The 133,817-nt window shown below is 60.5% G+C and overlaps 36 protein-coding genes across 36 annotated transcripts in view; all 36 read right to left on the reverse strand.

Moving 5' to 3' along the window:
- Positions 1-3,339: 3,339 nt before the first annotated feature.
- LINJ_27_1840 (hypothetical protein, unknown function) lies at positions 3,340-4,404 on the reverse strand (the record flags this gene model as incomplete). The annotated part of the gene is made up of 1 exon (XM_001466396.1): positions 3,340-4,404. The coding sequence occupies one exon, from the start codon at positions 4,402-4,404 to the stop codon at positions 3,340-3,342; it is 1,065 nt and encodes a 354-aa protein (XP_001466433.1).
- A 936-nt stretch (positions 4,405-5,340) lies between these two features.
- On the reverse strand, positions 5,341-6,120 carry LINJ_27_1850 (conserved hypothetical protein; the record flags this gene model as incomplete). The annotated part of the gene is made up of 1 exon (XM_001466397.1): positions 5,341-6,120. One exon carries the CDS (start codon positions 6,118-6,120, stop codon positions 5,341-5,343), a length of 780 nt encoding a protein of 259 aa, XP_001466434.1.
- Positions 6,121-7,791: 1,671 nt separating this feature from the next.
- On the reverse strand, positions 7,792-10,659 carry LINJ_27_1860 (protein kinase-like protein; the record flags this gene model as incomplete). Its single annotated transcript, XM_001466398.1, has 1 exon — positions 7,792-10,659. One exon carries the CDS (start codon positions 10,657-10,659, stop codon positions 7,792-7,794), a length of 2,868 nt encoding a protein of 955 aa, XP_001466435.1.
- Positions 10,660-11,798: 1,139 nt separating this feature from the next.
- Positions 11,799-16,757, reverse strand: LINJ_27_1870 (conserved hypothetical protein; the record flags this gene model as incomplete). Its single annotated transcript, XM_003392614.1, has 1 exon — positions 11,799-16,757. The coding sequence occupies one exon, from the start codon at positions 16,755-16,757 to the stop codon at positions 11,799-11,801; it is 4,959 nt and encodes a 1,652-aa protein (XP_003392662.1).
- A 932-nt stretch (positions 16,758-17,689) lies between these two features.
- Positions 17,690-18,982, reverse strand: LINJ_27_1880 (conserved hypothetical protein; the record flags this gene model as incomplete). The annotated part of the gene is made up of 1 exon (XM_001466399.1): positions 17,690-18,982. One exon carries the CDS (start codon positions 18,980-18,982, stop codon positions 17,690-17,692), a length of 1,293 nt encoding a protein of 430 aa, XP_001466436.1.
- A 1,210-nt stretch (positions 18,983-20,192) lies between these two features.
- Positions 20,193-20,528, reverse strand: LINJ_27_1890 (putative small nuclear ribonucleoprotein protein; the record flags this gene model as incomplete). The annotated part of the gene is made up of 1 exon (XM_001466400.1): positions 20,193-20,528. One exon carries the CDS (start codon positions 20,526-20,528, stop codon positions 20,193-20,195), a length of 336 nt encoding a protein of 111 aa, XP_001466437.1.
- A 1,165-nt stretch (positions 20,529-21,693) lies between these two features.
- Positions 21,694-24,471, reverse strand: LINJ_27_1900 (putative FtsJ cell division protein; the record flags this gene model as incomplete). The annotated part of the gene is made up of 1 exon (XM_001466401.1): positions 21,694-24,471. One exon carries the CDS (start codon positions 24,469-24,471, stop codon positions 21,694-21,696), a length of 2,778 nt encoding a protein of 925 aa, XP_001466438.1.
- A 1,096-nt stretch (positions 24,472-25,567) lies between these two features.
- LINJ_27_1910 (conserved hypothetical protein) lies at positions 25,568-28,642 on the reverse strand (the record flags this gene model as incomplete). Its single annotated transcript, XM_001466402.1, has 1 exon — positions 25,568-28,642. The coding sequence occupies one exon, from the start codon at positions 28,640-28,642 to the stop codon at positions 25,568-25,570; it is 3,075 nt and encodes a 1,024-aa protein (XP_001466439.1).
- A 3,240-nt stretch (positions 28,643-31,882) lies between these two features.
- Positions 31,883-32,476, reverse strand: LINJ_27_1920 (conserved hypothetical protein; the record flags this gene model as incomplete). The annotated part of the gene is made up of 1 exon (XM_001466403.1): positions 31,883-32,476. The coding sequence occupies one exon, from the start codon at positions 32,474-32,476 to the stop codon at positions 31,883-31,885; it is 594 nt and encodes a 197-aa protein (XP_001466440.1).
- An 892-nt stretch (positions 32,477-33,368) lies between these two features.
- On the reverse strand, positions 33,369-34,124 carry LINJ_27_1930 (conserved hypothetical protein; the record flags this gene model as incomplete). The annotated part of the gene is made up of 1 exon (XM_001466404.1): positions 33,369-34,124. One exon carries the CDS (start codon positions 34,122-34,124, stop codon positions 33,369-33,371), a length of 756 nt encoding a protein of 251 aa, XP_001466441.1.
- A 4,286-nt stretch (positions 34,125-38,410) lies between these two features.
- Positions 38,411-39,892, reverse strand: LINJ_27_1940 (D-lactate dehydrogenase-like protein; the record flags this gene model as incomplete). Its single annotated transcript, XM_001466405.1, has 1 exon — positions 38,411-39,892. The coding sequence occupies one exon, from the start codon at positions 39,890-39,892 to the stop codon at positions 38,411-38,413; it is 1,482 nt and encodes a 493-aa protein (XP_001466442.1).
- Positions 39,893-42,417: 2,525 nt separating this feature from the next.
- On the reverse strand, positions 42,418-43,623 carry LINJ_27_1950 (putative branched-chain amino acid aminotransferase; the record flags this gene model as incomplete). The annotated part of the gene is made up of 1 exon (XM_001466364.1): positions 42,418-43,623. The coding sequence occupies one exon, from the start codon at positions 43,621-43,623 to the stop codon at positions 42,418-42,420; it is 1,206 nt and encodes a 401-aa protein (XP_001466401.1).
- A 1,194-nt stretch (positions 43,624-44,817) lies between these two features.
- LINJ_27_1960 (conserved hypothetical protein) lies at positions 44,818-45,504 on the reverse strand (the record flags this gene model as incomplete). The annotated part of the gene is made up of 1 exon (XM_001466365.1): positions 44,818-45,504. The coding sequence occupies one exon, from the start codon at positions 45,502-45,504 to the stop codon at positions 44,818-44,820; it is 687 nt and encodes a 228-aa protein (XP_001466402.1).
- Positions 45,505-48,950: 3,446 nt separating this feature from the next.
- LINJ_27_1970 (putative ribonucleoside-diphosphate reductase small chain) lies at positions 48,951-50,117 on the reverse strand (the record flags this gene model as incomplete). Its single annotated transcript, XM_001466371.2, has 1 exon — positions 48,951-50,117. One exon carries the CDS (start codon positions 50,115-50,117, stop codon positions 48,951-48,953), a length of 1,167 nt encoding a protein of 388 aa, XP_001466408.1.
- Positions 50,118-51,084: 967 nt separating this feature from the next.
- LINJ_27_1980 (conserved hypothetical protein) lies at positions 51,085-52,233 on the reverse strand (the record flags this gene model as incomplete). The annotated part of the gene is made up of 1 exon (XM_001466372.1): positions 51,085-52,233. One exon carries the CDS (start codon positions 52,231-52,233, stop codon positions 51,085-51,087), a length of 1,149 nt encoding a protein of 382 aa, XP_001466409.1.
- A 1,070-nt stretch (positions 52,234-53,303) lies between these two features.
- On the reverse strand, positions 53,304-55,862 carry LINJ_27_1990 (conserved hypothetical protein; the record flags this gene model as incomplete). Its single annotated transcript, XM_001466373.1, has 1 exon — positions 53,304-55,862. One exon carries the CDS (start codon positions 55,860-55,862, stop codon positions 53,304-53,306), a length of 2,559 nt encoding a protein of 852 aa, XP_001466410.1.
- A 2,221-nt stretch (positions 55,863-58,083) lies between these two features.
- LINJ_27_2000 (hypothetical protein, unknown function) lies at positions 58,084-58,332 on the reverse strand (the record flags this gene model as incomplete). Its single annotated transcript, XM_001466374.1, has 1 exon — positions 58,084-58,332. One exon carries the CDS (start codon positions 58,330-58,332, stop codon positions 58,084-58,086), a length of 249 nt encoding a protein of 82 aa, XP_001466411.1.
- Positions 58,333-60,125: 1,793 nt separating this feature from the next.
- LINJ_27_2010 (conserved hypothetical protein) lies at positions 60,126-60,572 on the reverse strand (the record flags this gene model as incomplete). Its single annotated transcript, XM_001466375.1, has 1 exon — positions 60,126-60,572. One exon carries the CDS (start codon positions 60,570-60,572, stop codon positions 60,126-60,128), a length of 447 nt encoding a protein of 148 aa, XP_001466412.1.
- A 1,469-nt stretch (positions 60,573-62,041) lies between these two features.
- On the reverse strand, positions 62,042-63,391 carry LINJ_27_2020 (putative RNA-binding protein; the record flags this gene model as incomplete). Its single annotated transcript, XM_001466376.1, has 1 exon — positions 62,042-63,391. The coding sequence occupies one exon, from the start codon at positions 63,389-63,391 to the stop codon at positions 62,042-62,044; it is 1,350 nt and encodes a 449-aa protein (XP_001466413.1).
- A 2,641-nt stretch (positions 63,392-66,032) lies between these two features.
- Positions 66,033-69,332, reverse strand: LINJ_27_2030 (hypothetical protein, unknown function; the record flags this gene model as incomplete). The annotated part of the gene is made up of 1 exon (XM_001466377.1): positions 66,033-69,332. The coding sequence occupies one exon, from the start codon at positions 69,330-69,332 to the stop codon at positions 66,033-66,035; it is 3,300 nt and encodes a 1,099-aa protein (XP_001466414.1).
- A 3,159-nt stretch (positions 69,333-72,491) lies between these two features.
- On the reverse strand, positions 72,492-73,505 carry LINJ_27_2040 (conserved hypothetical protein; the record flags this gene model as incomplete). Its single annotated transcript, XM_001466378.1, has 1 exon — positions 72,492-73,505. One exon carries the CDS (start codon positions 73,503-73,505, stop codon positions 72,492-72,494), a length of 1,014 nt encoding a protein of 337 aa, XP_001466415.1.
- A 1,913-nt stretch (positions 73,506-75,418) lies between these two features.
- Positions 75,419-80,980, reverse strand: LINJ_27_2050 (conserved hypothetical protein; the record flags this gene model as incomplete). Its single annotated transcript, XM_001466379.2, has 1 exon — positions 75,419-80,980. One exon carries the CDS (start codon positions 80,978-80,980, stop codon positions 75,419-75,421), a length of 5,562 nt encoding a protein of 1,853 aa, XP_001466416.2.
- Positions 80,981-85,915: 4,935 nt separating this feature from the next.
- On the reverse strand, positions 85,916-89,275 carry LINJ_27_2060 (hypothetical protein, unknown function; the record flags this gene model as incomplete). Its single annotated transcript, XM_001466406.2, has 1 exon — positions 85,916-89,275. The coding sequence occupies one exon, from the start codon at positions 89,273-89,275 to the stop codon at positions 85,916-85,918; it is 3,360 nt and encodes a 1,119-aa protein (XP_001466443.2).
- A 3,109-nt stretch (positions 89,276-92,384) lies between these two features.
- On the reverse strand, positions 92,385-92,546 carry LINJ_27_2070 (hypothetical protein, unknown function; the record flags this gene model as incomplete). Its single annotated transcript, XM_001466407.1, has 1 exon — positions 92,385-92,546. The coding sequence occupies one exon, from the start codon at positions 92,544-92,546 to the stop codon at positions 92,385-92,387; it is 162 nt and encodes a 53-aa protein (XP_001466444.1).
- Positions 92,547-93,382: 836 nt separating this feature from the next.
- LINJ_27_2080 (conserved hypothetical protein) lies at positions 93,383-94,513 on the reverse strand (the record flags this gene model as incomplete). Its single annotated transcript, XM_001466408.1, has 1 exon — positions 93,383-94,513. One exon carries the CDS (start codon positions 94,511-94,513, stop codon positions 93,383-93,385), a length of 1,131 nt encoding a protein of 376 aa, XP_001466445.1.
- A 1,575-nt stretch (positions 94,514-96,088) lies between these two features.
- LINJ_27_2090 (conserved hypothetical protein) lies at positions 96,089-100,864 on the reverse strand (the record flags this gene model as incomplete). The annotated part of the gene is made up of 1 exon (XM_001466409.1): positions 96,089-100,864. One exon carries the CDS (start codon positions 100,862-100,864, stop codon positions 96,089-96,091), a length of 4,776 nt encoding a protein of 1,591 aa, XP_001466446.1.
- Positions 100,865-101,982: 1,118 nt separating this feature from the next.
- LINJ_27_2100 (conserved hypothetical protein) lies at positions 101,983-102,846 on the reverse strand (the record flags this gene model as incomplete). The annotated part of the gene is made up of 1 exon (XM_001466410.1): positions 101,983-102,846. One exon carries the CDS (start codon positions 102,844-102,846, stop codon positions 101,983-101,985), a length of 864 nt encoding a protein of 287 aa, XP_001466447.1.
- A 1,527-nt stretch (positions 102,847-104,373) lies between these two features.
- LINJ_27_2110 (conserved hypothetical protein) lies at positions 104,374-104,862 on the reverse strand (the record flags this gene model as incomplete). Its single annotated transcript, XM_001466411.1, has 1 exon — positions 104,374-104,862. The coding sequence occupies one exon, from the start codon at positions 104,860-104,862 to the stop codon at positions 104,374-104,376; it is 489 nt and encodes a 162-aa protein (XP_001466448.1).
- Positions 104,863-105,859: 997 nt separating this feature from the next.
- On the reverse strand, positions 105,860-106,579 carry LINJ_27_2120 (conserved hypothetical protein; the record flags this gene model as incomplete). Its single annotated transcript, XM_001466412.1, has 1 exon — positions 105,860-106,579. The coding sequence occupies one exon, from the start codon at positions 106,577-106,579 to the stop codon at positions 105,860-105,862; it is 720 nt and encodes a 239-aa protein (XP_001466449.1).
- Positions 106,580-109,396: 2,817 nt separating this feature from the next.
- On the reverse strand, positions 109,397-110,455 carry LINJ_27_2130 (putative dual specificity protein phosphatase; the record flags this gene model as incomplete). The annotated part of the gene is made up of 1 exon (XM_001466413.1): positions 109,397-110,455. The coding sequence occupies one exon, from the start codon at positions 110,453-110,455 to the stop codon at positions 109,397-109,399; it is 1,059 nt and encodes a 352-aa protein (XP_001466450.1).
- A 1,209-nt stretch (positions 110,456-111,664) lies between these two features.
- LINJ_27_2140 (putative ribosomal protein L11) lies at positions 111,665-112,702 on the reverse strand (the record flags this gene model as incomplete). Its single annotated transcript, XM_001466414.1, has 1 exon — positions 111,665-112,702. One exon carries the CDS (start codon positions 112,700-112,702, stop codon positions 111,665-111,667), a length of 1,038 nt encoding a protein of 345 aa, XP_001466451.1.
- A 1,126-nt stretch (positions 112,703-113,828) lies between these two features.
- Positions 113,829-120,206, reverse strand: LINJ_27_2150 (conserved hypothetical protein; the record flags this gene model as incomplete). Its single annotated transcript, XM_001466415.1, has 1 exon — positions 113,829-120,206. One exon carries the CDS (start codon positions 120,204-120,206, stop codon positions 113,829-113,831), a length of 6,378 nt encoding a protein of 2,125 aa, XP_001466452.1.
- Positions 120,207-123,115: 2,909 nt separating this feature from the next.
- LINJ_27_2160 (conserved hypothetical protein) lies at positions 123,116-124,792 on the reverse strand (the record flags this gene model as incomplete). Its single annotated transcript, XM_001466416.2, has 1 exon — positions 123,116-124,792. One exon carries the CDS (start codon positions 124,790-124,792, stop codon positions 123,116-123,118), a length of 1,677 nt encoding a protein of 558 aa, XP_001466453.2.
- A 1,607-nt stretch (positions 124,793-126,399) lies between these two features.
- LINJ_27_2170 (conserved hypothetical protein) lies at positions 126,400-127,140 on the reverse strand (the record flags this gene model as incomplete). The annotated part of the gene is made up of 1 exon (XM_001466417.1): positions 126,400-127,140. The coding sequence occupies one exon, from the start codon at positions 127,138-127,140 to the stop codon at positions 126,400-126,402; it is 741 nt and encodes a 246-aa protein (XP_001466454.1).
- A 1,081-nt stretch (positions 127,141-128,221) lies between these two features.
- On the reverse strand, positions 128,222-131,650 carry LINJ_27_2180 (conserved hypothetical protein; the record flags this gene model as incomplete). Its single annotated transcript, XM_001466418.1, has 1 exon — positions 128,222-131,650. One exon carries the CDS (start codon positions 131,648-131,650, stop codon positions 128,222-128,224), a length of 3,429 nt encoding a protein of 1,142 aa, XP_001466455.1.
- A 1,917-nt stretch (positions 131,651-133,567) lies between these two features.
- Positions 133,568-133,817, reverse strand: part of LINJ_27_2190 (conserved hypothetical protein) — a gene marked incomplete at both ends in the record, with an annotated part of 1,980 nt that continues 1,730 nt past the window's right edge. The window contains one exon of the mRNA XM_001466419.1: positions 133,568-133,817. This exon is cut by the window's right edge and continues 1,730 nt beyond it. Coding sequence (XP_001466456.1) covers positions 133,568-133,817 — 250 coding nt within the window.

The raw sequence follows: 133,817 nt of genomic DNA on the forward strand, positions 1-133,817 counted from the left end.
AGGGCCCATGGAGGCGTCCGGGGAACGATTTGTGCTCAACGCCGTCCGCTCACGCGCACCCATGCATACACCCACGCGCGATGCGGGCCAGACACCACAGCTTCTCCATCTCCTCCCAAATCATCCTCGTCATCACCAGGACGCCCTCTCAAGAGAAACTCGAAGCCATGGCTGCAGCTACACATTCATCAGGCGTCCGACTGCCCACATGCATGCCATAGCGTCGTACCCCATCTTCAGCACCGTCTCTGCACGACCCGCAACGATGAGGTGAAAGCTTGGCGTGAGAGAAGCCCCGACAATGTCAGAGGAGGCAGAGTTGTAGTTGGGACGCCACAAAACCGGTGACCGTGCTCTGAAGTACCACACGCGATAGCGCAACGCCACGTCCGTACACAAGCGCTCCCCTCCCTTCCCCGCCTTTGCGCTATTTTCGTCGCAAGCGGCATCCCCAGTCGCCGGGAGGAGGTCGCCGCTGACGTTCAAGTGCGGAACGCGCACACCAGTAATCACCAGGGCTGGCAACCGCCTCCTCGGCCAAAAAGCCCAACAGCGCGCACCATACGTGCTGATGGCATGCCGTCCTGGTCAGCGAGGACGCCGGGTGCGCCGTCGGTTGGCCCGTGTCATCGCTGCCAGCTGAACGACGATGAGCACGCCTCTGGTGAGGCCAGCTCCAGCCACAGGTGCTCCAGGCACCGTCCGCTGTTATCTTACCACTGCGGTGGAGACGAACATGATTTTTGAGGCCATATGTGCCGTCCTCGTGCAAGAGAGCAAGCCTTCCTGGGCAGTCGAATAAAATGGCCGGTAGGTGAAAGACACAGCAACGAAAAAAAAAGCGGTGGAGCAGGAGATCTCGGCAGAGGAGCGGAGTCGTGCGGTGTTCACGTTGATGGAAAGAGGGGGGATGGTGACAATGAGCAGCTAGGCGGACAGGTGGGGGGTTCGTACTAGAAAGAACGGTCCGAAAGCGGTGACGATGCACGGAAAGAGAAACACGTGCCGCCTTTGAGGCGCGCGCTGAATATGGAGGGTCGACACACGCACACGTGCGCGAGCACCGCAGCGACGAGCAGCAGGTCAACCGGTAAGAGAGAGTCGCAGAGGGAAGAGAGGTAAGATGACGATGCAGCAAGTAGGAGGTTGAGGGTGCGAAGAAAACCGCCGCAGAGAAACCACTGCGATACCACGCCAAGAGAAAAGGTGACATGGTACACAAGTTCGATGTCGCGACTGCTCAGAAGCAGCGGCGACAAAACGCTGCACTTCTTCCTTCGGCGCGAATGCCGGCACGCGCGCATCCGCAAGCACAGGAGATGCGCACCACAGCGTGAGAGAGGAGAGGAGGGAGGGAGGGAGGGGGGGACTACCTGATTGACAGCCTGAGAGAAAGAGAGAAAGATAGGCCCAGCGTCACCTCCGTCGCCCGTGACACATGATAAGAATAAAGTAAACGATGCACCCGCGTGCACGCAGGACGTGGCGCTGCCATGCATCGGGAAAGACACGCCCAAACCCGTTATCGTCATTCTCCACGACACACACACACACAAAAGAGAGACAAGAGCAAGCCTGAAAGAGCAGTCGATGAAGGAAAGACGCACAGATGAGCGTCATGCGTGACGTCCAGGATACGAGCGAACTATGCAGCCAAATCAAAGGAGAAGACGTTGGCCGCTGAAGAGGGCAGCGTGAGGCAAGACGCGGACACAGACAGACAGCGAAGCGAGCCCTCAAGGCAGCGAGCCGCACACACGCACACACACGCTAACAAAAAAAAAACGAAGAAAAGAACGCCAACGCACGCGTACACCTACACAGACATGTAGAGTGAAAGCAAGAGAGAGCGAGGAGCAGCGACAATGGAAATTACCACGAAACCCATGGAAGAAAACAAGGAAAGGAAGAAAGACCAAGATATACGTGCACAAAGGCGAAGCGCACCAGCACGGCTCCGCCACAACTCACCCCATCCCCTGCACTCGCCCTTCCGAGGGAGCAGCAGCAGCAGAGGAAGTGAAAACACAAACGCATGCAATCGGGAAGAGATAATCAAGAGTGTAACACTAATACCCAAAGCATCCACCCAGTGCCCTAGTGTGGCGAAATAACCAGAGAAACAGATATACACGCACACACATACACGAGAAGGCAGCAGAGGCGTAATCCATGGGGAAAGCGAAGAGCAGGCGGTGTTGAGGAGAGGTGAGGGGTGAGAAGGCATCAGAAAGTGAAGAAACGACAGCAAAAAGCGCGACAAGCAGAAAGGGCAGCCGCTGCTGCTCTAGCAGTAACGAGAAACAAGAAGGCACACAGACCACCACGTACCAACGCACATACACAGACACACCCTCGAAGATGCGCTCACACGGAGATGCGCCTGCATTTCTCTTTTCCTTTTCAGCGTACCCCTATTTCACCCACGAGCAAGTCCGCAAGCACACGCACGCACAGCCACAGCCCACCAGCCTCTGCCGCACTGCGAGCTACATCCTCGGCGTCTAGGAAGAGCCATCCGGCCGTCGAATCGGGCCCATGCGTCCAGCGGACTCTTCCTGTCTTTCCCCCTCCCTTCTTCGCATACCTGCAGCGCAATCGGCCCCACACGGGCCTGGCTGCGCTGCACGCCTTAGCCCACCTGGGCCGCGTGCAGCGTCCTGCTCGAGGGCGGAGGCGGGGGCGTACGTCGTGCTGCTAGTAGGGGCTGGTCTACGTGCATGCCGGATGGGCTCAAGGAGGAGGTTGGCCAGCCTCAGGCCACGGCTCTCTGCGACCGTGTGCGCCGCTGCCTGCATACCGGGCTGCTACTTTTTTTTCTATTTCGTATGTTTGTTGAAAAAGTCGACAAAACGCGCGGTGAGCCGGCACAAACGTGATCACCATGGTCACACGTCTCTTCGGCGCGGCGCCAGCAACGACCTGCCCGCCGACACCACGGGTCCGCCAGTCCGTACCCCCGAGGGTAGGCTGTGCAGGCTGCTTGACTTCCCCAGAAAGAGTCGGTACTGGGCCCTGTGATGCCACAGACCGAGGTGGCCGGCAGCATCAAGAGCCCGTGGAGGGCGGCAAAATAACGAGAGCAAGAGAAACGGGCGAGCGAGCCGAGAGAGCACCACGCAAACGACCTCTCCGATTCCTTTCGCTACGATCACGCTGTACGCGACACACCGCGTGCATGCGTGTGTCGATGGTGTGATAGACAACAACCGCCGCCCCCGCTCTGCCCTTCCGCCCCAAAGTAGAGAAGCGGCGGGAACGCGCCTACCCTTATCCTGTTCGTCCTCTGCCGCTGCGCCATCGCTTGCACCGAAGACGACGCGGAAAGCAGAGCACCCCTCACGGACACGAATGCAACGTGGTGCGCGAGTTTGGAATGAGCTCCATCTCGCGATCGCCTTCCCTGTCAGCAGCGCTGTGCCGCGGCTTGGATGGATAGCCGCTCTCCGAGTCGATCTTTGCAAGCTGGTCACCAGAGCTGGCGGCTTCGCCATGGGTCGAAAGAACACCGGCTGCGCGGGTACTGGACGTATGGATGAGCTGGCAGCGCGGCATGCTTCGATGGGAGCCGATGTACAGCATATGGAATGCCATGTAGCAGTAAAAGAGAAGCTGAAATAATCTCAACACCAACGCGAAGACGGTGACGGAGAAGCCCTTCTCATATGTGGCGGTCTCACCGCTCGCCACGGCAGTTCTGTGCATCCACTTCATGTTGTACACAGCGGCGCCCTCCAGGATCAGGCTGGCGGTTACCACGATGCACTGCAAGCACGAGATTCCGGTGTTTCTTGACCGTCGTGACCGCTCATTCGCCTCGAACCCACAGCACGGGCCCCACATGCCCTCGTCTTTCAAAGCGCTCGGCTCACCACCAGCGCTGTACACGCGCCCATCATCGTGCACCTGCGCGCCGTACAGCTCCAGCAGTTCCCGGTTGAACAACTCTTCGCTCACGCGCGCGCGCTGGTCACATCGCACGCAGCACGCCACGACAACAGAGAAGATGAACGAAAAGACGAAGAGTACAATGATCAACACCGAACACGCAATCAGTGACAGGTTTCGCCCGGGCGGGTCCGTCATGGACCCGCCGTGGCCGCCCAGCAAGGCGAAGTATTTCCGTTTGTGCACAGTGATGCATGGCGTGCACAAGCCTAGAAGCGTGAAAAGGAAAACGGCCACCTCCAGCAGCACCAGCAGCACTGCACCAAGCATGCGGCGGCTGTACAAGTGCGGCGCCAGCGAGTACGTTGGATGCACTACTAAGTACTTCTCGCCGCCCATGCCGATAGCCAGGTGGTTCTGTTCGTGTGCCTCCATGGAAAGGGTGGCGTGGCGGATGCCAGGCGGTAGTACGGCTACCGGAATGGCCGCCACCGCTTCCGTGTCGTATGCTGACATCACCGCAGGAACGAGGCGTGGTGTGAATATACTTGTAAGTCGCTTCGAGGCGTGAGAGAAGCCGGAATGGGCAGAGGACAGACGCGGGCAAGGTATCACGCAAGAAGAGAAGGTCTCGTGAGTGTGGGTGCTATCACGACTGAGACGAGGTGCAGAAGACGATTCCGCGTTGCCAAGCACGGTGTGCAATCACCATGGCAAGCACGCATGCACAATCAGCGTTGCAGCACGACGAAGTGACACCGTAGAGGAAGCAAAGGAACGAGAGAGAGGAGGGAATGGAAGGGAGAAGATGCAACAAAAATAATAGCGTGGTGGGTGAGAGTGTTGCGGATGGAGCATGCGCGGCGCGCATGCAGCCGTCGTATCTCCACAACGGGCGGGGGGAGTGTCGCACGGTGGCGTCATCGACAGAAGAACTGAGCTGATGGGGCAAAAAGAAAACGAGCCATGCATGCCTCTTTGTGTCTCTCGCGGTCTCCGTATCCGCCGCAACACGAGACATCGACACATCCACACACAAACAAGCACAAGCATAAAGGGTATGGCGAGAGGCGGCCCTTGGGGGGGGGGGGGTGGAAGGGAGCTCGCGGGCACAGGAGCAAGAGAGGCCGGAAAACTTTGCCGGACACAAAAGCGAAGCGTGCGACCACACAAGGCAAACAAGAGACACATGACTCGGCTATACATCGAAGAGTGCCGGTCCCTCCCTCTACAGAACGGCCCACAGTGGTGAGAAACGACGGCGGCCCGGGCAGAGAGAGGGAGAAGGCGCTATGCACGGTGTGCAGAAAAAGACCTCAGAAGTTGCGAAATACAGTCGGAGAGAGCAAGCAAGCTACGTAGGCAGCATCATGGCAAGCCCTCCCCATCCGCCTCAATCCACCATCAGCTCAAGAGCGTCGGCAAGCACCTCACCGACTCATCCTCCATGTGCTATCGAAGCTGCCAGGTAAGGATATTATACTCCGTTGAGTTCATCTGCCGGTCGAGGAACCGCTGGCGTGCGGCATAGCGGGTGCGCACGTGAGAGTTGCGATCCATCAGCAACTGCTCCGCCTCCGCTGTGTAGCATTGATGGGTGATAGGATCACGGTCGTCTTGCTCTCGATTGCTGCGCGCTGTGCCAGCTACGTTGGCGAGTCGCCTACACTCTGCTTCAAAGGCCGCGTTGCGGGAGGCTTGTAGCGTCGCCTCGCGCGATGCCGCCCGCTCGCGGCGAGCCTGCTGGTATGCACGAAGCTTTCGGCGCTCGCACACGCGCTCCTGACGAAGAGCAGCATCGGCCGTTATGTCCGGATCAAGTCGCTCTGCATCCGCTAAAAAGGCATCGCCGCCCCGTCCGCTGTCACGGCGCATGCGCGGGTTGTGCTGCTGCTGCTGCTGTAGATTCGGTGGTGCCACTCTGTAGAGTGCAGAAGCAGCAGCGGGATCCACTGCCCGGCGGTTTGATGATGTGCATGATAAGGTCCCAGGAGTGCTGCCTGAATTCAACGAGGAGGCCGGTGAGAGAGAGGCAGACGAGCGCGACAAGTGCGCTGCGGTGCCGCTCCCGCTGGGTCGTACTGCTGTGACTTCCAACGCTGAGCAAGGCGGAAGAGGAATGATCGGGTGTTTATAGCCGGGCGGATGCTGCAGCACCTCTGCCTGGTGCTTGCGGACACCGCGGTACGGAATCGGCTTTAGATGGAAAGGGGCCTCGTTGCCGAACAGCATGATGTATGTCAGGCACTCAATGTGCTCTGTCTGTGTGTGTGTATGTGTGGAGGGGGTAGGGTCGGGGGAAAGTCAAGGGGGTTGGGAGACTAGAGAGCACTGGAGCTGATAAGAGGATGTTCAGAAGAACAGAAGACGGAACTACAACGCACATCGGTGGAAGGAAGAAAAGGGCGGGAAGCTTCAGTGTGGAGACAGCGGGTTCAGATCACCAAAGGGGTGAGAGAAGAGGGGAAGAGGGAGGAGCAGCCGTTCCCTCTTCAGAAGTCATCCGTCACTGCCGTCGTTGATTCATCCTTTTTTTTTACCCCTCTCTCTGTCCTCTCGTGCCGCCGACCCCCCCCCCTCAGCTGTTGCATCGCGTGCCGTGTTGTCATCGCCAATGGAATGCGCTGTGTATATGAGCGCGTGTGGTTCAGGGGTGTGGCAAGAGAGGCGGCAGCCGTGGTTCCCTTTTGATAGGTGAGCACGTCGCATGATGCGTCGCGCCTCCTCCTCCTCCTTCGTCTTTTAGTGAACATTCGTTGTTGGCTCGCATGTCTGCGCATGTCGCTTGCGTAGCTCCTGCTGACCCCCTCCCCCACCTTCTCAGGTGTCTCGAACATCGTTTTGTATAGATAAAGCCTTGCGTGCAGCACGACATGGAGCTGCACGGGCCACCACTGAAAAACGTGAAGCGTGGGAAGCACGACGGCGAGTCTCAATGTCGCACACACACGCGCACGCACACACACAAAGTCTTCGCATCGAATAGGTACAAGAAGAGGAGAGGAAAAGACGGGGCCGAAGCGGTGGCCGGAAAGAGCATCAACGACACCATCGTTAAACTGAAAATAAGGCCAACACACAGCACGCAAGCACCGCGCCAACGGTGGTGTGCGCACCACAGAAGGAAGAAGCGAATCAACGAAGGAAGAAAAAAGGCAACGTACCCGTACACACACACAAGCGTATTTGCATACTTACACCTCCACACGCGACACATACACACAGACTTGCAAAAGTAAGAGAGAAAGGACAACGGTTGCGGCGATGCAGAAGGAAAGCGGGGGAGAACGGCGGCAGTGGCACAGGTAGGTGGCGGTACCACGGATGGGAGTCGAGAATCGGAGAGAGGGTGAGAGGGTGAGAGTGAGAAGCGGGGGGGTGAGGAAGGGCGGATGATAGGGGAAGGGTTGCGGCAGACACAGTGCGCATGCACACGCTCACATACGCACGGCCGCGTCAGCGGTGTCGGGTATCTCTGAGGAAGTAGAGCGGTGCGATGGCAACTAATGATTTGGGAGGGTGAAACCCCTGCGCGAGCCTCAACATGTGCCTCATGGCTCTGCCTCTCTGCCTCTCTCTCTCGTTCGTGCGTGCGTCGGTCGCGAAGCGCCTAACCGAGTGGCGCAAGAGCAGGGAAGAGGAGGAAGAGAAAAAGCAATTGCAGCTCACCGCCAACACGACTACCACAACGCCGCCACCTACCGCGGTGGCAGGGGAGGCAGGCAGCGGAGTCGGCAGCAACAGGAGGAGCGCGCGCACAGACACAGACACACGTTCAATCACACATGCGCGCACCCGCACACGCGCTCACATGGGAGATAGAGAGAGAGGGTTGGAGTTGCAAGACAACCACAGAAATCGAGCACCCACTACCGAGAGGGAGTGGGAAGTGGGGTCTCCATCTCACTCATCTCGGTCTTGGTTCGCGAGGAACCGTGCTTGTCGCCCCACTCGCTCCGTCTCCGCATCACTGTCGTCGTCGTCTTCGACCTGGTCGCGCGTGCTGCGGCGCGTGTGCAGCTGCAGCCGTTGCTCCTCTTCGTCCTCCTCTGCGAGGTCTCCATCGCTGCCGCTGTAGTCACGGGTACTGATGGCTTGCTGGTATCCGCCACCAACAGTGTCGCTCACGAAAACGCTACGGCTGCCTCCAGGGAACGTATCCGGTGAGGCGCTCGCAAGCGGCGACGCAGCAGTTGCGCCTTCAGACGCTGATGAAACGGCTGCGACAGTCGCCTCCACTCCGCTGGGAATGTCTGCCACATGCTGCATAGCTGGTGGTACGCTCGCAGAAGACGGCCGTCCAGTTGTACTTGGTGCCATATGTGTTGCCGTGGAAGGGCAACCCTGAGACCCCCGGCTCCCAGGCTGATCACGCCGATCCTCGGGAACAAGTGCTGCGGAAGGCGCGGCATTACCAGCAGCAATGGCAGCGTCCATCCACGGCATAGGCCTCATCAGCTCTGCTGGCGCGCATGGCAGCGGTTCCTCCTTGAAGAATGGGTGCTGCAGCGCCTCGGCAGCAGATGGGCGGCGGCGCGGGTTCCACTGCAGCACCGACGCGAGCAGATCCACCCCGCTTTCAGGCAATAGCGCGCCCTCCGCTGCCACCGGAACATCGCCGTGTGCTACGGTGGGGAGGACAGCGCCACGTTGGAAGAGGCTCGCCAGCCGCGACGTGCGGTTCCAGCGCGGCAGCGACTGCATCATTGTCTTCGTCTGGGGAAGGTGATACAAGCCCGGGAACGACTCCTCCGTCGGAATGCCTAGCACCTCACACACAGCCAGGAGGTGGTGACTGTCGGTCGAGGCGTGGAAAAGAGGACGTCGCAGGAAGAGCTCGGCGAAGATGCACCCGACCGACCAGACGTCCATTTTGTGAGAATAGTCGACGACACCAAAATGCAGCTCCGGCGCGCGATACATGAGCGTCACAACGGTGGGGGTGAGCGCCTGGCCTTCACGGTAGAGGCGACCAAGGCCGAAGTCGCACACCTTCACGTAGCCATCCTCGCCAAGCAGTACGTTCGACGTCTTCAGGTCGCGGTGGAGAATGCGGCTGTCGTGCAGAAACGCCACGGCACGCAAGATCTGGTACACGATGGACTTGGCGCGTGCCACGTAGCTCGCCGCCGCCTGCGGATGCGCGTTGCGTGGCGTGATGTGGAAGTACGGCACCTGTGCACTCGCGTGAGTAGACTTGCAGTCGTCGCCGTCGCCGTAGAGCTCTGCTGCAGTCGCGTACCGCCGCATGTAACTCCCCAGGTCGTAGGGGCAGTAGTCCATTACAAGGAAGACGTCCTTCGCCTTGCTTGCAGCGCCAACGGCGGCCAGCGGACGTGTGGCAGCAGCGTCCTGAGCAGCGCCTTTCTCACCTTTAGTTTGAGCTTGCGTGGCGGGCCGGGCCTCTTCCCGCTGCGGCAGTGGCTCTTCGGCGTTGTCGATCTTCGCCTTCTTCGCTAAGTTTTGCCCCGCTGTGTCCTCCGCCGTGGAGCGAAGCCGGCGAAGGGCGCGATCGCACTCCGCAGCCTCCTCTGCGTGCTGCTCGGTTGATGGCGACTCCGACGACAACGACGACGACGACGATGGCGACTCCGACGATGAGGAGGAGGGCGAGCACGATTTGGGTGGTGATGCCAGGCGGCGCGGGACCGGCGTCGGGTCTAGCAAGACGAGCTCCAGTGCGCCCATGATGTTGGGATGCTGCAACCGCAGCAGTAGATCGATCTCTCGCATCAAGTATGGCGGAAGCCCAACCTGCGAGTCCTCTAGCCACATCTTTTTTATGTGTTTCAGAGCATATGTGCGCACGTGCCCTGGCGGTGCAGCGGCTGACGAAGCGGCTGAGCCCGGTCGAGTCACGCGGTGGCGAGATTGTTGCCGATGCTGCCGCTCGTAGTCCGCCGTGGTGACGGCGCGGAAGACGACGCCGTACACACCCTGCGAGATGCGGCCGACTCGAGTGTAGTAGTTCACATCCCTGCAGATGGGTCGAACGGCGCCGGAGACATCGACGCGGGCCACGGCGCAGGCAGTATTGTATGCTGCATCGGCAAACAAGGAAGCGCTAGATGGGCGAAGAGAAGAGACCGGCGCGCCAGCAGCAGTAGCAGTGCCGGTGGCGGTGATGGATGGCACGCTCTCCACTGCCGCTTTCTGGGGCATCTGCGGAGGCCCTTGCGCTGCCAGCACCTCTCGCATACGCACGACAGCCTTCGCCACCACAATAGACTGGCTCTCCTTCCCGCTGCTGTCACGGCCGGCGCCCGGGATCTCTGCCGAAGCACTGCTCAATGCACTCACGTCACGGGTATCGCCCCCAGTGGCGTCAATGCTGTTTACCGCCTCCGTCATCATGGGCACCACGGCACCATTAAGGCCTCCGGAAGCGGCAGCGGCAACAGTTGACGTTGAGCTGTGCTGTTGATTGCTGAGGAGCGCGTTCAGAACTGGTACGATCATGTCGCATGTGAAGGGCACACAGAGCGGATCCTTTGCGTTGTCACGGTACTCAAGCCGCGCCGAGGATGGAGAGGCGAACACGGGCGGCGGGGCCGGCACCGTCACACCTGTCAGCAACGACGACGACACGACGCCGCCGCCACCCGCGGTATCCGCGTCAGCGGCGCTCGACACGGGTGCGTCTCTGATCGCTGCGTTTGCAGCAGGGACAGTGGCGGTCGCGTTGGTCACTGCTGGTGGAGCGGCGGCAGCGGCGGCAGCCTTTTCCTGCCGCACCTTCCGCATACGCTCCAAGAGCGAGTTGACCTGCATGGCGTTGTTCGCGGTGCGCTCTACGTATGAGTGCGACTACACGTGGTGCTTTCCGCCGCAAGTTGTTTTTAGCTCTTATTCTTGTCTTCTCGTCTTCCGTCAGCGCATGCGGAGCCGCGGCTACGAAACCTATAATACAAGGAAAAAAGAGGTCACAGAGATGTGGCACACCGATGGAGGGTGCGCGCTGCCACTCCATGAAGGGTGCAGTACACAGCACCACGGGGGGCCGTGGTTCGCATGTGTGGGCGAGGGGAGCAGAGGACAAAGAAGAATGAGGGCAGTATGGTGAGGAGGGCGGTGCAGACGATGGGCGCTTGTAAGAGAGACAGGCGAAGACGCCCACACACGCGCACGCGAGCAAGCATGTAAGCATTACATTAGCAGCACTGCCCGCTGGCTAGAAGGGTTTCATGCCCTCTCGTCCTGGCTGCAGAGGGGCTTCGTTCAACACCTCCTCTTCCCTCACTGTCAGCCACTCGTCCCATGTCTTCAGAGCTGCACCGTGCATAGTCACCTGCTGGCGCACGCGGCCGTGCGTTCATTTTCTTGTTGTTTTTCACGTTACCCCAGCCTACTTTTGTGGTTGGGGGGAGGGAGGGGCGATGCAGTGTAACGCAAGAGATGCGTGCACACACCCGCACACGCAAGAGCGAACAAGTACATCTATCAGCACAAGGACTGGGGTACACAAGGAAAAGGGTGCGCAAGTGATGGGTTAGGGCACTGATGGCGGCAAGGTATACATCAAGACGAAAGGCATGTGCGCGTATATATACATCGATGTGTCTGTTCTCCCGCCTGCAGGTGGTCAGAGAAGCGCCCCGTTACTGCGATACGGGAGGAAGACACGTGAGATAGAGAGAGACACCCGCACTCACTTTCCCGGCAGCCACGACCACACGCAGAGAGGGAGAGAGAGTTCGCCACACTCGCACGAATAGACTGGGGCTCTCTTGTGCACGTATGCAGAGAACAACAATGATGAACGGCAAAGAAACAAAAAGGGGAGGTAAACCTCAGCGCAGCGCCACACCAAAAATGCGCACGACAGCAGAGCTGTGGGCACACACATACACGCACACAGACACGCGAGCATACACAAGCACCCACAGCAGCAGTGTAGACTCGCCTTCCTACTAAAGCGTCACGCGGCGGCGACGCTCGAAGAGGGCGTCAGCGAGCGTGGAGACTGGGTCGTTTGGTCGCATGCGCACCACGTCCGTCATGACAGGAGTCAGATTCGGCAGCACGTACTTCATCAAGTACGTCTCCACCGGTAGTTCCAGCATCTCCACCGTGTCAGGGCTGCTCTCGACGATCTGCAGACGACGCAGGGAGGCCAACTCGTGCAGGATCTGGGACGCCTCGGCCTCAGAGCAAGCGGTAAGTCTCGTCTGCCGCTCCTCCTCCCCCGCAGCAACAGTAACAGCTGCGTCTGAGATGCTGCCAGCGGCTTCTTTCAAAGCAGCATCGGCTGGTGTTTCAGATGCTGTCGCGACATCCACTTGACCTGCTGGTGCCGCGGCGTCCGCCAGGAGCGGCGGGGCCGTCTTGGCGCTCGTGTCCGATACCCCGTCCGTTTCGGTGGATGCTGCTGGAGCCGCCGTAGCCGTAGTCGTAGCCGCAGCTGTGGGCTCTCGGCGCACGGGTGCAATACGTGCGCATAGATCCTGCGCAAGAGCCGCGAGAGATGCAGCCGGCGGTGGTGTGCGCCGCGACGTGGCGCGGCTGTGACGAGGACACCGGGTGTGCGCTGAGGGAGAAGGAGCCTGGCTGAGAAGTAACGGGGACTGCGGGGCCGCGGCGCCGGTCCAGCAGAGCGGTGCGAGCCGCATCAGCGCCACCGGCAGCTTGGCATCCACCAACGCGGATCCGCACTCATCACCGCATGTGCGGTTTGCAACCATGCGTGCGTCCATGCCGACCCCCGCCGCCCTCGCTCCATCTTGCGCCTTCCGCTCGCTCGCCGCGCACCAGCATGCTTTCACCTCCTCCGTGCTCAGCACCGACATCGGCATGAAGTGCATCTGCGCCGTGCGGGTTGTCGGGGGAGCCTCCATAGTAGTTACAGCGACGCCGTCCGCGTCCTCAACGTCAGCGGCATCATCACTAGTGCTAAGGGGAACGATAACCCGCGCGTGCTGCACACCCAGCGCGGGTGTCGTCGTGATGGCGCTGAGCCACGACAGCAGCGACTGGGTCGGAGGAGAAGTGGCGGTGTGATGATCCATGTACCATTCCAGCTGCGCAACGTATGGGGTGGTGTGCAGCGAGGCGCGAAGCGCCGCAAGCGCCGCCTCTGCCGACCCTATGGCAGCCGCACCCTGCGCGGAGGGTCCCGCACCGCTCTGAGACGTCGATGATGCCTGCTGCTCGGCAGCCACAACCAGGTTTGTCTGTAGCGCATCCATCGTGGCGCGCAAAACAGCCGGGTCGGCCTGGAGCGCCACGACATGATCTACGAAGAGAGACTCATCCACAGGCTCTATTACGGTCTCCGTGTCGCCGCTGGCGGCCACCCCCTCCGTCAAATCGTCCATCGACTCCACCTCACCGACGGCGCTGTTGCAACCTGCCGGACCGCGGCCACGGCGATGAGCGCGCTCCAGCGCCAGCAGCTCCTCCTCCTCCATGTTGGCAATATCAGGCAGAGGAAAATCCGCATCGATGGGGGCTAGAACCCCGCCGTCCTCGCCGTCCGCGTCACTTGAGTCTTCCGCAGCGTGGTCATCAGAGCGTGCCAGCAGCGGGGCGAGAGCGCGTTGGCGGCGCAGCTCGGCATCCTCGAGTTCCGCCCCATTTGCGCGGAAGCATAAGACGGCCTGCGCTAGCGTCTGCGGAAAGTCACTGAGGATGTAGCCTTGGCAGCGGCAATCCGACTGACGCAGGCGCCACCGGCACATGAAGGCGAGCGCGCAGTCGAGGTATGCGGAGCTATCGTCAGCGGGGTCGATTGCGAGGAGCGGGTTTGTGTCGTCTCCGGGGTCGGCCGATTCGTAATCGTCGTCTTCTTCCTCGTCCTCCTCGGCGGCGTCGTTTCTGCCCTCCGGCGACGCCTGAAGCGTGCCATCACTTGCCACCTCCTCATCCCCCTCCTCGTCGCTGTCCTGGCTGCTGCCCTCGTCGCTGCCCTCGTCGCTACCACCGCTGGTGCCGCCGCGGCCATCCTCGTCGTTGTATCCGCCATTGTCCTCCGACGCCGCTGGAGTGGGCGGCGGACGTGGCAGTCGTCCCTCTGCCGACACCTTTAGCGCCAGCACCTTCAGACCGAGAAGGTACTCCTGACGGAGCGCCGCGATGCACCGCAGCTCCTGCCGGTCCACATCGCGCGCAAAGGCACGGCCACGGCTACGGGCAGCAAAGGGCGGTAGAGCTAGTAAAGGCAGCGCTGCGTCGCCCGCGGCGGCGGAGAGGGGCACAGGAGGCAGCAGTTCACGGTCCTCTTGCATTTCTGCTTGCGCCGCCTCATCCTGTGCGTCGAGCTGTGCAAGCCAGTTGCCGCCCTCCTCCTCATCCTCATCCTCCTCTTGCTCCTCATCGATCCCGGCGCCGCCCTCCTCGTCGCCGTCGGCGTCGGCGTCGGCGGCACCGCGGATGTATGCCTCGTTCACAACCAGCGCAATAGGCCGCAGAGGCTGCTGCTGCTGTTGTGGCTGCGTCGCGACCTCCTCCTCATCGTCGCTGCCGCTATCAGCGCTTTTGGTGGTCGTTGGAAGAAAGATAGATATCAGAGATGCGCCGGAGGCCACCCCAGACGCCGCGCCGCCGACCTCACTCTCCCCCTCAGTCGCCGCCCCCTCTTCGTCCGGCTCTTCCTCGCCGCCGCTGTCATCGTCTGTGTCGCCGCGCTGCTGCCGCTCCTCTCGCCTCTGGCGCCGCTGCTCCTCCTTTGCCAGGCGCCCAGCGGCCTTCTCCTCCGCTGCCTGACGCACCAGCCGAGCTTGCACCCTGGCACGACGGCGCTGTAGGCGTCGCATAAGCAGGCCCCGCAGCGCGGCGCGTACATCTGCCACGTGCGCTTTATAGTCCGCAACGATGTTTTCGCGCGACACGCACGGCGCACGGCACCGTTGCGCCAGTAGAGCGGCAACGGTTTCCGCCCCGCTCAGCGGTGGCCCGGTGATGAGGGCGCGGATCGGCTTGAATGCATCTGCGTGCGCAGCGCGGAACTGCGCGCATGTCACATCAAGGGTCGCAAGGAAGCCATCGAGGGCTACCCAATCATCCTCCGCGTGCATCGTCAGCACAGTGGAGGGCTCCGCTTGGATGTCGGAGAGCACTAGGGCGGTCAAGAGAGCCCCGCCGTCGCCCCAGCACGGCTTGTTGCCAAACGCGGCGAAAAGCTCTTGAGGGCTGGTCGGCGGCGGCAGCTCCAGCCGATCGAGGCGCACCAAATCCACTGCGGTAGCGTTGGCCACTGACGGGGACACCGCGACAGCTGGTTGCACGGACCCACCAAAGCGCGCCTGCACCGCTTGCAGCAACTGCCGCTGCGTGATGTGGCCCTGGTCAACGGCGAACATGTACCGCTCCCCAAGCACGTCGTAGGCGCTGCCGACCTTGTAAAGGATCGAGGCCAAGTCCTGCACGTGGATCATGGGGATCTCATTCACGCCGGCACCGTACTGCGGCAGAACCTGGTGGTGCCAGGCGCTGCGCAGGAGCCCGAACAGCATGTCCGACCCTTCGCCAGCGCCGTACGGGAGGCCAGCGAAGACGACGTAGGTGTGCAGCGTCTCGGTGTTGGAGCGCTTCACGAGGTGCTCCAGCGAGTGCCAGTGCTGAAAGCGCGGGTGCGGCACACGCTGAGCGTAGGCGTCGTCGGTGAAGACTCGGTCCGGGACAAGCTCGCGGAGCTCGGCCTCGTCCTCGCCGGCGGCAGGCTCGCGCAGAGAGAGAGGGAGGCGCTGCTCTAGCTCTCTGCGACGTGCGGCACGACGCGCCTCTCTCTCCGCCACGGCAGCAGCGCCCTCGCCGAGGGCATCTCCGTCGTCGTTCTCCTCATCCTCAGCGTCGAGGAGCTCCTCCAAGAAGGCATTTCGCTCCTCCTCGCGCTCCCACTGCCGCATCGCACGGGCACGCGCGCGCTCTGATGTCAGTGTGTACGCCCACGTCACGGCCGATGACACCAGCACAAATGTCTTCTCTACATCGTAGTGCGTCCCAGCGAGAATGCGAATGGCACACATGGCTTCGTACGTGTCGTCCTGAAGGACCGCAATGACGACGTCGTTGGCGAGCAGACGCTTCCGAAACTCCTCCGTGTTGTCGTTGTGCTTGGGAACGATGCTGCTCACGCAAAACTGGATGTCCGCCGGTAACGTATTTCGCTCCTCCGCAGACAAGCCCGCGCGTGGCAGTGATGTAGGCAGCTGCGCCGCACCAGCAGCGGGCGCAGCATGCCGCGTACTTTTGTGGTGCGATCCCCCTGTGACCATGACAGAAGAGTCGTCCGCGGCGTCGGCCGCGGCGGCGACCAGCGACTTCTCGAGCGAGTCCCACAGGCCCTTCATCTGGCCCCACAGCCAGTCACTCGAGGTCGCCCTCATCACCGCATTCACCGCTGTCGCCGCTCGTTCGCCAGTGCGAGTGCGCGTGATCTCGACCTCATACTCGTACGACTGATGGAAGGCCCTCACGACATGGCGGCCAACGTACGAGTCGCCGTTCAGTACCAGGACCTTCTTCATTCCAAGCGTGTGAAGATGCTGATGCAGCACCGACAAGAAATAGGGGAAGAGATACAGAGGAGGATGGAACGTGCAGGACGTGTGTGCGGGTGTACAACGGGGACAGGAGGGAGGCGAGGTCGTTTGTAGGCGGCCCCGAGGAAGAGGGGCGGGCGGGAAAATGGAGAGAGGAGAGACGGAGAAGGTGGAGTCAAGCGTGAAGTGCACTGGCCATGGATTCACTTGCGGATGTGAGAGTTCGTAGGCACGGCTGAGTGTACGCAAGCTCGGCGACAGAATCGACGCAAGCCTTGAGCAGATACAGAGGAGAAGGGAAGGACAGAGGCGAGAGCGCTGTCGGTAGCACGGACATACACACACATAAAGCACGGGACACGTCGAGGGGTGCTGCTGTGCTACCGCCATCGGCACTAACTTCTTTTTCCCCGCGCTGCATGTGTGTGTGTGTGTATGTCCGTGCTACCGACAGCGCCCTCGCCTCTGTCCTTGCCTTTCCCGCCCTGCCGCTACAGCGTCGACAGTGACCAGCTCGCACGCTGCGAAGCCGACGCACATGACCTCAGAAGCGTTTCTGTGTTGTACGGATCGACTTCGGTCTCTTCATGTTCATTGCCCGTCGATGCACCCGCTCGCTAGGAGGAACGCGTTCGGTACAACTGGTCAGCGGCCTGCCCCACTGGAAACTGAAATGCTACATTGAAGATAGTGCCCATTCCGGTAACACCCACATACATAGGCACACGCACCCCTTCTCACGGACTCACCCGCCGCCGCCGCCTCCCCCCTCCCCACCACTGCGCAACCACTGACGTGCACAAGCGCGTGCTTGAGAGACAGACAGGCAGGCAGGCAGGGAAGATGAGTGCCCCCGTCTACGAATGGGGAGAGACCGAGAGTCAGCTACATGGGGGCAGTGCACACGTCGTGCATATCGGTGTGTGCGTGTCTGCACGCGTGCGCGCGTGGACGCGTAGGCCGTGCTCTCGGGGAATACATGGATCACAGAAAATGATGCAAGGAAACTCAAACAAAACTCACACGCATACGCAACGAGCTAACCGCGAGGGTGTTAAGAAACGACGAAAACCACGAAGAAGATGGACGCCATCAGCAAGAAAAGAACATCATTGGGGCTGCGCAAGATCTACCGTGGAAACCCATGTGATTCAACGAGCAAACGCTGGGGGGGAGCAGCGACTGTGGATCACGCAGGTGGCTATCAAGACAGGTTGAGCGATGAAGAGAGAGACGAACACCGAGGAGGAGACGTGTGCGTGTTTGGAAGGTACGTATTCGTGGGTCGTCTGAGAGCGCATGTGCGCTCTCACTGTAGAGCTCTACTTCGAGAAGAGCTTCGACACTTGCGCCTTCAAAGAAGTGCTCTTAGTACTCTTGGTGTCGTCTGTGCTATCGCACTTCGCCGTTGACGACGAGACATTCGCGTTGTTGCCACCGCCCCCACCGGCTTCTCCTGACCTGGAGCCGGCGGCGGATCGCTTGCGGGTCGACGAGGAGTTGGCGGTCGATGTGGAGCCGGCGTTGTCCGTGTTGCGCGCCTTTTTGCCGCTAGGCGCCGCGGCAGCCGGATCAGTGGTGGTCTGCTTACGCAGTGCCTTCGACGCGGCGGCCTGAAAGGCTGGGGTCGGTGAAGCAGCCGCAGGCTTTTCGGAGCCCTTCTCTGGCTCGCGTTCTGTTCCTTCTGCAGCGCCGGCCGCTGGTGCGGCACCCGCAGCCGTTATCGTCGATCGCTTCTCTTTGCGCTTTCGCGCCACCTCGCCGCCGGTCATCTGGCCGATGTCGCTGGCGTCCACCGGCACGTACGCCTCCCCGCCATCCTTCTGCAACTCGGCCGCGTCCAGCATGTCGGAGGTGAGCTGCACCAGCAGCATCTCCGGGTTCCACGCGACATCCTCGTCCAGCTCCCGTGCCAGGCAGCTCGTGAGACACGACATGTCGAACTCGCTGCGCATCATCCGCAGCAACTTGTCCCAGCTGTTCGTGACGTCGAGTTCGTTGAGACGTGGCAGCGTCGCCTGGAAGCCCGTCGGTGACTCGGAGATGTGCTGCGCGAGCTTCTCCTTCTGCCGCTGTGCCCGCTCCGCCTGCTCGCGATGGGCCTGCTCCGCGTCGGGGATGTCGTCTTGGACGATCTGCACATTCTCGTTCAGCTCCTTGTCGGCGGGGCGATGTGCGTTTGCAGGCTTCTCCACGTCGAACCAGCTCGAGCCCTCTTGCCGCCGACCGCGGCGGTCGTGATCAGGGCGGTTATCGGACGGAGCGTTGGTGCTGCCGGCGACATTGGAGGCGTTCACGCTATTTGCGTTCGACTTGCTTTGGTGATCTGTGTTCACCGATGCGCGCGGCCCAGGCTCAGACGAGCCGGCGGCCGTTTTGCCGTCGACCTCGGGGGAGGGTTTCACCGCTGTGCCACCCTTCTTGCTCGGCCCGGTGGGCGCGTTCTTAGAAGAGACAGAGGAGCTCGCGGTGCGCATCGAGTTGAGGCGCGAAGGGGACGTGGTTGAGGCAGTCATGGGCGGCGCCGACGTGAGAGGCGCAGCCATCCCCGCCTTCTGCGGAGACAAAGAGGAGGCAGCGGCCTTGCTGCCGCCACCATTGCCGGTGGATGCCATGATGAGTGACAGAAGATGAAGCAAGCGCACGTCTGTCGCGAAGAAAGGGGAAAGAGGGGTAGTGTAGCAACGGTGTGTGTGTGTGTGTGTGCAGCAGCAGCAGCAGCAGCAGCAGTAGCAGCAGGTGGCACACTGCCGACAAGTACGAGGGAGAGCCCTTCCGAGGTGATTGACCCAAACAAACCCCCGCGTGGCTACCCCGGCGCGAAACGTCGTGTTTGCTTGACCCTCAGGATGATATGCCGACGTCCGTATACCGGTGTGTTTGTGTGTGTGTGTGTTTGTGTGAGAGAGAGCAGCCCTTCGAACAACAAAACACGTTGCGACGGAAGTGGAGGATGCACCGAGGTGAGCCCACAGACGAAAAGGCGCGCGCTTGGCTGGGCAACAGATGTCCGCTCAGTAATCTGGCACGCGTGATACGAGGGAGATGGAGGACGAGAGACAACCGGAAAGGATCAAAGGAAGCAGCGGGAGGTGAGAGATCGTAGACAAGACAGGATGAGCAGTCATCATCACCCTCATGTGCACACGTGCGTGCACGGGAATGAGAATGGAAATGGAGGAAGGGAGGTGGATGCAAAGCCGTAAGGGGCGGGTGGTGAGAGAAGCAGCAGCTGTCAACGGCGCCGCTACACCATGCTTCTCTACTCTTCATCTTCTTTTCGTGTCATCATACAATCACACACTCGCACATATGCTCCATGAGCACGCACGCGCCTCTCTGACAAGGAAGAGTTAGGCAGGTCGGCCCTCGCCTCGAGGCGATGGGCAGACGCACAGCGAAAGGGGTCATCCGGCGGTTATTCGTTGGCGCTCGCCTTTTTCGCTTCTTGTCGTTTTGCACTAAATCGTCCTGTTTCTGATTTCCTACAGCGCATCGACCCCCTCATCGCCTCTGTGCCCCTCGCCCCCTGTGTGCGCGTGCGAGGGGTGAGGTGCACACACGCACGCGCATACACACACACACACAAGGCGGGACAGAGAAAGAAAGGGGGATTGGGGAGGGCGGAAAGACATCATCACCATCAGCACCAACTCATTCGCGTGTACACTCAACACGCGCGGGGGTGTGAATACATGGGAACGCAAACGTTTGACTGTAGGCGGGCACACAAGAGAGAGGTTAGGATGCTTCTGAGCACACATAGCGGTACGAGACAGCTCACCTCACCCCTCAGCTTTTAGGTGCCAAGTTTGACTTTCGTCGTTACGCGCCGCGCTTGCGCTTCACGGCGGTTGCCTTCGCCGACTTGGGAGCGCCGCCAAAATTCGCCACAGCCCCGCTGCCACCGTTCTCGCTACCTTTCATCACTGTGACGGACACAACGTGCTCGCCGCGCAGCAAGATAAGCCCCAGCTGGCGTTTTGGCGAGACGCCCTCCTCAGCCATCTTCTTCGACTGCGGCCGCTCCTCGACCGCGTCGCCAAGAACGACGTTCATGTGCTTGTCAAAGACGAGCAGCTTGCCAGTAACGGTACGGCCATCATCGAGCATAACGCACAACACCTTGTTGATGTTGTGCAGCATGGTGTATTTGCCCATTTCTTATTTTTTTTTGGGGGGGGGAGGTGTGCGTCCGGGTGTGCCTTGCGATGCTTTCCAGAACTGCGCTTCAGCCATCTGGGACGAGTACATGTTTTTTTTTTCGCCAGTGATCGTTGATGCGGAAACCCCCATGTGACATGTGCAGGGAGGATGAGGAGAGAGAGGGAGTGGGGCATATGGTCGTCATCGTTATCAGCGTGCACGCACACACGCTCATGCGCAGAGATCCCGGCGAGTGGGAAGGAGAGAGAGAGAGAAACGACGGGCAGACAGAGGAGGCGACGTGGATCTAAGAAAAACAGAGCAGAAAGAATTGAGAGAAGAGTCGCGACTTGGCTTTGCTTGTCGCGTAAAGGCGGAGGCGCACGCGGGCGAGTGCGAGCCCTGTCTCCTCTCCAAATTCCCGTCATCACATGCTGCCATGCCCACATAAAGGGCACCGCTGCCGCTGATCCTTCATAGCTGGAGGTGAGTGGAAACACACACCTGCTGAGCTGGTGTGTGTAGTTGTACGTGCAAGCATGCACGCTTGCGCTGGGGGGACGAAGAGACGTCCGGTTGCGTCGAGCGTCGCGTCGGGCCCCCTTTTTCTCTCCGTTTCTCCGTGTGCGTGTGCGTGACTCGGTTTTTTTTCCTGTTGCGCTCAACGCCACGGTGGCTTACGGGCTTAACACGCTTAGGCGTACAAAGGAAGGAGAGCGACAACCAAAACAGAAGAGAGCGAGAGCGAGAGAGTCCGCGGTGCGTGCGCGTACACGTGTGTGTGTGTGTGTGTGTGTGAAGGAAGCGGGGCGGGAAGGGAAGTGAATTCAGAGGGAGGGCTGATAGTGCAGCATCGTCGGCTCAGACTGCGCGACGCCACGACAAAGAAAACAAGATGTACCCATGCACAAGTGAAAAAGAGAAACACGCAAGGACAACACAGCAACAGGGCGCACGTACGCACACTCCGTAAAAGAGGGGTGGCGAAATGCTCCGATGAAAAAAAAAAGGAGACATCAACTTAACCGAGTCTTGCCCATATCACAGCAAGCCAACGCGCCCATACACGGCAGCGAGAGACAGTGTCAGGCACACACACACGCGAACGCACAGGCATACAGGCACGGAGGCAGGCCCCGGCGCACGGTGAAAAGCACAAGCACAAGCACACGTGTGCACCCTATTTCCGGCGCTTCAGCTTCTGCTTCTCGCGCCGCATGCGGCCCATCAGCTGCCGGTCGAGGTACTTGTGCCTCTTCTTTCCCTGGCCTTTCACCACTTGCGAACGCATCAGCTTGCGCACGCTCAGGTTTTCAGCCTTCTCGCGCGCGCGAGGGTCAGCCTTGCCTTTGTCAATCAAGCTGCGTAGCATGCGCTGCGCCTTCCGGCGCTTGCGGCCCATCGCCTCCATCACCTTGCGACTCGGTCGCGCGTTCAGCTCCTGGAAGCGGCGGCGCTGCTCCTCGATCTCCTCCGCGGTCACTGGCAGCACGACACGGCAGTTGCGCTGCTCATCCTTTACGAACCAGTCCGGCAGGTCATCGTCGTCGTTGAAGACGTAGCGGTTGACAGAGGCGTCGAGGATCTCGCGGCGCGCCTTGGGGTCCAGCATCTTCTGCGCGATTGCCAGCGTACGAGCGCGGATGTCGGGATCCGTCATGGCAATCGGGATCTCTTCAAACTCCGTGTCCTGCTTGCCACTGGAATTCTTTCCGCTGTTTGTGTTGTTCTTGTTTCGCTTGTTCTGCTTACGAACCTCCTTGTTGTCGTGCAGGGTTTGCTTCCGCTGCTGGCGTATGAGCTCCTGGGTAGTCACCTTACCTATGTCAGGGATCAGCTTGCGCTTGCGGCGCGAGTCCTCGCGGCCACGGTTGATCTCGTAGTCGTCGAGGTCGCCGTCGCTCAGCTCCGCAGACAGCTCGCTAACAGAGTCGTCGCTGCTGTCGTCGTCGTCCTTGTCCTCGAAGCGCGTGCGCACGTGCTTGCGCTTGTCCGGGTCCGCCATCTCCGTGGGCACGCTCATGATGATGCGCTCCTCCTCTAGGGTGCGCTGCCGCTTCTTGTTCTTGGCGCGATCGTGATCCTTCGGCTTCGGAAAGGTGTCATTCAACACCTTTTCGATGTTCAGCTGATGGCGCTCCCACTTGCTGCTCTTACCCGCCTCCTCCAGCTGCGCTGCGTCTTTCTCTGCCTTTGCACGCTTCTTCTTGGACGCCGGCGTCTCGTCCGCGGCCTCCGCGTCGTTGCTGTCCTCGTAGCCCTCCAGCCCTGCCTCGTACAGCGTCACACGCGTCGAGCGCTGCGCCGGGACGTAGTTACCGTAGTTGTCGACATCCATGAAGTGCTCCTCCCCCTCAACGAGCTGGGCGGAGTGCGGCACGCCATCGTCGTCGCCCTCGGCCTCGGACTCGTCGCCGTCCTTCTTGTCCCCCAAGTCCCAGTCGTCCTGGGAGGCGAGGTTGACCGACATGACCGGGTTCAGCGGGTCGTTGCCGCGGTCCTCCGGCTCCGTCCAAGTCTTATCCATGATGTGGGCCAGCTCCTTCTCCGGAATAAGCCCGAGCTGCTCCACAGTGAAGTGATCCAGCTCATCGGCTTCGCCGTCCTCGCCGCCTGCCGCGGCGTCGCCGTCATCGTCGAAGGCGTCGGTGTTCGTGCCTTTGTAGGTGAGCCCATCCGCCTCCGTCATATGCTCGACGCTCATGTTGGGGTCGTAGTTGATGAGGCCCTTGATCTGCTTCAGCTTTCGATCCACCACCTTCTTCTGCTTTTTCTTCAACTCCTTGGCCTTCTTCTTCCGAATCTCGAGCAGCTCACGCGCGATCTGCGTGACGCCCTCGGGGCTGTCGAAGTCGAAGTGGTAGTCGCGCTTCCCTTTGCCGTCATCTTCGTCGTCTTCGTCGTCGCTGCCGTTGCCGCCGGCCATGCTGTCCACGTCGCCGCCCTCCTCAGTGCCTGCCGCGTCGACCTGGATGCGGTGGGTCTTCTCGCGCAGCAGCTGCTCTCGCCACCGCAGCATGCGCCGAAGATCAGCCTCGCCCACCTGCTGAAGATCACCGCAGAGATACACCAGCTCCTTCTTGGAGCTCTTCGACTTGAGGTATTCCTTGTCCGCGTCGTCGCTGAAGCGCAGCTCGTGGTGCGTCTTTAGGAACACCTTCGGGTCATCAGCGTTGAGGAAATCGGAGAAGGACGCAACGTGGTGCGAAACGGTAGCGAACTCGTCGTACCCCGTCGGCACATTCGACTTGGGGGCGACCAGCATGCCGGAGGCGGAGACGATCTTCTCTTGGCCGACCTCCGCAAAGACCTTTTGCGGGTTGAAGAAGGCGGGATCGATGCTCTTGGGTGCCTTGAAGCCAGCACAGACGACGAAGATTTCGGCAGACTCCATGCGAGACGCCTGCGGCTTCGTCGCCTCGACCTTCTCGAAGAGCTGCTTGAACACCCAGAGGAGGTTGTGGAAGTCCGGCGAGCGGAACACCTTCGTGACAAACCAGCCGTTCGCCTTAAGCATGGAGCACGCCATCTTGGCCGACGCCAGCACGAGCGCGTTCTGGTCGAAGAGATCGCGCGACCACACACCGCCGACGTTTGGCGCACCATCGTGAATGACACAGTCGACCGGCTCTTTCTTCAGGTACGTGACGATCATCTTGCGCGTCTTGTCATCTGTGATGTCACCCACGAACGTCTTGACGCCACGGATCGGCGCAATCGGAACAAGATCGACACCGACGATCTTCGAGCCTATCGCCATGTGCTGCGCCGCCACCTGGCACCAGCCACCAGGCGCGGCGCAGAGGTCGACAAGGACGCGCGACTTGGCGAGGAAATCATACTTTCGGTTCAACTGGATGAGTTTGTAGGCAGAACGGGCGCGGTACCCCTGGTCCTTGGCCAGCCGGTAGTACGCGTCCAACCGGGTCTTGGCCTTCTTCTTGGACTTGACGCCCATTCTGCTCGTCTGCGGTACTGCTGTGTCGTGACTGAAGGGGTGGGCGAGTAGAGGAGGGAAAGGACGGGTCGCTGTGGTTCAAGCGCGAATGCCGCCAGTACGGCCGCAGGCTCCAAGCACGCAGTGTGTGTATGTGTGTGGGGGGAGGTAGAGCGAGAGAGCAGTGGGGCGAGGATGGAGGAGCTTCGCGGGCACGCGCGCTCTCCTAGATGTAGCTCCTCGCACTCTTTCCTTTTCGTCACCGTGTGCAAGCGTGGTGAGGGCGTGTTCAGCGACTGCGAACGGGTGAAGATCGAAGAGAAGCCTCAGCAAGGTTGCGTTCGACCAGCGGAGAGGGAGACGATGGAGACAGCGAGAGATGCAGACGGTGCAGCATGAATCTACACACGGCGCTGCGCTGCCATCCGAAGAAAGAGCGGAAGATGGCGCAGCAAGAAGAAAAGAGGGCTCGTGCGTAAGATGGGCTTCAGAGGTGCTGCCTTGTATGCTTGCGTGCACGTCGGGTGGGGCGAGTAGAGTTGTTTGCTTCGGACCTTCAGAAACCATCACTGTCACCAAAGAAGAGGGAGAGCGCACACAATGGCAAGAGGCACCGAAAGGAATGCAAAGGCAGGCAGACAAACCGCGTTTATGTGAGCTGGCGTGTCCCTGGGAGCAGCAAGTTGCCGTCGCCGTATCTCGCAAGCAAGTATCAAGACAGCGTGCGGCGTGAGCTGGTAGGGATGCGGTCGAAGGAGAAGAGATACAGCGGCGAAAGCGAAACAGCGTAAGAGGCAGTAGAAGGAGGAAGGGCCGCAGAGAAGTACGCCATGCTCAACAAATATGGAGCCGCACACGCACGACGAGTACACGTCAGCAAAGACGCAAGGGAAGAAAAGAGAGAGGAGCGCTTGGGTTTGTGCCGGGGTTCGCGCACTCGCCTTTCTCGCACACTGGTGCAACACGCTCTCTCCTTATCCTCCTTCATCACCATCACCATCCCCTCCTCGCATTCACAGGGACGCTCACATCGCCGCCTCAGCACCGGTGTACTTCACTAGCTGGAAGGCAGAGAGCACCTACACACATGTAAGCGCCCCTATGCCAGAGATGCACCTCAACCATGCATCGGATGCTTCCGCCAGATGCAGTAAGCGTCGGCAATGAGGATGTCCAGCCACCGCATCGCCGCCTCCAACGTCCGCGCCCGTGCGCGCTCGCCGCACCGCTCATGCTTGTCTTCCCTATCCAGCGGATGCTGTTGCTCCTGCTTCGCGGACGCGTACTGGGGAAAGAGCGCCTCGAACGGATGCTTCAGCGCGTTCATCACGACGTCAATAGGCGGTTCAGCTGTCGAAGACGTGCCCGAACATGCGGCTGCGTCTGCTGCTGAAGGTGCCGCCGCGCTGCTCCCCTCCTGGTGTGTGGTGCGCGAGCCGAAGATGGGCAGCACCGTGGCGAGAGCCGCCGCGCCCCACCTTCCGCTAGTCGCCGCTGGTGCATTCAGAGTGGAAGTTTGCGAGGAGTTATCGAGCAGGTTGGAGCGCAGATTGCGGAGCAACGCACAGCACACACAAACGTGGAAGTGCATGATCTCCTCGTCGCTCGCTGAGGACCCTTGCGCTGCCACGGTGGCGGCCAGCGAAGAAGTCGTGTGAGCGCCGCTGGCCGCTGCAGTCGTCGGTGGCGCACGATCGCCACCAATCCCGATCGCCAGGTAGCAATCCCACAGACGCAGCAGCAGCGGCAGCGGCAGCTCACGTGCCAGTAGACAGTGCAGCCATTGGAAGCAGCCGTCCATCACAGTCAAGCCATACCCGTCCAGGAAGGCAATGAGAGAAGGGTCGACAGCGCGCACGAGGGCCTCAAGGCGACGTACATTGCGTAAGATGCCCGGCTGGCCCGGCATGAAGTTGTCCTGCAGCAGCGACAGAACACGGCCGGCGCACCAGTACGTGTCACCCTCGACCTGCGTCAGATAGCTCTCCGGTAACTCCGCCAGCATCGCGTCCAGAGCGGCGGGTGTGTCGCACAGCACGTCAAGGTCCTCCTCGGAAAGGTAGGGGGAGAGCGCCGCAGCTGTGGTGGCCCGTGTGGCAGGCGTGCCGAGCGTCGTCATGGTGATTGGCGTCGCCAACGCCGTCGGTGTCGACGCGGCTGTGGAAGACCAGGATGTCCGCTGCACCGAGGCAGAGAGCGACGACACCAGCAGACGCATAACGGCTCGCGTGCCCTTGTCACAGGCCATGCTGCCCAACTCCGCGCCGTTCGCCGAGGCAGCTTTATCGTCACTGTCGTCTCCCTCGCCGTCGTCGCTTCCACTGTCCAAGCGAGCTGCCGCTGCCGTCCCGCTTGTTCTCCGAGCACCTTCGTGCGTGGCCGTCTGGCGGTGAGACGCACGCGTGCACGTGGCAGCCTGCGCCGACACCCGCGCGAGCTGCCGCAGCGCGTCCGCAAGGAAGACATGATAGAAAACTGCGACCACGTCATCCATGCCCTGCACGTAGCCGACGGCAGGGTGCCGCTGGGACCAGAGAAACAAGCAGCGCGCCATGCCCGCTAGGGAGCGGCCGGCATGAAAGATGGGAGACTGGTGGCGCGGCAGGTCCAGCAGCATCTGTTGGAGAATAGCGCGCTCGTAGGGCGAGAGGGACGTCACCGCCGACGTGGACGATGCGCCGCCGCTGAGTGTCAGACCATGGCCATTGTTCGGTGGTAGTCCGTTGCCGGGCAGCCGTGACAGTGATGCCGCCTCGCGAAGGCCAGGAGCGCCGGCAGCTCCGCCACCCCCGTGTGAGCACGACAGCGGCAACATCGATGGCAATGTCGACGGCGACTCTCTCAGCGACAGCATCGTCAGAGCGCTACAGTACTGCCGCGTGTAGCCCTCGTACTGGCGGCGCTTGCGCTGCAGCTCCGCTTTCTGCCGCGTGACGGCGGCAGGCGCGTAGTCGCTCAGCAACCGCCACACCACCGCTCGCAGCAATGCTGGGCGGCAGCCACCCCACGCGACACACCGAAGCGAGTTGGGCTCGTCGCAGGAGCCGCCAACCTTGATAGTGACGCCAAAGCCGCTGTCGATGACAATGCCGTTGAGAGTTGCTGCTGCAGCTGCTGCTGCCTGCGCGCTCTCGGCTGCCACCTCCACGGATACTGACGGCTTCCCTGCTAAAACGTCGGTGCTGCGGCTCGTCGCTGCTGCACGCGTTGACGCTGCCTCCTCATGGACGGTGGTGAGCAAGCTTTCAGCCCTGCTGGGAGCTGCCGTGGTATTCACAGTGCTAAGCAGGTTGAGCGAGGAAGTGCGGTCCTTGCCGTCGCCGACTCCACTGCCGCCAGCAGTGGCGGCGGTACTGGCGGGTTGTACTAATGTTCGGCGCGGCGGTGTCTCGTGTAACTCAGCCGCCTCCTCGGGGGTGAGGAGAACTGCAAAGCCGAGGCCGAGTCTGTAGGCGCCGCGTACGTAAGAATTCGTCGCCGTCGCGGCGCCACGCTGGCCGCCGTTACCGCCTGTGTTTCGTCCATCACCGTCCACATCACTGCTGCTGCTGCTGCCCGAACCCAGCTGCGACGGATCTCTGTGAGCCACGACGGCTGACGACGATGCTGGCGGGCTAGGGTTGAAGCTTCTGCTTATGTTCGGTGGCGTGAACACGTCACTCACAGGCTCGGACACTAGCTCCTCCGTGTAGGCCTGCTGCAGCAGACACTGCGGTGGCACCACGCGGAGCAGTGGCAGTGCCTGTAAAAGAAACGACAATCTGGACTCCTGCTCGGCAGCGTACCGTCGCTCCGTCTCCATCGCCAAAATGGAAGCACGCTCGCGTCGAGCTTGGCTTCTCGTGCGGGTGCTCTTGGTATCCTGGTTCTTCGGCTGTGAGCGCTGCGTTACGGCAATCTGCTGCTGCTGATGCTGGTGCTGCGGGTCCTCCCGAAGCTCTTCTGATGCCGCTGCTACAGCAGCGGTAGTTTGCCGTCCTTCCGTGTACCCAGCGCCAAGGCTCATTCCGCCGACAGCCTCACGCACCACCTCTACGCGCACCTCGCCATCCTCGTTGTAGCGCAGCAGGCGACGCAGCAGCGCGCCAGCAGAGCGGTACGCCGTGCCTGGCGGAACGCGGCGCACTCTACCTGGTCCGCGCAGGCGTTGCACACAGAAGGGAAGAAAGCCTACAGCTCCGTCCTCTTCCATGCCCGCGACGAGAGTAGCAATGGTACTGTGAGGCGGCTGGAACTCTGAAAGCCGTCTCCCGGGGTGCGCAGCAGCGCCAGAACGGTTTTGCAGTGGAGAGCTTGACGGTGTCGAAAAGGATTCAGGCAATCTTGACGCGCCGCAAGACACCGATGGCACGTCTTGCGTCGGCGCCACCGCCATCATTTTGGGTGTGGCGATGCAAACCCGTATGGACGATCGCGCTTTAGTCTGTGATCAGATCAAGCACAGATGGTGAAGAACGAGAGAGAAACACTCGCGTGCGCGTATAGAAGCCAGTATACGCTGTGTGTCAGCTGCTGCAACCAAGACAACGACAAGAACGGCGATTGTGAAAATAGAGAAGAGGGCGAGAGGTAACAGCTCTGAAGAAGACCTGAGCAGGATAGGACGAGATAGAGAAGTGTCTCCGTATTTCAACGCATGCCCATTCTACCAAGAGCCCGTCAACAAATAGACGCCTCAGCCAGCCGCAGAGTTCATCTACCTCTGCGGCACACGCGGCACAAATTCCGGGTCGCCCAGTGGATCGAGCGCCGAGAAGAGAAAACGGGCAAGCAAGCAAAGTAGCCTCGCCAAAAAAAAAGTTTGAGTGGGAGTGCTGTAAAGCAAGAGCGAGAGGGGTGTGAAGACGAAGGGAGAAACAGAATGATGCACCGTTCAGCGAGTGTATAAGTTCGCGCGCGAAGCAAGATGGTGCCGAGAGCAGTCGCAGTCGAAGAATACAGCGGACATGAAGAGAAGGGAGAGCAGGAGAAAGAAGGTGTGCATCCTCTTGTGAGCGCGCGCGCATGCGTGGGTATCCTAGCCGCAGCCTATGCATCTGTCATTCCGCTCACAAACTACGAAGGCGAGAGAAGGTTTTTGCACACCAACACACACAGACACACACGCAAAGGCAGCTGTATCTGCGCAGGTCGCGCGTCGTCGTATTCCTGACCCGGCGCCCTTTGCCCCTCTTCCATGAATAAGCGGCTACATCATTCCACGCCAACCTGCAGTCGCTGCTGTCGGTGTCTCTGTGTCTGTGTGCGCGCTCGAGAGCACCGCTTTCATCTGGCTTCCGTGTTCTTCACGCACTCGGATTTCTTTCCTGTGGTGCATACTTTACTTGTTGTTGCTGTTCATCATTTTCCTTTTGAATCCCGTGGCTGCTCATAAAAAAGCGTTCCTATCATACGCCAAAACGCGCACATACACATATATACACATACACAAGCATGCACATGCACACACACACACACATGTATACATATATGAGAAGCGCAACGGCGTAAAGAAGACAAAAAAAAAGGGCAGAAAGAGCCGCCCTCCTCAGGTGACATCATGCACAGACACCCGAGAGGGATAGACGCGACACACATAACGACGACGACGAGGGTGAGGAAAAGAAAAGGGAATGGGACTTACTCGCACACGCACATAGCAGAGTATGCACGTAAAGCGCAAGGAAAGGAAAGGGGGAGCAAACACCACGGAGAAGGGGGCAAAGACGAAAACAGCGAGTGTCGCGCAGCGCCAGTTTTCTTTTCGTTTCCACAGTTCGTTTTTTTTTGTGGTTTTGGTGTGGAACAGCACACCACTGCTCACAGCATCTCACCACCTTTTGGTTCTCTCTCCCCCTTCAAACCGTCCATCAAGCACCCTCACCTTCACCTTCCCTCTCGCCCCTCGCGACCTTCTTGAACAGCGCACCTGGGTTTCTCTTTTCAACTTACCCCTATTCCACCCACGAGCAAGTCCGCAAGCACACGCACGCACAGCCACAGCCCACCAGCCTCTGCCGCACTGCGAGCTACATCCTCGGCGTCTAGGAAGAGCCATCCGGCCGTCGAATCGGGCCCATGCGTCCAGCGGACTCTTCCTGTCTTTCCCCCTCCCTTCTTCGCATACCTGCAGCGCAATCGGCCCCACACGGGCCTGGCTGCGCTGCACGCCTTAGCCCACCTGGGCCGCGTGCAGCGTCCTGCTCGAGGGCGGAGGCGGGGGCGTACGTCGTGCTGCTAGTAGGGGCTGGTCTACGTGCATGCCGGATGGGCTCAAGGAGGAGGTTGGCCAGCCTCAGGCCACGGCTCTCTGCGACCGTGTGCGCCGCTGCCTGCATGACATGGTTCGCTCTGAGCAGCTTCAAGTAGCGGCATTCCACAACATGGTGTGCAAGCTCTCCACATTCGAGTCTGGTGGGCTCGATGGTGCAGGTTCGGGGTGCTCACGTCATGCAGCCGATATCTTTGCCTCATCAGCCCCATCCTGTCGGATACAGGAGATGCCGCATGTTTTGCACACACGCATTTTGGGGCTCATCGGTATTGATCGCTCCCGCGTTGCTTTCGTGAGCCACTCTTGCCCTTCCGACATCTGGATGCTCCTCCGCCTGGGTGCGATACACCACGCCGACCATGCTTGACAGCGCTGGCGCACAGTGCACACATTTTCGGATCATGGGGCCTGCTCCGAGACGACCTTGTTGTCTGGGGGAGGGAGGTAAGCCTGCCTGCATGTGTCGCGACAGGTAGAACGCTGGCATGAGTCTGCAGGGGTATGGGGCACTAAACCCTCTCAATACACTCGCCGCTCACAAGAGTAGGTGGGCCGAGAGGAAGGCGGCCCGTGGATAGACATGTGCCTGCGCACAATGAGCTCACAGCTTGTCGTTCTGAAGGGGCACAGGGGGCAGCCACAAAGACCCGACGGGGGAGGAGGAAGCCCATGCAGCGCGAGTGAGGTGTGCGTAATCACGTCACTGCGTGCAAGGTCATATCGTGAAATGAGGTTTTCTTCGAGAGATCCGCGAGTCTCGCGTGGCATATCGGGCACAACGCCGAGACGGCCGCTCTCAAAGCAAAGAAAAAGCAGGCGAGGGTGGAGGGGCACCACATTGCTAGCGCAGCAGCAGGCCGCACGCCATCTGCACTCCGTGCTGCCACTGCTAGTAAAGCGAATGATTTCAGTCCCCTCAAAACCATCGCCTTGTTCATTGCGCAAACATCACATAGAGAACGAAAAAAACAAGAGGATGGAATGGGGATCTACTCAGAGAGTGCGGAAGAGAAAGATCGCGCCTACAGTGGCCCAGACAGCGGCGGCGCACCGGTGACCGACAGGACGAACAGGACGGAGAAGGAGCGAATCGCCTTCTGGGCACTGTGCTCTGCGCTGCTCGACCGCACCTCGTCACATGCGCCACTCCGTCGGCCACGTCCACCAATACAAGCGAGCTTACGGCTCCTCGCCGTCGTACGCGTAGTATGCTTTGTTGTGCATGATGAGCTCGTTGCCTACGAAGTAGAAGCTGTCGCTCGCCATCTCGAAGGGGCTGGCGACGATGGCCTCCTCCCACTCCGGGTTCAGGCTGGGCATGTCGTAGATGGCCTCCCATGTGTTCGTCGAGTGCGGAATGCAGAAGCCGAACTCGAAGTCGAAGGACTTGATCAGCACATTTCGGAAGTAGTGACGCTCAATCATGCGGAACTTGGGCACTGGCTGATCGCCGTTGACGCCAAAGACGAGCTTCGCACCGACGGCGGACTTGCGCAGAAACGAAGGGGCAAAGCGGTAGCGGATGGTGCGGGCAGCCGCGGCTTCCTCCTCAGACAGCTGCGCCACGCGGGCCAACATGTCATTAACGTTCCCATCCGCGGAGCCATCCGGGGCCTCGCCGACCTCGAACAGTACCTTGTTTTGCTCGATATCACGGATGGTGAACTGGTAAAACTCGACGCCGTACTTGTTCGCCGTGAGTGGGCACAGAAACCGCTCCGTGGGGGCGGTAAAAGCCAGCACTTGCTCGGGGGTAACAGATGACGAGCTCATGACGGAGGGTGGGGGAATCCTCGCCACGTATCACTAACGCACAATAAGAAGAATAAGAAAAGCAAGAATTCACTTTGGTGGGTGTGTGCGTATGCGTTTGCGTGTGAAGGTAATGGCGCGTGATGAGGGAGAGGCAAGACAACGAGCGGAGCGAGTGGAGTATGGTGATGGTTTGCTGTCACACGACACGGTGGATGGTAGGGGGATCCTGTTGATCAGCGATGCCAATGCTCGGCGGGATATGAATATCTGCCCTGAGATAGATGCGAGTAAAATAAAATATATAAGAAGATGCACAGCAGCTGCGTAGCGAGTGCAAGAGAGAGGGTGAAGATGAAGGTGACGGCCGAGGCGGGACTGGTGAAAGTGTGCTGGAGAAGCGCGATTCAAGATGGGTCAGGAACGGAAAATGTTGCCGAAAAGGGGGAAAGAGAGGAGGCCGTGAGGGAGAAGGTGAGATGGACACCATCACCGCTACTGGTCTAACTCGCTACCGAAAAGAGCGTCGCCATTCAATGAAGGATGGAGATGCTCTGTGCAGCTGGACACAGCAGCAGCAGCAGTTGAACAGCGTGCACGCACATACAGAGTGCGAGAGGAGCCATCCCATACGTCTCACGACGATCATGAGAAACCCTTTCCAAAGAGCGTGTCTTGATTCCTTTCCTGCCGAAGGGAGTGGGGAGAGTGAGACCGCCGACCAGCACGCACACCCACTCACATGCCACAACAACGGTATCTAGATCAGCAAGGGGTCTAAAGAATGAAAAGCGTGTGTTAAGAACAGAGAGATGCAGCACGTCGAGCCTTGCAGCTACCACACCCATAGGCCCATCCGATCACGCAGCGGCACACACACCAATAGAGAGAGAAAGTCCCGCGATGAGGTCACTTAGACCTCCGCTATAACCTCCTCCTCGTTTATTGCCGACACGCCGTCGGAAGCACCCGTGGGGAAGTACGGTGCGTCGTGTGGAGCGCTGTAGGCGTGATCACGAGCTCGACCGTGATGCATGGCAGGAGAATTCCTCGTGATCGCATCCGGCGCGTCGCTCATAGCAATAGGTGGCTCCTGCAAACCGTGCTCACGGTCAATCAGCGAGCAAGATGTTGTGGCGTTGTGTGTCATCACCTGCTGCAGCTTTTCCAGCCTTTGCCGCTCGCGCGCAAGCTGCCGCTCCACCTCGGCCACTGCTTGGTCATACCGGGCCGACTCGAGCGTCAGCTCGTGCTGCCGGTGCTGCAGTGCGGTGAGGCGCTTTTGCCGCTCGGTGCGGAAGCGGTACTCCTCCATCTGCCATATGTAGTTCTGCTCATCCAGGATAGTCTCCAGTTCATCCGCGCGGATGACAGCGCTGCGTGCGACCGGCGCAGACACATGTGGCGCTGATCCGTCATGCGGGCCAGGGGATACCGCCAGAGGGCGATACACCTGCTGTTGGTGCGGCGCGCGCTGCGATGGCGACGGATCGCAACTGGCTTGGTCACGGAAGACGGTGCGGCGGTCATCGTAGTGAGAGTAGTTGAGGCCAGCCGCGGGTTCTGCGTACGCTCCACAGTATTTCGCCGGCCCCGGTCGTGAAGTCAGTGACGGTGGCGCGTTCAGCGGAGACGGTGATGCGAGTGGGATGTGCGGCCGCTGCGGCATTAGAGGCGGTGGAGACGCTACTTCATAGGACCACTGCCGACGCAGATCAGACTGCGACGCCGACGGCCGAGCAAGAAGCCCCGTCGGTTGCGGCGACGACTGCGGATACGCGTACGGCTGGGAGGCAGCTTTAACGTAGCCTTGCGCACGACGAGATGAGCGTTGCGCAGGAGTTTGGGGCCGCGGGCTTTCCACGTCGCCGCTACCGCCGTTGGGCCAATTCCCAGACGGCAGGGACGATAACGTTGTGGCAGAGGTCCAAAGGGGCAGACTGCTGTCGTTCGGCGCAGGATGACGCTGCTGCCGTAGTGGTTCGGTGCGCTGCTTGCACGCGATGTCATCGCCTGTGGTAGTTTGTCCCCGGACTCCACTCGACGCGAATGACGATGCGTTAACGAGGCGGTCAGGCGACGGTGCTCGGCGAGTCGACGCTGAGGCGGTGGACGCCCTCGATGCAGGCGCGGAGCAGGCGCCACCCACTCTCCTCATGCCGCTGATGACCCCGGATCCCGGCCTGCTCCGCCACGGCAATTTGGGCGAAAGCGTGCCGGCGTCGGTTGACGAAGGCGGTGAGGACGCACTTGCCATGGAGTCGCTTCCATCACAGCCTCCTAGCCCGTCGTCATCTTGCACATTCTCGGCTGTTTGCACGAGGTCGACAACATCCTCATCACGCAGCCCAACAGCAGCGCCCACGGCAGCTGGCAAAAACGTCTGCCCATGCACGAAGAGCTGCTGCTCCGTCGGTGGTATGTGACTGATGCGCGCCAGATGGTGGCGCAGCTGCTTGCCCGACAGTCGTTGCAAGTCGCCTTCAAAAACGAGATGGTACATGACACCAGCGGCAACGTTTCGCACGCGCAGGGTGGTGCGCGGACGTGCCGCGTGGCGAACTCGATTGGATGATCGCTCAGGTGATCCGAAGTGCGCCATTCCCTCAAAAGAAAGGGGCCGTGTCGCGCACTAAGATGCACTGGCACATAAGTCCTTCTCCCCCGCCCTATTTCCTTCCGCGGGGACGCGAAACAGCGAAAAACGCTGCCGATATGCAGAAACCACCCAATTCGGATAGCGAAAAGGTGGAAGAGGCGCGGCAAGATAGAACAGAGGTTAATGACTCTATGAAGCTTACGTGTGTGCGAGTGTGTGTGGGTGCTGCTCACCTACCACACTGCTCGATGTCGGTGGCACAGCGCGGTGATGTGGATGACGGGCAAAGTGCGGGTGCGTGCGGGGCGTGAGAGACAACAGGAGAAAAGAGGGAGGAGGATGGGTTGGCGGAGAGAGGCGGCACACACACACAAGCACACCTGCGCGCACACGTGAGCAGCAGCAACGGGCATGGTCAGTGCAGGCGTGCAATGAGCGATAGGAAGAAGAGCACAGGAAGGGGCACGCGCACACGAACACGCGATGGCGCCGTAGCGTGCTCACCGCGGCTCAGTGGAGGGGCACAGACACACATGCATGTGCGGGCATCACCCATCACAGCGCCAGAGAGAGAGAGCTGCGCACATAGGCGTAGGGTGCATACACGCCCGTGTGCATAGGCTACAAGAGGATGCAACGAGCATGTCGTCTCTTGCCTGTTCCTGTGTGGTCATCTTCTTCGCATTCGGCTTCGTCGCTACAATCTCGAACCTCGAGGCTCGCTCTCACGCTCTTTTGTTGGTCCAATGTGTTTGTATGTGTACAGGTATGTAACCGCTGTTTACGAAGGCGGCAGGGGTGCGCCACGATACCTCCGCACAGCCTATTCATCAGCACCAACACATACACAGAGAGAGACACGCGGAGGCGGCTGCTGTCCGAGCCAGAGGGCAGGGGCACGCAGCGCGAAGAGGCGCTCTGCTTCCTTTAATGTTAAGATGCCGTCGCTCGTGTGGCGCGACAACACAAAGAAAGAAGAAAAGAAGGCACAGGCATAAAAGGGCAGGAAGAAGCCTTATGTGTACAACATGGCTTTATCAGCGGCAGCAGCAGCAGCCAATGGCTCAGAGACGAAGAGGGGACAACGGCGAGAGAGTGCGCCGGACACAGAGCCGAGTTGAGTGGTGCGTCGCTCGAAATTTGATGCGTGTGCGGGTCAAATGAAGGAGACGAAAAGGGAACGAGAAGAAAATGAAAACAGAAAAGCGAGGGTGGAGCCCAGGTGCAGAGCCAGCACGTACAGGCCGAAAAGACAGCCACAGATGAGGGAGGGGAACATGCGTGTGAGAGAGAACGCGGGTTCGTCCCTCCCCCTCCCCCGCCATCCTCCACGCACGCCACCCGGGAGGATGAAATCTCTGGAGAAAAGAGAGCTGAGGAACAAAAAGAGATGGCAGAATGAAACTTAGTGAAAGGAACGAATATACTTGCTGCACCGCGTGCACGGCATCGCCAGCGCCGTCAGCGTCCGCAGCACTAGTAGCCCCCCCCCGCACGGCAAAAGCAAGAAAGCCAAAGAGCACGGAAGATAAGCGTTACCTACTCCACTTGCCATGAGCCACGAGAGCATGCGCATCGTTGTCCGTGCACCATTGTGTGGGGAAGAACGGGAGCGGATGTGTTTGCCGCTGGAGTGTCGAGCAGCACGCGCACTGGTATAATGTGGGTTTGACGGCGTCTCTGTGTGTGTGTGTGTGTGCGTATGCAGTCTCCAGGGGAGAGGGGAGGGCACCCTGTGCCGACCTCCCCATCCTATCACGTGCTCCCCCCCCCTTACTCTGCCTGCCCTCCCACTTCCCACGCTACACGAAAGCAGCACTCCTTCCGCAAGTGTGCAAGGGGAGCCGTACGCATGATCGGAGGCCTTATGCAAGCATAAAGAAAGGCGAAGCAGAGCCACACAGAGCTCACGACTACTCCTTCTCCTTCTTCGCCTCGAAGCTGTGCGGTGGTGTGCCGGCAGTTCGTCATCCTCTTGGCTTCACAGGGGTAGCGCCTCTCGCCTTCTTACTCTTGTTTAACGCACGATTGGCTATCTACCTGTAGAGAAAAACGCACGCACAGATACACGCATACTTACATGCATGCAATGCATGTCTTGGGCTTTCCTCCTATGCAAACAGCCTCCGCTGACTGCAGAAACAAACACACGTGCACGTATGCCGTCATGCAGCCATCTGCGCGCGCTGTCTCTCCCTCTATCTCTGGCTTCCCGAGCTATTTCACTCCCCCCCGCCAAGGCGCCTCTGGAGCCGCAACCCTCCGTTGACGGCGCGTCTGTCCGCCCTGCCTGGATGGCATCCCTCCCTCGCATTCCTTCACATCGGCATTTTCAAAGGGGAGAAAAATAGCAAGCGAAAAGTGCGCCGTGCTGCGCCGAACGTCAAACATGCTGGTAAGCGGTTGTGCAGCAACGTTGAAGTCGTCAACAACGGGCGCAGCCACCACCACCCCCTCCCCGACTGTCCGCCCGCTGGTGCACATGAGTGTGCATTCGTGTGAGTGTGTGCGCCTGTCTGGCCTCGCGACTGCAACGGTTAGCAATGGCTCAAGGCCCCCACGCCCACTGCGCGCATGGGCATCTCAAAGGACGTGGTGTTGGGGGGTCGCTGTTCTCCCCCATCCCCGTTCGCTGTTGCCCTGCAGATGCCATTTGCATCTGACGCAATACAGCGCATACAGCGAGAGAGGGACGGAGGAGAAGCAGCCACGTCCTGGAGCTCGCGCGCACGACAGCACGTGCACGCGAACGTACGCAGCCGCACACACTCGCTCAGACACACAAACAACATCGGCAGAGAGCTCGAGAGAGATACACGCGGAGGTGCACACGGAGAACAAGGGGGTGGGGGACAACGCGAAAGCAACAGCGAGAGGGACAGAGAAGGGCCAACACCAACGGTGGAAGAGACAGAAGGGTGGGGCTACGCAGGAGACAGAGTGTGCGTGAGAGAGAGAGATGGGCGGCCATAACGACGATGGACATTATTTGCCTCAAAACAAAAAGAAGAAACAGAAGGGTGAAAAGACACGCACGCACGCGCAGACGCAAGAAGAGGAAGGCGGGGCTTCTGGAGCAGCAGGCGCCTTCAAAGAGAACCGCAAAACGCAAACACGCCCGTCCCCCTCCCCCAACCAGACGAGCGTAAAAGGAGGGCACGCAGAGAGCAGCCGCAGCCGCAGCGTGCAACAACACAGCTTTCCAGCGACAACCGCAAATGAAAGGCACAGCCAAAAAGCCCACAAAGAAAAGAGTCGGTGCTACTACGACTCTGGCGGTCGCCCCTAATCTGCGGAAAAGGAGCAGCACCACCAGCACACACATGGACACGCGAGAGCGCTGCCCTCAGCAGCTCTTACAGGTGTGCCGTCGGGTACAGACGCTGCTGGAACGGGTAGAATGCACCGGGGTTCATCAGATTGTCCCTGTCCAATGCAACCTTGATCGCCTCCTGTACATCGATGTGCGACTGGCCGTGCTCGCCTGTGACGAGGTGCACCTTGCCCACACCGATGCCGTGCTCACCAGAAGTTGTGCCGCCGAGCTCGATGGCCCGCTTGATCATTTTTGTCTCCAACACCCGCAGCTCCGCTATCTCCTGCTTGTTAGAGAAGGGGATGACCAAGTGGAAGTTGCCGTCGCTGATGTGTGCGCAGATTAAGCACTTCTTGTTCGCCTTCGCAAACTCAGCCTCTGTGTACTCGATTATCTCCGTCAGCTTCGAAATCGGTACGCATACATCCGTTCCAAACACTTTCTCCGCCTTGCCGCGGCTGTGCATGGCAGAGAAATGGCACGTGCGGCGCGCGGTCCACACGTCGTCCATCTCCTTACCAGACCGCAAGTAGTGCATCACCTTTGCCTTTCCCACCTCCTTGAATATCTTCTCCACGTACTGGTAGTCGCGCTTGATGTCACTCATCCCTTGGTCATTGCCGGTGAACTCCAGCAGCACAATCGCCATCTCGGGCAGCGCCGTCTTGCAGTAGCTGTTCGTCGCCTCAACGATCCCTTTGTTCATCAGTTCGCACCGCAGCAGCGTCTGCGGCACACCGCGCTGCCGCAGCGCGACGACGGAGCGCACAGCATCGCCTGTAGACTCGAAGGCGGCGTAGCCGCCAGCGGAGTACTTCGTCGCGGGGAACAGCCGGAAGCAAACCTCGCACACGATCCCAAGCGTGCCCTCACTGCCGATGTACAGCTGCGTCAGCTCCAGCCCAGAGGACGACTTCCGCACAGCCTGCCGCGTCTGCACAACGTCGCCGCGCGGCGTCACAACGCGTAGCGCGATCACGTTCTCGCGCGTCGTCCCGTAGCGCAGCGTTGACATCCCGCTCCCGGACGTCGACACCATCCCGCCAACGGACGGGTCCGACGCGGGGTCAGGCCCGAACAGGAAGCCCCTCTCGCTCGCTGCGCGGTTCAGTGCCAGCTTCCTCACGCCAGCGCCAACCCATACACACGCGTTGTCGATGTCGAAGTTCATGCTGGTGAGTCCCACCGTGTCAATGACGACGCCGCCAGCGTAAGGGATGACGCCACCCTCCACACCAGTGCCAGCGCCGCGGGGCGTCATGGGCACCTTGTGCGCCGCGCACACTTTCACCACTGCCACCACCTCCTCCACAGAGCTCGGGATTACCGCAGCGGCAGGAAGCACATGCATGTGGTGCGACTCATCCTTGCTGTACAAATCAAGCATCTTCTCGCTCACCACCAGTTGCTTTTCAGGGTTCTTCAGCACCTTGCGAAGCTCCGCGATGCACGTCGCATACTTCGCCTGCCGCTCCTCGAAGGTGCCCACATTGTACTCCGCCTGTTTCAGTGGGTACGTCATGGTGATGCACCGCAGGTGGATAGGAAGGGGAGAGAAATGAGGGGATCAACGGCTCTGTACGACGAGCTGCCAGTGCGCGCAGCCACGGCGTCTTTCAGCGAAATATATCAAGCGATAAACTGCGAAAGAACTGTTACGAGCTCGAGAAATATCATGCGTGCAACAGCAGCGTGTGGGGAGGGCGCTCTCCTCTATGAAAACAGGAAGTGGGGTTGGCGCGTGTGATTGGTGTGTATGCATGAGCAGCTGACGCCCATGCGGTGCCATAGAGGGGAAAGCGGAAGTGCAGAAAAGGCGATAGCAGTAGTTTTGTCAGCCTGCTTCAGCGCGGCCTCCGCCTCAACGTCGGCACGCCACCCGCGCCCCGCAGGCCGCCACCGGGTGCACCCCCTCGGGGTCGCATAAAGGCTCCCCGCCAGCAGGCAGCGAGCACCGGGTGGCGTGCGCGCGAGTCGCGCTGACGCTCGGCCCATCGCGCGGACGGCACAAGCGCCTTCACAGTCGCCGGCCGCTCCAGCAACACGCCGTCCAGGGCCTGACTGCGGACAGGAGTCGCGCTGGCCTCCCCTGTGGGGTAGGCACCTGACCCTGTCACCACCGGAAGCGGCTCGGCACTGGCAGGGGTAGGGGTGGGGGGCTGCCTGACTTTCGCCACAGAGTGGGGGAGGGGGAGGTACGGGACCGTGAGACGCCACGCACGGAGGTGTCTGGCATCACCAGGGACGCTATCCAGGATTACGAAGAAAACAAAAAATGAAAAGGCGATGGCTGTAGTCTTCCACTCGCCCGGCCGCCAACGCAGCTCTCACCCACCCACGCAGCGCACTCAGCAAGCGCCGTGTAGCCATGCCCACTCGCACCAGTTGCGGGCTCCCGCATGAGCCCTCTGCAGAAGACGGCAAGGATAACAGGATGAGGAGGGCGCACAGAGCTCGGCAAGGAGAGCGACGGACAAAGAGGCGCACACAAAACGCGACACCCCCACAACAGCAAGCGGAAAGGAAGATGCACGCACGAGGGAGGGAGGGGGGATCAACAGAGGGGGAGGTCGGCGGCAGCGGCAGAGACAGGGGAGAGACAAATGTATGTATGCATAGCAGCATGCGAAGGATGCACAAACAATTCAAGCAAACGACGGAGAGTAGGTAGGCGGCGAGCGAGGCGTGGGGGGCGCCGGCAGCTGACCTCATGAGCGGGGGTGGGGAGGAGCGGAAAGAAATGCGGACAAAACAGAGGCAAAGAGAGGTGCGACGGGAGAACAAGAGATGGGGGGAGCAAGCCATGAGGGTCACGGTCATACACAGGCACACAGATATCCGCGTGTGCACAGAAAGGGGGAGGACATATTAGCCGCACCGACATGCAAGTAAACAGGAAGACAGGCAACGCAACAAGAGCAGGAAAACAAAAACGCTTCGATGTGAGCACCGCATTCGCTTCTCAGCGCGGCCATTTGCCGCCATGGAGCATGAGCCCAGCCACCCCCACCACCACTCTGGCCCCCGGCCCGGCCGCACAGGACCGTCATCGCGCGGCGCGAAGCAGCGGGACACACACGCCTCCCAGCAATGCGCCGCCACAGTCGCCGGGGCGCGGCCTCCGCCTCAACGTCGGCACACCACCCGCGCCCCGCCCGCCGCCACCGGGTGCACCCCCTCGGGGTCGCATAAAGGCTCCCCGCCAGCAGGCAGCGAGCACCGGGTGGCGTGCGCGCGAGTCGCGCTGACGCTCGGCCCATCGCGCGGACGGCACAAGCGCCTTCACAGTCGCCGGCCGCTCCAGCAACACGCCGTCCAGGGCCTGACTGCGGACAGGAGTCGCGCTGGCCTCCCCTGTGGGGTAGGCACCTGACCCTGTCACCACCGGAAGCGGCTCGGCACTGGCAGGGGTAGGGGTGGGGGGCTGCCTGACTTTCGCCACAGAGTGGGGGAGGGGGAGGTACGGGACCGTGAGACGCCACGCACGGAGGTGTCTGGCATCACCAGGGACGCTAGTCAGGATTACGAAGAAAACAGAGACCAAAGGAAGGAAGAAAAATGCTACGAGAACAAGAAGTGTGTGGCGCGTGGCGCTTCTCCTTCCCTTCACGTGAGTGCTTGCGTGGGATGGGATCGGATCTGGGGGAGGCATGGGGTTCATGGGCGATGGCCCACGCCAAAAAAAAAGAAAAAAAACAAAAAAAAAACAGCAGGAGAGAGACATAGAGACACGGATGGCGTCGTACGGTGAGACGCGCACGCACACCCAGGGTTTCGAAAAAGAAAACATGGATGGGCACCGAGAACCCGCGCCCATCTCTACCCTCCGAAAAGAGGGTGCAACATATACGTGCCTCTCCCACTGCCGTACGCGAGTGTGCGTGTGTGGCGGAGTACGTGCCGCCAAAGTTATCGCGCGTCTGCGCTGCCTGCCCGTCGTCTTCCGCGCAGTCGCTGCGCTACTCACCGAGCCTTCGTGTCCCGAAAAGCGCCGCCACACCCGCCTGGGCGTCCTCGGAGCGAGCGACCAAGAGCATCGTCCCCGCTTCAAGCCTCAACCTTCACTGACCACGGACTCGGCGTCTTGCCGTACTGGATATCCATGATCTCGTTCAGGAACCGGCGCGCGTAGCTCGGCTCCGAGAGCGGCACGCTGTACTCCTTGCCGCGATACGCAATCATGCTCACGGAAGACACGATGGCAGCCGTGCCGCATCCGAAGCACTCCATCACGCGCCCCTCCTGCAGCGCCTCCGCCAGCTCAGACATGTAGTACGGGCGCTCCGACACCTCGAACTCGCCCCACGACCGTGCAAGCGCCAGGATCGAGTCGCGCGTCACGCCGGGCAGGATCGTCCCGTCCAGCGGCGCGGTGACCAGCTCTGTCTTGCCCTCCTTCGTCTTCCACAGCGTGCAGAAGTTCATGAATCCGGCCTCCTGCACCTCATCCTTGGAGCCGAGCCACAGCACCTGGTTGTAGCCGAGAGCCTGCGCCTCCTCCTGAACCAGCAGCGGCCCAGCGTAGTTGGCACCCAGCTTGCTGCCGCCAGTGCCACCGGGCCACGCGCGCTTGCGCTTATCCTCCGCCAGCAGCGTCACGGGCTTGATGGCCATCGCACCCGACTGGTCCTCCGGCGGCAGGTAGTACGGCCCCACGGGCGAAGCAATCACGAAGAGACGCACCGACCTCGAGGGAGTGGCGCCGAGGCTATCTGCGGTGCCGATAGCAGCCGGACGCAGGTACAGCGAGTAGCCGTGCTCCTTAGGCACGTAATCCTTCTCCGTCCTCACGAACTCCATGATCACCTTCAGCATCTCCGCCTCGTCAAAGTCCGGGAAGCACAGAGAGCGCATGCTGTGGCGCAGGCGCGCAACGTTCCGGTCAGGGCGGAACAGGCGCAGGCTCTGCTTCTCCAGCTTCTCACCCCTCGCAGCCCTCGTGATGTCGGCAATGTCCGCGTACACTTTCATTCCCTCGAAGCACTGTGTCGCGTAGTGCAGGCACGACGTCTGCGGCGGCAGCGAAAAGTTGGCGAAAGGTACGATCGCCGGCGCACCCCACCTGCCGTCGTTGAAGTCGATTATCACCATGTGCGGCGTAAAGAGGGTGCCAAAGGCGACGCCCTTCATCGGCGGCAGCGGCGGCGGATCGGCCACCAGCGTTTTAGTAAGCGCCGCAGCCGTGAAGGAGACGACGGGGGCCCTGCTGCCACGCGCAGCACTGGCCTGGTGCCAGCGTCGGCTCAGCAGCATGGCAAGAGACCTACGGGGCGCTACCAGAGCAGAGGGGAGGAGACAGAGATGTGGGCAGTCGATGCTGGGAGCGCAGTGAAGTTTATGGGCGAGTGTGTATGTGTCTGTGCATGCGCTGTGATTCGTACTCGGGTTCACAACGTCTGAGGCGATACGGGGGGATATACTTAGAACGGATCTAACCATGCTGGGATGAGCACAGGAGAAGCGAGAGAGAGGTGTGGAAAGAGTGTTTTGCGTGCAGAGAAAGATGAAGACAGGAAATAAAAGAAAAGAAAGGAGATTCACATGGAAAAGTGCGGGTTCGGGAGGGAGGGGAAGGGGGTGGGCAAAGGCGCGGCATGCCTGTGTGACGCCATGTATGTGGCGCTTCGTTACAACAGCCCAACGCCCCTTCCTCCTTCCAACGCGGAAGGGAGAGGGGCATAGCGGAGAGAAAATCGTACACAAATGCGCGCACATACATATCCACACCAAGCTGATGCACGCGCAGGTGAGGAAGCAGTACTGCTCGATCCGGACGACGAGCACCGGTGGGTCCGCCACTCGCTGAGTGGGTGGGAAAGAGATAAATCGGCACCGAGAACAGATTGAAACAGCATATGCACACACAACTAAGAACACAGAGATTTAGTCGCCATGGGCATTGACCGTCTTGATGCAATGGCCCATGTCTCGGTTGACAGGCTCCGCACCTTGCGCCTCTCGCTCTTCGTACGTGTCTGCTTGAGTTGTGGTCTAGTTGGACAAGCGCACCGAGCGATGTGTGAGGTGGCTCTTGGGCGTTGCGGTGGAGAGAGAAAAACATACGCGCGTAGACATGAAGGAGGAAGCTGAGAGACGATGCGCGTGCGTGTGTATGGCGGTGACTGGTAGTGCGGGACGAAAAATAGCGGATATCGTATGGGCAAAGGCGGGCCACCATCGTGGCCGCCCACCGCGACTTCGGGGGAGGAGAAAGAAAAAGAACCTGATCGCGCGCAGACATTATCTATCTATATATAGATAGATATATGCGCACACACGCAGATATAATGTACGCAAAGATGCCGTGAAATGCCAATCAGATCAACGGCATGCAAACCGCGTCAGCGAGAGCAACGCAGCACCGGAGAAGAGGTGAAGGAGCGGACAGCCGAAGCGTGTGTGTATGTGTGTGTGTGTGTGTGTGTGTTTGCCACCAATTCTGCGTGTCTAGGTGTTGTTAATCAGGTCCGCTAGACGATTGAGAATGGTGCGCCTCCGACGCCCACCCGCCATAGCGTCCGGCGCGGATGAGCCGCCGCCGGATGCGCAGCCGCTACTACAACTGTACATCGCCCCCGCGCCACCGCCGCCCGGCAGCCGATCATCTTCTATGACGCATGACGACAGAAGCCCAATCGGCACGAGCCACAGCATCAGGAAGAAGCCAAAAACCAACAGTATGGACGTGTAGTACATAAGTCGCAGTGCGAACCAGTACCACATGGCGCTCTCCAGCAGCACCGCCAGCATCGTCGCCAGCACAAGCGGGCTGTTCATGCCCGGCACAAACGGGAAGGTGCGCAGCAGTCGCAAGTACAACACATTCACCAAGAGGCTGAGCAACGATCGCCACCAGCTCATCTGATCCACGACAAGAATGGACGCGTGCACGGCAAAGTTGAAGAAGATGAGAGCACGAAGAATCCACTTGGTGCGCGACGGGTGCTCCTCCGCGACTTCGGCGACAAACATTACTGCGCACGCGAGGCCGAAGGCGATGAAGCCAATGGCAACGGCCACCATCAGCGTGGAGACGAGACGGAATGGTCCAAACGGCCTGTACGCGCGTTTCGGCTGTATCCACCAGGAGCCCTTGTCGTCATCCTCGTAGTAGCCGTAGCCATGTCGACTCATCGTGTGCCTCCTTTTACACGCTCGCCTACACACGCACACTTACAGAGCTTTCCCCGCGTGCCGAGAAATTGCTAGTGACTCGCACTTGCGATCGAGCAGTTCCACTTGCACTGGCGCGTGGCTACTTTGGTTGCTCCCACGATGTGCTACAAGCCGCCGGTAGCGCGTGTGCATGCGCACGCGTCTGCTCGTGCCTGTACAAGAGTGCGGCTGCGTTGCTGTGATTTCGTTTTTATCTCTCTTTCTCGCTATGTAAAACGTGCGTGCCGTTGTCCCTCCAGGAAGGTCTGGATTTGCGCTGCGGTTGTTCACGGTGCGTGCCGCACGACCCGTGCACGTTGGCGTGAGCATGCGCGGGTTTCGTGTTGAGCTCGCAGAGATGAAGAGGGTGTGGACGGGAAAGGGCACAGGTGAGACGATTTTCAAGATCAGAAAGAGGGGAGGGTGGGTCCTCTCAACGGAGAGTGCCTGAGAATGCGAAACAAATCGAGGTGGCCAAAAGACAGCGGCGTCACGCGCATGGAGTCTGAAGCATGTACACCCCATGAAGCACCGTGTTGGGCCTTCTCTGTTTCTTTTCATTTTTTTCTGTTCATTGCTCTTGGCGTGTGCCGTCGCCTGTGCGCCGTCCGCAGATTCGGGGGAGCGACATCACGTCCAGCAGACCATAGAAACACAGCCAAGAGGGCACGAGACAATGCAGTGCAACGCACAAACACACCACAAACCAACAGCAGAGCGCACTCGACCGACGCACGCCTTTCGACGTCGTGCACCAGCGGGGGCGGAAATGGGTGGGCAGCCACCGTCTCGCGTTGAAAAAGGAAGCGAGAAACTGGACAAGAGCAGCGAGGCACGCAAATTTGTGTCTTCTCCTTCCCTTCAGCGCGGTCATTCGCCGCCATGGAGCACGAGCCCAGCCACCCCCACCACCACCACTCTGGCCCCCGGCCCGGCCGCACAGGACCGTCATCGCGCGGCGCGAAGCAGCGGGACACACACGCCTCCCGGCAATGCGCCGCCACAGTCGCCGGGGCGCGGCCTCCGCCTCAACGTCGGCACACCACCCGCGCCCCGCAGGCCGCCTCGCAGCCGCGCCCATTGTGCCCCCCACCCACCCGCCCGCCGCCACCGGGTGCACCCCCTCGGGGTCGCATAAAGGCTCCCCGCCAGCAGGCAGCGAGCACCGGGTGGCGTACGCGCGAGTCGCGCTGACGCTCGGCCCATCGCGCGGACGGCACAAGCGCCTTCACAGTCGCCGGCCGCTCCAGCAACAGCCTGCCGGTCTGTTGGCGTGTGTGTGTGTGTGAATCGATGTCTGGGCGCGTTTGATTGGATGGCGCCACTGTCGTAGGGCTTTTGTACAAGTGAAGATGGCGGGAACGACGGCAGAGAGAAGCGGCAGTCAGTGAAAGCCTCAGTCGCGCGTGACGGAGCACTGCAAGCGACACAAGCAACACATGAGGGAGGACATGCGCAGCCCCATCTCCGCAGCACTCACCACCGCATCTTCACACCTCCATTGTAGTCTTTCTCAGACAGATCCAATGCAGTGCGCTCTTTCGGTATCTATCGCATACCTCCCCGCCGACCTCTCCCCGCCCCCTGTCCAACATCCATCCTCCTTCGGCCATCACCACCACCACCACCACTTCGACACCGAAGAAAAACAAAGGGAAGCGGTGGAGAAGAGAGAAGAGACACAAATGAAAAGATTAGAAATACGGGAGAGAGAGAGTTCGCTCTCCCTTCGCTTGGCTACCTGCCCTGACGCCATGCACAACTCCGGCAGGAAACCATCACGTACTCGCAAACAAGCCCAACCAAAGCGAAAAAAAAAAAGGAATGAGCGCCCATCAGCGCGTGCCGCACGCGCATGTAGTCACGGGAGTTGGAAGGTGTGGAAACAAAAGAAGAGAGAATAGCGTCGGCGAGTTTACGCTTAGAGAAGAAGCCATCGTGGTTGGCCCCTTCTCTTTCGCCTCCTCCCTTTCTCTGTCGTTCTTTCGCCTGCTACGATGGCACCAGCAACGGCACCCACCGACACCTCTTCTCCGCTTCCCAAGACCCACCTACCCCCGTCACACCCCTCTTGCAGCAGAACGCATTTGCGAGCACGCGGTGCTTCCTTACGTGTATGTGCGTCCATGTATCTCTCTGCGACTGCCCTCCTCCGCTGCCGCGCTGGATCCCACCGCTCTTCCTCTCTCACTCACCCACACGCATGGAGCGCCGGTCAGCTGCTGTCTGCGTTGAGAAGACACGCGCGCACACTTCCGGGCGAGACGCACGCCATCAACTCCAAGAACCTGCCGAGCAGGTAAAAGAGAAACCGAAATACATAAAGATCCACGGCATCGTGAAATCAAACGTGTGTTGCGCGCGTGCGACTTCCACGCACACCCACAGAGAGAGAGAGAATAAGGAGCAAAGAAAAATAGAGCAAGAGCGAGAAATCGTTGAAACAAGAAGAGAATAGCGCCGCGCACTTAAGCTTACGTTGTGTGCAGTATGTGTGTGTGTGTGTGTGTGTGTGTGTGCATGTATCCGCCATCAGCACGCGCGCGTCACTGTATGTGCGCATGCCGGTAGAGTGCGCATACCTGCGAGCCCATTCATTAGCCCTCTTCCCCGCTCTCTCTTGTCTCATCGTCGCAGCAGCAAGCACACCTCGCGCTCGCGACCATCAAACCCATCGTGAGGGCTCCCATGCGGCATATTCGCGACACCGGGAAGGCTCGTGAGCCCACGCAGCTTTCGGAGATGAGAGTACGCGATCCCAAGAGATGGAAGAGACACATGAAATGAAGAGCAAGAGAGACTCGACGAGGTAGAGCAGCATCAGTTGAAGGCGCCCAGCACTCACCTGCACCGGGATGGAGAGACGGGAACGCAACACGGCTGCCATAAAGCAAGCAGAAGCAATCAGCCACGTCTTACGCAGGCACACACACACACACGAGAGCACACGAACGCACAACAAACCTCGCCATCTCTCGGAGCAGCCAGCGCCTCCCTTGTCGATGTTTTCGTGTTCGCGTTATTTTGCTGTTGCGTGCTTTCCTCTTGTCTTCCGAGACGGGCATCACCCCGCTTGTGTGCTCGCCGCATTCCTATGGCCTGTATAGAGGGCTTCTCGGGGGGGGGGGCGAGAGGCACTCGCCCACGAATAGAGTCGAGGTGTAGAGGGGGAAGGCTAGATCAGCGTCGGGCCAGCCCTGGGGCACCAACACATACGCACCTGCAGAGTGACATCGCACAGTGGTGGTGTTCGTGTCCCCCATCTGCAGTGCCTCATGGATTCACGGATGAATGTGCGCGGCTACGGGGTGCTGCTGCTTCTCCTCATCTTCCCTCCCTCCCCTACCCCAAACACACCGGCAACGCGTGCGCAAAACGCACAGCATCGGATAACCCGGCGGCCAGAGGTCAGACAGCGCTCCTGTTTAGAAGTCCTCCGAGAGGGAGAACTTCTTCGACGTGCCCTCCGTGCTCATCACGCCGGCCTTCTGGTACTCCCCCACCTTCTTCTCGAAGAAGTTCGTTTTGCCCTGCAGCGAGATCATCTCCATGAAGTCGAACGGCTGCGTCGAGCGGTAGTGCTTCTCCTCGCCGAGCGACACCAGCAGCCGGTCCGCGACGAACTCGATGTACTGCGCCATCAGCTCCGCGTTCATGCCAATCAGCCGCACCGGCAGCGCGTCGCAGATGAACTCGCGCTCGATGTTCACCGCATCCACGATGATCTCCAGCACGCGCTCGCGCGGCAGCTTGTGCTTGATGTGCGAGTTGTACAGCAGGCATGCGAAGTCCGTGTGTAGGCCCTCGTCGCGCGAGATGAGCTCGTTGCTGAACGTCAGCCCCGGCATCAGACCGCGCTTCTTCAGCCAGAACAGCGCGCAGAACGACCCGGAAAAGAAAATGCCCTCCACCGCGGCAAAGCCGATCAGCCGCTCCTGAAAGCTCGCGCTGCTCCCGATCCACCGCACAGCCCACTCCGCCTTCTTTTGGATGCACGGGATCGTCTGTATTGCGTGCAACAGTCGCAGCTTCTCCTCGCTGTCCGTGATGTACGTGTCCAGCAGCACAGAGTACGTCTCCGAGTGGATGTTCTCCATCATCAGCTGGAACCCGTAGAACGCGCGCGCCTCTGGCACCTTCACGTCGCTCATGAAGCGCTGCGCAAGATTCTCGATGACTATGCCGTCGCTGCCGGCGAAGAAGGCAAGCACGTGCTTGATGAAGTGCCGCTCCCCGTCGTTCAGCGTTGCCCAGTCCTTCATGTCGTTGCCCAGGTCGATCTCCTCCACCGTCCAGATGCAGCTCTCCTGCTCCTTGTACTTGCGCCAGATGTCATGGTACTGGATTGGGAAGAGGACGTAGCGGAATGGGTTCTCCTGCTGCAGCGGCTCCTCCTCGGCATTCGTCCCCTCGGCAACCTTGTCCGCCGTCAGTACCTCGGCGCCAGCCGCAACCGGTTTCATGACGAGATTCTCCGTCTTGGCAGCATCGGTGGCCGCGCCATCGGTCGGCGTACAAGCGACTTCCGCCTCCACATCCTCCTCTCGCGGACGCTTCGCGGCAGGCTGCAGGTTGGCTTCGGTGGACGGCATGATGATGAGCCGTGGATCGCACAGGCTCGAGGGGAGAGAGGAGTCTGAAGAAGATCTAAGCGCGTGTGCAGAAAAATGGGTGTATGCGTTTCTATGGGAAGTGGAGATGAGGAGGAGTGGTCAGGGGAGCGTGTGTGTGCGCTTCTATCGAGGTACAACGGGGGAAGCAGTGAGGGAGAGCGAGAGCGAGAGATGGCTGCTTGGGTGGGTGGGTGTGTGTGTGGGGGGGGGGGTTCGCATGCGACTGTGAACGCGGATTGTGTGTGTGTGTGTATGTGTGTGTGTGTGTGACGAGAAGCGAGAAGCGAGGAGAAAAGACAATGGTGAGCGCGATGATGGGCGTGCACGTGCACGTGAAAGGCGGCATGACACTCACACAGCATAGTATGATGGATGTCGGCCCACATGTGAGTGAGAAGTGCAGCACCACGATCAAAGAAGGGCACCGACGCCCCGCGAGTGCTCGAGGGCTAGGAAAGGCGATCTGTGATGGGTGTGAATGCAGTGCGCCGTATGCGTGCACACAAACAGTCGCGCAGTGGTCATTGTCACGTCTCCATCGCCTGTATCGATGCTTGATTCAGAGTTTACCTTCGTGCATGCGCCTTCGCACGTTTTTTTAAGCGAGCTGTAAAGTAGCGACGGAGAAAGAGGGGCACAGGGGAGGGGTCGGCGAAGGACAAGACATGCCCTCACGTGCACAACCGCCAACGTGCGGGCGTAGATTTTGTTAGATGAACGTATGGCAAGCGATGAGGGAAAGAGATCTGGAGGTGGCCGAGCGTGAGACAGAGAAAACATGCGCGGAGGTAAATGCGTCGCGGTAGCGAGCGCAAAATCAGCGCAGACAAGCCATGGGGATGTCGTTGTCCACCACCCCTCACCTCCTTCCCGACTTTCCCTTTCGCTCAACCCTCTGCGCGCCTGCTCTCCATACCTTTGGCCCCGTCACCCACAATGACTTCGATTAGGTGTGTGGTCGCTTACGCGGGCCCTTGCGGGTGCTTGCTGCTGCGCCGCCCTCCCCATCCTCCTCTCTTTTCGGGATGGCGCACTCGATGGACACGATACGACGCGCTGGTGTAGCACCACCTGTGCCACCGGCGGACGCGCGTGGCTTGCGTGCGCGCTTCTTCGGCCTCGCCTCAGGCCCGCCCTCTGCCTCCCCGCTGGAGAACTGAGCCGCCGGTTGCGTCGTTTCTGTTAGGTAAAATGGGCCTGGCGCTGCACGCGGCGGCCGGATGCCCATGCAGCGCATAGCGGCCGGCTCGGAGATGAGCAAGACTGCTTGACCTGGCACGATCGGCTCGTCCTCTAGGCACCGCGCTGTCACGCGCAGCTGTTGATCCTCAGGGACACCAGTGCAGCATCTGCGCTTCGCGGCAGCAGCCGTCGTGGTGGCTGGCAAGGAGGCATCGAGCGCTGCATCGTCACCGCTCGGCTCTGCCTTCTCGTCTTTGACCCCCTCCTGCGACACATTATCGGTGCCTGCCTCCGAAGCATCTCCGAGTAACAGCGTTGCTGCATCGTCCGTACTGCCCCTGGCTGCCACCGCGGCGGACACGGCCACTGTCGGTACCCGCACTTGCATGCACGATGTGAACGGCGACGCCTCTGAGACACCGGCGCAGATCCCGTGTTGGAGGCGAGCTGCGACAAGGGTCACCATCACGTTCACCTGCACATCGCCGCGCGGGTTTACCTGGCGAGCCGTGTCGGCGTGAATCTCAGCGGACTTGATGTGGACAATCACGTAGGGTGTCGACGAAGATGACGACGTGGGCGCCGCACGGTTGTCGAGAGCGCTGTGTGCACCGCGGCTATGCTTGGCGCCATCTTCGGCCTCCTGTTGCAAGAGCTGCTGTTGGGCGAGGTCCTCTGCAGATGCCTCGTAGGGGCGATGGAGCAACTTCTTCAGAAGCGTCGCATGCAGGATGTTGCGGTCACGCAAGTGGCGCAGTGGCAGCACGACCGAAATGACCTTGGTGATGACGATGGCGTCGGTGAAGGTAGCGGGCCTCATGGAAAAGAACGGCGGCGGGTCAGGCGCACTTGCAGACGCATTTGCCACGGCTGCCTTTGACAGCGCTGCCTTCTTTCCCCGCTGCTGCGCCATTACGCTTACCTGTGTGTGTGTGTGTGTGCGGGGGTGGGTGGGTGGGTGTGTGTCGGTGTAGCTCGCTAAACAGTGTGCGTGCGTTAGCATGTACACATATGTTCGTGCATGTGAGTACGTCTGTGCACAACGCGGGACGCAAGGTATGCCTGGTGCTGCTTAGCTGAAGAGTATGTGCACGCGCGAAGTGCTTGAGAGAGTGCGAGATAGAGAGAGAAGGGGGAGAAGAAAAGCACGTAATGCACGCAGGCAGAAGAGAGAAGGAAGAACACTCAAGACACCGCCGTGCGCTGGCGCCGACGCGCATCTAGGCAGAGACAGCGTGCCCTCTTCGTTGTCCGAGTAGCAACGAAAAAAAAAAAACGTTCGATGAAGGCATCATTGAAAAGGACAAAGTGGGGCGTCAGCGCGCACGACGACGATAAGAGCGGTGACGGCGGGTGAGAGCTGCTGGACGTGCGCGTCCCACGCAACGCCCTTCGCTATCAGAGTGCGTGCGGCCCCGTTTTCGCTGCTTTGCGTAGCGGCGCGTGCGCAGGCACTCGCGTATTTGGCCATGGAAGGCGGCAGGACTGTGGTGCATTGCCGTCAGCTGGCGCACCTGCGTAAAACAGCTGGAAAAAAAAATGCATATCGTGCGGGAGAGGGGGGAGAGCTTGCTCGTTCTGGGGGTCTACGAGTGGGGATGGGTAAGCTGCACGGGAGACGAACGTCGAATACTACAACGAAGCAGTACGCGCGCACACGAACAACAGCAAGCCTACGCATAATCGCCCACATACGCGCGGGGGCGCGCTCATCAGCGCATGTGCCAAGAGGAGATATCATTCGGGCTGCCAACGCTCCACCGAGCTCTCGGCAGACAGCGGCAACGTACATTCCATCCTCGGGCTAGAAAAGATCCGCTCTCTACTTCGCATATTGCCGCTCTGCTGCCAGTTGTTAGAGGAGCACAAGCTCGGCCTGCCACCACCACTCGGACCGACTCGCGTCGTGATCGTGCGGAAGGCTGTCACAGACGTGGTCGGCTCACCGTGGTGTCGCCGTGCTCGCTGCCGCCGCAGCTCCGTCTAATGAACGCCACCGCTCGAGTTCACATCATCGCCATCGGTGGCCATCCTTGTGGGGCTCTCAATCAGCATAAGCGAATCCTCGTTGCTCTCGTGATTAAATCGACTGTCACTGCGGCTACGGCTGCTCGCCGGGCTCTCAAGTACGTAGTCCAACATGTCACGCACCTCCACGGCCTGGTCAGGTGATTCCTGCCACGACTTTAAAGCGCAGTTGTAGTACTCCTGCGTCAGCGGGTCCCAGAACATGTTGCGGTCGAAGGAGTAGTACATGTCACTGCGGTCATCGTAGACCCAGTCGGTTGCGCCGGCGATCAGCACGCCGAGCTCCGCGGCGGTAAGGTAGTTGGAGTCGTACTCACGGTTGAAGAAGCGGAGAAACTTGTGCTGACGCTTGCGGGCTTGCTGATAGACCGGCGCTGCACGCCGCTTGTCTGGTAGGCCTCGCTTCTGCTTCGAGGACAGCGACGACTCTGTCGCTTCCGTCTGTGGCCCAGCGCTGCGCTGACGACCCGTGCGTGGCAGGGACAAATCCCCAGGCGACGCTCGCTGCCGGTCACGGCGCTGGCGCTGGGCGTTGTCGCCGGCGGCCGCCACCGCAGCCCCGGCGCTCCGGCCACGCGTGACGAAGCTGCTCTCCGTGTTGTGATCTGATGCGTTGAATGCCGCCGTCGCTGCACCAGCAGCAGCAGCGCGGGCGCCGCCGTCGTCGAAGGAAAGCGTTGGCACCGACGGATGCTGTCGGTAGCGGCGAGATTCGCTGTCACTGAGCAACCCGAAGCCCGCATCGTCATCTGTATCGTCCGGCACGCCGAGAAATGAAACGTGCAGCTCGCCGTGCTGCAGTGGAAGCGAGCCAGGAGTGGGCCTTGTTGACGCAGCAGTCGTGGCAGTATCGATGCCACAGCCAATGCCACGATGCGCAGACTGGACGTTGAAATCCACGCCACCGGCGAGGAAGTTATCGGGTGCGGGTGCTGCTGGCTGCAATGAAGTCGAGTTGACGCTGCGCAGCGCGTCACCATTTGCGCCCTCATCCTCACTGCCGTCTTGATCGCCATGCCTTCGACTGTTGAAAGGGGCTGCAACGGCACCCATGGAGATGGTCGCTGTTGCGCTTCTCGGAACAGAGGCGACAATACTCGGCTGCCTTGTCGACCGATTACCATCAAGCTGCGAGGTTGTTCGTGCGGCGTCCCAGGTACTGCGAGCACAGCTCCCACCAGCGGCATCACGTGTGACGCTGGAGGTTGTCGACGAGTTCAGCATATGCACAATGTAGTCTTCAGCCCGAGCACTGCGGGAGATCCGGTGACGCTCTGCTCGAAGTTGGTTGCGCGACGTGACACGGATGTTGTGGATGTAGCTGTGCATGCACAGCGCGAGCACAAGCAGCAGCCCATGCACGGCGACGGCGCCGATGTACAGCCGGTACCCGTAGCGGTAGTGAACGTTGCACGCATCGCCGGGCACGTGCTCGCCCTCGCAGGTGCGCCGCACGCAAGAGGTGTAGAGGTCAAACAGCACCACCGTCACAATGCCAATGCAGAGGCTCAGCAGGAGGTCGAAAAAGAGCAGCACAAGCGCACCACTTCGTGTCGGCCGAGCCGCAATCCGAAAGCCCAGAAACAGCGCCACCACCTCGCACAGGAGTTGCAGAATGCCCATCGTCCACATCACCCCAATAAAGCGACGAACGAATCCCGCAGATGCATGGCAGAGGATGGCGCCGGTGACGTTGTCTAGAACGATCCACTCCACCCACGCGCTCTGCCATGAAGCGCACGTGCGCTGAAACCCATCTCGGCACGAGAAGAACAGCCCGACGGACAAGAACGAGTCGTTGTTCTGCACGCTCAGCCACTCCGTCGTGCACGCGCAGAGAACAAGACAGAAGACGGTGAAGCTGAGCACGAGCAGCATCAGAATGCAGAACCGCCAGAGAACGTTGACGGCATTGTACTTCTGCTCCTTGTAGAGCACAAAGTTCTCCAGGTCGTAGCGGCTGTAGGACGCTCGCTGATGCGGTGCCAGGACAACCATGCTGCAGCCCATGCGATGACGGAGGACGACCACGGCGGGAATGTCGGAAGCCGAGCCGTGCGGCCTCTGTTCCTCAACAGTGGTCAAGAGCGGCACGTCGAGTGGAACCGCGCGGGCTGCTAGCCGGTCAGAGGGCACCTCCGCACCGTGCTCGGCAGAGAAGACCTCGTCCTCACGCAGCGCAGAAACGTCGGTTTCTCTGGCAGTAGCGCTACGGCCGCCGCCCCCAGTCCCCCGCTTCGCAGAAAGACGCGGGGAGCTCGTGAGAGGAAGCACCTCGGCCAGGTCAATGCTGACGTCAGCACAGCTGACGGAGGCATCGCCTCTCCCGTCGCCGCAGCCACCACGGCCAGCCCTGCTCTCCCGGGTCCCCTCCGATCGGAGGCGCTGCGCTTCCGTCGCAGCATCAGTTTCAGAGGCTATGGTATTGCCTGCGCGAGCTCGACTCCCGCTGTCGGTCCTCAGGCCGCCAATGTCACTGCCAGAACCGCCGCTCAGCGCTTCGGCCGACGGCATTTTGGGCCTCGAGTAAGAAAAAGAGGCAGCAGTGGGAATAGCAGCAGCAACAGCAGGAACAAACGCCGACGATGCCGTCGTCTTCATCAGCACCTGACACAAAGAAACTCGGCTGATCACTATGAGTTGGCCGCACCTGAGGCAGAGTGCTAAAGGTGTCGGCGATAAGAAGACGCGGGAAGATGCCGCTGCTTCACAGAGCGCGAGCGATTGGGAGATGGGTAGAAAAAGTAAAGAAACGGCGCCCGTGGCTCCACACGATGCACCACCGTAAAATGCGAAAGACAGAGCAAGCCAAGGCGCACGCTGACGCACCCCGAAAGAGAAACGGGGGTGAAGGTAGGCTGGAGGCCGCGCCCGAAACAAGTCCGCAAACGAGCCTCCCACAACACCCACAAGTCACAGTGAAGACCGACGGTTTTCCTTTTTTCCTTCAACGCGGTCATTCGCCGCCATGGAGCACGAGCCCAGCCACCCCCACCACCACCACCACTCTGGCCCCCGGCCCGGCCACACAGAACCGTCATCGCGCGGCGCGAAGCAGCGGGACACACACGCCTCCCGGCAATGCGCCGCCACAGTCGCCGGGGCGCGGCCTCCGCCTCAACGTCGGCACACCACCCGCGCCCCGCAGGCCGCCTCGCAGCCGCGCCCATTGTGCCCCCCACCCACCCACCCGCCCGCCGCCACCGGGTGCACCCCCTCGGGGTCGCATAAAGGCTCCCCGCCAGCAGGCAGCGAGCACCGGGTGGCGTGCGCGCGAGCCGCGCTGACGCTCGGCCCATCGCGCGGACGGCACAAGCGCCTTCACAGTCGCCGGCCGCTCCAGCAGCACGCCGTCCAGGGCCTGGCTGCGGACAGGAGTCGCGCTGGCCTCCCCTGTGGGGTAGGCACCTGACCCTGTCACCACCGGAAGCGGCTCGGCACTGGCAGGGGTAGGGGTGGGGGGCTGCCTGACTTTCGCCACAGAGTGGGGGAGGGGGAGGTACAGGACCGTGAGACGCCACGCACGGAGGTGTGTGCCCCCCCGCCCATCCGTCATCCGGGCGAGGGAGAGACGGAAATAAACACAGCATATGAAGGTCAGCGAAATTGCAAGATAGCAGAGGCGGGGAAGACGAGAGGCGCGCTACAAAGGGAATTATACTTCAGGCCGGTTATCAGCGTCACGGGGCTAGGAGAGAGAAGGCGGCAGCAGACCAACGACGGGAGAAGGGTGAAAGTCAAAGACAACTGGAGGCAAGGGGGAGCCGAGAAGTGGCGGCAGTCTCCTCCCCCCATCTCGCTCTCGCTCTCGTCGCACTCGAGATGGGAGAGTACCGGAGGAGCTCGTTAAAAGAGGAGATGATAAGGGAAGAGAGGTTTGGGAGTGGTCAGAGTTGTAGAGTGACAGAGAGAGCGAGCGAAAGCCTGTCAGTGGCCGCAGCGCACGAGTGAATGGCATTGCCATGTCCCCCTTCCCCCACTCTCACCCCTTTCTTGCTAGGCGCAGCTGCGTCGGTCAGCCTCCCTGTGAACGCAAGGGTACGTGTGTAGGGATGGGTCCGTGCACAGCAGCTTCTCAGCTTCATGTAGCGAGAGAAAGAGAGGAGTAGAGCTGTGTTTGAGCGCAATGATGCGCTGCCGCTGGCGTAGTTGGTGTTCGTGTGTGTGTGTGTGTGTGTGTGTGTGTGTTTGTGTGTGCATGTGAGGACACAAAGGAAGGTAACAAACGAATGGGCGAGAAGGAGGGAAGGACGCGATGATTTGCACCCCATGGAGATGCATTAGCGAGCAACATTGGTCGCTGGCGCAGCAGAGGTGTTTCACAAAGAAGGGTGCTCTCGTCCCAGTATTCTGCGTTCTTTCCAGCTTGTTCATTTTCTGTGGGCTGGCGATAGAAGACGGACGACAAGACATAGCAGAAGGTGGCAGCAGGCAGGCAGGCAGGCAGGCAGATGTGCTGGCGCGTGCCATGCAGAGAGACAGAAAAAGAGCCGCAACTGCAAGAGGAGCAGCAGCAGCGATCACAAAGGACCCTTTCGTCCTCGCACGTGCAGGACAGGAAGCAAAGGAAAGAAGAGACAGCGGCTCGCCATCACCTGAGATGCAACCGATAGAAAAAAAAAACAACGAAAAAGAGAGAGCAGTGCTGATGAGGAGAGGGGCGCACGACAGAGGCTGAGGACGCACATCAGCGACGACGCAGGCGCGGAGCCATGTAGTCTAAAGTGCGGTAGGACTATGTTGTGTCACCGCGAGGGCTTCCATCCAAGCGCCACGACCAGCTAGACGCGTGAAACGGCGTTAGCGCCTCGACCCGACCTTCCATGTCACGTATCATGCCATGAATCTTCTTGATGTAGTCGAGATGGGCACGGTAGGTGCGCTGCCGCAAAACGAGGTTGTAGTAGACACGAGCCAGCTGGCCCTGCAGCTCCTGCTCAGCAAGAACAACGTCTACCTCCTTTCGGGTCAGTTGCGGCTCCATCGCCCGCTCAAAGAAAGGGAAGGGCTGGCGTGTAGGAAGTAGTGTGTGTGTGTGTGTGCGGCCTGCCGCGTGATGCCCTTGTCGCGCACGGAGACAGAGAATGTTGCGTTGCCCTGAAAGCACAAAACGAGAGAAGGAGGGAGAGGGGTGAGCTGAAAGAAAGGACAGGGAGAAAGAGAATGCGAAAGGTAAGGCGAGCAGAGGCGCTCTGGTGCGTAGGTGTGTAGTTGTCGCTGCTGCCTTGAGTGCCGCCTTTACGGCAGCTAGGCAGTCCATCTGCTGTTGCATGCGTGTTGTCCGAATACACAACCCATCTGCAGATGCCTACGGGTGGGGGGAGGGGGGGGGTCGATGCACATTCACGGCAATCATGACGTGCACCGTACGTGTTGGAGGGCGGGAGGCGGAAAAGAAAGCGAGAAGAGAGTCCGTTGGGCACCTGCACGCCAGCAGTGCCCAGACGTCACGAACATTTTCCACGCAGCCGCCTCAGTTCCTCACCCATCGGCGACCAACGGCGAAAAGGCGCGCTCATGCGTGCCTGTCTCGGCACGTCTACTGTTCGCGCATGTGTTGCACTTCCTTTTCGTTGAATCTTTTTTTTTCGGTTCTCCTTTGCGCTACCACTGCTGCTCCAATCGCTCTTTGCTTCCTATGTTTTATGTTTCCGTTGTTCGGTCGTGGGCGCTCTCACGGAAACCCCTCCTACAGACAGACAGACCAACTCAGAGAAGGGGAAAGCGCGAGGTCAGACTCGTCCAAAACGTCTTCTAGAGTGTCCCACCGTGCGTGTGTGTGTGTGTCTGTGTCTGCGCGGAAGGGTACGCGTTCATACTCTCCGCGCGGGTTGACGACGCCGGCGTTTGTGCCCGTGCGTGCAACGCCGGGGGCAAGCATGATTCTAGACACACGCGCATGCCAATGCGTACGCGACTGGAACGGGTCGGCGGGAAAGGCGGAGAGAGGCCGGTCGTGACCACTACACAAAAAATGTCCTTTTCTGCTTCAACGCGGCCATTCGCCGCCATGGAGCATCAGCCCAGCCACCCCCACCACCACTCTGGCCCCCGGCCCGGCCGCACAGGACCGTCATCGCGCGGCGCGAAGCAGCGGGACACACACGCCTCCCAGCAATGCGCCGCCACAGTCGCCGGGGCGCGGCCTCCGCCTCAACGTCGGCACACCACCCGCGCCCCGCCCGCCGCCACCGGGTGCACCCCCTCGGGGTCGCATAAAGGCTCCCCGCCAGCAGGCAGCGAGCACCGGGTGGCGTGCGCGCGAGCCGCGCTGACGCTCGGCCCATCGCGCGGACGGCACAAGCGCCTTCACAGTCGCCGGCCGCTCCAGCAGCACGCCGTCCAGGGCCTGGCTGCGGACAGGAGTCGCGCTGGCCTCCCCTGTGGGGTAGGCACCTGACCCTGTCACCACCGGAAGCGGCTCGGCACTGGCAGGGGTAGGGGTGGGGGGCTGCCTGACTTTCGCCACAGAGTGGGGGAGGGGGAGGTACAGGACCGTGAGACGCCACGCACGGAGGTGTGTGCCCCCCCGCCCATCCGTCGTCAGAGGCACTACGAACGAAACGAAAAACAAAGAGAAAGAAAGGAGGAAAAAGAAAAAGCCACCAGAGGCCACAGCAGGCCTTGTCCTTCAGACCCACCACCGCAGCACTCGTACACGCCAATACGCGGAGCATCACGGACTTACGACGATGGAGAGAAAGACACCCAGATGTGCATGCGCACGCAACCGCACCTCAGGCGAGAAAATAAAAAGAGGTTTGGGTTGCTGCTAAGTTACTCGATCTTCTTGCACGGATACGCAGCCTTGGGGTACGATGCTATCCAGCGTTCCTTGTTCACCTGCGAGTAGTCCCAGTGCTTCGCGCATTCCTTCGCCCACCACACGCGCCGCATCATGGACGTCTCCTTGTTGTTCGCCACGTTCTCGTACCACAGCGGGGCGAGCGACATGCCCACGCAGAAACCGAGCACTGAAAAGCCGCTGAAAGTAGAGAAGAGGACAAAATACGTGTTTCTGCGCCGCATCACGACATACCACGACCCGAGCAGCGTCGTCGCCGCGGACACGGTCAGCGCAAAGGTGAGTTGACGGCGCCGCTGCCTAAACTGTCGGCCCCACACCCCACCTTCTTTCTCGAAGCGGCGCATATCGCTGGGCCACATCATCGGCAGATCAGCTATCAGGACCTTGTGGCCCGTGTTGCTCTCGTTCGGGTTCATCGTTAGAGGAGATAGACGGATGCGTAAATGCGTGCGAAGAGGGAAGAGAAAGAGAGAAGACGAAAAGCGCACACGCACACAACGAGATTTAGGTTTCGTAGGTCGAGTGCACACACACGCGCGCGCACCAGACGCACAAACACCTAGACGTCGATGAAAGGCAATGAAAAACGGTGCGCCGTTATATTTTGTTTGGGAGGGAGGGGCGGAGGGAGACGGATCTTCTTCACCACAGAAGAACGGAAGGAGAGAGAGACAAATTATGTATACAAGTATAAGGTATACATGTATAATATGTATGCGTATATTTCGGTCTTCACCCAATCCGCTCTTCGGCCTTTTCGCTTTCCTTTTTTGTTTTGGTGTCAGCGAGTGTGTGTGCTGTGTCAACGATTTTCTGTTTGTGTTATTTTGCGTGCGTTGCGTGCTTCTTTACGATGGAGCTCCATCCTAGCCGTCGCAGAGGTGTGTTGGTGTGGGCGTGGGAGAGGGGGTGAAGTGAGAGAGAGGGGATGGCCGGTAGAGGCAATAACGAAGACAGACAGCTAGAGAGGGCTACAGACGCAAACTCATACAGACCCCCTCCTCCACGTGGTTGTGACGAATCGGCACCATGAGAAATGCGAAGCACAGACAAGACTACGCGAAGGAGAGAAAGGTCGACGGCGGCGCACATCAGGCGTGTGCGTTATACACGCCACTCTGGAGCTGAGCACGCCGTTTCCGCCGCGGATCTGGTCGACAAGACGAGAGAGGGAGAGAGAGGGCGGCGAGGAGGGAACCACATCCTCCGTCTGCGCTTTTCTTTCTACACTCGCCCACGCCCACGCCCACGCCCACACACTCCAACACCGCCGTATACGGCTGTCGTGGCAGGGGAGGTGGTAGTGGGGATAAGGCACCACTTTCTTTCGGGGCTCTCTGAGTTTCTTTTGTGTGTGCAGTTCTCGCTGGTGCTGCACACGCGGTTATGTCGGTGCATCACCACCCACCGGAAAGACGTCGTGAAGGGAGAGGGGGGAGGAGGGAGGAAGAGGAAGGCCACGACGGAAAACAAAAAAAAAAAACAAAGAGGCGGAGAAGAGAGAAAGACCCGCCACGCACATGAGCACCAACACCTCCCTCGGGTGCCAGAATACATATGCACTCGCACCAACATCGCACATATATATATAATAAAACACGAACAGCATCTTCTTCTTTACCGATATCCGTTTTCTGCTGCCTTGACGTGCACACGTGTACAACGCTCATGTCACCATCATCCGCGTCAGGCGCAACGTCCCATCTATGCCATCTTATGCTACGCAACTTCCTTTTTTTAGCCTGCGACACTGTCCGCATCGCCTCAGTGCTCTTATCAGGCACGTTAGGACGAGAGGCGAGAGGAGGGCACTGTCGCGCTGCGCTCGCCTAAACGCGCCATCACCACCGTCACGCGCACATCGTTCCGGTTGGGCCTGCTGCCTTTAGCGGCGACGCGGCGGGCTGCGACTGCGTGGCGGGCTGCGACTGCGCGGCGGGCTGCGACTGTGACGGCGGCGACGCGGTGGGCTGCGACTGCGCGAGTGGCGACGCGGTGGGCTGCGACTGCGCGAGTGGCGACGGCGGCGGCGGTCGCGGTCGAGCGAGTCAGAGCGGCGGCGGTCGCGGTCGAGCGAGTCAGAGCGGCGGCGGTCGCGGTCGAGCGAGTCAGAGCGGCGGCGGTCGCGGTCGAGCGAGTCAGAGCGGCGACGGCGACGGCGGTCGCGATCGGACGTAGAGGAAGACGAGCGACGACGGCGTCGACGTTCGTTGCTGCGGCGTCGGGAGCCGTGCGAACGCTCCTTGCACTGTGCCGCCACGTGCCCCTCTTTGTCGCACCGGCGGCAGATCAGTGGAAGTCGTTGCTCAATCCTTACGCGGGTTCCCATAAGCATCTCTCCCGATTTGCTGATGGCCCGTTTGGCGTTCTCGGCTGAGGTGAAGGCCACAAAGGCGACGCCGATCTCTGGCTTGATAAACACGTCTGTGAGCGACCCACAATCGGGAGAGAAGAAGGCGCGCAGCGCCTCCTTTGTGACATCAGAGGGGACGCCGTGGACGACGACGCGGACATCCAGCTGCCGCCGGCTCGGCGCAGAAGCAGTGGTGCTCTCATTGCCGCGACGCGTCGCGTCGCGCCGGGATGCAGGCGCAGGCGCATCGTCGCGTGGAGGGCAGGGCCGTACGACGACTGGGTTACCGTTCACCATGGCCCCGTCCAGCTTTAACGCTTTCTCGCACGCCTCTTCCGTCGTGTAGCCCACGAAGGCCATGTGGCGGGTGGGGATCAGGTGAAAGTCGCAGATGGCGCCGCACGGGCTGAAGACCTCGCGCAGCTGCGCCCTCGTCGTATGAGGATAAATCGACGAGATGACAACTTTATTCTTGGACGTCCTCTCAGCATCTGCCGAGCGACGCATCAGCAGGCCAGCACCCGGTTCCGCTGAAGCTGCTGCTGCAGCCGCGTTGCCGTTGGAATCGCCGCCAGCGTTCGCAGCGGTGGTTGTAGCGTTGCCAGCCGGCTTCTCTGTCGCAGCGGCGGTTGGCGCCACAGCGGAGATGTAGATTGGGATGTCTTCCTGGAAGTCACTGCCGCTTATCGACACAGCACTGACGGCATCCTCGGGTTTGTCGAAGACGACCTCGACGGCTGCCGCAGCCCCGGAAGCCGGCTGGTGCTCCGCGGAGGGCATGTGCACCTCTGCCACATTGCCGATCCGAGTGAAGAAATCGAAGATGTCATCCTCCGTCGCCGAGGTCGGCATCCCGGTCACGTAGACGGTGCAGGCACTCATGATGGCGTGTCTTCCTTGTTCTTCTTTCTTGAAGAGGGAAACACGAAAGAAACAGCACTCCAGCACACACACACACACACACACTTGTGCCAGTATCTCTGTACCGCCAAGAGGGGGGCCGGCGGGCGAGAAGAAGAACGAGATGAGCCCCCGTGTGCACAGCCCGCTGCGGGTACGCGAGCACACGCGAAGGGAGCGAAGGGTGTGCGCAAGCAAAAACCACAACAGCACCAGCACAAGGCTCCCTCTGACACGCACCACAGGCACGCGCAGACAGGCACACACGCACACAAAGGCAAAATGCCCCCAGAACACAGCAGACGAAAAAGAAAGAGCGAATCACAGTGCGCGTCAGGCGGAGCGAAAGTGATCAAGGGCCGCGATGGCTTTAGCGAGATCCTTGATGTTCCGAAGAGCGCGAAGGGGTCGGTGGTGGTAACGGTGATGGAAGTGTCGTGTGACCGAATACGCACACGCACACGAAAGAGATACGGGAGACAGACACGCAGACAGGATCAGAGCCGCGGCACGCACGCACACACACACACACACAACCGCTGATACTACACGCACCGAGACACGGAGACAAAGAAAAAGGGGCGGTTAAAACGTGTGCACGTTCGAGCCTAAAAACTCCGCCTGTTGTGTTTTCTTTCGCTTCCTGTGGGTGGCGAGGGCGCAGAGAGAGCAGAGAGATCAGAGAAAGAGAGAGAGGACTGGTGCACCGATTTGTGTGTGTGTGTGTGTGTGTGTGTGTGGTGTAGCGTAGAGTTTGCGGGGTTTGTGGGATGTGTGAGGTGTGACGTGGGGGGCACACGCAGGGTTCGAGTCCAATGCAACAAAAAAGAGCCGCAAAACGTTGGAGAGTGAGAGGACAGGTGTGTAAGGGGGTGGAGAAGCACACATAAACACGCACACATGTAGGCAGACAGAGAGAGAGACAGAGTGAGACGCAGGAGAACAGCGAAGAAGAAACAAAGGACAAGAGGAAGCGTGTGTGGCAGGTGAGGAATGTTCGGGCGAAGTGCGCGAACAAAACACACACGCACACAACTGCACACACAGACTAATATCAGCAAGATATAAAAAAAAATGATGATAACACATCCGAAAGGAGAAGGCGCACGCACACACGAAGAAGGCAAAACACAAAGAAAGAAACGCTGAACGAAAAGAAAAAAAAGAAAGATGAAGAAGAAGTGAGCGTGTACGTGTTTGTGCATGTGTTGTTTGTGGGGGGTTTCCTTTATTCTGGTGGGAAGAAGGTGGACGGAGAAGGGAAAAGCGTCCGAGGATGAGAAGGGGCGAGCGGCGGCACTGAGAAATCAGCATGGATGCACGTGTGCCTCTTTGTCTTGTGTAGAGATGCGTATGCACGGCTTCTCTCGTCTTCGCTCTCTCAGGCGGCGCAGTGGCAGGCACACACACTTACACATACACACACACATGTATATATACATGTACCACGGCCACCCCGTCGCCGTTCCCGCTGTCCCGCCCCTCCTCTCTCTCCCTCGTCCGCTTACGCTTCCTCTCACTGCATCCACCCCCTCTCGATGCCCGCCATGCGTCGCCCAGCCATCCACGAGGAAATACACAGACCCCATCCAGTGAACCATCTTCACTCTCCCTGCTGCTGCCGTTGTAGTTGCTGTCGCCGCTTCTCTGCCACTGAAGCATGCATTGCTTCAGCACTGATGTTGCTGTGTGCATGTACATAGAGGTATCGCTGTCGCGATCACGTCATCGTTAGCACGCCAACGGGTAAAGCGTTGGCCCACTCACTGCGCTGTCTGCAGCTGCTTCCTGCTACTGCACTGTTAGTCACTGCTGCTCCGGTGGTGGAGGTGGGTGGGCGGGGTTGCCCCCCTCCCTGTCCCTTCTCGTTGCATGGGGTCAGGAGTGTGGCACACCTCAAGGTCGGTGCATGTATGCGTACGTTTGTTGTTTGTTTTCTATTTTGTGCGTATATCAGTCTGAGTGTGTGCGTGTCGTTGTAGCGTGCGTACCTGTGCACATGCGCGGCTCTCACTGGGTGCGTGGTCCGCCCCCACTCACGGCCCAGCGCCCATCGCAATGGATGCTGCTCATCACCCGCGCAGAAATGTCCCCCTCCCCCTTCCTCGTGTCCGCTCTACTTCCGGCAACCTTCGATCACGACTCTGGGCGATTGTGCTCGGGCATATACACACGTACACACAAACCCCTTCCACTCCACTGCCTGCTCACCCTTGCGTGCTCGACGCGCTTGCCGGGTTCGTATTTGTTCTCCCTATGCTTTCACCACCACCACCCGCCACCAAGCTCCAGCAGAAGCTCTCACACATTGGGCATCTGAAAGCACACGTAAAGAGAAAGCTACCCTGCCGTCGTAGGACCCTCCCCCTTCTCCAGCACACTCACCCCTGCAATCAAGGCGGAAGCGCCTCGACCTCTGCTCAACCCGCTCCGTCGCCTCTCCCCGGCATCTCCGGCCTCACCACCACACCACTCTCGTGTCGCCGTCAGCTCTGTGAGAGCGGTGCGCCTGCTTCGACCAACCGAGCCTCACCGCTACAGTCAGAGGTAGAGGGTGGGGAGGGGGCAAGTGTCGTGCCCTGTATAGCCTCCCCTCCCCAGAAACTCGTCTGCACCGCGCTGCCTAGCTCCGCTCCTCTCTACTTGCGTATCGTGGATTTTCATGTATCTCTCCTAGTGAAGCGCTGTACGAGTCCAGCATGTGCTGCATCAGCATGGACTTCATGAGGAACAGCTCGTGCATGACAGGATGACCACGTGGCACGTCCACCAGGCGGTTCCTCATGCCGTCCCACGGCGAGGTGAGTAGCAGCACCCGCCCAGGGTGGTGAAGCTCGTGAGAGAGATCCCGCGCCTCGTGCCGCCTGTCCTCGCTCTTCGAAGGTAAGCTCTTGAGATTTGATGCACCCTGAGCGCCACTGTCCACCGATGTGCACACTCTAATCATCACCTCAGAAACTGAGGTGTTCGCGCCGTCCTCCACGGTATCATCTACTGCCCTTGGAATGGTGTTGTCGTGTACGCACGGCAATGGAACCTCCGTCGCGGTGGCCTTGGTGGGCGCTGTGGGCGTGTCTACCATCTCCGTTTCCGCATGCGCGCCGGAAGCCACGCCGTATGTCGCTGTGTCACGCTCACGCAAATCTCGAAGTGCTTGCTGCCGTGCATCTGTGGCGGCCGGAGCCGCAGCTGACGACACCTCGGCAGAGGCGGCGATCTGAGGTCCGACCACTTGCCGCAGCAGTCGATCAATGGTATTCACCTGCAGCCGCGGCACGCAGTCGAAGCCGTTCACAACACTCCATACCGGAAAGCACGCGCCCGCTGGAGCGCTCTGTTGCGGCACATCGCGACGGCTGTAGCCGCCGTCGGCCCGCGCGCAGCTCACCTGGTCAAAACACGAAGCAGCTGGCAGGGACAAGGTCGGCATCGGTGCAAACGCGATCACGTGAATACGCTTGAGCACAGCCGGCGGTAGTACCTCGTCATAGTGCAACCGAGTGGCGAAGAGCACAGCAACGCCGCCGCCGAGCGAGTGGCCTGTGATGAGAATCGAATAGGACGGGTGCTCCGCCGCAAGCTGCTCGAGCCCGTCGAGAAGTCCATCTGGTGTGTCCAGCGGCTGCAGTGCATACGGCTCCAGCGCGACCATCACCGGCTCCTTGGTCGCTTCAGGGGCACTGATGTCATCTGTTTCACTGCCGGTGGCACTAAGCGATGTCTGCTCCTCCACACCCACGACTCTCTTCGCTGGAGACGACGGAGTCGCTGTCGCACGCATGTTGACACGACGTGCTGCGTCTTCCGCGGTGGTCGGCGTCGCGTCTGTGACGGCCTCGACCGCCGTCGCAGCTGCGGCTGCTTTCCTTTGTTGCTCCACTCTCTCCCCATACCGCGAGGCCCGCTGATCAAAGAGCGTATTCACCACTTCCGCTGCGCCTTGATGGGCGTAGCCACCACAAAATGGCTGGCTGACCGCAGCGAGGTCTGTCATGATGTCGAACGTGTTTAACGTTCCGCGGAAGGAGACGACGATGCGGCCGGCGACGTCGTCGACGAGGAGGGCGTAACTCGGCTCGGTAGCCTGTGAGGCCCACCGCGACAGCCGCAGAGCACTCGGTGGCAGCTCCAGCAAGCTCGTCACCGCTGAGTCATTTTCCTGCTTCGATATTTCGGCGCCGCTGCGTTTGATCGTGAAGAGCAGTGCGACCGAGAACGTGGAGGAGAGGGAGCCGCGCCGGTACACTTCGCCGTAGACTGCCGTAGCGTACCGCATGGCCTGCCAGAGAAGCAGCTGCACCGGATAATGAGCGAGGGGCCACGTTGATGACGCAACGTCATCATCATTATCATCGGATGCCGCCCGCTGTGCCATCATCGGTGTTGCCGCCCCCTTTCGCAAGAAGGGAGACGAGAAGAAGCCCTTGACGCCGGCACCCCTCACACTCGTCTTGAGATTTTCGAGGACGGACTTGTCCACGCGCAGCGGCCGAAGGGCCGCGAAGGCGGGCGTGGAGCATGTGGTGGCGGCAACACCTGTCTGCGCTGGCCAGTGCAGCCGCACCTCATCCCAGCTGATGCTGCCGAGGAGCGCCGTGTCGTCCAGAGATGCCGCACACGCTGCATATAGCGCCTGATGCGCGTTGCTCAGATCCTGCATCGTCGAGTACCGTTTCAAAAAAGTAAGCGGCGTCAACGTCGGATAGCGCGCAATTATCGTGTCGAGCAGCGCGTACACACCCCTAAGCACAGCCTTCGCATTGGCGTCGCGGAGGTTGTTGGCGCTGTCGTCAGGGTCGAGGTAGCTCACCAGCATTGCCTTGGCGCGATCCCATGAAAAGGGTCCGCTAACCATCGAGGATAATGTAGTGCCCGTTTCGACCGCCGCCGACGTTGTGAGCGCGGAGGTAGAAGGGGAAGATAAAGCCGATGTCGGCAAGGTGGACGGCATCTGATGCGCGACCGGAGCAAGGACCTCGCACTCGTGCACCAGCCGCATCTTGGCGAGGCAGTGGATGTGCAAGACAAGGCCGCAGATATTGCATCGGTAGCCTTCCGTGCCGAATCCAAGGAACGGCTGAGACGGAGCTGCAGCAACAGCAGCCACAGCTGACGAGAACGTCGACGAGGAGGAGGGGGTCGCCGTTGCAGGTAACAGAGAGCACGCCGCCTCAGATGGCGTTGTGGGTGATGCAAGAAACGATAGCAGAGCAAAGGGCGGCGACGAGGCAGTGCCCGACTGCAGCGTCGTCAACATCGCCTGCTGCGGCTGTGGTTGCGGCCACATCTTCGCTTTCAGCACCGTCTGCTTGCACACCTCACAAAGGGCAGGGAGAAAAAACTGTCTCGACCGCAGCTGATGGACATGCGGCGGCGACGAGGTAGACGACGGCGCGCGGTTCTCGGGTACGGCCCTCGTGCTGTCGGCTCCCTCCGCCCCTCTGCCAAGCTCACCGTCTTGCATCGGCGTAGGCGAATCCGTCATGCGCTCTGCACCCGTGCGTACGCCTGGAAGGGCCAGATGCGACAGGAAGGTGTTAAAGGGTATCTTGTCAGAAATGGAACTGGGCAGCGTAGTGGCCCAAGCGGGTGGCGGCGTACACGGTCGGTTGGCCGCCACCACCGTCGGTAGACCGCCGGCATCGTGCGGTTCTGCTTCGCATGTGTGCGGGAGAGTCTTTGTTGAGTCTGCGGCAGCCGCTGTTGAGTCTGACGCCCTTGTTGCCGCTCGCTGAGGTTGGCCCTCCCTGAATAGCTTTAGTGCCGCCGCCTTCTCAGTAAGATACTGCAGGAAGTCTGAGGACGGCACCGCGTCTGCCGATGCAGACGGCGGAGCGGTGCTGCAATCGCCGTGCGCTGGCGTTGTTGTCACTGAACCCGCCGTCGCATCATCTTCCGAAGACGCTGATGCGGACGCGCTCATCGCTGGCCGACAGTCACGGCGGCGCGCCTGCACCGTTGTCGGCCCTGTTCAAAAGGCGAGCAAGGAAGAGCAGAAATATACAAAAGAAAAAGAAGCCCTATAGGAGCGCCTACGCTTGTGCCACGCCCTCCACCCCACCCTTCCCCCGGCGGGACGAGTCCTCCCTCTCACCTCTCACAACACGTTGTTCAATCAGTCGCCCGGTGTTGGCAGCAGCAGACACGCATGTGACGCAGACGACAACGAAAAGCAAGATGCCACGCGTGGCTGTCGACAGGAGCGCGTGCCGGTGCGCCTATGCAGGGGAAGGGGGAAGTAGGCCCCTCGATCGCGCGCGTATGGGTGTCTTCCACACGGAATGGACCCTTTCGTCCGCCTCTTCGAGGACGAGAGGCAGGCAAAGGACAAGCCCGAAACTCGCGCGAGCGACAGACGAGTGCGGCGAAAAACGCAAGCGGCACGCCAATATGGAAAGGGGAGGCGTGCAACTGCCAAACAACTCTAACGCTGACAGTGGGCACAAGCGAGTAAGCAAACCTGGTTGTGAATTGAAGAATCAGCAGGTCAGCAATGCGAGCCGCAAGAATGAGACGTCACACGGTGGTCAGCTGGTGAACGCGAGCACAGAAGGGAAGCACCAAAGGCAAGAGAACGACACGCGCCCGACGGCGAAGAGAGCAGCAGCCGCAACACTCGTGGTAGCAGCAATATGTCACATGCGAGTGGCTGACGTATGTGATGGATCATCGGCAGAGGAAGACACGAGTGGCGTTGCAATCTTGCCCAGCGCTAGGAAAAGCAGCGCTTTTATGTCTCTGTGTGTCTGTGTGTGCACGTGCTCGAGTGGAGGGATTGACAGGAGACAAATCGGGGGGAGGAGGCAGCAGGTGGCAGAGTAGAAGTAACTAAACAGACATGCATACGCCCGTTTGATTGGCGGGAGACCTGCAAGGGTGCCTTGCTGCGTGACCGCTCGTACGTATAAGCAAGATCGACCCCTGGGGTTCACAGATTCGCGAATTGCTCCAAAGAATTTGGTTTTTTATGTCCTTTTCTGCTTCAACGCGGTCATTCGCCGCCATGGAGCATCAGCCCAGCCACCCCCACCACCACCACTCTGGCCCCCGGCCCGGCCACACAGGACCGTCATCGCGCGGCGCGAAGCAGCGGGACACACACGCCTCCCAGCAATGCGCCGCCACAGTCGCCGGGGCGCGGCCTCCGCCTCAACGTCGGCACACCACCCGCGCCCCGCCCGCCGCCACCGGGTGCACCCCCTCGGGGTCGCATAAAGGCTCCCCGCCAGCAGGCAGCGAGCACCGGGTGGCGTGCGCGCGAGCCGCGCTGACGCTCGGCCCATCGCGCGGACGGCACAAGCGCCTTCACAGTCGCCGGCCGCTCCAGCAACACGCCGTCCAGGGCCTGGCTGCGGACAGGAGTCGCGCTGGCCTCCCCTGTGGGGTAGGCACCTGACCCTGTCACCACCGGAAGCGGCTCGGCACTGGCAGGGGTAGGGGTGGGGGGCTGCCTGACTTTCGCCACAGAGTGGGGGAGGGGGAGGTACGGGACCGTGAGACGCCACGCACGGAGGTGTGTGCCCCCATCACCAGGGAGAGCAAAAAAGAAACACAGACGCGGGGAAATGAGGAAAGACACAGTGGCGGAAAACAGAGAAGGAGCAAGGTGAAGCAGTGTTCCTTCCGCTGCGCGTCTCCCGCGACTCCTTTTGTGTTTCTTCGAAGTTTTGATGAGTGCAACGAAGAAAGTAAGCCATACAAACTGACAGCCGCGAGGCGCTGGCATCGAGGCAGGCGTGTGTATGCGTATGGGAGAGGAGAGAGGCACGGGGAGAGGAAGAGCAAAGAGGTGGAGATGAGCAAGAAGGAAAACTAGGCGCTCACGAAAATTAAATGCGGAAGACTGTGAGAAGACGAAGAAGGGAGGGGAAGGAGGGGCGGGGGCGGGCCGCGGAGAGAGAAGCACAACAGGGGAAAACAAACAAAGAACGGGAGGATCGCACCAAGCGAGCGTAAATGATAAAAATGGAGAAGGGCACGGACAAGTAGCCTGTATAGCCTCACGAGTACGTCCGGTCAGTCTCTCCTTGCACTGCTGCCCGAAAAAGCATCACCATCACCGTTATCACGATGGGTCAGGTGCATCTAGGTAGATGGTACCACTAACGAAACACCCCATCTACCTCCTCCTCTGGTGCCATCTTTGCCGAGCCAGAGCCAGCTGAGGAGGGGGTGGGTGGGTTGCGCTGAGGGCAGACGAGTCTGTACTAGCTCGGCAACTGAAGAGAAGACAACATACGGCTTGCCGCTAGCGCACACTTGCGACCGCCCAGTGACATGGCCTCTTCTTGTCCCTTTTTCTTTTTTTCTTTGGGAAGGGGGGAAGGAGGAGGTCGTCATGTGTGCTTCCTCGTCGCACAGTGCACACAGCAGATGTAGAGACTGACTAAGTGGAGCACACCTGCCGCTGTGCACCGACGTCCGCGGAAACACAAAACGCCGACGCGAACGAGGCGCCGAAGCAAAACAAAAAAGAAAAACAAGAGGGAAAATCCAACACGATATTGGTATACCCCTCTTGCACTGGCATTGTTGCATGGCCCCCACCCTCCCCACCCTCACGCTTACACCTCTCACACCCCGACGTCACGATCGCTTATTCTCTACTCGACAGTCTCCGCACTCCCGTTCCCACTCCCTCCTCGAATCCCGACTCTTCGCTTGAGCGGTAGTATCCCCTCTGCGAGCACAACATTTGTGCCCAAATGCAGCAGCAGCAGCAACAGCAGCCAGCAGCGACGACGCCGGTGCGCACGAGGGATGCGTGGGGCCCAATGAGGAGAGGGGGAGGGGGTGGCGGAGCAAGACAGAGCAACACGTGGCAACGAAAACAACAACAAGTCGGGGCGTCGAGAAGCGATGAAAAGGACGGAAAAGAGTCGGCCCCGGGCGTTCGACAAGGAGACAACGCCAGAGCGCACCAAGGATAGGAAGTGCTAACAGCGTAAGAGGGAGAAGAGAGGAAGAGCGAGTGCGCGCGAAGGCCACACAAAGACACGAATCGCCGCCATGTCCACACATGGGTAGCGCAGCTGAAAGACGCGGTGCGTTTGTGCACTCACCTGCGGATGCGGGCGCAATGCTACTGTTTCGCAATCAGCCACGTCAGGAGGTTGGACTGGTCCCGCAGGCCGCATAGCAGCGTGAGGAACAGCAGCACGCCCACCGCCCTGTAAGAGAGCTTGTAGTTCATTACTTGCTCGGCGATGCTCTTCAGTGTGATGTCGCCACAAGTAGACCCGGCGGAAGTCCTCGACTTCTGTGTTGGTGCCGAAGACGGTGGAGAGGCGGACGGCGCCGACGCGGCCGCGGCCGCACCCGGCCCCGTTGTAAAGATGCGCGGGGGACCTGTTGCACACGGAGTGTAACAGGCATCGCTGCGCGGGGACCGCGTAGTCGGCGTGGTGCGTTGACTCTCGGAGTAGCGGTGCGGCGGCGCCTCCGGAGGGGCTGTGTTCTGCGGCTGCGTCGACGATGTCACGGGAGGCCGAGTCCTCGGCAGCGGCGCGGCGCCATCCGCAATCGGCTTGCAGCAGCCGCCTTCTTCCTTCATACACATCACAAGGCTGTCGGGCACGTTGTTGCGCGTCGCGAAGACGCACCTGAGCTTGTAGCGCATCGTGGTCGGCGAGTTTTTCTTCACCTGCCCGCGTTGCTTCCAAAACCGCGAAGCGTCGGCTACGACCTCCCGCGACGTCTTCGTCTCCTTGCTGCCAGGAACCCAATGCGCCAGCGCCGTCTGCACCGACTGCGCGTCAACGACAGCGAAGTCGACGTGAATAGCGTCCTTTGTAGCCTCTGTCGGCAGCTCGCGCTCCTCCGGGTTCTTGGCCATCTTGACATGCTCGGGATTGAAGGAGAAGATGATCGTGGCGTGCTCACCAGCGCCAATGAAGCCGACAGGGGGGTGAACAGAGTACCTGTTCTGCACCCGGCTCAGGATCTTGAACGAGATGACGTTCGCTTTCGGGTCGCCTTGCACGACCGGCAGCATGTTCTTCACCTGCACGACATTATCGATGGTGGCGTTTGTGAAGGGCAATGGAAAGAAGAGGCTGTCTTGTGACAGCTTGATCTGAAGGGTGTCGCTGGGCATGGCGGTGTGCCTCTTCTGCCGCGCGCGTGGGTATCGGTGTGTGAGCGAGCGTGTGCGATGGGGCGAAGAGAATGTGGATAGAGAGAGCGCGGGGAGAGAGACGCACGGAGGAACAGACACGCGCACACGCAGAGCGCCACAGACAGGACTGCCCCGGGGTAGTGGAGGGGGTGGAGAAAAAGAGAGACGCACCCTGCGCTGGATGCACCAGAGAAAAAAGAGGGGGAAGGCGAGGGGGGACCACGGAAAAGGAAGCGGAGGTACGGAAGGGCCAGCAGAGCAGAGCCTCACGGGCGCAGAGGTGGAGGTGGGTGGGTGGGTGGCCGATGGATGTGTTCTGTGCGCATACGATGAGGAGGTATGTGCTTGGAGAGGCTTCCGAGGACGATCATCACATGGACAAGAACAGCATCACGTGACGCCGACCTGCGCTGCTTCACGGTGCCTCTGCTGAGGCGCGGCGCTGGATGAGCAGACGACGCCCTCCTTTCGTTGCGTGCTTCTGAATATCGAGAGCGGCAGACGTGGAAGCCCAGAGTTGCAACGGTGCGACGTGCAACGAGAATAAGGGAGAGGGCGCGGGCTTGTTTTGTCTGGGATGAGTGTAAGACAGGATGTCCTGTGGAAAGTGACGATGCTCCGAGAGACGTTGGGGGAGTCGGGGGTAGCGAAGAGATGGGACGGAGAAGGAGCGATCGACAGCTGTGCAGCGAAAAGACGATGAATACATGCGGGGGTGGGGGGAAAGGCTGGGGGCAATGAAAGTGGTGACGGGCAAGGTGCCTGGGCGACGAGACATAAGGAGCAAAAGGTGGTACCCATTCGACGATAAAAAGAAAGCGAGTAGGGAGGGGGTGTGCGCGTGTGTGTGGAAGGAGGGAGGGGCAAACTGGTGGTATGCAAAGGCAGGCAGAGACAAGGATCATGGCGATGCGGTAGATGTGAGCAGTCATGTGCAGTGCAAAGAACCTCGCTCTCCTCTTGAGTGGTGAGATAAAAGGAAGCCACACATACACACGCACACGCCGTCGCAGTGATATCCATGTTTTCCGCCTCGCCCACGCCCGCGTTGGCGTGCCATCGACGCGCAGCAAGCACGTTTTGTCCGCTGCCCTCTGTGTCAACGACTCACGGACGGCGCACATGAGCAGAAAAGAAAGAGACGAAGAGAGGAGAGAGGCGGGAAGGGGGGGGGACATCAACGAGAGACAGTGGTCGAAAAAGCGTTGTCCAACAACGATAGCGCACAGGAGCGCTATTTGTGTGTGTCAGCGCGTGTGCGTGTGTGCGCGCCCAGCAGCACCGACTCCATGAGACATACATCTTTTGAGCTTTTATTCGTCTGCGCAGGCATCGAAAGCATGTAAAGGGTAAGGCATGGGCATCCCACGCACCCGCCGGCTGAAGATACACACAAGAAAGAAAACGGAACAGGCTTGATGGCGACATCAACTAGTGTACATGGTTGTTGCTGCTGCTCCTTGAAGGAAGGAAGAGCAAGTACAGGAAAAAGGTGAAACAATGCAATGCACGTTCGCCTCACACGGTTTGCCAAGAATAAAAAGATCAGGAGAATGCAAGACAGACGGTGGCGAGGCAGGTGCGTGACAGACTGCTGAGCACACGCACACAGGTGTCCATTGCCACGTAACAACTACAAGCCGAAAAGGCAACCAGAAAAAGCAGGTGACGCCTAACAGTACATGGGCAGGCAAACGCGAACACGCACAAGCGCAGAGACAGCGTGCGTACACGGGTATAACGGCATGCCTGCGATCCACAGATGGACAGCCGCAAGCACACACACAGAGACACGCACTCACCCTCTCGCGCTGTGGGGGCGTTCGACAGATTCGTGGAGAGAAACCAATCCACTTGTCTTGGGCAGCGCAGCCTACGCGGCGATGGAGACTTCACACTCGCCACGTCACAGCGACCTCGCCGTCAATGTAAAGTGTGGCGCAGCCGGTAAACGTCAGCGGTATCGAGCAGGTCGCCGCGTACACGTCAGCGGCGCTATTACCGTCGCCTTCGAGCGGTTGCAAAGGCGATGAGGAGGACGTTGCATCATGGGCGGACGACGGCTGCGGGGTCAGCGTTACCTCACCCGCCTCCCTCTCCGAGGGCTTGGGGGCGCCCTCGCGCATCGTGCAATCCAGCACGCCAGCCCGCTGTGAGGACAGGTGCTGCGGAGGACGAGCGACGGCGAAGGCCGCTTTACAACCGCTGCCGGCAGCCACCCCCTCCGTCTTGAAGAAACGGAGCGTCACTTTCGGCGCTGCAGACGGCGGTGGTGTTGACGGTAGCGGTGCAGTTACCACCTTGTCACTCGTATCCTTCGGAGCCAACCTCGGTGGCGAGGACTCGATGGCGGCCAGCTCTTCAGTGATGCGCATGAGGCGAGCGCGACGCAGCATCTGGGTGCGCTCGCGTGTGCGCAGCGCGTCGGTGGCCGCCGTGGCTGCCTGATTTAATGACGCTACGCCCCTTTCAATCACCTGCAGCTCGCCCACCACGTCCTCGTGGTCGTGCTGCAGGCGCAGTTGCTCCTTCCCCTTCTTCTTCACTATCTCCGCCGCTATGCGGTCGCGCTCGCCACAGAGGATGGGCCGTACGCGCCTCAGGTGCGCCTCCCAGACCTGCAGGTCGGTGTGCAGCTGCGCGCAGAGCTCTCGAAGGCCGATGATGGAGATTAACGACGGCTGCAGGCACGGTTGCACGCTGCCGCTACGGGATGCCACAAGTGTGGCACCTGCAGCACGCTGCACCATGATCTCGAACTCGCGCAGCGCACCGCTCTCGGGAAGCTTGGGTGCCGTGTTAACGCTCAGCGTGCAAAGGCGCGCCTGCGTGGGTGCCAGGGAGGATCCCGTGGAAGCTGCCGCGGTAGCGGCGGCTGTCGAAGACGCTATGGCGCCGTCACTGTCTTTGTGCAGCGCCTGCGCTTTCTTCTTTGACATGCCGGAAGGAGCGACGTTGGAGGGCGAGTGTCTATCCTGCGCCTTCGCTCCACTGCTACCTGCTGCAGCCGAGGTTGGGGACCTCTTCGCCTCGCGCTTGCCGTCGCTGCTCACCTTCTTCTTCTCTGAACCCTTCCCCTTGGGCGGCTCCAAGGCGACTTCAGCGGAGGAGGAGCCTTCTACGGCCGCACCAGCCTCCGCATCCATCGCTGCTGGGTTCGCGGATGAACACGGAGATCCAAGGATCGGCGTCACAGAAGCCGCTGATGTCGCAGCTTCTCCTGACCCATTGCTCGCACCGAGGGGCGTGGCCTTCGCGTCTGCATGCCCATCATCCGACGGCGGAGCGAATTCGGTTGCGGGGAGATGGCATCCCTCCGCTAGCGACTCTGGTGAGCGGTCTTGGTGTGTACAGGCAGCGCTTGGCGACTGCGCCGTCGAGGCGGCGGTTTGCTCGTCGCCCTCTGCCACCACCTCATCCATTAGCTTTTCTTGTAGGCAACGCAGCTTCATCAGGCGCCGACGCCACCACCGTACATTGGAATAAGCAGGCAGCTGCACTGCTACACGAATCACACGCCCAGCAGCTCCAGCCGCCTTGCCGTCTCTGCCACTAATCGTCGTCTCCTGACGGATTCGCAGCGCCTCCAGCATGTCGCCGCACCGCTCCGACTCCCGAAGATCCGCAGAGAGCGGGCAGAGCAACACGCCATCCCTGCCAAGCAGCGGCTCATGCAGCGTGGCCCACCCCACCGACCTCGCGGTCGGCGTGGCGCTGGCCACCTTCGTAAGCACAGATGCCTGCGCCGCCGTGTGAGAAGTAGCGGTCAGCCTCGTCGCCGTCTGCGTCGAGAGAGGCGAGGCAGCGACGCAGGCGAGACCATTCAGAAGGTAGCGCCACTCCGGCTCCATCAGCACATAGGGAGCGGGCGTAGCAGGCGTAGCAGAGGCGGCGATGGCGACAGCGCCGGCATTCACCTCGCGCGGCTGTGGGTACTGCTGCATGCGGATAAAGGCAACGTGTTCGAACTCGCCCATCGCGTCGTTCATGTCCTTTGCGTAGATGTGCAGGGCAAGCGGCACGGCAGCGCTCGCAGCAGACATCGTCGTCGCGCCCGTCCCGGGGGACGCGTCTGCTTTCAAGACGGCACCGTCGTTGTCCGTGAATGCAGCGGCGTGGCGTTGAAAGGTAGCAGCTGTGTCAACCAGCACCAGCCAAACAGATGGGTCCACAGGACTTCGCTGCGTCAGCACCTCAGCCGTGCACGTGGTTGGGTGTGGCGGTGTCAGCTCGCACTGACGAGTCACCTGAGCCACAATACGGATCGAGGGATCGCGACAGCCGCCGCTGCACACTCGCCCATCCTCACCTGCGCACATGGAGCTGTGCGTGAAGGAGAAGCCTGGTGAGGTGTAAGGCACACGCACAGCCACGCAGACAGCGCGGCACGACGGGTCGCTGGCGTGTATATGCATTGGATGCATGGTGGGCGTCAGCAGTGTCACACCCAGAGTCGAGTGCACGTCCACCGCGGCACGGCGCGCCTCGACCGAGTCCGCAATACTGCCGCCGTGGCTGGCGCTCTGCGGGCCGCCATCGCACACCGTCACTGGCGGGCTCTGCACAACGCGTCGCGTCGCTGCCGGACTCATATGATGACATCCACGCACCACTTCGTACTCCTCAAAGCCGGAGGCAAACAGCAGCGTCGTGCAAGTGACAGTGTGTGCCTCCTCTGTGAAGGGGGGCGCAGCCCCTCTGCTGCTCAGGGTACCGGAGGATGCACACCGTATCGACTGCCGCTCCTCGCACGCCTCCGCAAACGTTGGTACATCGCGCCAGCCACGCACCTGCTGCCAGGCGCACCCAATCGTGTAGGCGCCAGTCCACAGGAGAGGCCACAGCCGCTGCGCCGCAGCAGCAGCAGCTCGTTGAGCGTGGGGCGCGTCCGTGATGGCGTCAGTGCCGCTGTTGCTGCTCTTGTGCTCAGGAGCTGCGAGCTGCGCTTCTTCTTTGCTCAGCCTCGCCGCCGGCACCTGATCGGCGCGGTCCCGCTCACCCGTCCCCAGCTGCGATGACACCACCTGGAACTGCGGCAAGTCTGCGCGCGTCGCGGCGTCTCTGGTGCCGGTGGGTGCGCCGGCTGCCGCGTACGCATGACCCTCGATGCGCACTCCTGCGTAGCACCGTGTTGCGTTGGTACTATTTGCCGTCGCCGGTGTCGATGCCCTCTGCGTTGCCTGGCCGCTGCTCTGCGGTAGACTGTGGTTCGAGAGGTCCAGAACAGGGGTCAGTAAACCAAGGATCATCTGCAGCAGCAGGGAGCGTGGGCTCCCGGTTACAACCTGCAGGTGGAGCCCGTGCACCTCGCCAGATATGTAGCCGTACGTCGTGCATGCATTCTTTGCGACGTTGGCGAGAAGCGAGGCCTCCTCCGACAGCAACGGCAACACCCACGACGGCGCCGCCTCCGTCCCGCTCCGCTCGCGCACGTCGCCCTCTTCTCCGTCCTCAGAGCGACTGCGCCGGCCGGGCGAGCTGCTGACGCTCGTGATCTTAGGCTTCGCTTCTTCTACTTGGCACTGCTCCAGCCGTCGCGAGAGTTGCTCTAGCGTCAGCAGGGGTGCCGTAGGTGCACCAGGGTGCTCGGCCAACCCCACCAGCGTGGCACGCGATACCGCGTAGAGGTCCTGTAGCGCCGCCACCCGCTCCTCGTCGCCGTAGTACATTACAGCTGTGTCGTGGGCGGCCAACGAGAGGCCACGGTGGCGTTGCACGGGCGGCGCTGGTTGTGCCTCGCGCAGAGCACGCACCGCGTCGAGCACGATATTGGCGGCGGCAAGGCTGCGCTTACAAGCGTTGCGGACGTCGCGGAGCTTCTGCTTTATGTGCCGGATGCGCGCCTCGTGCATGCTGCGCAGCTGCGCCATGTCCTCGCAGCGGCGCAGCGAAACGGGATCTTCCGAGGAGCCGCTTGTGCGCATCGCTGAGTTGGCAGTGCTGGTATGGCTCAGCTTCTTGTGGCTGTGTGGCACCACCGACGGCACGCTCGGCTCGCCTGTGTTGTTTTGTTGTGGCGTCGAGGAGGCTCCCATGTTCACGTTGAAGGCGTTCGTCGTCATGAGGCGGCGGCCCTTCCTCAGCGCCTTCTCGGCCTCGGAGGCCCACGCCGCCTGCTGCGCCGCTTCGGCCTGCCTCTGAGAGGCTCTCATGTCTCGCAGCGCCACTTCCAGCGCGGCGCGGTAGCGCTGCTGACAACGAAACTGATGGCGCAGCTGAGAGAGGGTCAGTTCATGCAGTCCTTGATTGCGCAGCGTTGCCGGAGTCGCGTGCAGAGCAGACACACCCGCCACCGTAACCCCACCGCCGGGGAGATCGGACGAGATCGTACACCGCCGCGGCGACGGCCCACCCCCGCCGTGGGGAGCCCCTGAGCCCGTGGTGTGCCGCTGGGGTGCTGGCGATGGCCGACCGCTGCGCCGTCGCGCGGTGCTGCTCGCACCACCACCCGTGGACAGCGCTGGAGATGATGGGGGACCGTCGAGAGCCTTCTTGCTCCTGCGCTTCTCCTGACCGGCTTGCATACCCTTCTTCGGCGACATGGCTTGCATCATAGCCCGCGACACGGCGGAGCTGGCAGTGGATGCCACCTCGCATTGCACAGGGCAGTACTGCTCCTCCAGGTGGCGGCGCAACTCCACGGCCGCGCTCTCGGCCGCGCTCTCGTCGCAGAAGTAAAGATCGTTCTCCTGGACGTACGGAGCACCGATCGTGGCCTCTCGCTCGACAACCGCCGCGTAGGCCGCCGGCGCACGCCGTAACTCGTTCAACTCTCGCACGAGCTCCTCCTCGAAGGCGGTGTAGGCCCCGTTACTCGTGCTCACCGTCTCGCGCAGAGTCGCGGTGTTGTTGAAGTTTGCCGCCCACGTATTGCGCAGCGATGCCTCCTTCACCATGCGCGTCGACTCCGTCGTCGCCGTATCGGCTCCAGCACCCGAGGCAGAAGACACCGCTGTCAAGGCTGAGACTGCCATACCTGTGCGCGCGCGAGAGAGGCATCGGCCGTGGCGCGACAGCAGCGGCCGCGCCGTGCCCTTGTGCCCTCCTGCGCTTGGCTGCGCCGCTGTAAAGGGGTACGGCTTGCGGTGAACAGTGCCGTCGCTCAGTCGCCCTCGCAGCCCACGAATGGTCATAGTGGAAGCAGCCGCAGCAGCAGCAGCAGCCGGCGACCTGCTGCCCGCGACATTCACGCTCACGTCGGCGATGCGATTGTAGGCGGGCTGCGGGCTCGGTGGCTTAGAGATAAACTTGTACTGCATCCGAGGAGGGTTGTGACCGCGCGGCGACACGCCGCCATCCTCAGCAGGCAGGACAGCGTGGAAGGCGGCCTCTGAGGGCGGGGCCGCTGTTGCTCCTGCTGCACTGGCGACATCGGCGGGTGTCATAGTAGACGGCACCCCGTACATTTGGGTAGAGCGTCGCCCTGGCGGACGCGCGGACGTCGTGGCGGACATCACAGTAGCGAGAAATTGTTATCGCAACGTGCACAGCCAGGGAAACGGAGACAAGATGAGCTACACACGCGCACAGGCACAACGGGCAAGGCTCCGAAGAGTGTACAGATATGCTCTTGCTAGAGTGGTCGTGGCGACGCAAAGACGCGACTCCTTACACACTCGCACACCCACAACGACGCACTGCAGAACGAGGGAGGGGAGGGGGGGCGGCGGTGAGCTGCGAGTGATTCAAAACCAGCTAATAATCGAGAAAGCGTGGGGCGGTGAGAGGCGACGCGCCGCGAAGCGTACATACGTGTGCAGCGAGCAGCACTTCCTTTCCTTCGCCAGCGTGAGAGAGAGAACAGGGAAGAGGGGAGGGGATGGGGGGCAGCGTGGAGGAAAGAGAGAGTCGGCCGTGTCAGCAGTGGCACACGCAGAGTCGTATCATCGCCCACGGAGGGCGTGTATGCGATTGTGCCGCCTGCGCCGAGCCTCACAACGCAAGGTGGTATTCGCGTACGGTATGCGCATGTTGTTGTTGTTCTTGTTTGTTCCGCTACTCGCAAGAGTGCTGGACCGTCCATCCTTTGGGCTTTCCTGTCTGGCCTGGTGGAGAGGTGGGCCGGGGCGGGCCTGCCTCCAATGCGCTCGCAAGAGTCGAAAGAGAGCCCGAGAGGGACTTCGAGTGGCAGCGCGAAGAAAGCACATCGCAAGCACTCCTTGAGCAAGGAGCATGGCGAGGAGTGTCAAACCCAAGAAGGCTGTGAGCCGGGTACGTGTGCGGGAGCAAGATGTCGCGTATTCGAGGTGTGAGGAGCACATGCATGTTCTCCTTCGGCTGCTGTCCTCTTCTTGCGGTCACCAGAAACTGCGCCAGCATCTCCGATCCGTCTCCGCGTATCGCGCACACAACAGGTCAGCGTGGATACGGGTAGGTTTTGCTGGTCTTGGTCTCGGGACCAAAGTACAGGTTGATCGCATCGCTGGCCAGGTAGCGAATGCTCCGTGATTCGAGACGCTGGATCCTGTGCCATCGACTCGCCGTTTTTCACGCGAGCAGCAGCAAACAACGCACCGGGGGTGGGGGGGGGGGGTTCTGTGCTGCCGCACATCGGGAGCACGTCATTTTTCGCTTCACCGGCCTCGCCCGTTGGAGGAGAGCTGGTTTGCCATCCGCTCTGAGTGCTGTGTCCATCAGCGTGAGAGCCCGCCTTGAAGCTGCCAAGCCTCCTGAAGATGCTGATGATGTGGCCAGCGCACGTGTGCCTTGCCTGCACCGACGCTTCAGTAGCATGAGCGAACAACACTGCTGTGTGTGCTCCTTCGGCGGAGGATCGCTGGCAATCGCGGATATGGGGCTACGCGGGGCCACAGGCTGGGTATCTGCCGCCACGTGGTGGTGCCCCCGAATGCCTTGCATGCGCTGCCCGACACTTCCACCCCCAGCATCCGCCAACACAACCTTCGGCTGTGTTGCACGCGTGACTAACGGCCATGACAGTGTAGCCGCAGCAGCGCATGCTCGCTTTACACGGCAGCAGAGGCTCCGTGGCGTCCGTAAACTTAGTGCCACGTATGGCAATCTCAGCTCGCACCTCTAGCAAGATGAAGCGGCATTCCCGAGCCGACACAGCCTCGTTGGCCAGCGTCTTGTACGCCGCCGAGGAGACGCTGATGAGAATCCTCACGTTGTCTTCGGTGTGCTGGAGCTCGAGTCCGGGGCTCGTGGAGGGCGATGTGGGGCTGGGGACTCCCCGATCACTTTCAACTCGTTCCAAGAGAAGGTGGCGGCTCTCTTCACTCGGCTTCTCTTCCTCCCGCCAGGTAGGGAAGCTTTTCGAAGCGCCACTTGCAGGCGCCTGCTGCGTCATGTCTTTTTGAGCTGCGTAATGCACGCACCGGGGCGATCTCCTTCGCTTCGCAAGAATCGCATGATGGCTGCGTTGGGGTGCAGCAACGTGAGCCATCGGAGTCCCCCAATGACACCTCTGTGGTGCCGTCCTGATTGAAGGGCATCAGGTTCTCACATCGAACTCGGCGAGCAACGGAATGAAGGCGTCTTAATCCAGGATGACGAGTCCATGCGCAGGTGGGTTGCGTGCATGCACGGATTACAACGCCACCGGGGCCGGTCCGGCATGCGTGCGAGGGGGACGCCGGCATGGCGTATACAGTGTGGGGTGTCAACTGGCCCTTGTTGCACATGTCGTCCAACGATGAGCTTTCTCTTTCAGGGGAGGGCGGAGCTCATCTCACCGACTGCCAGCGGGAGGGAAGAGGAGGAGGAGGGCGGAGCAGAGAGGCGAGATTGGTAGTCACGCACACTTCTCAGGCACACCGACCCCGTAGCACATGTGTTTGATCTAGGCGGCACCACACGTGATAGCAATGAAGACGTGAATGCAAAGAGCGTGAGAAAGAGGGCAGAGGGAGATGGGAATGATTGTCTGTGCATGCGTGCTCTTATCGAATCTGAAGAGATGGTCAGAGGGGAGGCACCCGCACGCAGAGCTGCGCGTACTCTTACCCACAGCCTTCCACGTCGCAAACTCGCGCCGAAAGGTTCCCAGGGAAGGGGGGCAGAGCTAGCCAGAAGGAAGACACACTGTCGCCCTTCATCTGCTCTCCCCTACGCCACGTTCCCCTCTCCATGTCTCCTGCACGCTAGTGAGTCCGCGGCGCACGGAGCGCTGCAGGGTGGGGGAGAGGGACGGTGCAACGCGATGTGCAGTAGTAGCGGGGGGTGTGCACACGACCCCCGCCATGCCCGTGACAAGGTAGTTCATGTGTGGCTGTTTGACTGCGCTCGCCATGCTGCTACTGCTCTTGCTGGCATCCACGTTGTCTTTTTTTGTTGTGACGGTTTCGATAGAACAGAAATGAAGCAAAGGTGAGCGTCGATGTGTGCGAGTAGATGGGGCGGTGATGGAGAGGGCGTGTTTGCCGTCCATTTCACAGTGCATCTCACTGCCCGCTCCCCACCTCGCCCTGATGCACACAAACACACCCATCCAAGTTAAGACTTTCAGCCCCTTCAAGTTTCGCCCACGCGTAAATGCGCAGCATCTTCCGCCCCTCAACCACCCGCCCCTTCCCCCTTTGCAACGAGCCGCCATCACATTGACGCCATAAACACACACACGAAATCGTGCTACTATAATGCAAGGCAGTCGTCGCCTTCTCCTTCCCGCTCCCTCTGCCTTGCTCTCTTCCACCACCCTGCCCACACCACCGCATGCCGTCATGCCGAGCGGCTACAGAGGGAGGGGAGGGAGGCGTGGGGAGTCCGCAGCACGCAGACGCCAAAACACGCACAGATATTGAAGCACAGCTGCGGGGGAGAAAGAGACGCTGGGCGGTAGAGAGACGTCAGCAACACATGCGCAGGCAATGATGGCCGCAAACAACGATTCGCTTTTCAACGCGGTCATTCGCCGCCATGGAGCACGAGCCCAGCCACCCCCACCACCACCACCACTCTGGCCCCCGGCCCGGCCACACAGAACCGTCATCGCGCGGCGCGAAGCAGCGGGACACACACGCCTCCCGGCAATGCGCCGCCACAGTCGCCGGGGCGCGGCCTCCGCCTCAACGTCGGCACACCACCCGCGCCCCGCAGGCCGCCTCGCAGCCGCGCCCATTGTGCCCCCCACCCACCCACCCGCCCGCCGCCACCGGGTGCACCCCCTCGGGGTCGCATAAAGGCTCCCCGCCAGCAGGCAGCGAGCACCGGGTGGCGTGCGCGCGAGCCGCGCTGACGCTTGGCCCATCGCGCGGACGGCACAAGCGCCTTCACAGTCGCCGGCCGCTCCAGCAACACGCCGTCCAGGGCCTGGCTGCGGACAGGAGTCGCGCTGGCCTCCCCTGTGGGGTAGGCACCTGACCCTGTCACCACCGGAAGCGGCTCGGCACTGGCAGGGGTAGGGGTGGGGGGCTGCCTGACTTTCGCCACAGAGTGGGGGAGGGGGAGGTACGGGACCGTGAGACGCCACGCACGGAGGTGTGTGCCCACTCGCCGGCAGGGGGGGCCGAAGAAGAAGCAGAAAAAGCGGTATCACCATATCTGGTACGCATGTCTCCCTACCTCCCTCCCCCCGGGAGAGAGAGACAGACGGAAGGGGCTGGGGATGAGGGATCGAGATGATGAGACATGTTTGCCAGCACACAGACACACAAAGACGCTCCTTAGAATGTTCTGCGCCCCTCACACGCGTCGAGGATCATCCCCAGACAACAAAAAAGAGACATTAAAAAAAAACGTATGGGCAGTGTCGGGTGTACGCCATCACCTCTAGCTCGCTCGACGTAAAGGCGGAGGGGCGCTGAAGGACAGAGTGTAGTCCATGAGAGACGAGAAAGCAGCGACAGAAGAAAGTTCAGGTAGCGGCAGGGTCGGGGAGGGTAACGGATCGCGCGAAGCAGCTGCAAGACGAGCAAGATGCTACACAGCGGTATGGGAGGCCAGCAGTAGAAAGGTGATGGGGGTGGGCAGAGAAAAAACGAAAGAGAAGAAGCGGGGGTGGTGCAGACACACACACACACGCATACACACGCGTGCAGAAAAGCGGTTCGACAATAAGGATCAACGAGGGAGGAAGCGATAAGTGGTGCGAGGAGAGCGGGGAGAGGAAGACCGGCATACCCGATGTGGAAGAGAAGGACACAGATGCTGATGCACGTGGGTGTGGTGCTCAGTTTCTTTTGGGGGTGCAAGAAGTTTGAGTGCAGCCCGCCCCTTCCCTCTTCCCCTCTTGTCGCACGCCTTCTCACGCACCGGGATAGAAACCTACGGTGCATCGGAGAATACAAAGAAAACAGTGCAAGAGAGAGATGGAGAGACAATATGTCGGCGAGGATGTTGATAGATGGGTCAGCAGGCACGACACGAGCGCTGGCAGGGGCGGCTGTTCGGCACGCCCACAAACGCGTGATTCGAAGGCCTCAGACTCGTTACTGGCCAGACGTGCTGAGGTCAGCGAGCCGCTGCCGGACAACATCGTCGAGCCTGAACCAGACCGGCTCCCACGTCTGTTCATCTCTCGCCTGTTCGAGGACTTCCTCCAGCACCGACGCCTGCGTGACGCGCGGGCGCCGGCACAGACTTCCGATCTCGTACGCCGTCATGTGAAACTCAAGGGCTGCGATCTGTAGCAGGCGCGTCGTGCAGCACGTCACCTCTGCCGCCGTGTTGGCCGCGTCCCTGTCGTACGCGACAGAGTTGGATGCATGCTCGCGTGGTCCGGCATGCAAGGATTCAAGGGGTGGAGTGGAGGAGGACGAAGACGCCGACCACGCAGTCGACATTGCACGAGCACGGACAGCAGCAGCGTCTTTGTGCATCGCCTCCGTGCTCAAACTATCGCCTCGATCGAAATTGATCATCAGCTCTACAGCTGCTGGATCCCAAGTGCTCACATACGGATGGCCGGAGGGGGCCTCAGCGCCACCATCCATGGTGCTGCTTTTCTTCGCGGTTGCAGCCCTAGACGCGCAGGGTGCTGCAGCCGCACTGGTTGTCGGCGCCACCGCTCTTTTGGTCGACGCCGTCGGCAGAGGCGGGAGCCCCGTGAGATCGTCCAAGCTCGCGGCGGCAGCACCCCGGCCGAAAAACTCCCGCGGAAGGTGACGCGACGCGAGCGCTGCACTCGCTGCGTCAACCGTCGCACAGCCCATGGCTGCTCTGGCATACTGAGCATCATCGCGCGTCAGCGACGTCAGCGCAGCGTCTCGCTGCCCCTCCGCCATCTCAAAGTCATTGCAGACTGCGCTTGTTCGCGGCGTCGACACATCGTGGGTGGGGACGCCGCTGTGTGCGAGGAGCGCTGATCGCACCAGCTCCGCATCTGCCACTGCGTCCAGGGCGGCGATGTAGTTCAGATTGCGCTCCGAAAACGGCTTCTTGGATTGGGGCCATGACAGCCACTCGTAGTCCGGATCGGCGTAGCCGGACGGACAGATATATCTGTGGTCGATCGGGATCAAATGCGGAACGTCTTCCTTGGCCGTGGTGATGGTCGCGGGCATCTCAGGTGACAATCGGGCCGCTGTCGAAGACGCCGAAGGCGACGATGCAGTCCCGTCGCTCCCCGCAGCGTTAGCTAGGCGGGCGCACCGCGGACGACGTGCCATGACGGGCTTTCTTCCGTCGCGGCAGCGGTGATAGTTGCAGACAAGTACGTTGCCGCCGTGTCGGTCGCCGTTCAGGGTGCGGATGTCGAAGATGGCAAGCGCGTGCACCTCGTCGACGTCGAAGTGGCCGGGGAGAACGTCCGCGGCCTCTTCACAGCCAGGCACGAAAAGCTGCAAGCTGCCGATCCGGAGGTGCGTAGATGCTGCCACTCGAGCGGCAACGCTGTCGCCATCGTCAGCGCCGATACCTCTCCAGTCTGTCCCACCCGTGCGTGAACTCCGAAGGCCGCTGTTCGCAGGGGCATCTCCACCTCCTGCCACCGCGCCCAGTGTGCCTGTGGACAAGCTCGCGGTAGCAGCACCACCACCCCCGTTGCTGTTGGCTGTTGTCGCACCCACCCCGGCCCAGTAGGTCGATGCCACCTCCAGCGTCGGCGGCACCCCGGCGTTGTGTCCGTGATCGAGGAGGTACGCGAGCACCTCACGCCGGCTGCCGCTGCCGGGGGCAAACGTCTCCGTGCGGTCGCTTTCACGATTCGCGTGTGGGTTGCTCTCCTGGCCGATTTCCTCGTCGCATGGCTTGAACACAGCCACCACGGCGCCATGGCTGTCGCTGTCGGTCGCCGCGAAAGTCGCCGTCGCCGATGAGGACGACGGCCTTGCAAGCCGCACCATGTACGTGCCGCCTGCGCTGTTGCTGTGCAGCTCCAGGCGCAGTAGGGTGTCCCACAGCTGAAAGGCAGCGAGCGCCTGGCGGAATAGCTGAGGCTCGCCGGATGCAGATGCACTCTGTAGCAGAACCTCGTTGACGCCGCTAAGTCGCGGCTTCATGGTCCAGTGCTCGTACGAGCCGCAGCTGCTGCCGCCGCGGCATCGGCGCGGACGGAGACGCAGCGAGCTGTCCCCGTCCTTGTCACTGATGGGCATGGCGTTGTGGCCCTGGAAGCAGGCCACGTAAGAGGAAGAGAGAAGGGCGGTAGACGGTGCCGTCGTCGGCGTAGTGGTGCGCGCCACAGGTCCAGTGCAGCGACCGCTATCACCGCACGCCGAATTTGCGTTCCGTAGACACTTGCGAGAGAGCTGTCGTGTCGTGCCGTTCCCGCGTCTCACCAGCTCGGGGGAGGATCTCCTCACGCTCGGCATAGCGCACGACAACGAGTCGGACGAGAGAGAGATTGAGAAAGGCGGCGTCATTCCCGCTGTGGGGATCGCAGCTGTGTTTGCATCTGGCGAGCTCTTCTCCCGCTCCTGCCACGCATCTCCAAGATGCAAGCAAGTGCTGCTGCTGTTTTTGCTGTTCCTCGTGCGATCGGTAGTGATGTCAGCGGTCGTGCGGTAGGTCGATATGCGCAAGGTCGCTGGCGCGGGGATGCCGAAAGCGGCGGTGCGGTCCCACTTGCTCCCGCGGTCGTCCCGGTCGTCCTCGGCGCTCTCAGCAAATGGCGTCAAGTCCAGTACGCGGGAGCTGCTGGAGTGGGGAGTTCCGCTCTTGCAGTTTCCAGCGGGCCCAGAACGGTCAGTCACGTTGGAGGTGACGGTCGTGCTCACGCTGCCTTCGTCAGACCCCTCGACCCCTCTCGATGTGTAGTTGCCCAGCGCCACTACCTCTCGATTCCGCTGGAGCAGAAGCGGCGGCGTCAGCGGGGACGTGGGCACCGACGTGGCTCGATGTTGCTGAACGCGCACGTCTTCGGCGACCTCGGCTCGGCGCCGCCGCGGTTCCTCTCGCATCTCCTTGTGACTTGATGACGCGACTGAGAGAGACGACGGTATCGAAGGCGAGACAGCAGCGACGGTGCCGGCCTCTTCGTGCTTCGACACCAGCGCCACCGTAGCTTCGGAGGGCACACGCACCGTTTCAGAGCAGGGAAGAAGCGCAAGAACGGCTGGGGGGGGGGGGGGTCGAGGTTGTATCGCAAATACGAGCGCGTCTCTGGCGGCGGGTGGTGGGAGGCGATTGGCGGGAAGAGACAGACCCCCTCCCTTCCACACGTACACACACACGCACACACTGCAGCGGCAATAGAAGAGCTGAGCAGGAGTGCACACGAAGATGATGGTGGGGGCGTGAAGGAAAAGGGAGACGCGCCGGCCACCAAAGAGATGAAGGCAAGACAAGAGCACACAAACGAATTCGAAACGAGAGAAGAGTAGGAGAGACACCAACGAAGAGATGCACATGCAGTGAGCGAGAGAGAGTCGAGATGAGCGAGGAGGGGCTTGGCACGGCAGACAATCAAACGCACGAAAGGAAAAAAAGATACGCAGCACCACCACTACATGGAGGGCCCCCGGCAAGCGGTGCACGCCAGATGCAGCAGCGGTGGTGGTGGTGGTCGCGACAGCGGTGTACAGGAGCTAGGGAAGGGGAGAATAGATGAGTGCTCGACGCACGGTGTGTAGAGCGAGGGAGCAGGAAGCAGAGAAGGAAGACGTCGAAACAAAGACAAAAAAAAAAAGAGGGAGAGAGGCAGAAGAAGCAGCTACTTGACGACCGTGGATGTGCTGTATGTGTAAGAGATGCGTGCGTGTGTGTGTGGGTGTGTGTGTGGCTCCGCACACAAGCGAATTAGTCAACCAACAAATGCCGCACTGTACATACACAAGTAAGCATGCACATGAGACACGCACACGCAAGCACACATTCGAAGCCTGCTCAAGCAACCAGGCATGTAAATGCGATGCAAAGAGATGATGTCACGGGCGTTACCCACACCCAAGCAGCGTACCAACATGCAAACACAGGCACGCGCATACACATACATAGAAGAAGGAAAACAAAGGATGATGATGGTCAACACAGAGAACAGCGTGCGGTAGGTGGAAAAGCGGGAGAAGGCAGTGGGGTGTGGAGAGAGAGCTTCAAGAGACGAAGCGACGACGATACAGTCACGTGAAACTGTAAAATGCACATAACTGCTGCCGCCACCTCGTCCGTGCGAACGTGCGTGCGTGTGTCTGTTAGTCGGTGCGTGAGCTCGATGGAGAAGGCAGCAACAAAGTGGAAAGGCAACGAGAGAAGGGAGAACGCGAGAAAGGGGTTTGTCATATATGCAGCACGGCGGCGGAGCGGGATGGGCAGCTGATGGATGTCGAGGTCTAGCACAGGCTGTGCCGCTCGGGGTGGGCGTGAGAGAAAGAGCGAGAGAGACTACGAAAGCCAGGGCACGAAAGAGAAGAAAAACGAACTAGAGGAAGAGGCCTGGCGTGTGGTTATATGCATGCATAGATACATATGTATGCACGTATACGTAGACGCTTCCTGTCCGGGGAGGAGGGAGGGAAGGACTTGTGCGTGTGCGTCGCGATGTGTCGTCGCGCCAGTACGACAGCGGTGATGTGGGGAGGGACAAAAGGAAGAGGCAAGCGGAGGGGAAGAGAAGGTGCACTGTCCGTATTGGAGGGTAAGACGCGAAAAAGGCGAACCCACAAAACAGAAGTGCTCACGCACCACCAGCACGGACAGGGGAATGAGGAGTGGGGCGCGGGGAAAGAGTGGGTGCGGAAGGGGCCGCGTGTGAGAAGGAAAGACTCGCTCTGTGTGCGTGTGGGGCGGGTCAGTGGGTATACGTGTGCGCGGAGGGAGATGGTTTATTGGAGTTGATTCTCGTGAGCACTGACAGATTCGTGTGCCCCCTCCTCCTCTCCTTCCCTCTCGCTCTCTCTGCCCGTTCAATCACGCCGTCCTCACAGCGGCTTGCGCCCTTTTCGCTCTTGTCGATGCTTGCTGTCGTCGTTGTCTCCATGGAGTTGTGTGCTGTGCATCAACACGAACAATACACTCAATCACCACGCACACACATGCACGAAGACGACGTCAGTCATGCGTCGGTTGGTGCGTATGTATGTGTGTGTGTTGGGGGGGGGAAGCGGGGGCGGAATTCAAGTGGCAGCCGATCTGATGGCTGTACCCCGCTTACACACTACGGCCACCTTGGCAGACGAGACGGTGAGTGTCGATCGGCAAGCGGAGATAAAAGACTTGCGCGAGCTGTTTTTCGAGGTTCTCTTCGCTGCGGCTGCGAAGGCACGAGTGCAGCGAGCAAGCACGTGCTGGTGCACACAAGTATGAGTCGGTGGTCAAGTGTGAACGGCGCAAGAGAAGTAGAGAGAGATCAGATGCGCAACGCAGCGGGTGCGCTCGCGTGAGCACACGTAGCACAAGAGAAATTCGGCGTAGGCCGCGAGCAAGCACACACGCAGAGAGAGAAAGAGAGAGCAACGTGTACACAAAAACGATGAGAGAAAACGACGGCATGCCACAATCCGTTCCGTCTTACGCCTCGTCTCCTGGCCGTTGGTGTCACTGCTGCCTTTCAGGTATGCGGTATTGTTTGGGTGCGCGCGCTTCTCGCCTTGTGGGAAGCTTTCATGCAGAAAGCAACGTTGTGTATTGCGTGTGTGGTCGTGGTGGTCGTCGCGTTGGCGGTCGTTGAGCTATCGGTCACCACGCGGAAGAGAGACAGAGAGAGAGAGAGCGAAGCTGGGATGTGAGGGAAAGAAAAAAACGCCATGGCACGTAGAAGCGGAGACAGGAAAAACGACTAGAGAACATCGAGTGCTGCTTGCCTCTTGCTTGGCTTCACAGCATGCGGTGTGGGTGAGAACGCGAAGGATGTCAGAGGGAGGGTGGTACGAATTCAGTGACCGTAAGCACACCTTTCTCCCTGACAGCGCCTCATCCACGCGCGTGCTCGCGATCCGGGGTGGGCGTTGCTGTCCAGTTGAAGAGACACGCCATCGCTTTCTGAATCTCCCTCTTTGTTGGGTGCACTCCCTGTGTTTGTCTGTTCGGGGCTTCTGCGGCTGATGTGTTGGCGGTGACGGGGAAAAAAATCAACAGCGATGATAATGATAACGAAGATAATAAGAGCACACACACACACTTCAACCGAAAAAAATCGTGATGATGATGGGGGAGGCACAACGCAAGAGTAAGGGGAAACCCTGACGTGTCTGCGTGTGCGTTTACGAATGCGCGGCGGTCTGCCCACACGTCTTTACGTATGCCTGTGCGTGCCATCCCTCACAAAGGTGAGGGAAAATGCAGCGAAGCGGCGCGATGGCGGGAAGAGGTCGACATCCGCGGTGACAGAAGGAGGGGAAGAGGAGGAGAGCGAAGCGGAGAGACACAGTGCGCTCATGGAGATGAGAAGCGGAAGGTTCCAGCCTGCAATGATGCTACGTGCTTGCTTTTCACCTCCAAGACGCACGTGTGCCCCACTCGATCAGCGTTCCTCCATTGTATCCCCACACACACACACACTCCGAGAGTCCCTTCAGTCCCACTCTACTGAATCTTCTTCGCCTGCCGGAGGTCGTACTGCTGACGCATCCAGTCCCAACTCTCCTTGGTGCTACCGCCGTCATTCATCAACGCCAGCAGCGACGCGGCGCACATGAACACGAGCCCATACTTGTAGATGTTGGACTGATAGGACACCCACCTCATCTTTTGTGGTGTTGCGTTGTGTTGTAGATCCCGTGGATGCGATGCGATCGAGAACGATGAGTCGCAAGCCGGAGGAGAGGAGGCCTGTCTCGGCGGCAATGGCGTTAACCGAGAAAGGAAAGGAATTCGATGTGGCCAGCCTCGTCGTCTCAGCGCTCCAGACAGGGAGGAGATGAAAAAGAGGGGGAAGGCGGTGGGAACGGGTAGCGGGAGGGAGAGAAGTGGATGCGGCGGAACTGAAAAGAAGAACGTTCGTGTGCCGGCGCGCTTTTCTTCCGCCGCCTTGACGTGGAGCAGCGAGGGAATGCGGTTTGACAACGATAGCGGACGCGAGGTGGCTGAGCGCCTTACTAGTCCCTCGCATGGGTGCGTGTGAGTGTGTTGCAGAGGTCCGCCCTAAGGTGGGGCTCCTTCGAGATACGCAATGCAGAATGCGTGCGCCGTGCGACCACCAAGGGGGTGGCGAAGAGATGACGGTAATGGCAGCGAGTGCGTTTGCATGACACCCGCGCGACTGCACAAGCATGCAAGAAGGTTCTTGTGTCACAGGTGAGGCACCAGCACAAGAGGAGATTGCAGAGAGCGATGCGAGCGAGTGTAGGTGTGCGTGGAAGTAGAAAAGAGTCGCAGGGAAAACGTGCCGGATGCATCGAGGAATGGGCGGTGTTGTTTGCCCTTTTCGGTAATAGCAGTGAGAGCAAGCACCCCGCATCCTCAGTCACAGCGCATACTGCAGCTTCGCCGAAGAGTCACGCACAGACGCACGCCCAACACACACACACACACACACATATATATATATATATATACATGTATATATACATATCAACATGCCATCATTCGTCGTCACGCGACAGCAGCCGGTTCGCCTCCATCACCTGCGCGTCCATCATGCGCTCTCCGGCGCGACTCCACACGTCAGGGAATCGACGCAGGTACAGCACGTCGCCAACATCCAGCGGCTCCAGCGCGCGCAAGGCAAAAAAGCCGCCACCCTCCAGAAGTGCGGGGTCCATCAACTCGCTCTCCAGGTTGATCCGCTGTGCCACTCCTCGCGCCGTGCGCGTCTCCTGCGCCACAATCGGCTCCTCTTTGCCCTTCTCGAAGAAGGAGATCTGCAGCTCATCACATTGCGCCCGAAGTGTCGCCACATCTGTGAAGGGGTAGTATTCGAGAACCGTATTGTGCGAGCCGTTCTCCAGCTGCGGGACGGCATCGACGAGGGGAACGAGGGTCGGGACGTACATCTCGCTCGACTTGGCTTTAAAGAAGTTCGTGCCGGGCACGAATGCCTCCACGGCGGCCGCCTCGATCGGCTGCGAGCGGAGGTGCACGCACGCCAGCCCACGAAAGAAGTTCTCCAGGAACACCTCCGGGTCTTCGCAGGCGTCTGTCGCCATCTCGGACAGATAGTGGTCCAGCACGCCGCTCTCCTCCTCGCGTTCCTTGCCCATGCCATTCGAGATGCCGTCGCGGCCGCGCGTGTCCTCCAAGAGGTAATGCACGTATGGCGTGTACACGGATTCCTCGAGGGAGGCGATGCGCGTCATCCAGCCAGCCTGTGCGAACTCGTACATGCAGGCGCTCCTCATGAAGGGCAAGCGCTCGTTGTAGTTCATCCAGTTCAACTGCAGCGGAAAAGCCGTGGACGGGCAGTCGTACATCTCTTTCGCGACCGTCAAGAAGTTGAAGCACGCGGAAAGGGGGCTGGTGATGATGGCCTGCCCCGGTCGGATCGGCTTCGAGGCGCGCAGACACCGGGCAAAGTGGATCGTCGACGTCATCTTCACGTTTCCGTACGCCCGCACCTGACGCTCGCGGCACCATTTGCTGAAGTTCTGCATGGTCTCCTTCTTGTACAGCCACGTTCCCACCTCCGTCACGAGGCGCGGCTTGCGCGTGGTATCACGGTGGATGGGGAGGCCCCCACCCATGGCGTTGTTCGCCGTCTGCAATGTACGTCGCATCCTAACAAAGACGATAGAATGTGCAGGAGGAACGCACTTGGAGGGGGAGGGGGGGGCGATCAGCTTAGGCCCCTCTTCTCCTCGACTTCCCTTTTCCACTCTCAGTCCTGCGTCAGCACGCGCTGCATCGATGTTCTTCTATTTGCATGCGCATATTTGTGTGTATGTGCAACGGTTTGCGTGTGCGTGGAGAGAGGGAGTAGCATGGGATGTGGATGTGGATCCGAGGAGTTCAGTGTATGGACGTGTGAGAAGCGCGTTCCATGGCAATACGAGAGCGTGGCACACAAGTTCAGTGTGATGAGGTGCGAAAGGAGAAGGCTGGGGCAGAGTGGAAGGAGAGAACACCGGGACTAGCGCGTTGTCACGTGTATGTGCGTAGGTGCGCGTGTGGGTGTTCTGCAGATTGAGAGTCACGCAGGCGCCCGTGCACCCATATACGCTGCCCATAGCAGTCCAACCGAGTAGGTAGGAGAGAGAGAGAAGCAACAAAAGGCAGCGCCGATGATGAGGCGTTACATCGGCCGTGTCCATCCCACACCGCAAGTGGCAGGTGCCGTCTGCAAACTCCTCAGTGCCCACAAGAGCGTTTGTTAGGTGAGCAAGGGCGTCCGCATGCCCCCGGATGTGCTGCAGACCGGCAACCTCGCTGCCGCTGCTGCCGCTTCTCCTCTGCAGCCCCCCCCCTCACAGTGTCGACCCTCGTCATCATCATCCTCACATGGTTTGTTGAATGGGGCGGTCGTAAAGATGCTGGTCGAAGTGCGCGCCCGACAGACAGAGGCAGCACGCAAAGACACGTGCAAAAAGTGCCCACGCTGGAGAGGGGAGAGAGGGCGAGAAGAAGAGGTATGATACATGTGAATACATACACAAGCGCGCAGCCGCACACGCGCATGCATGCTTGCGCTGCATCAACGCCACACCTTAGGGGCAGCGGCAGTGCACGGAGGGGAAGCGCACCGGAGAGGGAGAAGAGACCGCGAGGACGGGCACGGTGCATCTGGCAACAAAAGCGTGAACAACCACGCAAACAAAGGAAAGCAACGAGGATGCGAGCATCGCCAGACACGAGGAACTAGACGACGTGTGCGGGTGAACGTATCGGCGGGTATGCGCGGGTGGGTTGGGGACGTGTGGTTCGAGAAACGTTGAAGTCATACATCAAGGAAGGCAGAAAAGAAAAGAATCAGAAGAGAGAAAGAGAAAGAGGCACATACGCACGGGCACAGACAGTGGAAGAGAATGCCAGCGTGTTATGTGATGGCGGGGTATCAGCGAACTGCGAACAGCCCAGCACGCAGACAACAACGGGCAGCGACGAGAGACACACGTCGATGGTGTGGGAGGGCGCAGAAGGGAAGGGACCGACCGACAGACGGACAGAGAGTGAGAGAGATGTGAGCATACTTGCATGGCACAGGCCTGGTTGTGGTCATCCCACCCATGTGAGCGCTCTCGCTCCCTTTTTTTGCCCACCCGCCCACCCACCTCTACTTCCACACGCTCGCGTGCCTGTGCGGGTGCCTATGCGTGCGTGCGTTGCTCTACGGACGATGATCGTCTGTAGCTCTGCTACGTGATGGCAAGGGAGTCTACGGGTGGAAGTCGTACACTCTCCTTCTGCACCTCTCTAGAGTCCGGCAGCCCAGCAAGGGAGCGCTCTAGCTTCTCGATGTACGCGCGCAACATGCGCAGCTCGCGACTGCTTATCTCGATCTCTGACTGCGGTGTCACTGGTCGCTGGCCTGCGCTGCCGCCAGTACCACCGCGCCGACGCGTCCTGTTGCCGCCGCGGGTGTTATCCACCTCGCTGGGGGAAAGCTGAATCGAGCGTCCGACAGCGTCCGTGACGGCGGAGCCCATTGTGTCGGTGGCGCCCGCGTCCGCGACGCTGCTGCGCTCGTCGTTGGCGCGACCTGCGCCGCGGCATGCCCCACCCCCGCCCGCGCCCGCGCGCCGCTGCATTTGATACTGCTGCTGCTGTTTGGACACCGTGTCTGCCGCCACCCGCGCACGCAGATGATCCATCTCGCCGCGCAGCGAGTGGATCTCGCGAATGAGTGATAGGTTCTCCGTCATCATCGCCGAGACCTCCTTCTTGTGCCGCTGCTCGTCAGACTTAAGCTTGCGCCGGAGGGCGTCGACAGAGGTGGAGAGGTACTCGAGCTGAGACTGCAGCTCGTGCTTTACGTTCGGGTCCGCCGGAGCGATTTGCTTGACATCGCGCGGTGCGACGTGCACCTCGTACAGCCGCGCAACGGCGGCAGCCAAGGACGCCGGGTCCTGTAGCTGATGGGCAAGCTCCCCAATGTCACGCTCAGCTCGCGAGCGGTACGTCTCCAACCCTTGCAGCTCCCGCAGCCGAGCCTGCAGCGTGCGTTGCTGTTCGGCAATGTCCTTCTTCAACTCCTCCGTGTTCTGGCGCAGGGTAAGGTTGCTCGTGTGCTGCTCCTCGAGGTTCGCGTTCTGCTGCTTCGTTTCCTGGTTCAGCTCCGCGATCTCGCGCTGCTTAGGCTCTATCTGCCCCTTCAGCTCGCGGATTTGGTGGTCGAGCACGTACTTGTGCTTCTCCAGCTCCTGGTTACGCTTCTTGAGGCTGTAGATGACCTTCTCCTTCTTCTCCGTGACGCTGTCGCGCTCGTCGATGTCCTGGTGCAGCTGCGCTACCTGCTGCGTCAGGTCCGTCAACTGGCTCTGCAGGGCTGCCTTGGCGCCGTCGAGCAGCTGAAGCTCGTTTGTGCGAACCTCGATCTCCCGCTCCAGCCGCATCGAGTTCTTCCGCATCACGGCCCCCTCGCCCTTCAGGTGCAGGAATCGCTCCCGTGCCCGCTGCAGAGTGCCTTGCTGCTTCTGAAAGACCGACTGCGACTCCGAGTCGGTGTCCAGCTCAAGCTGATGGAGGGTGACGCGGTTCGTCTCGTTACTGTGCTCCAGCTGGCGGTGAAGTTTACGCACAGCCTCGGTGCGCTGGCTCAGAACGTCCTGGAAGTGCGCCTCGTCCTCGGTGCGGGCCTGCGCCAGGCTGGCACGCAACGTCTTGAGCTCCGCCGCGTGCGCCACCTTCGTCGTCTCAAGGCGGTGCTGAAGCGCACCGCACTCGTCGGCAAGGGTGTCGACTTCGCGTTGGCGCTCCATCTCCACGTCCTCCAGCGTCTGCGCTGCATCCCGTGCCATCTCGTTCTTGGCGTCCAGAAAGGTCTGCTCCTGATCCGCCTTTGCATGTTGGAGGGCGTCGTACTCTGCTGCCAACGCGATGGCGTCCTGCTGCAGCTCCTCTGCCCGCTCACGGGTGCGAGTGCCCTGCTCGTGCGCGCGACGCTTATCCTCGCTTTCCATGTCCGTCTTCAGTTTTTCAATGTACTGCTGCAGGCTCTCAATCTCAATGCGTTGCTCCTCCATCTCCTGTTTCGTGACGAGCACCTCCTCGGTGAAGTTCATGTTGCGGCGGCTCGCCGGGTCGTGGTGCTGGCCAGTGGTGCTGGTGGCTCCCGCACCCGTGGGCTTCACCTTATCCTTCTCAGCGAAGATCTCCCACATGATGACGCTGCCGTCTGCGCTGGCGGTGAAGAGCGTCGTCTCATCGAAGGACAGCGCCATGCGGGTCACCGGCAACGCGTGCGCGGCAATCGGGGCCTCCTGAATGCCGGCCTGCAGCGGGAACGTCATAGCCTTTACGGAGCCGTCCTCTGCGCCGGCGATCAGCACGCGCTGGTGCGGCGCCACCAGGAGGCGCGTCAGGGCCGTCTCAGTGAACTCGTAGTCGCCCACGCTGTTGCCCAGGACGTTGCTAATACCACCGCCACCACCCGAAGACGTCGCCGTCATGCCACCCGCGGCACCCCGCGCGCCTGGGCCGCCCGCTGCGACGCCCTTGTTTGTGCCTGCGTTGATGGTGCCGAGGCTCTGCCGATCAATCTCGCGCAGCAGCACCTTCCACGACACGTCCAGCGCCGTCGCCGGTGTAGGTGCTGCCACCGCCCAGACACTGCGGTCATCGGACGCGATTGCGACATACTGGAAGCGCCTATCGGAATGCTCCGTCTGCTTGCGCATCTCGGATATGTTCCAGTCCATGATCATGCCATCCGACGAGCACGTCACGGCGCGGTTGTCCGTTGGGTACGCCGTCGTAGAGCACCACTGGAAGTCCTTGATGCGCTGCGGGTGGCCGCGCAGCTGCCCTTGCAGCTCGCACGTGTTCGCGTCCTCGACGTAGACAAGGTTGTGGTGCACAATGGCAAAGAGTTGGCCACCCTTCGCGAAGAATACGTCGGACGCGTTGCGCAGGTTGATCGTGCGGCGCTCACGCAACGAACTCCAGAGCACACTCATGACACGCACCTTGTCAGGAAAACAGACGACCGCCATGAGGCCGTCGGGGTGGATCGCGACAGCGCCGGGCTCCGATGCGAAGAACTGGCACATGAGCAACTGCCCCGTCTGCGTGTTCCAGACACGGATGCTGTGGTCGCTGCCGGAGGTGATGAGCAGCGGCTTGCGAACACTGCAGTCCATACCGTTTACGCGGCCGCAGTGGGTGAAAGGGTACAGAGACTGGAAGAGCATGCTGCGAGTCGACACATGCCCGGGTATGGCCGCCAACGACGCCCGCCCGAGATCGCCGCCGCTGTGCTCGAGGAGGGAGGGAAGCTGCGCAAGCAGCACCGGTGCCTCATCACCACCTGCTCCACCAGCGGAGGCGGAGGTCATCGTGGAAACGTTCGACGTGTGGAACATCGCCTCGCGCGCCGCCCAGTTCTGCTGGAAGTTAAGCCCGTACAGCTTTCCGGACGCCGTGAGCACCGCTAAGCACTCCTCCGCCTGATCAAGGGCCAAGGCCGACACCCTGTACCGCTGCCCATTGCTGCCCATGGTTTGGCCAGCGTTATCAATGCCGCCTTTGTAGGCGCTTGCGTCGTCGCTTGCGGTGCTCTGACCTCGTCGCCCAGCAGCTGTCCCTGCGGACGCCTTCGCCCTGGCACCCTTCGCGTCAATCTGGTCGCGGAGCTGGAAGAGGCGGCCGGTGCGTCCCTTGTCACTTCTCTCCGCGTCTGCGGTTGTCGACGGTGGCACAGCAGCCGCAGCGGCGGTGTCTGTGATTGACATCAGCGCTGGAGCGGCCGGCTTCTGTCCGGCAGATGCGTGATGCGGTGCATGTGGCGAGCGCTGTTGTTGCAGCTCGCCAGCCTCGTAGGCGGGTACCTCTAGTCGGCACACGAACGTGTAGCCGGTCGTGTCACCTGCAACGATCTCGCCGTTCAGTGCGTCCGCGACGCCGTCGGCACCAGCGGCGTTGTTGTCGCCCTGGAAAATGAGAACATTACCTTGGCTCGTTCCGGCAATGAACCCGCTGTGGTGCTGCGCCCGCTGATGCTGCTGCTGATGTGTGGGAACAATGCACATCACCACGTCCACTGGCACGGCGGCCCCCGCCCCCTCCAGGAGGGGCTCGGAAGTTGAGCCTCGCAGATGTGACGGCGGCGATGGCGGTATCTCAATCGCACTCATGTACCGCCCGTCCTGGATCAGTAAAAGTCGTCCACTGTGCGTCGCCACGACGACGTTGTGTTCGGTGACCCAGAGGTGCGTCGAAAAGCTCTCAAACTGCTCGCGCGGCACGCCCGTGCTCGCCTGCGGCTGGAGGAGACCCTCAGTGTAACGGTAAAAGCGAAAGAAGCCAATACCTGCCACGGTCACCAGCAGCGGATCGAGGGGGCAGACACCGATGCTCGTGACGACCTGCGGTGGTGCGCGCAATGTCGCGAGGGCGCTGCGCGCCGCAGTGCGGGCAGCTGCGTCGAGCTTCTGCGTGCCCCCCTCCTGGAGAATGGAGTCGCTATCGATGCTAGCTGCGTTGCCGCTCGACGTCGACCCCTGCGCCTGCGCGCTTGTCAAGTACAGCTGCCCCACCGACACGGACGCCAGAGGCTGCGAGCGCTCCCAGTTCCAGTAGTGCAAATTCCACCCTGGCGCGCCGCCCTGGGTAACGAGGTGCCGCCCATCACTGCTGAAGCTGAGGGCTACATACCGATCGCTATCCAGGTCCGTCACACTCAGAACTTTGCGGCGCTTGCGAGTCACGGTGTCTATGATCTGCACCTGCGGATGCGGGCCGCTCTCAGCGATCGCCATGAACTTCTTATTCGCGCTCATTGCGATGGCGGTGATGGCCGTGCTCTGGTACGCCGCCTCGAGGAAGCGCTGCGTGCACGATTTTGGCTGTTGCAGCACAATGGTCTTGCCGACCGGGTAGACGAGTGAGCCGTCATCAAGCCAGTGCAAGCAGTTCTTGCCGTCATGGTTCGTGCCAAAGACGTAGCGCTTCACGAGCGCACGCCTCGAGTCCATGATGCGTTGCTTCTATCGTCGTCTGTGTGCTGGTCAAGGGCCGCCCCCTCACCTTCATGTGTCGAGGCACCTTTTCTGCCCGTACGAAAGAAGTCTGTGTCGCTGTTTTCAGTGTGTCACGAGGCACTGAGGCGAGTGTGTCCGCTGTCAGCCAAGGCTTCGCACTGCAGCCCTGCCTCCTCTCAGCTGGGGCGTCTACAGTCGATCCTCGCAGCGACACACGCGCTTACCCACAGATACACACACAGACGTGCGCGCAGAAAGAAAGAGGGGGGAGGGAAGGCGAGGAGGAGAGGCGAATGCGTACAAGGCGGCCGTGAGTTGAATTGCCGAGGCCACAGTCGCAGGAGAGAGAGAGCGAGGGACGAAGCTGCGAACCGAAAAAAAAAACGAGAAGCAGACGTGCACAACGGGAGGAGGTGGCTGCAGGTGGAGAACTGATGGAAACGCACCCAAGCCGCGCAGCGCCCAAAGACTGCCGTTGTAGGGGCGAAGGGCGGAGAGGAGAGAGGAGGAGAAAGTGGAGCACACACACACACACGTGCGCACGCAGATAAAAGGAGAGTCGGCAGGCCCTGGAGGAGCTTACATCCTGCCACGCGTTCACGCATAGAGGGGAACAAAGAAAAGGGAGAAGCGGGTGATCGGCACGGTACGTCGTTTCACAACGACAGCGGCATCCATTTCTTTCCTTCTTGGTTTCGCTTCCAGCTTGCCGCGACCACTTTGCCTCATCGCCTTCATCCGCGGAGGCGAGCGGTCGGAAGAGAGAGAGACTCAGTTGCAGCCCTGCGCATCCCACATCGATAGTGTGGGCGCATACTCAGCGCACAGGATGGGGAGGGGGGACGAAGAGCGGCAAACCACTTCAACTTTGCGGCAGTGCCTCCTGTCATGTCTGCGTGTCTCTGCATGCATGTTCAGGTACGCGCCGTCAAGGATTCTGGGAGGCGCATGAAGAAAACATAAAACACCATCAATCATCACGCGTCAGCACCGCTATTAATACCAACAAGATCGGTGTCGCGACCTCCTTCGCCACCCCCGGTCCTGCTTGCACCTTGCGAAGAGCAATGCTTGGCTGTACACTTCACCCAACAACCCTAGACGGCAGATGATCAGGCAGCGTTGGGCTTGGTCTTGTACTTGTCGCCCACAAAGTAGAAGACGCCGCGCGCGATTTCGTCCGGCAGCTGCCGAATCGCGAGGTGGCACGGGATCTCCTTGATCTCTTTATGGCGCACTTTGTGGTTCGCGAGATACTCCGGCACAGACATCCCGCTCGTCTCGAGGTCTTGCACAATACTCTTGATGGTGCGCAGGGCGTGGTCGTTCGCGGGGTAGTCCTGGCCGGTGTCCATGTACTCGCCGCGGATGAAGTCGTCCACGAGGATGGCGTTCCCGTTGCAGTTGCGCACTGAGAGCGGACGGTTTTCGATAATGAGGGTGTCCTCCAGCGGCCGCTTCAGCCACAAGATGTTCTTCTCGTAGTAGTTGTCGTGTGTGAACCACTCTCTGCCGCGCGAGAGGTACTGCGACACGCGCACCCCCATGGGGTCGATTATGCCGAGCACCTGCCGCATGTACCGCTCGCTCGAAGCGGACCACAGCACCACCTCGGCGTCGATAGAGGTGAGGTAGTCGAGCAGCTCCGCCAGGTAGGGACGGGGCACGAGGCCGGCCTTTAGACGGAACGCCTTGTCACCGTAGGAGACTATGGTCTCGTCAACGTCGAGAACGATGGTGAGGCGGCTGCGGTACTGCTTCTTCCGCGGCCCCAGCAAGCCGCTCTCCTCGCGCTGCAGGTTCTGCATCTGCCAGAGCTTCGCCGTGGCGGCCATCATGAGGATAATGATGGTGAACATGTAGTACCGAACGCCTCGGTCGGCCAGCATGCGCTGCCAGTACTCGCGAAAGCGTTTGGCGCCGTAGAACCGATCGTCCGTGTAGCCTTCCCATGCATTCTCCTTGCTAGCGTACATGTGCACGCCCTTCTGGCGGGCGGCACTGCTGGCCGTCCCAAGCACCCCAGCGGCCGCTTCCGCGTACGATTTCCTCCGCGTCGTCGAGGAGGACGCGGAGAGCGATTCAGACGAGCTTACAGTGCCACGACCGCCGGCAGAGACGGCGTAGTGCGACTGACGGTGCAGCGCCGTCTTCTGGAACAAGTCAGGCGGTGCGGAGCCGCCATCACCGAAGCGCGGCTTCGCGCCAGAGGCATCGCCAAAGCGGTCTGGCCGTCCAAAAGGTGACCAGCTGCCAAAGGAGGAGAGCCGCACACGGGAGCAGCGGTACATGGTGAGCTGCGGTTTGAAGACGCAGTGAGGTTGCGTGTCGGCTTCTGCAGGAGAAAGGGGCGCAGAATAGTGCTCAGCGGGCACGGCGATGCAACGAGCGCTGGTTTCAAAGGTTGGTGCACGAGGGGCTGGCCTGCAAAACTGCGGAGCACTCGGCGTCGATCTGCGCGAGAGTCTCTTTGTGTGTGTGTGTGTGTGTGTGTGTGTGTAGGTGGGTGGGTGAGTGGGCGTTTATTCGATGGTGATCCGAAGGGGCACCCGCTTGTTCTCCCAGCAGCGCTGCAGATCCCTCTCACGCTCAAAACAAACAAGAGAGATGCGGTCACGCAGAGGGGGATATCAGGCGCGGAAAGACATACACGCCCATGCGCGCTAAGTGTCCCGTCTCAAGCGCGTGCCGGGTGTGCTCGGATGGGTAGCGGAGGTGTTCTCAGTGCGGCCCTTCTACGAACGTTATCGCTTCTTCGGCTCCCTGTTGAATGAAGATGCACAGCGTGACAGCAGAGAGGAGGATCGAAGCGATAGTGCTGGGGGAGACATGAGAGAGGGAGAAAGAAAGAAAAAGCGGCGATAAGCATTCGGAGTGCATCGTGCAGGCAGGGAAGAACACATGGGTGCGTGGCACAGCGAGACAAAGCAGCGGTGGGCCGTCGTGGTGGCATTCGATATAGCCTTTCCCGTCCTCGTCCTGTTCCTCTTTTGCCCCTCGTCTCCAGCTGTGGTGCACAGACGCGCGCTCATCGCTCTCCAACAGAGAGCAGCGCTAACGTCTCGGCCACACCCTTGAAGGTGTAGATAAGCGTGGTTGTTGATGAGTGAGAGAAAGAGGAGGCGGCGAATATGCGCAGAGGCCATGCCCGGGCCCCTTGATCAACCCACCCCACAAATCGTTGCATCGCGCATGTGTAGCGTGCTCATACGTCCATCTTCTTCGCCGCAACTGTACAGAGAAACCCAACAAGCAAAAAGAACGAGTGTCTCGCACCAATACGCGCACACCCTCGACCCCACATCAACCGCACTGACGCACGGGAGCACCTCCTCCTTCCGTGTTCAGCATGGGACCCATTTGTGTTATAGCAGGCTGCGTCTCGCAAGGCTTCCGACGCATGAGCCTCGTTCGGAGGCTGTGCTAGCGCTCTTCCCAGTCTCCCTCGCCATGTGTTCACCACTCAACGAGAGGAAGGAGGAAGAGGGCGAGAGATGGGTGACTCACGCGCGCTTCTTGGACTTCTTCGATGACGATGATGCTACTGCCGCCTTGCTCGCCGCGCTTCGCTTCCACCATCGGTACGCAACGTACACCGTCGTCACGTTCACCACATAGGTGCAGCAGCACACCACGCAGAAGTCATGCAGGGTTACTGTGAGAATAAAGGCGAGGCACACCGTGGCCACAATGCTCGGCGCGCTGACCATCAAGATTAGCGTCGGATGCCAGCAGCACAGCATCTCCACCGTGTAGTAGAGCATCCCCACGAGCGCGTTGGAGGTCTTTGGAAGCCCAAAGAAGTGGGTAACGGAACTGAACTCCGAAGAGAAGACCTTCGTGCATGAGAAAGGTCCGATATCGCAGTAGGCGTTGTAGGTGATGCCGAGCAGCTTCGCCCGCTCGGCGTGCACCTCGACGGAATACGCATAGCTTGACAAAAGGAAGCCGACAAGGCACAACCCCATCAACTTCAGGTTGAACTTGATCATGTTATCGTTTTCCGCCCGCCCCACCCGCTGTGCGTATGTATGTATGGATGCGTGTATGAAGGGATGGAGAGGAGATCATCTGCAGAGAGGTAGAGGAGGGGTGCAAAACTAACGTGGTACAGAAGCGGAAAACCCCCCGAACGGAATCGCAAGCGGAGAAGAGCTCAAGGCGGGAAATGCAGAAAAACGAGAAGTGATAAGACACTTGCGCGATGCACATGGGGCCACACACACACAAGCCTGTTGACTTCACAGATGATCAGAAGCGTCGCCTGCTTCTGTTCCTTTTGCTTTTTTTTGATTATACAGATGCGTGGGGTTGCCGAAGGTGACCCAAGGTACATAGAGTGGCGAGGGAGACGGCGAGTCGTGCACGCCCTTTTTCTCTGGCTCTCTACACCCAAGTATGCGCAAGTGCGAGCAGCTGATAAGAGGGTGTCGAGTGATCGGTAGAGAAAGAGGGGTCTCGCGCCGTCCAGCGCACCGCCCCTCGCCTATCCTCCTCTATCGTTGTCTTCTTGCTCACGTGTTGGTTTTAGCGGCGCATGCGCGCCTCAATGCTTCCTCCCCACTGACATGTTGTACGCGTCAGACAAGTGCGCCCGTGCGCGCACACACGCACTCACAAATAGCGAGCCCGTGTGCAACCATCTCCACAAGCGCAGCTGTCTCGAGCCGGAGGTGCAGCAGCGGCGGCAACCTGTCGGGTCCATGTTACGTCAGCAGCCACACAAGCACAGGCTCGCGTGGCTTAAGGGAGGCAGGAAGGGCAGGGATGGTGGAGGAGATCGGGCACACACACACACATCGACATAATCTCTTCCTCGTCGATGAAAGAACATCGCGTGGATCACGGCGAGGTGCACAACAGCAGCCGAACCGCTGCCCGCACCCTTCTCCTCTGACGTCAGCTCCTGTCTCTTCTAGCTTTCCCTCAGCGCCTTATGTGTGTGTGTGTGTGTGCTCACCTGGGCCGTCGCCGGTTCGACTCTTGTACCTATTCGTCGCCCTTGAGCTTGAGTGCATGGACGATGCGCTCCCGCAACAAGTTCGCGTCGAGGGTGCCGTCCTCCGTCACGCACCCCTGAAAGCCGACGATGCGATCAATGCACACGTCGTTAAAGAAGAGCAAGCAGTGCGGCAGCGTCGTCACGCGCAGCCGCTCGACCAGGAAGGGCGAGCGCTCGGCGTCGATCTTCACAAACTTCACGGCTAGCAGGGTGCGCGACAGCTCCGACAGGCGACGGTCCATCACCTTGCACGTTTCGAAGTCCTTGTGGTAGAAGTGCACGCATACCCGTTCGCTCCCACCCTTCTCACGCACGACGATGTTGAAGAAGTCGTCTTGTGAGATTTCACGGTACTCTCCGTGCTGTTTGCTGCGCCACTCTGCCTGCTTCTCTTGGTTGGCCCGCATGCACTGCAGGCGCATCCGGCGCAACTCCATCAGCTCATCGTCGTCGTCCTCGGCGCCCGCCGCATTGCCGCGCTCGACCTTTTCCGCGTGCTTCTCCGCAGCTGGGTCGTACACGGGGACGCCATTGTCGCGGACAGCTTCAGTGACCGGGCGGCGGTGTGTCGGAATGACGTCGTTCATGTCACGGCTCTGGCGGTACGCCTTCGAATTCATCTGCTCTATGGTGGCGGTAAGGTTCTCATTGGCCTTGAGGTTGCTGGCCTCGTTCACCACACCGCTCGATTTGCCAGAGCCGAGCATGATGCCGATGTGCGTCCGTATGCGTCCAAGAAGGTATTTGGGTGCTCGAGAAGCACGTTCTCGCAGCTGTGAATGCAGGTGTGGAGGGGGGTGTCACGTAGGTCAATGATTGGTGCAAGAAGCGATCGAAGAGGAATGATGCTGCTACCCTCTTTTCGTTTCGCTTGTGACTGTGGGCGTGGTTGCGATACGCTGATGTGCCCAGTCCTCAGATGCGCGAGACCGGCAAGAGAGTCAAGAGAGAGAAAGACAGGGGAGACTCGATGAACAACGAGGCAACGCTGACTGCGGTGGATAGAACCTATGTGGATGTACATGCCCGAAGCACCTTTGCGCTCTTCCTTCATTGTGCATCTGTGTGTATGTGTGTGTGTGTGTGTGTCGCGTGTTTTTTTTTGGTGCAGCCGTTCCCTACAAGCCGGAGCACACAGGAAGAAGCCTCTTCCTCTACTAGGTGCAGCCTACTCATCTTCTTGGAGTGTCTCTGAGCTGCGAGAGGTGATATAGAGGGAACTCAAGGAAAGAGACTGCATCCTTGTAGGTTTACAGAGGATTGGTGTCACCGAAGAGTAGTGGTGCAGACCTCATCGTCTCCCTTCTGGCACTTCCCTCCGTCAGCGCACACACACACACGCTCATCACAATGTGCCCCCTCCCCACCGCTGTGGATGGTTTCAAAATAAAATTGTATGTATGCATCAAAAGGCGTGCATGGGGTCATGGTATCATCAACGAGACACGGCGGCGTCTCCACTCCCACCACCGAAAAACCTCTGCAGCACCCCACGCATACTATCGCCCCCCTCTGTGTGCTTCTAGTCGCTTTTACTTTCTCCCCTGGCCATCATCATCAACTCCACACGCCGCAGCCGCTGCATCAGCAACCTCGCGGAGGAGGGCCTATACACACAAAAGGGAAACAGAAAATAAACATGCAATCAAGAAGCAGGAGCCCGACAATACGCTACAAGAAGACACAGGGGGTGCGTGAGTGGGTAAGTGCACTGACAAGCAAACGCCACCGCCGTCTGCATGCACGCCCCTGCATCTCCTGCGCCGTCTATCCCCCTCCCCTCTTCTGCCAAACTCGCCACGTGCGTGAGCAACGCATTGTGGTATCGCTCTCTCTCTCGTCTGCCACCAGCGGGCATCCTCCAGCACAACACACGCGCGCGCGCATGAAGAGTAATAATTAAGGAGCGGCAGCGATGAAAGCGCATGCGCCATCATCGATCTCCACGCATGACATCACCGGATACACGTCGAGCAGAGAGCACAGCGCCACCATGAGCAACACATGTGCAACTCCCTCCGTCATGGAGGCGACAATGAAAAGATGCCAGTATACACTCGACATGGAAGGAACTAAAAAGAGCCCAAGAAACGGCAAGCATCGTCAGCCAGTCGAGCGTTCGCCTGCGTGTTTGTGTGTATGTGAGGGAAAGATGGTGTAAGTGTGTGAAGCGCATGTCAAACTTGCCACCAGCACCCGCGCGCACGTGCACAGTCGGTGGGAGAGGGACAGACGGAGGGAGAACAGCAGAGAAAAAACAAGACGTAAGCGCAGATCGGCGCGTCCATGACACGCGCATCCGATGCAGCCCCTGCCCCCCCCCAATCCGCGAAAGACGCAGGGTGCGAGTGCGGTAGCGATCATGCAGAAAGAGAGAGAGCAGCAATAAAACGGGGCAACGGTGATGCGAATAACAGAGCACGTCAGTGAAACCTAAACACGATAAACGGAGCCGTTAAGGGAGGGAGTGACGAAAAAGAAAGGGCAACGCGGTGTGTGCGAGTATGTGCGGAGGGAGTGAGGAAGCGCGCGCGTGGCTGCGCTCCGCTCCGCTAAAGCAGGGGAGGCGATAAAATCGCTCATCGTATCAGCTACCCATGTCACTCACGCCCAACATCCCGGCCGTTCTCCGACCTTCCTCGCCCCTGCGCCCGCCCCTCGTACCTGCTTTCAATCATCTATGCGAGACAAGGAAAAAGAAACACGTAGAGAGTGTGGGGATCGAGCGCGTGCGCAAGCAACGCGCTCCGGTATAGGAGAGGAATAAGAGAAGTGATGAAAAGAGTACCCCCACCACCGGCAACAACGCACCGAGGGCAGAGCGAAAAGGAGAGAGCCGTGACACCGACAGGCAGCAACACCAGTAGTGACCAAGGGAGGGAAGGGAAGGGAGAAAGAGGCACCAGAGGCACGCGAGTACGTCTATTTCAGGCAGCGACGGCTCATCACATTCCAAAGCAAAAGCACGGAGAGAGAGGGAGAGCGAGCGCAGTAAAAACAGCAAACGAAAAGATGTACATAGGCACACGTATGTTTATAGATCGACACATAGATGTACATATGTACGCTCACGGGGCAGGGCAGACATGTGCCTCCGCGCGCGCTGTGACAAGACAGAAACGAAAGGGGCAGATAGATGGGTGCCAAAAGGAAGACGGAGCGGCCGAGCACCCGCACCACCACGCGCATACGTGTACCACATCTCCATACATGGCGAGAAGGGGTAAACGCATGCACAGGCGGCAGAGAAAAGGCTGCAGAAGGGAGGGAAGGAGGCCTCAGTGCGCAAAAGGCGAGTGAGAGGCAGCGTCGGTGCCCACTCAAAAGACAGACGCCGAGACATAGCGCAGACCTCTGCCCTCTTGTCACTACGTGTGCGCGTGCATGCCTGCATGCGCGTGCTCAGCATTTAGCCCTGTCGATGAGTCTCTGCCTCCCCTTCCCCCCTCCCCTCCTCATCGTCTCCCTGCGCCAAGACGAGAGGAGGGCGTCGAGAAGCCGATGGCCCCCCCCACCTTGGGCACTTACGGCCTCCTCAGAGCATTCGCCGCACGCCAAGCGCTCTCGCTCGCCAGCTCCCTACGCGCCGCTGGTTCCTGTTCACGCACACCGATCTTCATGCCGTACTCATACAGCTGTTGCCGGAAACCAGTGTTTGGCGACGCACACGGGCGGTGCTGCTGGACAAGATGAATCGCAGCAGACGAGCAAAGGCGCAGCTTCCGCATCAGATAGGCTGACACCACCGTCGGCGCGCGAGAGATGCCGGCGCCACAGTGCACGAGCACCCCGCCATGGTTCGTCACCAGCGCGTTCTCGATGAACTCAAAGGTGTGTGCAAAGTGCGGCGTCATGTCGTAGTCGGGGCGGTCGTCGGCCGACAGCGTCATGTATATAAAGTCCCCCGGGAAGCTTGGCGGCGTGCCAATGCAGCAGCACACGTGGGTGATGCCGTGGCGCTTCATCAGCTCGCGATCGATCGCTGGGTGGTAGGAGCCGCACCACAGGCCAGGGACAATCTCCTGCATCTGGTTGAGGCTATCGATGCCAAAGCTGCTTAAGCTACGTATGGCGCCGCACTCCACGGCGGAGATGCCCAGTGCGCCGCTGCTGCTGCTCGAGTTTCCCAGAAGCTCGCTTCCGTCCGTCAGCAGCACCTTCTGCCGCAGCTCCTTCGTGATGGCAGGATCTGCAAGCTTGTGGCAAAGCCCTTCCAGAAGCTCACACACAGTCTTGCGCGCCGCCTCGAGCCCTTCCTGATCGATGGGCAAATTCGTCGCCATCATGCGGAACTCTTCCAGCGGTTCCCGCAGCACGGGCGGCGTTGGAATTCGGTTGTTCACGGAGGCGCTCGTGCCGGTTTGGGTGCACTGCACGCCACGCCTGGCGACCGGAGCGGACGGAGTGGTGGATGGGCTGCGGTCGGCGTCATCGAGGCGCTCCGTGGCCGCGTCGAGGGTGGCAAGGTGGGAGTGGGCGGAGAGAAAGCGCAGCACGCGGAAGAAAAGGCTTATGTCATCATCGGGGAGGTGGTGAACGGTGTTCTTCCGCTGCTGCGGCAGTTCGCTCACCTTGGGCGGCATCGTCGCACTTTTCTTTTGCTGCGGTTGAGGAAGCTGGGAAGCAGCGCTGTGTGGCGCAGAGGGGCCAGGGAGGACAAGCAGCTTTAGGTGGCAACAGTGGGCCACGTGACCTGTGTGGTTGCGTGAGTGCCCGTGCACGGAGCGGCTGTGTTCGCGTTTGCCGTTTCGTCCTCCGCTGTGATTGATGCTGATGTGATGGTAGCGACGGTGATGGGGGTGAGTGACTTCGCGAATAACGGTTTTCAGGAGGCAACTTGGGGTGGCATGCAGTCTGGGTAGGAGAGCAAACGATGTGCGTTGAGGGAAGAGATGGGCAAGGACAAGAATGGGCGAGGTGTCGAAGTGCGTCGTTGTTGCGTGATGCTTCGCTTGTTTTTTTTGTGGGGCCCCGCGACGGAGGAAGTACGCGCGCACGCGTGCGTGTGTTTGTGTGCAGGCGGTAGGTGGGCGCAGGAAGAACACAAGAGCAAGAAAGGGGGTGGAACAAATCGGGCAGCAACGGTGCCGTCGGCGTCGAAGACGCAACAGGCTGTGGATGGGTCAGAGGCGGTCGACGGACAAGAGGACCTGAATAAAAAAAGACGAAAAGAGAGTGAGGGAAACGGAGAGCGAAAGAGGGGGGGGTGCAGCACGGCGGTCCCGTCGTGTGTCGCCCTTTGCTCTCCCCCCTCCTTTCGTCGATCTCTCTCCTCGATCCACGACACCCTCTGCTCTGGTTGCCGTTGGAGGGAAACCTTCTGTGTGCTGTAGGCACATCCTTTTCGCTTCGCGGCTTATCTCTTCCCTACTCTTCTTCACAAAACGTACTTGATCTCATCATCCGCCAACCCCCGTCTTCCCCTCGCCCGAAACACTACGCATCACCTGAGTTGCATGGCTGTACGCGATGAGCAACACCAAGGACGACGGGAGGCAGGGAGCAACGCAGCTAACGCGGGCGCGGAGAAGGCGACGAAGAACCCAAAATGAGAGGCGAAAGGGATGGAGACAGACGGAGGGGGAGGGTTCAGACAACGCTGGAGAAGAGAGAAGAACAGCAAGAGGCGAGAGGGCCTGTCTTGTGTGTGTGTGTGTGTTTGTGTGTGTGTGTGTGTGTGGTAAAAGAAAAGAGCAAAGTAAGTGGCGGCACAACCGACTCAGGCACAGCACAGCCAGCAATGCCCTGTTCAGCACCACACAAGCTCTCCCCGTCTCACAAAAACGCCTGCTTTACTGCGGTGACGCGGCATCACGCGACCAGAAGGCCTGCGACTGCGCCTGTCCGTCTGTCATGTTCAGCTGTCGCTGGCGATCCTGCTCGGGGAGGCGGTAATTCAGAAACACAAGACGCATCTCCGCCGGTGTCATTTCTTTGAACCAGCCGCGCGTGTTCAGGTAGCGGCGCGCCATTTCGCGATCGCGCGTGTCCTGCGCGAAGAGACTCTTGGGGTGAGACGACTTCCACAGCGCGTTCAGCAGGTTTGCATCCTTCAGGCCCTCCTCAAGTTGCGTGTTTGTCAGCGGGGCCATGTTCGGTCGATGCAGACGCTCAATCAGCGGGGCCGACTCGAGCTCCTTCGCCTTCAGCGCCTCATACTGTATCATGTGCACCTTGCGGTGCTTCTCGCTCTCTTCGAGGTACTGCTTCTCCGTCATGTCCTTCACGGGCGAGCTGTGCACAGTGTCGATGCCGATGATGGCAATGCCCATGCGCCTCGCCTGACCAACGACACGCCGCACACGCACCTCGATTGGTGGGTATTCGACCTTTCCCCACGACATCTGCTTCATCTTGGCGATCTCGTAGCACATCTCTAGGGTGAGATAGGCACAGTAGTTGCCGCGCAGAGCGACAGGGCCCGTCTCGCCTCTCTTCTTGCGAATCGCGCGCAACAGAAACCACGCCGTCGGCGGCGGCTCGATGCGGAAGATGTACGACTTGTCAAAGTACACCTGAATGCGCACAATGAGCTCGATATCGTCCTTGAAATGCGGCTTGGTGCGGTCGTTGAACGCCTTGGCAAAGTCCATCGCCTTCAGTCCCAGCTTCGAGAACTCCTGGCCGACCGGCGGCCCCGTTGCGGCCTTGCCAGCCTTGATGAAGAAGCGCCAGTTGTGCAGCACCGCCTTGTTCGGAAACTCCGGTACGGCGAAGATGTCCCTCGCCTTCGCCTCCACATTGGGGTCGAGAAATCGGTTGCTACCTGGCTCGATGTTGACCGTCTTTGGTCGCGCCTTGAGGTACCGCACCGCACTGCGTCGCAACATCTCAGCGGGGCGCGCGCGAGAGAGAAGCGAGCGTGCCTCTGATGCAGAAGAAACAAGTAACGACGACGACGACCGCAGCAACGTGGCAGGAGACAAGCAGCCTCTTCAACGGAGGTGCCGCCAGGTGCGCGTACGAATGTGTCCGTGCAAGCGCGTGGGTGGAGAGAGGGGGGGTGGCAAAGAGGATGAGAGAGGTCACCACGATGGAGAGAGAGAGAGAGCGACTACACAGTCAGCACGTACCGCCCGAGGTGAGAACGCCACAAACAAGCGAAACAAAAACGAAGTAGGGCGTGGCGACTACAGAGATGAGGCGCAGCTGCTTGCCTATGCATGTATTGCTGAGGAGCCGCACCATAAAGCAGACAACTAACAGGCACACCAATGGGCTCACCCACAGCTGCTCACCGAGTGCTTCCTTCAACGAGTCCGCGTGTGAGGTGCCGGAGCAAGGAGGCACCAAAGGAGACGGGCGGGTGGGTGCGTTAACGCGTTTGGCCAAGGAAGGCAGCAAGAAAGGGAGTCAAGATGACCGCGCAAGGAAAATGAGCGAAGCGCATGCACATTTGTGTACGTGTGTACGCGGCATGGCTTGAGGGGGAGGGGAACGCATGGGGATCATCGTGGGGCCGCATTGGACATGAGCGCGCAAGCAGGCGAGCCGTCTTCACCATCGCTGCTGCTGCAGACGAACGTGCACATCGTACGGCATTCGCTTTCCTCTGCTCGGGTGTTTCTCCAACATGAAAGGAATGAATGATGATGTGTCATGAGCGTCGTCGAGGAACGTGTGTGCAAGTGCGTCCATGTCCGGAGGGGTGGGAGGAGTGCGTGGCATGCACGCTCGCTGGTCGCTTCGCGATAGTCTTTCCGACACAGGCAAACGTATTTCGTGTGAACGGGTGGCCGAACAAGCACACAAACGTCGAGAGAACGCGTGCGATGTGCTGCACCAGCGCCACCCGAAGTACCTCCCTCCCCCTTCCCTCAATCCTCTGACTTCTCTCTCAAACAAAAGAGCCGACGCTCCCATAACCAGCAGGCGACACGCTATGTCGTCCACGTCGCTTTTTGTGTGGGGGTGTGTGTGCGGGAGTTTCCGTGAGTAGCACCGGTGATGCGCCGGCTACGGAGCGGCGCACGGCTGATCGGGCCCGTGGGTTGTCAAGCATTGCTCGCACTGTACACACCCGCGCAACACGTGGCTTCGAGACAGCTTCATGTCCTGCAGGTATGTCCACTTGGTTTCCGTGTTGATGTGCTCCACCTCGTCAGGGCGGAGCAGGAGGCACAGACGGCGCAGCGTGGCAAAGCCGATGTCGTCAAAGACAGTGCTGGCGTTGACCACATCGATCAGCTCGAGGGCTGCAAGAATCAGCCGACGAGTCCATGCGTCCTGCAGACACGGCGGGAGCGCCGGTGGAGACGCGTGCTGCTGATGGGCGTGATCGCCCTTGCCGCGATGCCGTCGCCGCGGCGACCTCGAGCACGACAGTGACCCACTGACACGGTGCTCGGCAAGAGCACATACACCGTCCAAGACCTGACGCACATCTACAATGGCCGAGTGCACCGTTCCCGTGCCGTGGCCGCGACTCTCGAGCACGGCCACTCGCGGTTCAGCGGAGCAAGCCTGCTGCGGAGACGCCAAGTCGCAGCCGCGCCACGGCAGGCGCTCGTGCAGGCAGTGCTGGTGACGCAGGGCGCACGAGCCCCCACGAGAGTCGTCGCCGTGGGGTAGCGCCTCCGACGCGGACGAGGTGATGAGCCAGACTCCAGAGAGGACAAAACGAGACAGCCACGCCCAGTCCAGCCTCCGACTTGGCCCCGTCACAGACACCGGAGAAGAGGCCGCCATTGAGGCTTTACCGCTGTCGGTGCAGCTTGACCTGGAGGCCACGCGCTTGGACGGAGGTAGTTCAAGCGCAACCCATTCCCGTACAGCGTGCGCCAGGGCCTTCAGGAGCAGTCGCAGAGCCATGGCATGTTCTCCCGGCAACAGTGGCGGCTGCGCCATCGCGCCTTCTCTCGCTTGACCACGTGCCGGGGACGAGGACGGCTGCTGCCTCACGTCATCGCCAGCACCGGCACAGGGAGTGCCGGGTATGTCATACGCGCACGACGACCGACCCCACGCGCAAAACCCACAAGAGGCGCACACGTTGACCATGAAGAGCGGGCGAAGACGCACCGGCAACGGTGTTGACGGCGCCGCCGCCCCAGACGCCCCACTCGCCCCGCATGAAGTGCAGACAAAGGTGGTCGCTACGCCCGACAACCACGAGCGGTGAAGCCATCGCTCGTGTGACTGTGGCGCCGTTGCCGCTGTCTCCTCTGATCGTACCGCAGACAACACTTCCGACGCTGCGCTCACAGCGCCGAACGACTCGGAGTGTCGCATGGTGACGTCGCCGGGCAACGGTGAGCTCGGTGGCAACAGCAGTGCCTCCACCACCAACGCAGCGTTCGTCGGAGAAAGCCGCGCCGCTGCCTCACTCCAGGCAAAGCGGTCGTGAAACGGACTCAGCACCTCGGCTGGACGGCGCGGTGCAAAGGCGCACGCGGTGCATGTATGACAGAGAGGCGCTGGTGTTGCGCCTGAGTCGCCATAAGCGTCTGCTGCTGCGCCGTGGACAACGTTGACATGCATGCAGCCGTCATGCAAGCACAGCCATTGCGTACCGCATGGAACGTGCAATGGGGTATCTGCGCCTGTGGATGAGCAGGCGGCCCCATCTTCCGTTTGCGATTCTGTATCTCTGACGTCCATCACGATGTGCGCCACCTGTGTCACCCACCGCCGCCACCCGTCGGACACCGCCCGCTGCACCTCGAGCGGCCACGTCAGCAGCGCGTGGCACTGCCAGCAATGAAGCATGCCAACACGACTCTGTGCCTTGCAGGAGTGACACGCCTGCATCAGCCAAGGCAGCACAATGAACGGGGCAGCAGCGTTGTACTTCTCTGAAAGGAGTGAGAGACCAGGCGTCGCCTCCGGCACAGCGGCAGAAGCGGCCGGCCGGCCGGCGCCACAGAGTTCGCAGTGAGTGCGTGTCCAGGGATTGAGCGCCGCCGTGCACTCGGCGCACCACCACAGATATGGTGAGTGCTGCCCTGTAGAAGCAGCGGTAGGAGGGATCGTGCCGGTGGCAGAGGCGGGCACATGCGAAGGCGAGTTGGTCGACGATGACAAGGTGCAGTTACCGGCAGCCGGCTTGTGCAGCTCTCGAACGCGCTGATAGAGAGCACCGCACCGTTCGCACCACGGCCGCATACGTGCCTCGATGGACTTGGGGCTGTGCCTACAACCCTCACAAGCCAGCGCAGCCGCAGAATTGCTTGCGCCATCGACACCAGCAGCGCTCGCCGCCGCCTCGCGCTTCTCCGGATCGGTCGTCGCTCGCCCGCAGCCGCGGCAGAAGAAAACGTGCTGCGGATCGTTCACGGTGCGGCAGTGCATGCACGTCCACTGTCGCAGCGGCACGACGCGTGCGATGGCGGCAGAAGCGGTGAACCGATTGGCTGCGCGGCCGGTGCCGGTGACAGTGGCAGCAGCAGCAGCGGCGAAGCGCCTACCCGCGGCAGTCGTGAGGTCTTGTGTCCGCACATGCACCACGCCTGCATCGATTGTGGAAGCGCATAGCAAGGGATCTGCCGCTGACGAAGATGACTGCGGCACCTCGCCGCTGCTCTGAAACGACAAAGGTGGAACCAACGCTATCCCACACACGTCGCAGCTCAGCCCATGATCATCCCGGTCGTCCGCGGACGACGTCAAGCACCCGCACGCGCGGCACTGTAGCAGCACCGTCGACAAGGCATGGCATCGCTTGCAGGCTCGTGCGTACCGACTGTTCCACAGGTAGCACGCGCTGCACTGCCAGGGCTGACGCTGCTCCTCCTCGGCTCGACGGTACTGCAAGATCACGCTGACGCGATCGTGGAAGAAGCCGACGCTCCGTCCAGACAGAGTGGCTGCCCTCTGCACGGCCGCAATGAGAGAGCCGGTCGGGCTGGTGGCAGCCACGGCAGCAGAGTGCCGCGCTAACGAGCGCAACAGCCGTTCGAGAGCCTCCAAGGCGATACGCGGCATCAAGCGCAGTGTGTCCAGCGCGTAACGCTCCGTGAAGCCAGCGTTCCATGCGCGGCAGCCGGCGAGGAGCTGCGTGTCACATGACATGAGCGCCGATTTCTCCGTGTCTTGCGTTGAAGCTGTGGTGGTGGTCACTGGTACACATAGCCGATACGCGAGGGATGTGGGTATGGCAACGTTTGCGTGAGAACGAGACCCGTGGCTGGTGGCCGAGTGTCTAGCTGCGGGCATGCCGGCAAGCTTGTAGAGCACTCCAAGCAACCACACCACCGTCAGCGCTACCCGTGCATCACTTGTTGCAGAGACGTTGTCGGCGTCGTCGGTTGATGGAGCATCTAAAGTCCCCGATGGCGCCATCGACGGCGGCGGAGTCATCAGCTGCACCAGACGCGACAACAGCAGTCGAGCGACCGGTAGCTGAGGGTAGCCGCAGAGGATCCTTGCTGTCACCGCACGGAGGTACTGATCCGTGAGGGATAGCTTCAGTGACGTCAAAGGAGACGCTGGTGAAGCCTCAGCGCCGTCACAGCTGCGTCGACACAAGTACGGCGCCACGCACGACGCCCAGAGCTCTACTGTCTTGGCCAGAAGCCCTTTATGCGGGTTTTCAGCGAGATGACATCGCAGAGCATATGTGCACAGCACCGCCGTCGTGCGGGCGCGCTCTTCTGCGGACGTGTGCGGCTGTCGTGACGGAGGCCGCAACGCAGACGGGGAGTCTGCAGAGGTGCTGAATTTTGATCTGATGTGCCGACGTGCAGCTAACGGGGACGTGGCATCGGCATCGTTGTGGATGCCGTAGACAGCGGCTTCCTCTGACGCGGAAGTGAGACCTCGCACGACTGCATGAAGGCACAGAGGAAGTGGAATCGGTAGTGAGTATAGGTGCGCGTACAAGGAATGCAGTCGCGTACGCAGCTCTGCGGGGAGCGGTACTTCCTCCCCTCCCGCACTGCCGTCGATAGAGGTGGCAGCGGCGTCTGAAGAGGATCCTGAGGCAGGAACTGCGTGGCACTGCTGTGAGTGCTGCACCAAGGCGGCTGCCGCACCCTCCATCGCCTCCAGCAACAGCTGACGCACCGCAATCGCACTGTTGGACAGCAGCAACGGAGGAGAGGATGTAGAGGAGACGGCCGACGGATACGTCGCTGACGCCCCTCGCGCGGTCGCACTCGCTTGCAACAACGATTCCAGCACCTCCACAGCGACGCTGTACTGCCCACACTGAAGCAATGCCCGCCCCACCTCCCAGCTAGCTCCCATCGATGGATATCGAAGGTAGAGTGCGCAAATCTGCTCCGGCGTGCCCCAGCGGGCGAGCACCTTGGCACTAAGGCGAAGTCCCTCCTGCAGCTTGGCAATCAGCCCAGCGCGAGTGCGCTGTTTGAGGCACCGCAGCAACATTGACCTTCGTGCAAGTGGCATAGAGTAGGATGCGCCACGGTCTTTGGTCGCTGATGACTCAGAGTCGATGTTACCACCTGACTCGGCAGGCTCGGAGTCGGTGCCAACCCTTTCCGTTACCTCGCTGTCTGAAGCCTCCAGCACGGTGAGATGTTGCGCACACTCTTGCTGAAGCCACGCCAGCTGCTGCAGCACAGCGTTCTTGTCCACCTCCGCGCCGTCGACGGCGTGTTCGCTCACGTGGCCGATAGTGATGAGGGTGTACGCGTCGAAGAGAGCCACCTCGCGCCATAGCATCGCACCTGCCTGATGTCGTTGCGGAAGATACGCCGGCGGTGGGCGATCGCTCCGACGGTGCCGTCGGCGCTCACCCTGAGTACCCGGCGCGGTGGATAGCGGTTGCAATAGTTCGCCTGACAAGAGGCGGCGCCGCCACTGTGCTGCAGCTGCCCCCGTCGATAAAGAACCGCAGACACCATCAGCGCGGCGGCGGGGGGCATTGTTCTCGTGCCATTGTCGTCGCTGCGGCGGCGGCAAGAGAGCACCCGCGACTGCGCCAGACGGGCCAACAAACCCGCTCACCATCTCATGCAGCTGCAACAGCGGCATGAGACGATGATGACGCTGCAGCGAGCTTGCAATGCGCCGGAGAGAGACGTAAGATCCAACGGCGTAAAACTGAATTTCTTCCAGCGTGGCAAGCGTCGAGTTTGACGATGCCGGGCTGCGATGTCGCGTAGTCTTTGGCCTCGCTGAAGAAAGCTCATCACTGCACCTCTCTTCGCCAGTTCCCTCGCTGAGCTCAACAATCGCATCCACAGCGCGGGCACAGCTTCGCACCATCCCACTGACCACCAGTTTCCAGTAGGGGTGCCACGTGCCGGTGGAGTCGCTGTTGCTCTCTCCTCCGACGTCTGTGATGCCGCACCCTGCACACCAGTCGCGCAGCCACGTCTCCCCTGCCGCCCTTCTCCTGTTGCCGCCGCCGTCTCCCTCGAACGTGTACGTCTGCGCCTCCGCCGTTTCGGTAGCCTCGGCATCCAGCACGCCCTGCCACGGACAAAACGTATGCGCCCTCGCTGCCTTCTCGCGCTGCACCGAGGTGTCGGCGCCGCTGCCAGTCACCACGCCTTTCCACCGCGCCTCCGCAGGTGTTGGCGTGAGCTGAAGCAGCTCAGTGCTTTGCGTGGCGCACACGCGATCCGCAGCGGCGGTCATCCATGCGCTCGCAGTCGACCAGCTTGCAGCGTCGTCGCCGAGTGTTTGCACCGAGGTGGTCAGCAGCGATGGTGATACCCGCATATCTGTTGTGGAGTAGCAGTGAAGCAGCCACGGCACACAGCTGCGCCAGGCGGTCGTTGCCACCGAGGCGCGGCCCTCCTTCACACCACACTGACTGTGCTGCACCGCCGCAGCTGCTGCCTCGACAAGCGTGGCGACGGATACGACCACACCTGCATCCGCTGCAGCAGTGAGGACGTGGACGAGGCAGCTCAACGACTGGGCGTCGCGCTCATGAACACCGCGCAACGCCACAAGCTCGGCGACCACACGGATCTCCTCAGCGAAGAATGCGGTGACCTCCTCATGTACTGCCTTTGCAGGACTGCCGACTGCACCGCCTTTCTGTGATGTACCTCGAGCCACCAACCTCTTGAGAACGAGCTCCATCACCTGCAGGCGGCGCAGCACGCACTGCACGACATCGCGCTGCAACGGCAGCAGCCACGCCTCTTCGGCATCCGTCGACGTAGCCACCAGCTGAGCCGGGGCGCGCTTGTCCTTTCGTGACCCTCCGCGGCTCCTCTGAGCTGTGTTGGAAATGGAGGGCGTCGTTTTGGGCACACACATGGGCAGTGGCCGATACGAGAAGTGGTACGCACGCAGCAGGTCGCCCAAGGCGCGGACTTCACGGTTCAGGCCCACAAGATCCCCCTCCTGCTGGGAGGACGGTTTGGCCGGCGGTGGTGGTGGCGTGCCCATCGACATCTGTTCAGGCATGGCCATCACGCCTGACGAGTGTGCACCACCTATGAAAGCGGGGTGCAAATCGCCCCAGCGCCGGAGCTGCAGAAGGTGGAATAGTGTAGGGGCCAGAGGTGCCTCCTCGGCCGCCTCACCGGCGCAGCTGCCGCCGTGAATGCTTGAGGAAGAGACTAGCGCTGCCGCCGACGGGCGCGATTCATCACTGTCGTGTGAATCTGGAAACCTTGACCGTGCAGCGACCTCACCCGATGCCAGCGGCACCGAGTCTGCAGTGCCCGCCACTTGCACCACCCCCAGGGGGGCAGTCAAGCGCCATGCTGAAATCGACAAGGGCACACGGAGGAGCGGCGGCGCAGCCAGATGAGGCCCGTTTCGTCGAGAGCGGTCCCCGCCTACGCACGGCTCTCGTTGTGCGGGAAGAGAAAGAAAAGGGCGCAGCACATGAGGCCTCCTCATGACTTTAGTGCTCTTCTTCGTTCAGTCAGAACAAAGGCTGCGGCAGCTGCGCGGATGTGCAGACACGCACACGCGTTGATAACAAGTGCAGAAAGATACACACCCGACAACAAAACAAATGAAAAAGGAAGACAGAGTGCCGCTTTCTGTGTGGCTGTTGATCCCCCTCCTCCTCCTCGGCAACTCAAGAATCCGCCGCCGAACTGAGGGGAGGGAAGGAGTAGGGCAAACGGAAAACAAGGGAGATCGGCTTTTGCGCGTCGGCTTCTCGCATTGGCATGCTATCTTCCCTCCTCCCTCCCTGCCACCCATACGTGCACTTAGGCACCCGCACCCAGCGATGTACCTCGTGTACGTGCGTGTGTGCGTGTGCAAGCGAAAGGAGTGGATGAAGTCGATACGAGAGAGAGAGACGCACAACAGCCGTGGCTGTGTTTCACGTGCGCGGCGAGCGGCGAAGGGAGTGGTCCAAAGCGTGACGATGGAAAGCCACAAAGGCAAAGAGAACGACAGGGCAGAGGGAGCTGAACGCAGCGCACAGGGCGTTGCAGAGGTGCAAGAGAATTTGCCCCTCGTCCACGGCGCTCTCCGTCGTGCTCTGAAAAACGCGCGTTGCGCACTTGAAACCCCACCCCCAAACGAAGGCATTTCGGCTGCTTCGCTTTGCCCTCTGGAGCCGTGTGAGATGCGATAGTGGATGTAAAGTCCTCCGCTTCTCCGGGCGTTGCCGACATTTTGACGTTTTCATTCGCTTCTTCATGTCTGTGGATGTGCTCTTCTTGTTTTCCGGTTGTCTCCGTGTGAAAGAGGAAAGGAAGGAGTGGAGAGGAGGGACGTCGGCTGGTGAGGCCGAACGCCAGCGCTGCAGTGCGTGGAAGCTGAAGCTGAGCATCGGAGGAAGGAGAGGAAAGGAGCGAACAGGGGGGAGATTCAGTGCGGTCGTCTCCCGTTCTCTCTACAGCGCGCATCCACCGGCACCTTTCGCACCGCCCCCCCCCCTACACACACACACACGCACAGAAGCATTCTCAGAAACATTCATCAGTAGTATACAAACGAAGACACACAAAGCAACGAATCGCATCGACAACAACGCCGATGCCGCGGTTCGCGTTTGCTCCCTGCGCTGATCAAGTCACCTCGGTGGAAGGAGGGGGGGAGGGGGGGCTTTCAGTCTCACAGCGCACCCTGGCTTTGCTTCTCCACGGCATCCACCACGTCCTGAATCCGGATCGCTCGATTGGTCACGACGCGGAGGCGTTCGACCGGTTCATAGAACGGAAAGAGAATATCGCGATAAAGCGCCTCGAGCGTGCGCTGGAGCTCCTCAATGCGAACGGCAGAAGCTGAGGAGAAGACATCGACGCTGGCCGAGGCGGCGGTGGCTCCAGTGGCAAAGCCGGGGGAGTGGGAGGGTACGTCTCCGGAGTTTGCAGGTGCAGAAGACATGACGCTTTGGTGGTGACCGCGTCTACGTGTTTGCCCTCGGGCACGTGCTCGTGCGTGTGTCTGTATGTCGCTCTGCGTGTGGGTATGCGAGAGGGGAAAGGGAGGGACGCCGAGGTCACGCGCCTCCTCCGTCGTATCGCTGTATCGGCCCCCGCTCAGCGTGTGTTCAGCTGGCCCCGACACAAGCACACACTGTCGCAGTGTCGATGCGTGGTGCCGTCACTGTGAGCGGATGGGAGAGAAAAGGAATCACGACCCACACTGCATACACTCATATGCATGTATGCGTGCAAGTATGTGCAAGTGCAATGCAGAGGTAGAAGAGGGAAGCAAGTGAGCGACACCTGTGAAAAACGAGGGGAAGATAGGGCGCCACCTGCGGTCTGAGAGGCCACACGGCATACAAAATGTGCGCGGTGGGGGTTGGGGGTGACCAAGGACAGCGAGAGAAGGAAAGGGGTGGTTGTTCCGCAACTAACCTCCTCCCACCCTCCCCTGTCTCCTGCTAGTATGTACGTTGGTGCACATGCACGGCCCGCCTCACCTGTGTGTGTGTGTGTGTGTATGTGTGTGTGTCGGGGGAGGGATAGAGCGGGTGTTGCGCTTGTTCGTTCGTTGTTGCTGCAGTTGCACCCCTGTCCCTCGTTCCCTCCTCCTTTGAGGGCGAAAAAAAGAGCGAGCAGAGACACGCGAAGAACAGACGCGCATGGGCGGTGAGCGGGGGATAGTCGGGCCGGGGGTGACGTGGCGCGCTGCTCACTCACACGCCTACCCACCGCATTGAGAAACGAGCACGCATTGGTGTGTGCGTGCCTTCGTGGGGAGTGCACGCGCGTGTCTGCTGTAAAGCACTTGCGGGAGGACGAGGGGAAGAACAGACGCTGTGGGGCAGAGGGGGTGTCAAAACGGTCTGTGCATACCCCTTCCCTCCCCCCTCACGGTGTCGCTGCCATCTGGGTACGTCATGTGAATCTTGCCAGCACACAAACACACACACACGAGCATACATCTCTCCTTGATGAACCTCACTCGACGTCGTGTAGCAGCAGATCGAGCAGCGCGCCGAGCCGATCAGAGCAGGCGAGCACGCGGCGCTCTGGCTTGCCCATCGCCTTTGCCAGGGCAATCCCATCGCGCAGCAATAGATGCACACCAGCCATCATGAGAGGTCGCTCGGCTACCTTGTGGCAACTTAGCGGGTACTTGCGCGCATCAGTGAGCGTGTAAGGGGCCGCCAACACCTGCTCGGCGCTGATGTTCGGCGACTGAAGCACTTGGCTCTGTCCGCTTGCTAGAACAATCGGATAGGGCAGTGCGCAGCTGTACAATATAGAAAGCACAACAAGCAGGTGACCGGCATGGCCGAGAGCGATGGCCTCCTCCTGCATATCCTCTGCCGTGCTTGCCACCAAATGCGAGGCAGTGTCAGCTTCGGCGCGTCCAGCAAACATGATCGGGAGCGCGCACTTGTTGATGTGGTCCTTCGCGTCCGCCGCGCGTGTGCAGGCCTCATTCGCGTACTGGGACGAAAGCTCCACCGTGTATACGAGGCACAGCTCCCGCGCGCGCCGCTGCCGGATTCTGGCGAGCTGAGCGCGGAGCCGCGCGCGCTGTGCCTCCTCTTCGCGAACCGTCACCCTTGATTGCTCTCCCGCCTCGGGTGATACCGTGTAAACCTGATAGCTCTGCAGCTTGGCCTGTGCCTCCTCTTGTCTCTGCAACCGCCGTTGCCGCTGCTCCACCTGCTCTCGCAGCGCCTCCAGCTCCAGAGTGGAGAGGGTCAGCTGCTCTCGTGCAGCTGACAGCTGCACACGAAGTGCAGCACACCGTGCCTCCCCCGCACGCTCCAGTGGATCGGCGGCGGCTTCACGATTCAAGTCCGCTGCCAGTTGTGCCTGCCGCTCCTCTGTCAGGTCTGCCAGTTGCTGCCACGCAACTGTCGCGAGCGTTGCCGCCTTCACGTCCCCTATGGTCATACGCAGCGGACCGGCACGAGGGACGGCAGTGGGCGGGTATCGCCAGCCAACTGAAGACGGTGCCCGACTCCACGGCAGCTCTTCACAGGCCGCTGCCGCCTCCGCTGCGGCAGTCGCCACGATCGATGATTGGCCAGCGATCGTGTGAAGCGTGTCAGGAAAGGAAGACGTGGGTTGCAGCTCGGCCCCCGTCGGCGGTGGGGCAAAGGTGCGAGTTCGAGCCGCCCGCATCTCCTCCAGCAGCCCCGTCGCCGCAGCTGAGATGTCTGACAGGCACACGCGCGGGACAAAGACGCCGTCCGTGTATCTTAAAAAGATGATGGGTCTGGTGCAGCATCGAGTTTGTGGCTGCTGATGCTGCTGCTGCTCGAGGTGAAACACTCGGCTCAGTGTAGCGTCTGCCTCCTCCATGGTCGACCCGGCGTATACCACGTCGCGCATGTCCACTTGGCAGCGATGCACGCACACGTCGGCGGGCACAATGTGATCGAGAGGAATAGTTGTGGGCGGCGTGGTATCCGATGCAGACGCCATCAATGACACCGCGTTTGAAAGGCATGCAGCTGTGTAGTAGAAGGCAAGCTCAACCTGTGTGGCCGCGCCGTACGCGTTCAGTTGCCCAGGCGGTATGGCGGACCAGCAGGGGTGTGAACTGCCACGCGCCACCTCACTCGTATACACGTGAGCCGGTGAGGTAAAGAGCGTGGGCGGCCACCGCCCCTCCATGGCCCACTCGTCATCACCATCGCCGCGGCTGCCGTACTCCCTTGTAGCCCCTGTGTCGTGCGTCGATCCCGCAGACGCGGCACTGCTCGCCTGACCAGCTCCAGCGGCAGAGGACGAGAACGGAGGAAGGGCGTCGATTGTGTAGTAGACTTCGATGCACAAAGAGGGGTTGTGGAAGTTGACAGTGTGTCCTGATGAGCTGATGTGAGCGATGGCTACAGGGGTGGCGCGCACTGCTTCGTCGCTGAGTGAGTTTATGTTCTGGTCTGGATGAGATGGGAGCGGCAAAGCCAAACGTCCGGAGCGATCAGCAGTCGTAGCGTGCGGTGGCGTCGACGGTGATGGGCGACGCAATGTTCCCACAGTAGCCGCTTCCCCGTTAGACTGCATACTCGAGCTCTGGCAGATACCTCCCTCGCCCCCCTTTGCCAAAGACGCAGTCGAGTGTAGCGAGGAGTCGTAGCCGCCGTCATCAGGTGCACTCGTTGGCTGAGCTGGCACCGCGGTGGGTGCGGCGCGCCGCGGCCGCTGTGCCGCCAAGCACACATGTAGCGGAGCACAGCGGAGCGAGACACCGGTGAGGTGCCTAACACAGCGGAAGTCGAACGGAACCAGTGACGTCATCGAGCGTGCTGCGGTGCAGTGAGACCGCCTTGAGAGAGGGGTGGCGGTTTGCTAAGATCTGCGGGAGGAGAAACAGAAGGGAGAGATGCGAAGGGCGGATCACCACCACAGCTCGGTCAGCTCGGTCAGTCGTATCTGCACTCTGTGACATGCAGGCGTGTGTGCATGTATGTGTGTGTGTGTGCATCACATTGGGACGGGGAAAAGGAGTGCGAAGGGGATGAAACATACATGCAACACACAAGAGGAATTATATATGGGGGGGAAGAAGCACACACGTACCGTACGAGTTGCGAGCGAATCTGTGAAAAGAGTGGTAGAAGCACCGACGCGGCGAAGATCGCGAGAGCGCAAAAAGAGAAGGGAGGGAGCGAGGCGCACACGGCATACACGAATTTAAGGGCTCTTGGCACCATTCACCTCCCCCTGTCCTTTGCTTCTCTCCTGCTGCGCCCCATCCCCACTCTCCTCTTTCTTTCTCTTCTTCGAGCACACCTGCACAGGTCCGGCAACGCGTATGTGCGTGGCATCGTGGGGAAGCTCAGCACTGCAAAGCAGAACTGAGAGCTGCCCCACTTCCGAGTTGGGCTCACGTCTCCCCTCCTCTATTGGTGGGCCTCTCTCTCTGTATCGTTGTTTGCGTTTATGATGGAAGGAGGCTTTTCCGTTTCCTGACCGTGTGTGCACGCCCGCACCCCACGCGAGTCTCGCACGCACACAAACACGCTTACACCAGGCAACAGGAGGCTTTATTCCGTTTATGTTGAAAACTGCACAGCCGCCAGCGGCGCCCCTTGCCCCTCCTCCCTCCTCCTTCCCCTCCCGGTCTCACCAGCGTCCCCCAACATCGTGGGAAACTACTGTCTCAGCGCCCGGCTGTGTAGCCACACAGGCTTTGACGAAAGCGGCGTATAGGGGAGACGATAAAAGCAAAGGAAGCGGCGCGCAAGCCCTCGACCATCTCGCCAACTGCAGTGGCCGCCTCACAGCTCGTTGTCCTCAGCCTGGTCGACAGGAAACACTTCGCCGCGCCTTTTTGGCGGCTCCGGTGTGCTGCAGCGGTCTGTCTTCGCTTGCCCACCGCCTGCCCCCATACCCGCGGCACTACCGCTGACGCTGCTAGCCGGCTCCACGCGTGTGTGTCCCTCGCACACCCGTGCGCATTGCACGTGCGCTGTCATCGGATATGCGGAGAGGCACACCGATTTGGTGATGTAGTCGATGCCGTCCAGGTTGCAGTCGTCCGTGCACGAGATGCAGTAGAAGGCTGTCACGTGCTTGATTCCGCCCTGCAGAGAGTCGTCCACCGGGGCCGCGACAGCCTGTTGTGCCAGCTGCGTCGCCGTAACGATGGGAGAAGAGAGGCTGTTCGTGAGTCCCACCACCTCTGCGCCATGGGGAATGATGGGTGCCACGGAGCCCGGCATCAGCCGCATCAGCACCTGCCCATCCGTCGAGCAGATACGTCCATCACGGAGCAGGGCAGACATGAGACCGCGGAAACGCGCGTACGTGCGCGGCGGCCGCAACGCCGGCGACACCTCGATCACCTTACCTTGCCGCACGAAGAGACTAATGTACACGCGCAGTCGGTGCTGGTAGGCGAGGTCAGAGTCAAAGAGGGCGAGGAGACACTGATGAACAATGTCGGGCCGCACGTCTTTCAGGGACTCGTTGGCGATCTCGGTCGTCGCCGCCCTGTCGTAGGCGTCTACAAGACCCATGTTGCCCAGCAGAATGCCGGCCTTCTCTAGGATGACGACAATATCACGCGGCTTTGCGGCACTGCTGCGGCTACCGCTAGTGTTGCGAGGATCGTTGCCCGTGGGGCGGGCACCTCGAGACGAGGAAGCAGCAGCAGCAGTGCCGGGGCATTGTGACGACGACGAGAAGCGAGACTTGGTGAGAGACGAGGAGAAGGGACGGGTCCCAACGCTGCCAGTGCCCCCACGGCCGCCACGACCGCCACGCGTGCGCTCGCCGGGCAGGTGCGGCCGCGGAATGGACTCGTCCGCGACTTGCGGTCGATACCCACCGGACCACTTGGAGCTGCTAGACATGCCAGCTGCGCTGTGGTCACGATCACGAAAGCTGTCGCAGCGATCGCCGCCACCACGGCCGCGACGGCCGCGGCCGTCGAAGCTACCGCTGCCGCTGCGCTGGCGTTTAAAGTTGGACTGCATATCTACTGTCGATGGAGCAGGCAGGAAAAGAAGAGCCGAAGAAGTAAACACAAAAGGAGTGAGTCGTGGAGGCATGCCTGCTCGCCGATGAAGGGGCAAGCACCGTCCGCCTGGGATCTGGAGATGTGGCGTGTACGTGCGTGTGCGCGTGCGTACATTCATCCTTTCGAATGGTGCAAGTCTCTTCTTACGACGGGTTGTCAGAGACTCACCTCAAGGAGCGAACAAAAGAAAAAGATGATGATGAAGGCAGCACGCTGACATATCATATACGTCCACTTGTGCTCGCGATACTGTGGTGTGCATTTTTCGTTTTTCGTTTTGTTCTTTGGGGGTTGTCCGCATCTTCTGAGAAGCCAAGAGTCTATTAAGCACGCCGTGTGTCCTTCGAGAAACTTAAAAAAGAGGGAAGGGAGGGAGGGGTGCAGCAAGGGGCAGCACCCTCATCCAGCACCGTGCTACTGCCCCCGCGTGCATCTGTCTGGGCGTGAGGGAAACCTAGAGAAGTCCAGAGTGAGGCCAGTGCGCGCACATTCGGCGCTTGCCTTCATCACTCACTCCACTTCGCTTTTTCCCCCCACGCCATCCTGCACTTTCGCCCTCCCCGCTGCATCGCGTAGCGTTACCCCACGTCGATCACCTGCGCAGACAACGGCACGCGACGGCACCCGACCGACTCCGTGTCTGTCAGCGTGATGGCGGGAACGTCGCGGCAGGTCTCTTCCTCGCTGCCCGGTGGCGCCGACGCCTTGAGAGACCCGGCAGGAGGCGGTGGTGGAAGGGGGGCTCTATCAATCGCAGCAGTAGAGCCGCTAGTAGCTGTGCGGCTTGCATTTCCAGCACGCAGCAAGACGGCGCGGCTCAGCTCCTGAATGCGCTCTACGCTTTGCACCACAGCCGCGACAGCGGCCTGCGGGTCATCGCCGTTTTCGGTCTTGCGGCGCTTGCTCTGGTTCTCTGTATCGTCGAGGAAGACCAGATTGCGCGCTTGAAGGTGTCGCAGCACGGCCTCGCAATACAGCAGACCTCGGCGCAGGTCCTCGTTAGACGAGGGCGGCGCCGTCGCGTCCATGTGCAAAGGCGCCGCGTAAAGCTCCTCCGCCAGCGTTGGCGCCGACGCCAACTCCTCTGCCTCCTCGCTCTCCTCCATAGCGCGACGGCGGGCCAGAAGCCATTTCTCCATCTCGCACCACTGCACTGCCTCGCGGTGCCACAGTGCAGGCCAAGAGGGACAGCGACCATCAGCGTCGTCATCGCCTCCCACCTTGTTGACCTCTCCGGAGATACTTCCATCGCCACCCTGTAGGAGCTCCATGAGTGAGTGGGTGGCATGCTCGGATAGGTGCAGCTTCTCCAGCGGCAGCGTCGTGCACTCCAAGACGTGCAGCAGCGCAGCAGCAGCGTCTGCAAGGGCGACAGGGTCGTCAGTGTGCACAGCCGCGGAGCCATCGCTTGCAGAACAAGTTCCGCTTGCAAAGGCAATGTCCGTCCACCGACGCACGCACGCAACCAACACTGCGTCCTCGGGGCTGTCCGTCAGCGGCACCACAGCGACCTCGTCCAGCAGCCGCGCGGCCACCCAGCGTGCCACGCTAGCGTAAGGTAGACCAGATGGCATCTCCGACCCCTCGCTCGCCTCCGAGAGACCCGGCTCACATTCTAGCGACTGCAGGATGTGCGTCAGAGAGGCGAGTAGCGGCGCAAGAGACAGCAATACTGTCTTCAGCTCCATCGCGCAACGCTCCGCGGCGTCCGCCCCGTCCGCATCGGCTGGAGCATTAGGTCGGTGCCGCGCCACAGCAACGGCAAGAGCGCGCCATGCACGAGGTACACCCAAGAGCAACAAGGCAGGCTGGGCACGTCGGGCGAGCTTTACGGACGCCGAGGTCTGCCCTGTCCCACCGGCAGACGCGTGCTGCCGCACAGACATGAGCAGTTCACGCATCTGCGCCGTGGCGTCGGTCACCGCTGGCGCCTCGGTTATGGTTGCCATCTCGCTCGCCTTGCTCGCGCAAAGTTGGGGGGTAATGTGTGCCCGCATCACCGCCGTTAAGTGCGTAATCACCCTGGCAGCCGCGGCACCGTCAACCTCACCTACGCACTCTACTCCAGCTGTCGCTACGGCGCATGGGGAATGCAGCCCTAGCACCTCTTCTCCGTAGGCCAGTAGCGCTACCGCTGCGCAGATCCATTGAAGCGGTATTGCAACCATCGCATGTGCGCTGCCAAAGTCCGCCGGTTGCTCTGAGCCAGCCTTGCACCTGCCATCCTGGAAATGGTGTCGCTGCAGCCGCAAGAAGCCCTCAACGAGTGAAGATGCCCCACAGCGAAGATCAGCCAATACCCGCAGCAGCAGATGTACGATTGTCACTGCATCGTCAGCGGTGGAGAGTATACCCGGAGACGGTACAGCGGATGCTACGTCGGTCACTGCCTCTTCCGCTCTACGGAAGAGCTCCGCCCACGCCTCGAGCACCATCAAGGCAGCCGAAGAGGAGTGAAGCGTGCCGGCGACAGACGACAGAAGGAGAGAGGCAAAGCGCGTACTCTTGGCGACAACTACAGGCGGCTCAGTTTTTCCGTCTCGGGGCCCTGATGTGTCCAGCTCCGCTGCTGGCGCCATGGCTTCCGCTCCGTGAGATTCACTTGCGCGCAGGGACCCTGCAGCACCTGCGCAACTGGGCTCATTGCTCTGCTGGGACGCGTCGCACACGCTAAAAAGCCACTGTTGCCACACGGTGGCAAGTGTGTCCGTCCACAGCGCTCGCAGCGACATCGGAGGCACTGCTGATGACGCATCTGAGGCTTCGGAGCAGAAAACATCCGGCGGCAGTGCAGCTGCCCACGTGAGTACCTCCACCTGTAGCAGAGAAGCTCGAGTCGCGGAGGTGTGCGCTTTCCCCTCCTCGGCTGTGCAGTGCGTCCACCACATCAAACTCTTCATAACCAGCTCTTGCGTTGCGAGTGGGGTCAGCCGTGGCCAGCTTGACGCCTGCGCGGGCGTCGCCTCGGCGGCCGCCGCTTCATCCTCCTCTGCGTCTCGCTGGCTGGGATCACCCTTCTGCGTCGCCGAGCCCGCGCCGGTGCCGGCGGCAGACGGTGAGGTCGCCTCCAGCGCGCCTCGCACGACATGCAGATATAGGCTAAGTGCGGCAGTGGCAAGTGCCATGCGCACCGTCATCCCGCCGTCCGCCGCCTCCTCCACCTCCCGTGCGACTGCCGTCGATACGCAGTGAGTCAGCAGCTCCTCCACCACGCTGGATGGACTCTCGCAGCGTTGCTGTGGTGGTAGGGCAGCTGAAGGTCCCGAAGCGGCCTCGCCACGCGCCGACGACGATGCAGCGCCGTCCCTGTTCGCCTCCTCAGCGCTGCATGTTGCCTCTGCTTCTGGTTCGCTGCTGTATACACTTGCGGTAGAAGCGGCGGCGGCGTTACCAAGACAGTCGAAGACGGCGTGGAGGCGTACCACAATGTTGTCGTAAAGCAGCGAAACCGCCTCTGTGTCCCGTTTACTCGTCGCCACCGTCACACACACAGCGAAGTACAGCCGTACAAGCTGGCCAATCACGGCTGTCGCGTCCGGCGTGCGGAGGAGTAGCAGCTGGGGATGGGCTCGAACCGTGGATACAACGTGCGACGCAAAAAACGCGGCCAGACGAACGCGCTTGGTGTCGCTCCAGTCATGCGTCAGCACGCCCCAGCGAAGCTGCTCGACCATGTGCACGACGGCGGCGCTGTAGTAAGCCGGCCCCACCCCCTCCTGCGTAGCAATCGTGAGAAGCAGTTTCCACGCTGCGTTGAGCATCGTCAGCTTCTTCGGCGCGGCCTCCACCGCCGTCGTGGCATCGCAGGCCTCCAGAACGCTGGAAAACAACGCTGGCGTGCAGTTCGAGGCCAAGTGCTGAGCCGACTGCACGAGTGGTGCCAAGGCGTCTGCGCTCGCTCGACGCTGACACGCCGCGTGAAGAATGCGGACCGCCTCATCCACGTCGACGAGACGGGTGGCCGACAGCGACATCGTCTGGAGTTGACTTCTCGCGCCTCCAGTCATCGCCTGTTTGGGCGTGTTCGACGACCTCTCGTCGTTACTGGATGAAGAGTTGGAAAGCGAAGAGATACGTGTATGTAACTAGAATTCGGTAGTGCCGCGGAGATGAGCGTAGCAGGGAGATGTGGAAGCCTGCATGGCACTTTCAGGGGAGGAAAGCGAATGGGAGGAGGTAGTGAGGAGCACAGCATTGCGTGGCCCCCTCGTACTCTGTCTGTTCTTCAGCTCCTCTCTTCTGAGTGAGAAGGAGAGAGGGGGTGTTGTTCTCTATTTTCTGTCATATACTTAAAGCCGCGCAGCCAACAGCGGAGTTTCCGCGTGTAGCAGTGCGTGCGTGAGGGTATGAGGGTGTCTAGCTCTGTATGCTGTTGCGTGCGTGTCCGAGAGAAACCGAGTGGCGGTGCGCGCGACGTGGGAGGGGAGGAGGGGACAAGGTTTGCTCCCAGCTGCTATTTTCCACCCCGCTCTTCTCTGTGAGGGTCTCTGTGCGCTTTGGGGCGACTACGGGAAGAAAAGAGGACAAGAGGAAAAAGCGGAGGAGGGGCGAAAAGGGAAAGCGAGACAGCAGCACCGCGCAACGAGTGCGCCGCACAGAGTGTGTATGAGCGGAGGCGGATCATCCGTGCTTGTCAAAGAGTAGACGCCTACACATTCACCCGCAAGCGTTTGAGACTCTTTTTTTCAGAAGGGGGAGGGGAAGGGGGGGTGCCGCTTGGGAGACTGAGGTGCACCTCCCCCCCTCTTCCCCCTATTTTCCCTGCTCGCACCGACAGCGGCTCGTATGTTGTTTGGTGTTCCAAATATGAGAGATGCGGAGTAAAACCGGGAAAAGGACGAGTCCAAAAGGAGGTCCATGGCCGGGGCAAAGGCATACAATAAGCGCAGACATAACAAAAACGCCCGTGGAAGTGAAAAACAGGAAAGCAGTGCCTCCTTCTCCAGCACAGGATGCAGGAGAAGTGGACAGACCACTTTCGATTCGTGCGTGATGCACGCACGAAGCTTGCCTCGTCACTGTTCTCCTGCTCCTCACCACCGCTACTGCGCCACTCTCTCTCGCCCCCCCCGCCTCTCGCCTTCCTCATTTTCACCTTTTTTTTTATGTGGAAGAGAAAGAGTCTCTGGCCGTGCGTCATGCGCACCCCCGCTTAGTCAGGTCTCCATCTCATCGTGTGTGCGTTGCTCAACTCACGGCACTCGCAGTCACGCAAGCACCTCACAAGCAGAGGGGAGACAGAATAGAAGGACAGAGCCACAAGAGAATAGGCAACAAGGGAGGGAGAGAACCATCTGAGAGAGCGCGCGCACTCGTGCGGCAATCTAAAAGTTTGACAAAGGAAATATGTATATGTATATATAGCCGGCGTCATCAAACCGTCTGCTCCTGCGCGCGTGCGTGTCTATTCTAGAAAGAAAACGGTAGGAGTGTGAGAACCGCGCAAACAACCAGAACGAAAAGAAGGAGGGAAAGATACTGGCCGAGCTATGAGGCGGAGATTCACAGAGTGCGCGGAGGATGTCATGGTGACGGCCGACAAGTAATCTGCCATGTACACGGATGGGCGCGCTATCGGTGTAGGCAGCCAAGACACCAAAAAGAGAAAAAAGAAAAGCACGCTTCCATGCATGCCCGTGTGACTGTGCTTGTAATATGATGCGCTGTAGCAATCTCTAAGCAAGGTGAAGCTGTTGTGTAGGTAGTGGCGTCGGGGCCCGTGTTGTGAACCGCCTTCGGTCGTCAAAACCACTTAGACAAATAACGACTTCACCTTGTGTAAAGGTTGCTCCAGCGCATACGCACACAGAGAGAGCCATACAGACGCGCATCCCCCTTCCCCTCCCCTTGACATGCTATACCCAGTGTCATGCAAAGTAGGGAATAGGGAAACGTGCAGTGCGGCCGCTCCGTCAATCATATCGCTACTGGGTGGCGGTGGCGGCGGCGTGCATGTGCAGGATTAGTGGTGGCGATGGCGGCAGGTGCACCTGACATGTGGAAGCATTCCCGCAGTCAGCGTTGGCGCTGTCGTGACGGGCCGGCGTGGGAGTTGCGCCAGGGGCACCCGGAAGGGGACTGCTGTTGTTGGTAAGATCAACAATGTCTACATCTTCCTCCCAAACGGTGTTCTTCGTGGCAGCGAGGAGAGCCGCGTCACCCACCTCGTTTCGT

This window comes from Leishmania infantum, chromosome 27 (genome assembly GCF_000002875.2).
Source record: "Leishmania infantum JPCM5 genome chromosome 27".
Classification (NCBI taxonomy): Eukaryota; Euglenozoa; class Kinetoplastea; order Trypanosomatida; family Trypanosomatidae; genus Leishmania; species Leishmania infantum.